Genomic DNA, 143,241 nt, shown 5'->3' on the forward strand with positions numbered 1-143,241 from the left:
CCAGGGCCCACATGTCCACAGCACAGGTGACATAGTAGCCCAGCAGCAGCTCCGGGGCCATGTAGTTCAACGTCCCGCACACGTTTTGGGCTGTACAGCAACACCAACAATAACAACAACGACGATTAATATAAAGTAGCCCCTCCGTCAACAGCGACGTGGGTTGAACAGGTTTCTTTTTTCGGTCGGTTAAACGCCTAGTCGGCTTCTGCGAACGATATTTCACGGCGGAGATGAGTTTTGGGTTGGACCGCGTACTCTGGCTGCCCACCCGATAATGATGCTCGGCTGTAATCGCTCGAATTGTAAACGTCGTAGTGGGTTTACATCTCCAGCACACCGGCTAGTGCTGTGCAAGTGGCGATTTGGAGCGTCCTGTTTACGTGACGCTGAACCTCACTAACTGGCTGCGTCGGATGGCGGCGGGTTTGACGACGCAACGTTTACGTTGACGCGAGCTAACCCTGAAAAAAGAAACTCCACGCACACAAAGCCACTCACTTTTATGCTTCAGGTAGGAGCTGCAACCGAAGTCGGTGACCCTGACTTTGCCGGCCGCGGTGAGCAGAATGTTATCCTGGACAAAGGGGAGAGACAGAGAAGGAATTCCACGCTCTGAGGTTACGGCAAGAGTGTCTAGCCAGCAGTGGGTCGATCATGCAAAGTGACGCATTTACATCCACACGGGCAGGCCCCCCCTTCCCCGCTGACTTGCGACACGGTCTACGTGCCTGAGACCCGTTTAAAGTCGTTTTAATAAATTACTCAACCTATTTGTTTTATTTTACTACCAGGGTGTAAGGCCCCGCTGAGCTGCTGTGTAGCTATTTTATCGGAAACGACCTGGCCATCACGTAATAACATCATCTCAACCAAGTAGCTGATTTCATCATCATCATCATCATCAACATCATCAACATCATCATCATCAGCATCATCAGCATTGCGTGGACATTTATAGCAGCAGCTAAACACTCTAGAGACGTGTTTCAACAGGCCCAAAGAGACCCACACTCACCCACAGAGACCCATACTCATAGAGACCCATACCCATAGAGACCCATACACACCCACAGAGACCCATACTCATAGAGACCCATACACACCAACAGAGACCCAATCTCATAGAGACCCACACAGACATAGAGAGACCCAAACTAAAACGAAGCTATGTTTTACTTTACTAGGTGTCAGACCCCACTCTGTGCTGCTGTGCAGCTTTTTTGTCAGAAGCGACCTGGCCATCACAAACGATAGCTCATCATCATCATTACGCGGAAATGTTGCAGCAGTGATAAAATACTCTAAACGCTTGGTGATGTTGATTCTGAACGTGGAGGTAAAAAGCAGGAGGACCTGGAGTAAAATCCATGTGACCACCACGGGGAGAGCGAGACGCAGACTCTAAACATACAGTAAGGGAAAAAAAGTATTTGATCCCCTGCTGATTTTGTATGTTTGACAACTGACAAAGAAATGATCAGTCTATAATTTTAATGGTAGGTTTATTTTAACAGTGAGAAACAACAACAAAATCCAGAAAAACGCATGTCAAAAATGTTAGAAATTGATTTGCATGTTAATGAGGGAAATAAGTATTTGACCCCTCTGCAAAACATGACTTAGTACTTGGTGGCAAAACCATTGTTGGCAATCACAGAGGTCAGACGTTTTTTTGTAGTTGGCCACCAGGTTTGCATATATCTCAGGAGGGATTTTGTCCCACTCTTCTTTTTCAGATCTTCTCCAAGTCGTTAAGGTTTCAAGGCTGACGTTTGCCAACTCGAACCTTCAGCTCCCTCCACAGATTTTCTATGGGATTAAGGTCTGGAGACTGGCTAGGCCACTCCAGGACCTTTATGTGCTTCTTCTTGAGCAACTCCTTTGTTGTCTTGGCCGTGTGTTTTGGGTCATTGTCATGCTGGAATACCCATCCACGACCCATTTTCAATGCCCTGGCTGAGGGAAGGAGGTTCTCACCCAAGATTTGACGGTACATGGCCCCGTCCATCGTCCCTTTGATGCGGTGAAGTCCTGTCCCCTTAGCAGAAAAACACCCCCAAAGCATAAGGTTTCCACCTCCATGTTTGACGGTGGGGATGGTGTTCTTGGGGTCATAGGCAGCATTCCTCCTCCTCCAAACACGGCGAGTTGTGTTGATGCCATAGAGCTCCATTTTGGTCTCATCTGACCACAACACTTTCACCCAGTTGTCCTCTGAATCATTCAGATGTTCATTGGCCAACTTCAGACGGGCATGTATATGTGCTTTCTTGAGCAGGGGGACATTGCTGGCGCTGCAGGATTTCAGTTCTTCACGGCATAGTGTGTTACCAATCATTTTCTTGGTGACTATGGTCCCAGCTGCCATGAGATCATTGACAAGATCCTCCCGTGTAGTTCTGGGCTGATTCCTCACTGTTCTCATGATCATTGCAACTCCACGAGGTGAGATCTTACATGGAGCCCCAGGCCAAGGGAGATTGACAGTTCTTTTGTGTTTCTTCCATTTGCGAATAATCGCACCAACTGTTGTCACCTTCTCACCAAGCTGCTTGGCAATGGTCTTGTAGCCCATTCCAGCCTTGTGTAGGTCTGCAATCTTGTCCCTGACATCCTTGGAGAGCTCTTTGGTCTTGGCCATGGTGGAGAGTTTGGAATCTGATTGATTGATTGCTTTTGTGGACAGGTGTCTTTTATACAGGTAACAAGCTGAGATTAGGAGCACTCCCTTTAAGAGTGTGCTCCTAATCTCAGCTCGTTACCTGCATAAAAGACATCTGGGAACCAGATATCTTTCTGATTGAGAGGGGGTCAAATACTTATTTCCCTCATTTAAATGCATATCAATGCATAGCATTTTTGACATGCGTTTTTCTGGATTTTGTTGTTGTTATTCTGTCTCTCACTGATCAAATAAACCTACCATTAAATTATAGACTGATCATTTCTTTGTCATTGGGCAAACGTACAAAATCAGCAGTGGATCAAATACTTTTTTTCCCTCACTGTACAGCAGGAGTCAGGGTCGGGATCGAACCCATGACCCTGTATACCAGGCGAGGTAGTTAACATCCAGCCACTGTGGTGATGAGAGAGGAAAAGACGCAAACTCCAAATATACAGTAGGCGTCAGGGTCGGGATAAAACCCACGAACCCCTGTATACCAGGCGAGGTAGTAAACATCTCCTGCTACCTCCTCCATCTGGAAGGAGGAGGTGGCAGAGTCACAGTAGATGGACGGGGCCAGTGCATTGACCCTGCGATCAACCATGGCTGGCCTGCCTCTACGGTACGAGTGTCCACCTCGTCCCGGATCGTCTTCACCGGAGGTAAAGTGACCCCACCACCACCACCACTACCACCAACTCCCTCCAGATGGACGGAGCCACCGCATCGACCCCGCGATCAACAGTGGCCGGGCTGCTTCCGCGCCAGCTAACCGAGCGCCCCGATGAGAGGGCGCGACCACCGCGCCCGCTCCGCTCACCGGCTTGATGTCCGCGTGGATGATGCCCCACCCCTTGGCGTACAACAGGAAGTCGAGGATGGCCCTGGTGTACTCCCTCAACCGCCTCACGTAGATTCGCCCGATGCTCCCTTTGCTCATGACATCGTAGAGGCTCTTCCTGGCACGACAACGACAACGACGACGTTAAAACCCCTTTCCCGTTCCGATGACGTGCGCAGGGCGACCCCCAACCCGGACCCCAAATCGACTGTGCCACTCGGTTAGTTTTGGGGGGGGGGGGAGGGGGTCAGGAAACTCCTCGTCGCTCCGCGGTATTCATCCGCGTCGTCGCCGCGCTGCACTAGCGCCGAGAGAACTAACGCGCACAAAACATTGCGGCGCGTGAAATATTTAATGATAATAATTTCATTATGATTTTATTATAATTTCACCGTGATTATGTTATTACAATTTATATTTTATTATTTCATTACTAGCATTTTATTACTATCATATCACAATTTAATAATAAATGTATTATTATTACTTTATTGTCGACCTTTCTTAATTTTAAAGTTTGTTTCATGTTGGGAAGTATGCTAAACATTTCGAACAGAAACACATATTCACAAATTTCCCTTTTATATATATAGATTCTCATGAAAAAAGTTTAATGTGTGATTCATGGGGAGCGTTTCCGTGAGTCGCGTCTTCCACAACCAGGGGGACTTCCTGCGTCTGCTTTGTCCCCACGGTGTTCTGCGATTGTCAATAATGCAGCGGTTCGCCATGCTGAGCTGCTTGACCCACGGGGGCCACGTGGACGCGTGCTGCTCGACTTCCCAGAGCTTTGGAGACTCAGTTGCCAAACAAATTGTGATTGTAAAATTGTCATATTAATTGTTGCATAAATTAATTATCAAAATAGCAATTAAATAAGTTACGTTTTCGATGAAATTAATTGATTTAACGAGGCGAGACATCTTTTGATGAATTGTTAACTATCTTTAAACTCATTAAACAAACTGCAAAATAAGTTAATTATGAAAGTTATTAAATAAAGATATTAGGGAACAAATTAGAAAATTAATCACCCCCCTACTTTGCGCAAGAGCACAAAAGTGTGGTCACCACATCTGTGCCTCTTTATAAGGAACGGAACAGGTGGAATTCTCCACAAAATCTGGCTGTCGCCTGATGAAGCTGGTTGTAATTACTGGCGAAATGTCGTACTCAGAGATTGTAAATGTTGTGGCTTGGCTGTCCAACACACCGTTGTGCTGTACCATTATACTACACTATATACTACACTATACACTACACTACTATACACTACACAATAGTGCTGTACTAGTAACGAATTGGCACGTTCTGTTTGCGTGACCACCCTTACTAGTTGGCTGTGTCGAGTGATGGCAGGTTTAACGACACAACATTTATATATTTACGTGATCTAACCCAAACATACCTCTATATTGGATGATATTGGTCGCAAAAGCCCTCCGTGTAAAACTCAATTAATAAATGTGATAAATCGATAAATCTAGTTGCTTGATCAAATATAAATAAATATTAATTCCGAAATAAATCAACTATCGAACGGAGCAATGGACACGCACGTGGGTGGGTGGTGGGGGGTTGGGAAGGTTCACGTACTTCAAGAGCTCGACGACGAGGCAATTGTGTCCGCGGAATTCGAACGTGTCCAGGACCCGGATGACTCCGTAGCGCTCATCGCTGGCCCTGCCCTGCAGCTTCTTGGCCACCTCCAGCTCCGTCCTCTGGCGGGCCGCTGTCGAGGAGCTGCGCAGCGGGAGGGGGAAGGCCACGAAATCAACGGTGACTCTGTGTGGGTGACTCTGTGTGGGTGACTCTGTGTGGGTGACTCTGTGTGGGTGACTCTGTGTGGGTGTCTCTGTGGGTGACTCTGTGTGGGTGACTCTGTGGGTGTCTCTGTGTGGGTGACTCTGTGTGTGTGACTGTGTGTGTGACTCTGTCTGGGTGACTCTGTGTGGGTGACTCTGTGTGGGTGTCTCTGTGTAGGTGACTCTGTGTGGGTGTCTCTCTGGGTGACTCTGTGAGGGTCTCTGTGCGTGACTCTGTGGGTGACCCTGTGGGTCTCTGTGGGTGTCTCTGTGGTTGACTCTGTGGGTGACTCTGTGGGTGACTGTGGGGGTCTCTGTGGGTGTCTCTGTGGGGGTCTCTGTGGGTGACTGTGTGGGGGTCTCTGTGGGTGACTCTGTGGGGGTCACTGTGGTGGTCTCTGTGGGTGACTCTGTGGGGGTGTCTGTGGTGGTCTCTGTGGGTGACTCTGTGGGGGTCTCTGTGGGTGACTGTGTGGGTCTCTGTGGGTGTCTCTGTGGGGGTCTCTGTGGAGGTCTCTATGGGTGTCTCTGTGGGGGTCTCTGTGGGTCTCTGGGTCTGGGCGTTTCTGTGGGTCTCTGTGGGTCTCTATGGGTCTGTTAGTTTTTAGTTTATAGTTAGCAATAGTTATGCGGCAGTTATTATTTTGTTAGTTCATATTTAGCAGCAGGTTTATATCAGTTAGTATTCCGTTAGTTTATAGTTAGCAGCAGTTTTATGGCAGTAAAATGTTGTTAGTTTAAAGTTAGCAGCAGTTTTATGGCAGTCAGTATTTTGTTAGTTCATAATTAGCAGCAGGTTTATGTCAGTTAGTATTTTGTTAGTTTATAGCTAGCAGAAGTTTTACGGCAGTTAGTATTTTGTCAGCGAGTCCATAGTTAGTGGCAGTTTCACGGCTTTGCCTCCAATCATTGATGATCATTTTCCGAGAGTGCGGGCCACCGCGAAAGGCCCTCTGACTCACCACAAGGGCAGCGACAGCATCTTGACGGCCACGAGCGTTTTGGTTTTGTGGTCGAGGCACTGCAGCACCAGGCCCTGGCCTCCCTCGCCGATCATCTTCTGCACCTCATAACGGTAGTTGAGCTGTTCCTTGCAGACCTAGGAGGCGAAGGAGGAGGCGGAGGCCTGTAGTCAGTCATCGCAATCGGAGCTGCCACCACCGAGCCTAACGCTCGGTGGTGGCAGCAGCAGTCGGGGCTTCCAGGACCGCCATTATCTACCACGGAGGTTTCATTTTGCTTGGGTGTTAGATCGCGGAAATGTATAAATGTTTCGTTAAACTGCCGAATGCTTGACTTAACGCTTTCGTGACTGCAGGAATTAATATTCTTGGGTCTTTTGGTAAAGTCACGTAGATAGGTTCAAAGAAATGAATAAAAAATAACAGAAAACTACGACATTTCGATCGCAATGCAAGCGGTCGTCTTCCTGTTATTTTTTTATTTTCTTTGAACCTATCTACAGTACGTTAATTTACCGAAAGACCCAAGAATACCAAATTGCGTTAAAACTTGGGGGAGTTGTTCGCCTTTTTGCGTTTATCCATCTAACACTGGGTAGTGAGACACGGGGAGTGAGACACTGGTGGTGAGACACTGGTGATGAGACACTGGTGGTGAGACACTGGTGGTGAGACAGGTAGTGAGATACAGGTAATGAGACACTGGTGGTGAGACACTGGTGGTGAGACACTGGTGGTGAGACACTGGTGGTGAGACACTGGTGGTGAGACGCAGGTTGTGAGACGCTGGTGGCGAGACGCTGGTGGCGAGAAACTGGTGGCGAGACACTGGTGGCGAGACACTGGTGGTGAGACAGGTAGTGAGATACAGGTAATGAGACACTGGTAGTGAGACACTGGTGGCGAACAACTGGTGGTGAGACCAAGGTATTGAGACTAGGCCCGAAAGAAGGCTGTTCTCTCTGGTGTAGACTAATCAGTTTCAAAGGCAATGCCACATATTATCAGAGCATGTTGTTGTTTGCATGTTCACCACCAGTATGTGTTTTATTTCCAGAAAGGCTGCAGCCTATTGTTATGCTGTTAAAGGCTCCACCACTGAGCTGCTATGTAACTCTTCTTGTTCAAAAGCGACCTGGCCATCTCAAATCATTGCTCAACGAAGTGGCCTTATCATTACCACCGTGTGGAAATGTATAGTGGAAGCCAATTGCTCTCAACGTGTGGTGACGTTGATTATAAATGTGGAAGGAAAGAAAATGGAGGACCCGGAGAGAAATCCACGCAACCACGGAGAGAGAGATAGAGACGCAAACTCCAAATATACAGCAGGCATCAGGGTCGGTATCCAACACACGACCTTCTGTATACCAGGCGAGGGAGTTAACATCTCCTGGCCACTGCGGCCGACGTTATTGAGAGTGGATTAGCCAAAGTTTGCTACATACGGCGTGAAATAACTTTAACACATACACAGAGACCCAGATCCTGAGAGACCCAGAGAGACCCACAGACACCCAGACCAATAAAGACCCACACAGATCCTTAGACACCCACAGAGACCCCCAGAAACCCGTAACACAAAACCTTAACTGACTGTCTGTGTCTTGTGGTGGTGGCAGATTAGAAATTTATACTCATGCCTTCTAACCCAACAAAAACCTCTGTGGGTGTCTAATGGTGTCTCTTTGGGTGCCTCTGTGGGTCTCAATAGGAGTGGGTCTCTGTGGGTCTCTGTGGGTGTCTCTTTGGGTCTCTGTGGGTCTCTATGGGTGTCTCTGTGGGTGTCTCTGTGGGTGTCTCTGTGGGTGTCTCTGTGGGTGTCTCTTTGGGTCTCTGTGGGTATCTATGGGTGTCTCTTTGGGTCTCTGTGGGTATCTCTGTATCTCTGTGAGCCTCACAGGGATGTAGTTGTTGTTTTCGTCGTCGTAGCTGTCGTTGTTGTTGCCGCCCCGGGGTTTGCCGACCTTGTCCACAGTGAAGAACCATACTTGTTTCATGGCCGCCAGCTCCAGCTTCTGGCGATGACTCAGCAGGGGCCCAAAGAGATCCAGGATCTCTGCACACGTGACAACAACTAAACTTTGAACTATTCTGTTTTTTTACATGCCAGGTAAGAGCTACATCGTCATCCTCATCAACATATTCACGTGGAGACTCATCACTCAACTCAGACCCACAGAGACCCACAGAAACCCATACTCGTATCGAACCATAGAGACCCACAGAGACCCATAGAGACCCATACTTATATAGATCCATAGAGACCCACAGAGATCCATGCTCATATCGAACAATAGACACCCACAGGGACCCATTGTAAAACTAAACTATATGTATATATTTCGATTTAAAGCTTTCGTGACTGCAATGATTCATCTTCTTTGGTTCTTTCGGTAAAGTCACGTAGAATGAGAATAAAATAATAAATTGATAAAATAAAATAACACAATAATATTCTCACGACGTTTCGGCCACAACACAAGCGGCCTTCATCAGGTGAAGGGGGCGAGACTGTCTGGCTGGTAAGGCCCCACCGAAGTGGCTGATATCATCATCATCATCTTCATCACGTGGAAATATATCGCGGCAGCCAAATACTATATACCCATGTAACATGCCCACCATGACAACCCCCATCCAATATGGCTGACGTGACATCCCCCATGCAACATGGCCATCAGGACAGCCCTCATGCAACATGGCCGCAATAAAGTCCCCCTTGCAACATAGCCGAAGTTACATCCCTCACGTACCATTGCTGCCGTTACAACCCCCATGTCACATGGCCACCATGACAACCCCCGTGCAACATGGCCACTGTGATATCCCTCATGCAACGTGGCCATCCTATAGACTGCCATGCATCATGGCCACCGTGAAATCCCCCACGTAACATGTCCAGAGTGACGTCCCCCATGCAACATGGCCATAGTACTGTACCCCATGCAACATGGCTGCCGTGACATCCCCCATGCAAAATTGCCACAATGAAGTCACCCGTGCAACATGGCTGCCATAAAGTCCCCTAAGCAACATGGCCACCGTGAAGTCAACCATGCAAAATGGCGGTAGTGACTTCCCCCCATTCACCGATGGACATGTTTGCTCACTGCTGTTCTCACCTCGAGGCGATTTACTGAGGATAGGGCCGGTGCCGGCTGCTGACAGCGCGCTCCACGTGTTGTCAGAGACTCGCTCCCTCCTTCTCGCTCCAGCTTGGCTCGTCTACATGCACATACACACACAAAAACAATATTGGGAGTAGGCTCCTCTACACACACAGACTTCAAATAAACAGTAGGTCTCAGGGTCGGGGTCGAACCCACGACCTCCTGTATACCAAGTGAGGTTGTTAACATCTCATAGCCACCATGGTGCCACAGAGTAGTGTACAGGCATCACAAACACTCACTACATCTCGCGGAGGATCGTTCCACGGTTCGGTTCGCAAGTGCGAGTTGTAAGTCGATGTTAAACAAATATATTTCATGGAAGCTCGTTCGTAAGTGTGGGTGGTGTTTATAAGTGCGGGTGGTGTTCATAAGTGTGGGTGGTGTTCGTAAGTGCTAGTGGTGTTAGTAAGTCGAGTGTAGGGGCCCATGCGTACCTCCATGGTGCTGATGCTCAGAGTGGCTTTGTTCACGCAGCAGTCCCCAAGGTCTCTGTGTGGAAAGCTGTGAGTGGGGGGGTGGAAGGGGGGTGGAGATGGTGTAGAGAGTCACAACACGAACTCACATCCTCACCACTGTCCCACATCCCCCCAACAGGTACCCACCATCCTCACCACGAACCCCCATCCTCACCACGAACTCACAACACGGACTAACATTATCACCACAAACTCACATGGACTCACATCCTCACCGCGAACCCAGCCTCACAAATAACCCACAACACGGACCTACAAACTTAACACAAACCCACAAGACGGACCGACACACTCACCACGAACCCACAACATGGATCTACACACTCACCACGGACCCACACACTCACCACGAGCACACAACACGGACCCACACACTCACCACGAGCCCACACACTCACCTCGTCAAAGGTTTGGCACGGATGGCTTCAGCAGAAGTTGGACGAAGATGATGAAGCTTAAGCAGCTGAAATTTGAGCAGCAGCCGTCTCCTTCACAAACCGTCTCCAACTGTGAGGAAGCACGTGATGTTTCGACGTCACCGGTGCTGTCAGCCACGCCCCTCCGAGTGACGTGCAGTGCGAGACCACGCCCCCGGAAGCCGCCTCCCGCCCCGCCTCTTTGGGCGCCCGCCACCTCCACCCCCACCTTCTACTTCCGCTTCCGGTCGGGGCGAATGGCGGCGATGGCGGGAAAAATCTGAACTCTGTCTGGGCCTCCTCGAGGTCGACTCAGCCTGAAGATGCCGACACGGGGCTCTGTGTGAGGTGAGTCTGTGTGTGTCTGTGTGTGGTGAGTCTGTGTGTGGTGTGTCTGTGTGAGGTGAGTCTGTGGGTCTGTGTGTGGTGAGTTTGTAGGTCTCTGTGTGTGGTGAGTCTGTGTGTGTCTGTGTGAGGTGAGTCTCTGTGTGTCTGTGTGAGGTGAGTCTGTGTGTCTGTGTGTATCTGTGTGTGTCTGTGTGAGGTGAGTGTGGTGAGTCTGTGTGTGTGTCTGTGTGAGGTGAGTCTGTGTGTGTCTGTGTGTGGTGAGTTTGTGGGTCTGTGTGTGTGTCTGTGTGTGGTGAGTCTGTGGGTCTCTGTGTGTTGAAGTCTGTGGGTCTCTGTGTGAGGTGAGTGTGTGGGTCTCTGTGTGTGGTGATTCTGTGGGTGTCTGTGTGAGGTGAATCTGTGGTTCTCGGTGTCGTGAGTCTGTGGGTGTCTGTGTGAGGTGAATGTGGGTCTCTGTGTGAGGTGAGTTTGTGGGTCTCTGTGTTGTGAATCTGCAGGTCTTGGTGTGGTGAGTGTGGGTCTCTCTGTGTCTGTGTTGTGAGTCTGTGGGTCTCCGTGTGGTGAGTGTGTGGGTCTTAGTATGGTGAGTTTGTGGGTCTCTGTGGTGAGTGTGGGTTTCAGTGTGGTGAGTCTCTGTGGGTGTGTGTACATTTCCACATGATGATGATGATGATGTTATCAGCCACTTGGTTGAGCTTCTGTCATTTGTAATAGCCAGCGCTACATAGCTCGTTACCTGGAAAATCTATATCGTTTAGTTTAGTATTTGGGTCTCTATGTATCTTTATGGTTCTCTGTGTGTGTCTCTCTGGGTGTCTGTGGGTCTCTGTGGGTCTCTATGTATGACTATGGGTCTCTTTGTCTCTAAGGGTCTCTGTGTCTCTATGGGTTTCTGTGTTTCTATGGGTCTATGTGTGTCTCTATTGGTCTCTATGTATTTCTATATGTCTCTATGTAACCTTCTGGGTCTTTATGGGTCTCTTGTGTGTCTCTGGATCTCTGTGTGTATCTATGGGTCTCTGTGTATCCATGGATCTCTTTGTGTCCCTGTCAGTCTCTATGTATCTATATGGGTCTCTATGTATCATTATGGGTCTCTTTGTGTCTCTGGATCTGTGTGTATCTATGGGTCTCTGTGTATCCCTGGATCTCTGTTTGTCTCTATCGGTCTCAGTGTATCTATATGGGTCTTTGTGTGTCTCTATGGGTCACTATGCATCTATATAGGTCCCTGTCGGACTCTATGTGTCCCTGTCGGACTCCATGAATCTCTTTGTATCCCTATGGGTCTCTGTGTGTCTCTGTGTATCTATGGATCTTTGTGTTTCTCTATCGATCTATATGTATCTCTATGGGTCTCTATGTCTCACTTTAGGTTTTTATGTATCTCTATGGGTCTTTATGTATCACTATGGGGCCTCTGTGTTTCTCTATCGGTCTATGTGTATGTCTATGGGTCTATCTCTAGATCTCTGTGTCTCTATCGATCTCTATGTATCTGTATGGGTCTCTATGTATCACTCTGGGTCTCTGTGTGTCCCTATGGGTTTCTATGTATCTCTATGTGTCTCTGTGTATCTCTCTGTGTCTCATTCGGTCTCTGTATCACTATGGTTCTCTTTGGGTCTCTATGGGTATTTATGGGTCCCTGTGTATCTCTATGGGTCTCTATGTATCACTATGGGTCTCTATGTATCACTATGGGTCTCTGTGTGTCTCTGTGTCTTTTTGTATCTGTATGGGTCTCTGTGTGTCTTTATGTGTCTCTGTGTGTCTGTGGGTTTCTGTGTGTCTCTATCGGTCTGTATGTATTTGTATGGGTCTCTATGGGTCACTATGTTTACTATTGGTCTCTATGTGTCTGTATGGGTCACCATATATATCTATAGGTCCCTGTCAGACTCAATGTGTCCCTGTCGACTCTATGTATCCCTTTTGGAGTCCATGATTCTCTTTGTATCTCTATGCGTCTCTGTGTGTCTCTATGTGTCTCTTTGTATCTATGGATCTTTGTGTGTCTCTATCGGTCTCTATCTCTATGGGCCTCTGTATTTCTCTATGGGTCTTTATGTATCACTATGGGTCTCTGTGTGTCCCTATAGGTTTCTATGTATCACTATGGGTCTCTGTGTATCTCTGGATCTCTCTGTGTCTCATTCGGTCTCTGTATCACTTTGGTTCTCTTTGGGTCTCTTTGGGTATTAATGGGTTTCTGTGTATTTCTATGGGTCTATATGTATCTCTGTGGGTCTCTACATATCTCTATGGGTCTCTATGTATCACTATGAGTCTCTATGTATCACTATGGGTCTCTGTGTGTCTCTATGGGTCACTTTGTATCTCTATGGGTTTCTATATAGCTCTATTGGTCTCTGTGTATCTCTGGATTTTTTTGTGTCTTTATGGGTCTCTATGGATCTCTATGGATCTCTGTGTATCTCTATGGGTCTCTATGTATCCCTGTAGGTCTCTACGTATCTCTATGGGTCTCTATGTATCACTATGGGTCTCTGTGTGTCTCTATGTGTCTCTTTGTATCTGTATGGGTCTCTATGTGTCTTTATGTGTCTCAGTGTGTCTATGGATTTTTGTGTGTCTCTATCGGTCTGTATGTATTTGTATGGGTCTCTATGGGTCACTATGTTTACTATTGGTCTCTATGTGTCTGTATGGGTCACCATATATATCTATAGGTCCCTGTCAGACTCAATGTGTCCCTGTCGGACTCTATGTATCCCTTTTGGAGTCCATGATTCTCTTTGTATCTCTATGCGTCTCTTCGTGTCTGTATGTGTCTCTTTGTATCGATGGATCTTTGTGTGTCTCTATCGGTCTCTATCTCTATGGGCCTCTGTATTTCTCTACGGGTCTTTATGTATCACTATGGGTCTCTGTGTGTCCCTATAGGTTTCTATGTATCACTCTGGGTCTCTGTGTATCTCTGGATCTCTCTGTGTCTCATTCGGTCTCTGTATCACTTTGGTTATCTTTGGATCTCTTTGGGTATTAATGGGTCTCTGTGTATCTCTATGGGTCTCTCTATCTCTGTGGGTCTCTACATATCTCTATGGGTCTCTATGTATCACTATGGGTCTCTGTGTGTCTCAATGGGTCACTTTGTATCTCTATGGGTTTCTATATATCTCTATTGTTCTCTGTGTATCTCTGGATCTCTGTGTGTTTCTATCGGTCTCTGTATATCTATGGGTCTCTATGTGTCCCTGTCAGTCTCTATGTTGCTCTATGGTTCTCTGTGTATCACTCTAGGTCTCTGTGTGTCTCTATGGGTCTCTGTGTATCTCTATGGGTCTCTATGTATCACTATGGGTCTCTGTGTGTCTCTATGGGTCACTATGTATCACAATGGTTCTCTATGTATCACTCTAGGTCTCTGTGTGTTTTATATGGGTCTCTGTGTATCTCTATGGGTCTCTATGTATCACTATGGTTCTCTGTGTATTGCTATGGGTCTCTGTGTATCTCTATGTGTCTCTATGTATATCTATCGATCTCTACATATCTCTATGGGTCTCTGTGTGTCTCTATGAGTCACTATGTATCTCTATGGGCCTCTATGTGTCCCTGTCGGTCTCTATGTTTCTCTGGTTCTCTGTATATCACTCTGGGTCTCTGTGTGTCTCTATGGGTCACTATGTCTCTCTATGGGTCTCTATGTGTCTCTATGGGTCTCTATGTTTCTCTATGGTTTTCTGTGTATCACTCTGGGTCTCTGTGTGTCTCTATGTATCACTATGAGTCTCTATGTATCTCTGTCCGTCTCTTCATATCTCTATCGGTCTCTTTGTATTACTATGGGTCGGTGTGTGGCTCTATGGGTCCCTATGTATCTCTTTGCTTCTCTGTGTATTGCTATGGGTCTCTATGTGTCTCAATGGGTCTCTATGTATCTCTATGGGTCTCTATGTATCACTATGGGTCTCTACGTATCTCTATCGTTCTCTGTCTATCTCTATGGGTCTCTATGTATCTCTATGGGTCTCTTTGTATCTCTATGGGTCTCTATGTATCTCTATCGTTCTCTACATATCTCTGTCGGTCTCTTGTATTACTATGGGTCACTGTGTGTCTCTATGGTTCACTATGTATCTCTATTGTTCTCTGTGTATTGCGATGGGTCTCTATGTATCTCTGTGGGTCTCTATGTATCACTATGTATCTTTATGGGTCACTATGTATCTCTGTGCTTCTCTATGTGTCTCTATGGGTCTCTATTTATCTCTATGTATCTCTATGGGTCACGGACCCACACACTCACCACGAACCCACAACATGGAGCCACACACTCACCACAAACCCACAACACGGACCCACACGCTCAACACCAACTCACAACACGGATCCATACTCTTTGGTTCTATTCGGTAAAGTCACGTAAAAGTATAAACAACAACAACAAATTCAATCCTTGCAGTCACGAAAGCTTCAAATCTAGAATTCACAACACGGACCCACACACTCACCACGAACCCACAATACGGACTCATACACTCACCACGAACCCATAACACAACACGGACCCACACACTCACCACGAACCCACACGACACGGACCCACACACTCACCACGAGTCCACAACACGGACCCACACACTCACCAGGAACCTACACAACTCACCTCGTCAATAGTTTTGCTCGGATGGCTTCAGCAGAAGTTGTTCGAAAGGCGACGATGATGAAGCTGAAGCAGCTGAAGTTTCAGAAGCTGCCGTCTCCTTCATGCCCGTCTTGTACTCTGACTAAGCACGTGGTGATTGCGACGTCACCGGTGCTGTCACAGTCCGAGGGACGTGACCACGCCCCCTTGTTGTATATGTGGGTGTGTGAAAATTGATGAAAAGTAATGGAAATTAAATGAAATTCGAAATTTGCTGAATTAATCCAAAATTATGTTAATTCGTGTAATTATGCGTATAACTATGCTAATTAGCGAGGTAATCGTATTAATTTATACGACTGGGTGTGGTTGTGTTAATGATAGCCTTCATGATAATCAGGCCCCGCCTCGTTGACGAGGTGGGGTTATCAATCAGGATAACGCAATCAATCGTTTTTAGTTACGCTAGTGTCAATTCGGCCTCGTTGTCTAACTTCGTATTATTGATCAGCATAATACAATGATTCTCGCTTTAACACTCCCCGAGTGTTCATATTTTAGGTCCCAAGTTCATATAATTTGCTTTAAAGTTTAATGAGTGTGGATTGGTGTGTTTATACTTTAGGTTCCCGAGTTCATATCTCATCGCAGGATACAGGTCTTATGCAAAAATTTCAGGAAAGAATCACACGACCACAACTGTATTAATCAATTTATTTCTAATTAAACCTTAACTATAATATGTATGTGAACTCTCAACCTCGGAACTTCAGCACGGTATCCACACGGTATCAAGACAGTATCATCCACGACTGTACGATTTCACTTTGATAACACATGGACCCCGCATAAAGCGATTGCTGTTAGTGAGAGAGAGAGTCAGAACATGCCAATGCTATGCTACACAAAAGCTTATACATTATAATATGAACGATCATTATACTTGAAATGGTCAGCACATTATCACAGGCGATTGATTAACATGCAACGGTATTCATATAAAAAGACAATCAAACAGTTATTATTTCCAAAGGCATAAATGTAACAACAGATCCACCGGACAGACTATAAGATTACCGAAATGGCTTAGTGTGAGGGTATGCGGCGGAACGTGTTATCTCACGGGAGATTAATTAATCCGTGAATAAGATTGTATGATCAGAAAATCGGTTTAGCACGATTCCTCCCCGGGAGCGTAGCTCCGTGGCGAAGGTGCCAAGGGTTAATTCGTATTGATGGATCGGTTGGTAACTTATGCGATTAGAAGTACAGTCCAAAACAAAATATTAAAGAGGAAAATTACGAATATACTTATAAACGACGGACTGTTATCACACGGCCAGATGGTTCACGGACTTGAGTGTGTTTTTGTGTGTCATGAATTGTGTGGAGTAGTCATTGTTTGGAGTTGAGTCTTTAGGTCCAGCGAACGTCAGATTGGTCGTGTAGTGGGCCATAGCACATCATCGTATCGTTGAGTTCTCTTTTTAGGGTAATGTGAGTGTGGTTGGTCTTCTTGCGTTAACATACGTCAACGTGTCCCTTGTATGAAAGGGATACTCGCTCCCTTTAGAGCGGTCAGGGTGAGTGGGGGTTGTGCATCATACGTATCGGCGTTCCCTCCTCCACACAGCAGCCAGCCTCTGTCCACGGGGGAGAGTTGCTTGATCGCTCTCAGTGCTGCTCAGTGGCCACCTCTCTCCACTGCTGGATGAGCTGCGCGATCACGCTCGTGCTGGTTCGCTGACAGCAGTTTCTCTCCGCTGCTGGATGAGCTGCATCGGCACGCTCCCTCTCTCTGGGTGGAGAACTCGAACGTGCTCGTTGCTGGTTTGCTGAAAGCAGGTTTTTCTCCACTGCTGGATGACTCAAGTCGCACGTGCTCTTGCTCTGGTTTGCAGAAGCTCTTGCTTGGTGCATTGGTCGCTGTGCAGCTGGACTCAATGTAGAATAAACTTTCAGCAATACTCTTTCTTTCAGCTCTTTTAAAATCACACTCGGTGGCGCCTCACTACCTTGCGAGTCTTGCCAACGTCAGTGGGTAGCGACGGGGCCACTTTGGCCTCTGCTCGCCGCCCCTTGCTCTGCAGCTCGCCGGCTGGCGACCTGTTGCTCTCGTTCCCGATTTGAACTGCTCCTGAGCCGACCCACTGGTCGAACTCTCTCGCGTGTCGAACTGCCCCGAGTTCCGACCCCCCTGGTCGAACTCCCCGAGTTGAACTCCTCCGAGTCGAACTCCCCGAGTTCCGACCTCCTCCGAGTCGAACTGTCTCCCGAGAGTCGACCCCCCGGTCGAACTCTGGTGAGCCGACCCCCCCCCCCCCGGTCGAACTGAGGTTTCAATGCTCAGGATCCTCTTTTTATGCCCAAAAATCCCTTCACTCGGATTCTGCCCACAAGGCGGGGTTTCTTTCGATTTTTGCTGTGTCAGGATTTTTCCGTATGTATCTGCGTCCGTGTGTGTGTCCGTACGTATGTCAGTGTGTGTCCTTGTGTGGATCACCCACGGTATATTCCGTTGTCATACTCCTATCATAAAACCCACAAGTAAAACAATGAAATGTTATAAATTGTCTCGAAGGCGCCTCTCTGTCTGAGTGCACAACCTGGAGGGAGGGGCGATATTCCCTCCGACTTTCACCGACGCACAAAGAAATGGTTAAAAAGTTTTAAGTTAACATTTCATTTCATCAGAGTTCCACAGTTATGATTCTGTATTAATCCAAGGTCTGGGTCAGCTTCCCGTTGTGGTGTTTGACTCGTGTTTCCCCGAGCGTATACACACTCCTACCCCGCGCTGCGGGGATACAAAGACGACCGGGATCTTCCTTTCTCTCCGACCCTGGGTTTAACATCGCCCTTTGCTTACGTTGCAGTTTTGCTGTGCGCTTGCATTTCTTTTCCTCTCTACTCTTACTTTAACCCGGCTTATTATTTGTGTATGGGTGGATTAGAGCATTCATGTTGACTTAGGAAAACCTGATTGTTAGGCTTCGGGTCAAGTCGTATAGAAATGATTAAAATATGTAAATACATTTCATATTAACAGACGGGTGATGGTTACATTGACGTAGCTTGTGGCAGGGTTAAATTGAAGTGGGTTTGAAGATCAATAACTTTAGCCTACCCTGTCGTTAAATTCCGACTTTAAGTTACTTTAATAGTAATGCAGAACCAATTAGCTTTTTTGACTTAACTAGATCTAGGCTAACGCAACCTCCCAGTGACCCTGGCTTTGTGTTTACGTCAGCCCCTTGCAATCCGCTGCGCTCTGCTCTCTATCTGCTCCCTCTGACCCTGGGAGGGCTCTGAACGTAAAAATCGTGTTAGTGGGTCAAGGTAAATATGACCTCCACATGCCATGCTGAGGCCTGGTTTGGTGTTTTTATTCATTATTAAATTAAAAGAAACAATAGAAATATGTATCTATATGTATTGAAAAAATACTTGTTAATATTAATATGGAAAGGGGGACATATACAACACCCTTCAGCAACGCCCCTCCTAGTGACGTGCAGTGCGAGGCCACTCCCCCGGAAGCTGCCTCCCACCCCTCCTCTTTGGGCGAACCCCACCTCCACCCCCAGCTTCTACTTCCACTTCCGGTCGGGGCAAATGACGGCGATGGCGGGAAAAATCTGAACCCTGTCTGGGCCTCCTCGAGGTCGACTCAGCCTGAAGATGCCGACACGTGGCTTTGTGTGAGGTGAGTCTGTGGGTGTCTGTGTGTGTCTGTGTGTGATGAGTCTGTGGGTCTCTGTGGTGAGTGTGTGGGTCTGTGTGTTGAATCTGTGGGTCTCTGTGTGGTGAGTGTGTGGGTCTCTGTATGGTGAGTCTGAGTCTCTGTGGGTGTCCACACGATGATGATGATGATGTTATCAGCCACTTGGTTGAGCTTCTTTCGTTTGTAATAGCCAGCGCTACGTAGCTCCTTACCTGGTAAAATGTATATCGTTCAGTTTAGTATTTGGGTCTCTGTATCTTTGTGGGTCTCTGTGTGTCTCTCTGGGTGTCTGTGGGTCTCTGTGGGTCTCTATGGGTCTCTATGCATATCTATGGATCTGTGTGTCTCTATGGGTCTCTATGTATTTCTATGGGTCTTTGTCTTTACGTTTCTCTGTGTATTTATATGGGTCTCTATGCATCTTTGTGGTTCTCTGTGTGTCTCCCACATCCCCCCACCAGGAACCCACCATCCGCACCACGAACTCACAACACGGATCCACACACTCACTACGCACCCACATCCTCACCACGGACCCACACACTCACCACGAACCCACAACACGGACTCACACACTCACCACGCACCCACATCCTCACCACGGACCCACACACTCTCCACAATCCCACAACAAGGACCCACACACTTACCACGAACCCACAACACGGACCCACACACTCACCAGGAACCCACAAAACTCACCTCGTCAATAGTTTTGCTCGGATAGCTTCAGCAGAAGTTATTCGAAAGGCGACGATGATGAAGCTGAAGCAGCTGAAGTTTAAGAAGCTGCCGTCTCCTTCATGCCCGTCTCGTACTCTGAGGAAGCACGTGGTGATTGCGATGTCACCGGTGCTGTCACAGTGCGAGGGATGTTACCACGCCCCCTTCAGCCACGCCCCTCCGAGTGACGTGAGAGTGCGAGACCACGCCTCCGGAAGCCGCCTCCCGCCCCGCCTCTTTGGGTGCCACCCACCTCCACCCCCATCTACTTCCGCTTCCGGTCGGGGCGAATGGCGGCGATGGCGGGAACCCTGTCTGGGCCTCCTCGAGGTTGGCTCAGCCTGAAGATGTCGACACGGGGCTTTGTGTGAGGTGAGTCTGTGGGTGTCTGTGTGAGTCAGTGGGTCTCTGTGTGAGGTGAGTCTGTGTGTCTCTGTGTGTGTCTGTGTGTGGTGAGTCTGTGGGTCTCTGTGTCTGTCTGTGTGAGGTGAGTCTGTGGGTCTCTGTGTGAGGTGAGTCTGTGTGTCTGTGTGAGGTGAGTCTGTGGGTCTCTGTGTGTGTCTATGTGAGGTGAGTCTGTGGGTCTCTGTGTGTGGTGAGTCTGTGTGTGTCTGTGTGAGGTGAGTCTGTGGGTGTCTGTGTTAGGTGAGTCTGTGGGTGTCTGTGTGAGGTGAGTTTGTGGGTCTCTGTGTGTGGTTAGTCTATGGGTCTCTGTGTGTGTCTGTTGTTGGTGAGTCTGTGGGTCTGTGTGTGGCGAGTCTGTGGGTCTCTGTGTGTGTCTGTTGTTGGTGAGTCTGTGGGTCTCTGTGGGTGTCTGTGCATGGTGAGTCTGTGTGTGTCTTTGTGAGGTGAGTCTGTGGGTCTGTGTGTGGTGAGTTTGTGGGTCTCTGTGTGTGTCTGTGTGTGGTGAGTTTGTGGGTCTCTGTTTGAGGTGAGTTTGTGGGTGTCTGTGTGAGGTGAGTCTGTGGGTCTCTGTTTGTGTCTGTGTGAGGTGAGTTTGTGGGTGTCTATGTGTGGTGAGTCTGTGGGTCTCTGTGTGAGATGAGTCTATGGGTCTCTGTGTGAGTCTGTGTGTGGTGAGTCTGGGTGTCTGTGTGTATCTGTGCGAGGTGAATTTGTGGGTCTCTGTGTGTGGTTAGTCTGTGGGTCTCTGTGTGTGTCTGTGTGAGGTGAGTCTGTGGGTGTCTGTGTGAGATGAGTCTGTGGGTCTCTGTGTGTTGTGAGTCTGTGTGTGTCTGTGTGAGGTGAGTTTGTGGGTGTCTGTGTAAGGTGAGTTTATGGGTCTCTGTGTGTGTCTGTTGGTGGTGAGTCTGTGGGTCTCTGTGGGTGTCGGTGCATGGTGAGTCTGTGTGTGTCTTTGTGAGGTGAGTCTGTGGGTCTGTGTGTGGTGAGTTTGTGGGTCTTTGTGTGTGGTGAGTCTGTGGTTCTCTGTGTGTGTCTGTGTGTGGTGAGTCTGTGGGTCTCTGTTTCAGGTGAGTTTGTGGGTGTCTGTGTGAGGTGAGTCTGTGGGTCTCTGTTTGTGTCTGTGTGAGGTGAGTTTGTGGGTGTCTATGTGTGGTGAGTCTGTGGGTCTCTGTGTAAGGTGAGTCTGTGGGTTTCTGTGTGAGTCTGTGTGTGGTGAGTCTGTGGGTGTCTGTGTGTATCTGTGTGAGGTGAGTCTGTTGGTCTCTGTGTGTTGTGAGTCTGTGTGTGTCTGTGTGAGGTGAGTTTGTGGGTGTCTGTGTAAGGTGAGTTTATGGGTCTCTGTGTGTGTTTGTTGGTGTTGAGTCTGTGGGTCTCTGTGGGTGTCTGTGCATGGTGAGCCTGTGTGTGTCTTTGTGAGGTGAGTCTGTGGGTCTATGTGTGGTGAGTCTGTGGGTCTCTGTGTGAGGTGAGTCTGTGGGTCTCTGTGTGAGTCTTTGTGTGGTGAGTCTGTGTGTATCTGTGTGTGGTGAGTCTGTGTGTATCTGTGTGAGGTGAGTCTGTGGGTCTCTGTGTGTGGTGATTCTGTTGTGGTGAGTCTGTGGGTCTCTGTGTGTGTCTCTCTGGGTGTCTGTGGGTCTCTGTGGGTTTCTCTGGGTCTCTATGGGTCTCTATGTATATCTATGGATCTGTGTGTCTCTATGGGTCTGTATGTATTTCTATGGGTCTTTGTCTTTACGATTCTCTGTGTATTTATATGGGTCTCTATGCATCTTTGTGGTTCTCTGTGTGTCTCCCACATCCCCCCACCAGGAACCCACCATCCTCACCACGAACTCACAACACGGACCCACACACTCACCACGCACCCACATCCTCACCATGGACCCACACACTCACCACGAACCCACAACACGGACCCACACACTCACCACGCACCCACATCCTTACCACGGACCGACACACTCTCCACAATCCCGCAACAAGGACCCACACACTTACCACGAACCCACAACATGGACCCACACACTCACCAGGAAGCCACAAAACTCACCTCGTCAATAGTTTCGCTCGGATAGCTTCAGCAGAAGTTGTTCGAAAGGTGACGATGATGAAGCTGAAGCAGCTGAAGTTTAAGAAGCTGCCGTCTCCTTCATGCCCGTCTCGTACTCTGAGGAAGCACGTGGTGATTGCGACGTCACCGGTGCTGTCACAGTGCGAGGAACGTTGCCACGCCCCCTTCAGCCACGCCCCTCCGAATGACGTGAGAGTGCGAGGCCACGCCCCCGGAAGCCGCCTCCCGCCCCTCCTTTTTCGGCGACCCCCACCTCCACCCCCAGCTTCTACTTCCGCTTCCGGTCCGGGCGAATGGCGGCGATGGCGGGAAAATCTGAACCCTGTCTGGGCCTCCTCGAGGTCGGCTCTGTGTGAGGTGAGTCTGTGGGTCTCTGTGTGTCTGTGTGAGGTGAGCCTGTGGGTCTCTGTGTGAGGTCAGTCTGCGTGTGTCTGTGTGAGCTGAGTCTGTGGGTCTCTGTGTGAAGTGAGTCTGTGTATGTCTGTGTGAGGTGAGTCTGTGGGTGTCTGTGTGAGGTGGGTCTGTGGGTGTCTGTGTGAGGTGAGTTTCTGGGTCTCTGTGTGTGGTGAGTCTGTGGGTCTGTGTGTGTCGAGTCTGTGGGTCTCTGTGTGTCTGTGTGTGGTGAGTCTGTGGGTCTCTGTGGGTGTCTGTGTGAGGTGAGTCTGTGGGTCTGTGTGTGGTGAGTCTGTGGGTCTCTGTGTGTGTCTGTGTGTGGTGAGTTTGTGGGTGTCTGTGTGTGATGAGTCTGTGGGTCTCTGCGTGAGGTGAGTCTGTGGGTCTCTGTGTCTGTGTGAGATGAGTTTGTGGGTATCTGTGTGTGGTGAGTCTGTGGGTCTCTGTGGTGAGTGTGTGGGTCTGTGTGTTGAGTCTGTGGGACTCTGTGTGGTGAGTGTGTGGGTCTCTGTATGGTGAGTCTGAGTCTCTGGGTGTCTATACATTTCCACACGATGATGATGATAATGTTATCAGCCAATTGCTTGAGCTGCTATCGTTTGTCATAGCCAGCGTTACATAGCTCCTTACCTGGTAAAATGTATATCGTTGGGTCTCTATGTATCTTTGTGGGTCTCTGTGTTTGTCTCTCTGGGTGTCTGTGGGTCTCTGTGGGTCTCTATGGGTCTCTATGTATTTCTATGGGTCTTTGTCTTTACGATTCTCTGTGTATTTATATGGGTCTCTATGCATCTTTGTGGTTCTCTGTGTCTCCCACATCCCCCCACCAGGAACCCACCATCCGCACCACGAACGCACAACACGGACCCACACACTCACCACGCACCCACAAAACTCACCTCGTCAATAGTTTCGCTCGGATAGCTTCAGCAGAAGTTTTTTGAAAGGCGACGATGATGAAGCTGAAGCAGCTGAAGTTTAAGAAGCTGCCGTCTCTTTCAAGCCCGTCTCATACTCTGAGGAAGCACGTGGTGATTGTGACGTCACCGGTGCTGTCACAGTGCGAGGGACGTTACCACGTACCCTTCAGCCACGCCCCTCCGAGTGACGTGCCAGTGCGAGACCACGCCCCCGGAAGCCGCCTCCCGCCCCGCCTCTTTGGGCGCCCTCCACCTCCACCCCCAGCTTCTGCTTCCGCTTCGGGTTGGGGCGAATGGCGGTGATGGCGGGAAAAATCTGAACCCTGTCTGGGCCTCCTCGAGGTCGGCTCAGCCTGAAGATGCCGACACAGGGCTCTGTGTGAGGTGAGTCTGTGGGTCTCTGTGGGTTTCTGTGTGAGGTGAGTCTGTGGGTCTCTGTGTGTGTCTGTGTGTGGTGAGTCTGTGGGTCTCTGTGTGAGGTGAGTCTGTGTGTGTCTGTGTGAGGTGAGTCTGTGGGTCTCTGTGTGTGGTGAGTCTGTGTGTGTCTGTGTGAGGTGAGTCTGTGGGTTTCTGTGTGGGGTGAGTCTGTGGGTGACTGTGTAAGGTGAGTTTGTGGGTCTCTGTGTGTGGTGAGTCTGTGGGTCTGTGTGTGGCGAGTCTGTGGGTCTCTGTGTGTGTCTGTAGGTGGTGAGTCTGTGGGTCTCTGTGGGTGTCTGTGCGTGGTGAGTCTGTGTGTGTCTGTGTGAGGTGAATTTGTGGGTGTCTGTGTGTGGTGAGTCTGTGTGTGTCTGTGTGTGGTGAGTCTGTGTGTGTCTGTGTGAGGTGAATTTGTGGGTGTCTGTGTGTGGTGAGTCTGTGGGTCTCTGTGTGAGGTGAGTCTGTGGGTCTCTGTGTGTGTCTATGTGTGGTGAGTCTTTGGGTCTGTGTGTGGCGAGTCTGTGGGTCTCTGTGTGTGTCTGTAGGTGGTGAGTCTGTGGGTCTCTGTGGGTGTCTGTGCGTGGTGAGTCTGTGTGTCTTTGTGAGGTGAGTCTGTGGGTGTCTGTGTGAGGTGAGTTTGTGGGTCTCTGTGTGTGGTGAGTCTGTGGTTCTCTGTGTGAGTCTGTGGGTCTCTGTGAGGTGAGTTTGTGGGTGTCTGTGTGAGGTGAGTCTGTGGGTCTCTGTTTGTGTCTGTGTGAGGTGAATTTGTGGGTGTCTGTGTGTGGTGAGTCTGTGGGTTTCTGTGTAAGGTGAGTCTGTGGGTCTCTGTGTGTGTCTGTGTGTGGTGAGTCTGTGGGTGTCTGTGTGTGTCTGTGTGAGGTGAGTCTGTGGGTCTCTGTGTTGAGTCTGTGCGTCTCTGTGGTGAGTGTGTGGGTCTCTGTATGGTGAGTCTGAGTCTCTGTGGGTGTCTATACATTTCCACACGATGATGATGATGATGTTTTCAGCCACTTGGTTGAGCTGCTATCGTTTGTAATAGCCAGCGCTACATAGCTCCTTACCTGGTAAAATGTATTTCATTGGGTCTCTATGTATCTTTGTGGGTCTCTGTGTGTGTCTCTCTGGGTGTCTGTGGGTCTCTGTGGGTCTCTGTGGGTCTCTATGTATATGTATGGATCTGTGTGTCTCTATGGGTCTCTATGTATTTCTATGGGTCTGTCTTTACGATTCTCTGTGTATTTATATGGGTCTCTATGCATCTTTGTGGTTCTCTGTATGTCTCCCACATCCCCCCACCAGGAACCCACCATCCGCATCAGCAGGCATCGTCAGGGTCGGGATGGAACCCACGACCTCCTGTATACCAGGCGAGGTAGTTAACATCTCCCAGCCACTGTGATGATGAGAGAGAGACATAGACTCCAAATATACAGCAGCAGGGATCGTCAGGGTCAGGATCGAACCCACGACCTCCTGTATACCAGGCGAGGTAGTTAACATCTCATCAGGGTCGGAATGGATCCCACGACCTCCTGCGTATCAGGCGAGGTAGTTAACATCTCATCAGGGTCGGAATTGAACCCACGACCTATATACCAGGCAAGTCACCTGAGACCCCAGGCAGCAGCAACTCGCCACAACAAACACAACTGCAACGTTCTGTTGAGTCCGCTTATTTATTAACAACAACAATCGATAAACAATGGTCTAGATATATATACACATTATTACATTATAACTTATTTTGTATCTCTATCCTAACTCTTCACACGCGCACGTGGCTAGGCTGGCTGTAGTCCATTGTGTGGTGAGTGTGGGTGGTGAGTGAGTGTGGTGGTGGTGCTGCTGCTGCTGCTGCTCGTGGTGGTGGTTGCACCGATTCCACCACCACCACTCCGCTACTCTGCCGTGGGCCGTCCACCACAGAGGAGCAGGCGGCCGAAGAGCGAGCGGAGCGCCTTGCCCACACACGCCAGGACCCCTCGCTCCCTCTCCTCCTCCTCTTCCTTCTCTTTCTCCTCTTCATTCTCCTTCTCCTCTTCATTCTCCTTCTCCTCTTCATCCTTCTCCTCTTCATCCTTCTCTTCATCCTCCTCTTTATCCTCGTCGTCATCCTCCTCCTGCGTCTCCACCACCTCTGTCCTCTCTCCAAAAGTCTGGGTGAGCGGTGACGATGGTGATGGGAGCTTCTCCTCCGGCTCCGCTCTGTGGAGAGAGGCAGCAACACCACAGCAGCGCATCATCGTCATCATCATCGTCGTCGTCGTCATCATCATCGTCATCATCATCATCGTCGTCATGAACATCGTCTTCATCATCAACATCATCATCGTCATCGTCGTCGTCATCATACCCACAGAGACCCATAGACCTACAGAGACCCATACTCATAGCGACCCATACAGACCCATACTCAGAGACCCATACTCATAGAGACCCATAGACCTACAGAGACCCATCCTCATAGAGACCCATACATACCCACAGAGACCCATAGACCTACAGAGACCCATACTCATAGCGACCCATACAGACCCATACTCATACAGACCCATCCTCAGAGACCCATAGACCTACAGAGACCCATCCTCATAGAGACCCATACATAGCCACAGAGACCCATAGACCTACAGAGACCCATACTCATAGCGACCCATACAGACCCACACTCATAGAGACCCATCCTTATAGAGACCCATACATACCCACAGAGACCCATACTCATAGAGACCCATACAGGCCAATGCTCATACAGACCCATAGACCTACAGAGACCCATACTCATGCAATGAGAGCACCATCTCCTTTATTACGTGGGGTGTGGTGTGATATGCAGTTATGGGTTATCTCGGGGAAAAATTACATCGAGGCCAAAGGTAATGGGGCGGAGCCACCCGGGAAGCCTCTGGAACGCTCCCAAAGGTTCCATGAGGGACGTGGCCAGAGGCGGGGTTTAGTCGCCAGGGAGCGAATATAAGTGGGGGCCGGAGCAAGGTGCGGGGTCGGTGTGTGAAGAATCAAGAGGAGCTTCCTGTCGCTGCCGCTGCTCCGCCATCTTTATCGGCCACGTGGCGGCTCAACCTTCAGCCAATCAGCCGCTCCCTAGCCAGCGCCGTCAGCCAGCGGCGTGCTAGAGAGTGGGGCGAGCGCCACGTGGCGCAGGGCAGCGAAGCCGCTTGGGGGGCCATGCATCCGTGGTGCGAGTGACAAGAGACGAGTAGACAGCCAACTGTACCGAAGTTTTATTAATAAACGTTTCAAGTTCTTATCGTGTTGGAGCCACTCATTACACTCACAGAGACCCATACTCATAGAGACCCATACAGATCTACAGAGACCCATACTAATAGAGACCTATACAGACCCATACTCATAGACCCATATTCAGAGACGCACAGAGACCCATACTAATAGAGCCCATACAGACCCCAGAGACCCATACTTATAGAGACCCATACAGACCCCTGAGGCCCATAATCACAGGGACGCATAGACCCACAGAAACCCATAGACCCACTTAGACCAGAAGCGACTTGGCCATCTCGAATGATAGCCGAATCAAGTGGACAGATAACATCATCATCATCGCGTGGACATTCATAGCGGCAGTCAAATACTCGAAGTGCATGACGCCGATTCTCAACGTGGAGGGGAAAATCCTGAGGACCCTGAGAAGAATCCACGCGGTGACCACGGGGACAGAAATGCAGAATGCAAATATACAGCAGCAGCTGGCATCGTCAGGGTCGGGTTCGAGCCCACGACCTCCTGTATACCAGGCGAGGTAGTTAACATCTCATCAGGGCCGGGATCGAACCCACGACCTCCTGCGTACCAGGCGAGGTAGTTGACGTCTCATCAGGGTCGGGATCGAACCCACGACGTCCTGCGTACCTGGCGAGGTAGTTAACGTCTCATCAGGATCGGGATTGAACCCACGACCTCCTGCGTATCAGGCGAGGTGGTTAATATCTCATCAGGGTCGGGATCGAACCCACGACTTCCTGCGTACCAGGCGAGGTACACAGAGAGAGGCTCACCGTTGCTCAGCAGCTGCAGATCCCTGCACAGGAGTGGTGCCACCGCTGCTGCTGATGGTGATGGTGGCCCAGTTGGTGGTGTCGGCCCAGCTGGTGGTGGTGGCTCGGATGGTGGTGGTTGTGAGGGTGGCCTCGCTGGCGGTGGGGGTGACCTCACTGGTGGTGGTGGCCCGAGTGACGGTGGTGGCCCGAATGGTGGTGGTGGTGGGGTTGGCCTCGCTGGCAGTGGGGGTGGCCTTGCTGCTGGTGGTGGCCTCACTAGCGGTGGAGGTGCCCCCGATGGTGGTGGTGGTGGCCCAGATGGTGGCATTGGTGGGGGTGGCCCTTCTGGTAGTGTTGCGAGTGGTGGTGGTGGTGGTTTGGAGCCAGCTGTGAGCCAGCGCCTGCTCAGGCGTCATCCGGAGATTCGGATCCCATCTATTGGGAGACGCACGGGGAGGGAGGGGAGGGATGGAGGGAGACACACACGTGGTGAGAGGGGCATGGTGAGATGATTTGACAGGGTGGGAGGTGGGGGGAGAGTGGGGAGATGGCGGCGTGGGGGGAGAGATGGCGAGGGTGGGAGGGAGTGGTGGTGGGTGGTGAGTGGGTGGCAGAGCTGTCAACCCGTACGGTTTATTAGATATTCTTGTGCAGGGAAATTGTGTTTTCAGGTCCGTACGGAGTGCAGCCGTTTCAATTCTGGGTAACAATAATAATTCGTTTCTATTTGTTTGTCCCTTGTGATCGGATTTTGCAGGATGAACGTTGAGATTTATGAGGGTCACGGGGTGACCAATAATTTTGTGTCTGTAGTAAGGTAGGGCAGTGATAAGGTGTTGACAGGTATGGGGTGGTGAGTGGGGGTGAGTGAGTGGGGGTGAGTGGTGTGGGGATGAGTGGGGGTGAGCGAGGGGTGAGTGTGGTTCGTACTGCAGGCAACGGCTGACGAAGTCCACCAGCTGAGGGTGGTGGCCCTGCAGCGCGCGGTGCAGAGGGAGGCTTCCCGGTGGCCCCTGCTTGGACAGGTTGTAGGGGAGGCCCTCAGGGTCTGCAGCGACAGAGAGACGCACGCAGAGTCACCAACCACCACGTCGCCCACATACCCGCTCATCCACTTACCTACCCACCTACCTATAGACCGACATACCCACCAACTCACACACCTGCCCACTTACCCACCTACCCTCACACCGACCAACTCACCCACCCACCTATGCACTTACCCACCTACCTATCCAGTCGCCCACCTACCTACCTACATATCCACTCACCCACCTACATACCCACTCTCCCACTCACTAACCCACCCACTCACCGACCCACCCACCTACCCACCCGCTCACTCACCCACCCACCTATGCTTCCTAACGACTGTTACAAAGATCCCCAACCCCCACCCCACCCCCCACCTCCGGGATAATCAGAGCCCCCCCCCCCTACAATAGAACCCTATAAGAGCCTCACTGCCACCCCCCCATCTAACAAAAGGGAATGGGTCACGTCGCTGGCGCCAGCCTGCCCGAGCCTTTGACTCACCAAAGTAAGTTGTCTTGTTAGGTGCTTCGTCCACCATCTTTTTCGGGGGCATGCCCAGGATCTGCGCACGGTTTCGGACAAAGACAAAAGGAGGAGGGGGGGGTTACAGCCGGTGTAGCCTCAGCTTGCCCATTGGGGCAAGTGCCGTCTGTCAGCAGTGAGTAGTGGTGGAGGCAGCGCCTGTCGAGGCCGGCACTCTGTACAAAGACAACAATCCCTCCCTCTCCTTATTAGACTAATCTCATTGCTAGGGCAAGCGCTGTTAGTAGCGAGCAGCACCTATGAAGGCCAGCACTGTGTACAAATACAACAATCTCCCCTTCCCCGTATTAGCCTCATCTCATTGCTGGGGCAAGTGCTGATTCATCGCAAGCAGCACCTATAAAGGCCAGCACTTTGTACAAAGACAACAATCCTCCCCCCGTCCACGTCTAAGCCTTATCTGATTGCTGGGGCAAGTGCTGTTAGTCGCGCGCAGCACCTATGAAGGCCAGCACTGTGTACAAAGACAACAATCCCTCCCTCTCCTTATTAGCCTCATCTCATTGCTAGGGCAAGCGCTGTTAGTAGCGAGCAGCACCTACGAAGGCCAGCACTGTGTACAAAGACAACAATCTCCTCCTCCCAGTTTAGCCTCATCTCATTGCTGGGGCAAGTGCTGTTATCAGCGAGCAGCACCTTTGAAGGCCGGAACGACAGATGAGCGGGTGGGTGCCCAGCACCACGCCCGGCCACCTTTGTCTCCCCCAGTGGAAATGTTTACTACACACCGCTACACCAAGTACTCGTTTGAGGCTGAGTAGACCTATGAGAGGTCCAGGACCAGTTCAGATCTTCCTCGCCGGTTGTTTGTGGCCGCCAGAGCGAATCAAACTCTATAAGAATTGGTATCTGTGGGTCTGCATGGGTCTCTATGAGTTTGGGTCTCTGTGGGTCTGCATGAGTCTCTATGAGTATGGGTCTCTGTGGGTCTGTATGTGTCTCTATGAGTATGGATCTCTGTGGGTCTGCATGAGTCTCTATGAGTATGGGTCTCTGTGGATCCGTTTGGGTCTCTATGAGTATGGGTCTCTGTGCCGACCCACAAAGACCCATATCCATAGAGAGCTGCCCGTCCACCCACCCACCATACCCACCGGTACCCACCCACCATACCCACCCACCGTACCCACCCACTGACCGTACCTCGATGCAGTAGGGCAGGTGTTCTGTGTAGGTCCGTGAATCAAAGAGATCCTTGCCGGTGGCCATCTCGGCTACGGTGCAGCCCAGGGCCCACATGTCCACAGCACAGGTGACATAGTAGCCCAGCAGCAGCTCCGGGGCCATGTAGTTCAACGTCCCGCACACGTTTTGGGCTGTACAGCAACACCAACAATAACAACAATGACGATTAATATAAAGTAGCCCCTCCGTCAACAGCGACGTGGGTTGAACAGGTTTCTTTTTTCGGTCGGTTAAACGCCTAGTCGGCTTCTGCGAACGATATTTCACGGCGGAGATGAGTTTTGGGTTGGACCGCGTACTCTGGCTGCCCACCCGATAATGATGCTCGGCTGTAATCGCTCGAATTGTAAACGTCGTAGTGGGTTTACATCTCCAGCACACCGGCTAGTGCTGTGCAAGTGGAGAATTGGAGCGTCCTGTTTACGTGACGCTGAACCTCACTAACTGGCTGCGTCGGATGGTGGCGGGTTTGACGACGCAACGTTTACGTTGACGCGAGCTAACCCTGAAAAAAGAAACTCCACGCACACAAAGCCACTCACTTTTATGCTTCAGGTAGGAGCTGCAACCGAAGTCGGTGACCCTGACTTTGCCGGCCGCGGTGAGCAGAATGTTATCCTGGACAAAGGGGAGAGACAGAGAAGGAATTCCACGCTCTGAGGTTACGGCAAGAGTGTCTAGCCAGCAGTGGGTCGATCATGCAAAGTGACGCATTTACATCCACACGGGCAGGCCCCCCCTTCCCCGCTGACTTGCGACACGGTCTACGTGCCTGAGACCCGTTTAAAGTCGTTTTAATAAATTACTCAACCTATTTGTTTTATTTTACTACCAGGGTGTAAGGCCCCGCTGAGCTGCTGTGTAGCTATTTTATCGGAAACGACCTGGCCATCACGTAATAACATCATCTCAACCAAGTAGCTGATTTCATCATCATCATCATCAACATCATCAACATCATCATCATCAGCATCATCAGCATTGCATGGACATTTATAGCAGCAGCTAAACACTCTAGAGACGTGTTTCAACAGGCCCAAAGAGACCCACACTCACCCACAGAGACCCATACTCATAGAGACCCATACCCATAGAGACCCATACACACCCACAGAGACCCATACTCATAGAGACCCATACACACCAACAGAGACCCAATCTCATAGAGACCCACACAGACATAGAGAGACCCAAACTAAAACGAAGCTATGTTTTACTTTACTAGGTGTCAGGCCCCACTCTGTGCTGCTGTGCAGCTTTTTTGTCAGAAGCGACCTGGCCATCACAAACGATAGCTCATCACCATCATTACGCGGAAATGTTGCAGCAGTGATAAAATACTCTAAACGCTTGGTGATGTTGATTCTGAACGTGGAGGTAAAAAGCAGGAGGACCTGGAGTAAAATCCACGTGACCACCACGGGGAGAGCGAGACGCAGACTCTAAACATACAGTAAGGGAAAAAAAGTATTTGATCCCCTGCTGATTTTGTATGTTTGACAACTGACAAAGAAATGATCAGTCTATAATTTTAATGGTAGGTTTATTTTAACAGTGAGAAACAACAACAAAATCCAGAAAAACGCATGTCAAAAATGTTAGAAATTGATTTGCATGTTAATGAGGGAAATAAGTATTTGACCCCTCTGCAAAACATGACTTAGTACTTGGTGGCAAAACCATTGTTGGCAATCACAGAGGTCAGACGTTTTTTTGTAGTTGGCCACCAGGTTTGCATATATCTCAGGAGGGATTTTGTCCCACTCTTCTTTTTCAGATCTTCTCCAAGTCGTTAAGGTTTCAAGGCTGACGTTTGCCAACTCGAACCTTCAGCTCCCTCCACAGATTTTCTATGGGATTAAGGTCTGGAGACTGGCTAGGCCACTCCAGGACCTTTATGTGCTTCTTCTTGAGCAACTCCTTTGTTGTCTTGGCCGTGTGTTTTGGGTCATTGTCATGCTGGAATACCCATCCACGACCCATTTTCAATGCCCTGGCTGAGGGAAGGAGGTTCTCACCCAAGATTTGACGGTACATGGCCCCGTCCATCGTCCCTTTGATGCGGTGAAGTCCTGTCCCCTTAGCAGAAAAACACCCCCAAAGCATAAGGTTTCCACCTCCATGTTTGACGGTGGGGATGGTGTTCTTGGGGTCATAGGCAGCATTCCTCCTCCTCCAAACACGGCGAGTTGTGTTGATGCCATAGAGCTCCATTTTGGTCTCATCTGACCACAACACTTTCACCCAGTTGTCCTCTGAATCATTCAGATGTTCATTGGCCAACTTCAGACGGGCATGTATATGTGCTTTCTTGAGCAGGGGGACATTGCTGGCGCTGCAGGATTTCAGTTCTTCACGGCATAGTGTGTTACCAATCATTTTCTTGGTGACTATGGTCCCAGCTGCCATGAGATCATTGACAAGATCCTCCCGTGTAGTTCTGGGCTGATTCCTCACTGTTCTCATGATCATTGCAACTCCACGAGGTGAGATCTTACATGGAGCCCCAGGCCAAGGGAGATTGACAGTTCTTTTGTGTTTCTTCCATTTGCGAATAATCGCACCAACTGTTGTCACCTTCTCACCAAGCTGCTTGGCAATGGTCTTGTAGCCCATTCCAGCCTTGTGTAGGTCTGCAATCTTGTCCCTGACATCCTTGGAGAGCTCTTTGGTCTTGGCCATGGTGGAGAGTTTGGAATCTGATTGATTGATTGCTTTTGTGGACAGGTGTCTTTTATACAGGTAACAAGCTGAGATTAGGAGCACTCCCTTTAAGAGTGTGCTCCTAATCTCAGCTCGTTACCTGCATAAAAGACATCTGGGAACCAGATATCTTGCTGATTGAGAGGGGGTCAAATACTTATTTCCCTCATTTAAATGCATATCAATGCATAGCATTTTTGACATGCGTTTTTCTGGATTTTGTTGTTGTTATTCTGTCTCTCACTGATCAAATAAACCTACCATTAAATTATAGACTGATCATTTCTTTGTCATTGGGCAAACGTACAAAATCAGCAGTGGATCAAATACTTTTTTTCCCTCACTGTACAGCAGGAGTCAGGGTCGGGATCGAACCCATGACCCTGTATACCAGGCGAGGTAGTTAACATCCAGCCACTGTGGTGATGAGAGAGGAAAAGACGCAAACTCCAAATATACAGTAGGCGTCAGGGTCGGGATAAAACCCACGAACCCCTGTATACCAGGCGAGGTAGTAAACATCTCCTGCTACCTCCTCCATCTGGAAGGAGGAGGTGGCAGAGTCACAGTAGATGGACGGGGCCAGTGCATTGACCCTGCGATCAACCATGGCTGGCCTGCCTCTACGGTACGAGTGTCCACCTCGTCCCGGATCGTCTTCACCGGAGGTAAAGTGACCCCACCACCACCGCCACTACCACCAACTCCCTCCAGATGGACGGAGCCACCGCATCGACCCCGCGATCAACAGTGGCCGGGCTGCTTCCGCGCCAGCTAACCGAGCGCCCCGATGAGAGGGCGCGACCACCGCGCCCGCTCCGCTCACCGGCTTGATGTCCGCGTGGATGATGCCCCACCCCTTGGCGTACAACAGGAAGTCGAGGATGGCCCTGGTGTACTCCCTCAACCGCCTCACGTAGATTCGCCCGATGCTCCCTTTGCTCATGACATCGTAGAGGCTCTTCCTGGCACGACAACGACAACGACGACGTTAAAACCCCTTTCCCGTTCCGATGACGTGCGCAGGGCGACCCCCAACCCGGACCCCAAATCGACTGTGCCACTCGGTTAGTTTTGGGGGGGGGGGGAGGGGGTCAGGAAACTCCTCGTCGCTCCGCGGTATTCATCCGCGTCGTCGCCGCGCTGCACTAGCGCCGAGAGAACTAACGCGCACAAAACATTGCCGCGCGTGAAATATTTAATGATAATAATTTCATTATGATTTTATTATAATTTCACCGTGATTATGTTATTACAATTTATATTTTATTATTTCATTACTAGCATTTTATTACTATCATATCACAATTTAATAATAAATGTATTATTATTACTTTATTGTCGACCTTTCTTAATTTTAAAGTTTGTTTCATGTTGGGAAGTATGCTAAACATTTCGAACAGAAACACATATTCACAAATTTCCCTTTTATATATATAGATTCTCATGAAAAAAGTTTAATGTGTGATTCATGGGGAGCGTTTCCGTGAGTCGCGTCTTCCGCAACCCGGGGGACTTCCTGCATCTGCTTTGTCCCCACGGTGTTCTGCGATTGTCGATAATGCAGCGGTTCGCCATGCTGAGCTGCTTGACCCACGGGGGCCACGTGGACGCGTGCTGCTCGACTTCCCAGAGCTTTGGATACTCAGTTGCCAAACAAATTGTGATTGTAAAATTGTCATATTAATTGTTGCATAAATTAATTATCAAAATAGCAATTAAATAAGTTACGTCTTCGATGAAATTAATTGATTTAACGAGGCGAGACATCTTTTGATGAATTGTTAACTATCTTTAAACTCATTAAACAAACTGCAAAATAAGTTAATTATGAAAATTATTAAATAAAGATATTGGGGAACAAATTAGAAAATTAATCACCCCCCTACTTTGCGCAAGAGCACAGAAGTGTGGTCACCACATCTGTGCCTCTTTATAAGGAACGGAAGAGGTGGAATTCTCCACAAAATCTGGCTGTCGCCTGATGAAGCTGGTTGTAATTACTGGCGAAATGTCGTACTCAGAGATTGTAAATGTTGTGGCTTGGCTGTCCAACACACCGTTGTGCTGTACCATTATACTACACTATACACTACACTATACACGACACTACTATACACTACACAATAGTGCTGTACTAGTAACGAATTGGCACGTTCTGTTTGCGTGACCACCCTTACTAGTTGGCTGTGTCGAGTGATGGCGGGTTTAACGACACAACATTTATATATTTACGTGATCTAACCCAAACATACCTCTATATTGGATGATATTGGTCGCAAAAGCCCTCCGTGTAAAACTCAATTAATAAATGTGATAAATCGATAAATCTAGTTGTTTGATCAAATATTAAATAAATATTAATTCCGAAATAAATCAACTATCGAACGGAGCAATGGACACGCACGTGGGTGGGTGGTGGGGGGTTGGGAAGGTTCACGTACTTCAAGAGCTCGACGACGAGGCAATTGTGTCCACGGAATTCGAACGTGTCCAGGACCCGGATGACTCCGTAGCGCTCATCGCTGGCCCTGCCCTGCAGCTTCTTGGCCACCTCCAGCTCCGTCCTCTGGCGGGCCGCTGTCGAGGAGCTGCGCAGCGGGAGGGGGAAGGCCACGAAATCAACGGTGACTCTGTGTGGGTGACTCTGTGTGGGTGACTCTGTGTGGGTGTCTCTGTGGGTGACTCTGTGTGGGTGACTCTGTGTGGGTGTCTCTGTGTGGGTGACTCTGTGTGTGTGACTCTGTGTGTGTGACTCTGTGTGGGTGACTCTGTGTGGGTGTCTCTGTGTAGGTGACTCTGTGTGGGTGTCTCTCTGGGTGACTCTGTGAGGGTCTCTGTGCGTGACTCTGTGGGTGACTCTGTGGGTCTCTGTGGGTCTCTGTGGGTGTCTCTGTGGTTGACTCTGTGGGTGACTTTGTGGGTGACTGTGGGGGTCTCTGTGGGTGTCTCTGTGGGGGTCTCTGTGGGTGACTGTGGGGGTCTCTGTGGGTGACTGTGTGGGGGTCTCTGTGGGTGACTTTGTGGGGGTCACTGTGGTGGTCTCTGTGGGTGACTCTGTGGGGGTCTCTGTGGTGGTCTCTGTGGGTGACTCTGTGGGGGTCTCTGTGGGTGACTGTGTGGGTCTCTGTGGGTGTCTCTGTGGGGGTCTCTGAGGAGGTCTCTATGGGTGGCTCTGTGGGGGTCTCTGAGGGTCTCTGGGTCTGGGTGTTCTGTGGGTCTCTGTGGATCTCTATGGGTCTCTATGGGTCTGTTAGTTTTTAGTTCATAGTTAGCAATAGTTATGCGGCAGTTATTATTTTGTTAGTTCATATTTAGCAGCAGGTTTATATCAGTTAGTATTCCGTTAGTTTATAGTTAGCAACAGTTTTATGGCAGTAAAATGTTGTTAGTTTAAAGTTAGCAGCAGTTTTATGGCAGTCAGTATTTTGTTAGTTCATAATTAGCAGCAGGTTTATGTCAGTTAGTATTTTGTTAGTTTATAGCTAGCAGAAGTTTTACGGCAGTTAGTATTTTGTCAGCGAGTCCATAGTTAGTGGCAGTTTCACGGCTTTGCCTCCAATCATTAATGATCATTTTCCGAGAGTGCGGGCCACCCCGAAAGGCCCTCTGACTCACCACAAGGGCAGCGACAGCATCTTGACGGCCACGAGCGTTTTGGTTTTGTGGTCGAGGCACTGCAGCACCAGGCCCTGGCCTCCCTCACCGATCATCTTCTGCACCTCATAACGGTAGTGGAGCTGTTCCTTGCAGACCTAGGAGGCGAAGGAGGAGGCGGAGGCCTGTAGTCAGAGTCATCGCAATCGGAGCTGCCACCACCGAGCCTAACGCTCGGTGGTGGCAGCAGCAGTCGGGGCTTCCAGGACCGCCATTATCTACCACGGAGGTTTCATTTTGCTTGGGTGTTAGATCGCGGAAATGTATAAATGTTTCGTTAAACTGCCGAATGCTTGACTTAACGCTTTCGTGACTGCAGGAATTAATATTCTTGGGTCTTTTGGTAAAGTCACGTAGATAGGTTCAAAGAAAATAATAAAAAATAACAGAAAACTACAACATTTCGATCGCAATGCAAGCGGTCGTCTTCCTGTTATTTTTTTTTATTTTCTTTGAACCTATCTAAAGTATGTTACTTTACCGAAAGACCCAAGAATACCAAATTGCGTTAAAACTTGGGGGAGTTGTTCGCCTTTTTGCGTTTATCCATCTAACACTGGGTAGTGAGACACGGGGAGTGAGACACTGGTGGTGAGACACTGGTGATGAGACACTGGGGGTGAGACACTGGTGGTGAGACAGGTAGTGAGATACAGGTAATGAGACACTGGTGGTGAGACACTGGTGGTGAGACACTGGTGGTGAGACGCAGGTTGTGAGATGCTGGTTGTGAGACGCTGGTGGCGAGACGCTGGTGGCGAGAAACTGGTGGCGAGACACTGGTGGCGAGACACTGGTGGTGAGACAGGTAGTGAGATACAGGTAATGAGACACTGGTAGTGAGACACTGGTGGCGAACAACTGGTGGTGAGACCCAGGTATTGAGACTAGGCCCGAAAGAAGGCTGTTCTCTCTGGTGTAGACTAATCAGTTTCAAAGGCAATGCCACATATTATCAGAGCATGTTGTTGTTTGGATGTTCACCACCAGCATGTGTTTTATTTCCAGAAAGGCTGCAGCCTATTGTTATGCTGTTAAAGGCTCCACCACTGAGCTGCTATGTAACTCTTCTTGTTCAAAAGCGACCTGGCCATCTCAAATCATTGCTCAACGAAGTGGCCTTATCATTACCACCGTGTTGAAATGTATAGCGGAAGCCAATTGCTCTCAACGTGTGGTGACGTTGATTATAAATGTGGAAGGAAAGAAAATGGGGGACCCGGAGAGAAATCCACGCAACCACGGAGAGAGATAGAGATGCAAACTCCAAATATACAGCAGGCGTCAGGGTCGGTATCCAACCCACGACCTTCTGTATACCAGGCGAGGGAGTTAACATCTCCTGGCCACTGTGGCCGACGTTATAGTGAGTGGATTAGCCAAAGTTTGCTACATACGGCGTGAAATAACTTTAACACATACACAGAGACCCATATCCTGAGAGACCCAGAGAGACCCACAGACACTCAGACCAACAAAGACCCACACAGATCCTTAGACACCCACAGAGACCCCCAGAAACCCATAACACAAAACCTTAACTGACTGTCTGTGTCTTGTGGTGGTGGCAGATTAGAAATTTATACTCATGCCTTCTAACCCAACAAAAACCTCTGTGGGTGTCTAATGGTGTCTCTTTGGGTGCCTCTGTGGGTCTCAATAGGAGTGGGTCTCTGTGGGTCTCTATGGGTGTCTCTGTGGGTCTCTGTGGGTGTCTCTTTGGGTCTCTGTGGGTCTCTATGGGTGTCTCTGTGGGTGTCTCTGTGGGTGTCTCTTTGGGTCTCTGTGGGTATCTATGGGTGTCTCTTTGGGTCTCTGTGGGTATCTCTGTATCTCTGTGAGACTCACAGGGATGTAGTTGTTGTTTTCGTCGTCGTAGCTGTCGTTGTTGTTGCCGCCCCGGGGTTTGCCGACCTTGTCCACAGTGAAGAACCATACTTGTTTCATGGCCGCCAGCTCCAGCTTCTGGCGATGACTCAGCAAGGGCCCAAAGAGATCCAGGATCTCTGCACACGTGACAACAACAACTAAACTTTGAACTATTCTGTTTTTTTTACATGCCAGGTAAGAGCTACATCGTCATCCTCATCAACATATTCACGTGGAGACTCATCACTCAACTCAGACCCACAGAGACCCACAGAAACCCATACTCGTATCGAACCATAGAGACCCACAGAGACCCATAGAGACCCATACTTATATAGATCCATAGAGACCCACAGAGATCCATGCTCATATCGAACAATAGACACCCAGAGGGACCCATTGTAAAACTAAACTATATGTATATATATTTTCTTATATTGGCAGGTAAGGCCCCACCGAAGTGGCTGATATCATCATCATCATCACGTGGAAATATATCGCGGCAGCCAAATACTATATACCCATGTAACATGCCCACCATGACAACCCCCATCCAATATGGCTGACGTGACATCCCCCATGCAACATGGCCATCAGGACAGCCCTCATGCAACATGGCCGCAATAAAGTCCCCCTTGCAACATAGCCGAAGTTACATCCCTCACGCAACATTGCTGCCGTGACATCCCCCATCTCACATGGCCACCATGACAACCCCCATGCAACATGGCCGCTGTGATATCCCTCATGCAACGTGGCCATCCTATAGACTGCCATGCATCATGGCCACCGTGAAATCCCCCACGTAACATGTCCAGAGTGACGTCCCCCATGCAACATGGCCATAGTAATTTACCCCATGCAACATGGCTGCCGTGACATCCCCCATGCAAAATTGCCACAATGAAGTCACCCGTGCAACATGGCTGCCATAAAGTCCCCTAAGCAACATGGCCACCGTGAAGTCCTCCATGCAAAATGGCGGTAGTGACTTCCCCCCATTCACCGATGGACATGTTTGCTCACTGCTGTTCTCACCTCGAGGCGATTTACTGCGGATAGGGCCGGTGCCGGCTGCTGACAGCGCGCTCCACGTGTTGTCAGAGACTCCCTCCCTCCTTCTCGCTCCAGCTTGGCTCGTCTACACGCACATACATACACGAAAACAATATTGGGAGTAGGCTCCTCTACACACACAGACGTCAAATAAACAGTAGGCCTCAGGGTCGGGGTCGAACCCACGACCTCCTGTATACCAAGTGAGGTTGTTAACATCTCATAGCCACCATGGTGCCACAGAGTAGTGTACAGGCATCACAAACACTCACTACATCTCGCGGAGGATCGTTCCACGGTTCGGTTCGCAAGTGCTAGTTGTAAGTCGATGTTAAAAAATATATATTTCATGGAAGCTCGTTCATAAGTGTGGGTGGTGTTTGTAAGTGTGGGTGGTGTCGTAAGTGTGGGTGGTGTTCGTAAGTGCTGGTGGTGTTAGTAAGTCGAGTGTAGGGGCCCATGCGTACCTCCATGGTGCTGATGCTCAGAGTGGCTTTGCTCACGCAGCAGTCCCCAAGGTCTCTGTGTGGAAAGCTGTGAGTGGGGGGGGGGGGGGGTGGGAGGGGGTGGAGATGGTGTAGAGAGTCACAACACGAACTCACATCCTCACCACTGTCCTACATCCCCCCAACAGGAACCCCCCATCCTCACCACGAACACACAACACGGACTCACATTATCACCACAAACTCACATGGACTCACATCCTCACCACGGACCCAGCCTCACAAATAAGCAACAACACGGACCTACAAACTTAACACAAACCCACAAGACGGACCGACACACTCACCACGAACCCACAACATGGATCTACACACTCACCACGGACCCACACACTCACCACGAGCCCACAACACCGACCCACACACTCACCACGAGCCCACACACTCACCTCGTCAAAGGTTTGGCACGGATGGCTTCAGCAGAAGTTGGACGAAGATGATGAAGCTGAAGCAGCTGAAATTTGAGAAGCGGCCGTTTCCTTCACTCCCGTCTCGAACTGTGAGGAAGCACGTGGTGTTGCGACGTCACCGTTGCTGTCAGCCACGCCCCTACGAGTGACGTGCCAGTGCGAGACCACGCCCCCGGAAGCCGCCTCCCGCCCCGCCTCTTTCGGCGACCCCCACCTCCACCCCCAGCTTCTACTTCCGCTTCCGGTCGGGGCGAATGGCGGGAAAAATCTGAACCCTGTCTGGGCATCCTCGAGGTTGACTCAGCCTGAAGATGCCGACACGGGGCTCTGTGTGAGGTGAGTCTGTGTGTGTCTGTGTGAGGTCAGTCTGTGTGTGTCTGTGTGTGTCTGTGTGTGTCTGTGTGAGGTGAGTCTGTGTGTATCTGTGTGTGTCTGTGTGTGTCTGTGTGAGGTGAGTCTGTGGGTCTCTGTGTGTGTCTGTGTGAGGTGAGTCTGTGTGTGTCTTAGAAATATGTAACAACTAAGCTTGTGCCGGAGGCCCCGGGGGGCCAGGCGTCTATGACGTCTCCTGGCCAAACCCCAATTGGCGGAGCCAGGAGATTGAATACCTACCCTCGGGGCTACTCCAGAAACAACGAAAAGCCACTACGGTTGGCCACGTGGAATGTTCGAACGCTCACTGCAGAGGAGAGGCTGCCACTCCTCTGTCGGGAGCTGGACCGGTACCGCCTGGATCTATGCGGCATTCAGGAGGTCCGGTGGACCGGCTCTGGCTCCTGCCACCATGAGGGGTGGACAGTCCTCTACTCGGGGCAGCAGACTGCCAAACAACAGGGTGTGGGTCTTCTTTTGAACAAAAGAATGAAGGGGGCGTGGGAGCGTGGCGGTGAGGTGTGGGAAGCTGTAAGCCCCAGGCTACTTTGGGCTCGCCTTCCCATCAACCGGAGGCGAGGAATGGTGGTCGTGGTTACTTATGCCCCCACCGAAGATGAACATCCGTGGAGGGATGCAGGCAAAGCCGATGAGTCAGATGCCTTCTATGACCTCCTGTCACAGGTGCTGGCTAAAGTGGCCCCTCGGGATAGAGTCATCATGTTGGGTGACTTCAATGCCCGAGTTGGTCATGATACCGGCACCTGGTCTGGAGTGATTGGAGGGCATGGGCCAGATCAGCTCAATAACAACGGTAGGAGGCTGCTAGATTTTTGTGCAGCCCATGGGCTTGTAATTACCAACACGCTGTTCCGGCATCGGCGCATCCACACAACATCATGGATGCATGCCGGGTCCAAGCAAGAACATCTGCTGGACTACATAGTGACGGACCAGCGAATGCGAGCCCATGTCCTTGACACCAGGACCTACCGTGGAGCTGATCTACCCTCTGACCATCGACTAGTCATCTGTAAGATGCGCCTGCCATTCTTCCACTCCGGTGGTGGGTGTACACCCAGGACCCCATTCCAACCTAAAGTGGCCTGGTCTCAGTTATCTGATGAAAGTTGCAAGCGAGAATTTCATCATCGCTTGCGGCTGGGATTGGCATCGTCCCCGACTCCTCCTGATGTCGAGGGTAAATGGGCGAGGTTTAGGACTGTGACTCATGCAGCTGCAATGGCTGCTTTGGGTACGCGGTCCAGACCTCCCCAGACACCCTGGATGACAGAGGAGTTGTTCACGATGGTTGAGAAAAAGCGACAGGCCCACTGTCATCGGCTACAGAATCCCACATCAGAGAATGAGGAGGCTTACCGCAGCCTTCGCTCGGAGGTTCGGAGAGCCGTGAGGCGCTGCAAGGATGGGTGGTGGTCGCGGGTTGCTGAGGAGATGGAGTCTGCCTCAGTGGCCCGTGATCACAAATCTCTATTTAACTCCATCAAAAAAGTAACCTGCAGCGCCACACCTATTACCATCATTAGGGGAAAAAACGGTGATCCAATTTCCGACCCCCAGGAACAGGTTCGCAGATTTGCTGAGCATTTCTGTGAGGTCCTGGGGGAGGGAAAATCCCTCAGCCAGGAAAACATCGTGGCACAAAGTGAGGATGACCCTGCTGAGGCTGCGGTGCCTCAAATATTGGATGAAGTCACCCCCTGTGAGTGGCTGGCTGAGGTGCCATCTGCTGAGGAAGTATTGAAGGCGATCCGGAGTCTGAGACCAGGAAAGGCAGCGGGCAGAGATGATCTCCCAAGCGAAATGCTGAGGGAGGGTGGCGTTTGTGCACAGACTGCCCTATATGACATCATAACAACAGTCTGGACCACTGGACGGGTTCCGCAGGATTGGAAGGATGCCCTGGTGGTCCTCCTTTTTAAGAAGGGGGACCGCACAGACTGTAACAACTACAGGGGCATCTCACTCCTCAGTGTGCCGGGAAAGGTCCTGGCAAGGATTATTCAGCATCGCCTTGCCAGGCACGCTGAGGAGAGGCTTGCGGAGCCCCAATGCGGTTTCAGGAAAGGGCGGTCCTGCACAGATGCCATATTTTCTGTCCGTCTGCTACAGCAGAGGTGTAGGGAATTCCAACAAGACCTACATCTCTGCTTTATTGACCTGGTCAAGGCCTATGATACCATCAGTAGGCCTGGGCTCTGGGTCGTTCTTCGTGCTTTTGGAGTACCTGACCCTCTGCTCACGATCATTAAAGACCTTCATGATGGTGAACGGGCCCGGGTAAAACTACGTGGCCGGGAGTCAGAGCCATTCCCTGTACACCTTGGGGTGCGACAGGGATGTCCTCTGGCTCCCACATTATTTAACATCTATTTTGACCACGTAGTTCGTGAAGCCTTCAATAGCTGTACCGGGGGAATCTCCATATGGTACAGATATAATGGGAGGCTAATCGATGCCCGGGTGCGGTCAAGGGATGGCTCCCTATTGCTCAACCACGTTATGTATGCTGATGACTTGGTAATAGCTGCTCAGTCAGAGGAGGAGTTGGAGACGCTGCTGCTGAGACTGGAGTGTGCCACTAAGAGGTGGGGCCTTACCATCAGCCCCACCAAAACTAAGCACCTGCCTGGGTATTTTGTACCATCGGACACTCAACCCCCACAACTCCCAATCGGTGATGGGGCAGTTGTGGAGAGAGTGGAGAGTTTCCCATACCTGGGCAGTGTGCTTATGACTGGCTCCAGTTTAACAGCAGAGGTCTCACTCCGAATCAGTCGAGCGGCAATATCTTTTCATCGGTTGCGTAACGCTGTGTGGAAGCTACCTGGTCTGTCGCTCCGCACTAAGCTTCAGGTCTTCTCGGCCACGGTCATTCCCTCCCTTCTCTACGCTTGCGAAACGTGGACCCCCCTAATGGAACATCTTCGCCGGTTAGAAACATTTAGGCTGGTCTGCCTACGATCCATCCTGGGTTTAACCAGACTGGATTGTGTGAGGAGCTCACACATCCTTGAAAGATCTGGGCAGGGTCCCATCGGTGAGCTCCTCCGGCAGGCAAGGCTGCGATGGCTGGGTCATGTAGCCCGCATGCCCAGCCACCGCATGCCGAAACAGCTTTTGTTTGGCCGGATTGAGGGGGCTAAGCGGGCGCGGCACGGGCTAGAGAAGAGATGGAGTGATGTGGTACAGGAGGACGTGGAGCTGAGTGGACTTGCCGATGACTGGTACCAGCGGTGTCAAGATCGGCCTCTGTGGAGGAGGCTCGTGAAGGATGCTACTGGGCAGTTGGAGGCAGTCGCCCTCCAACAACAACGGAGGGCGGAGGAGCGACGCTCACAACAACGAGCGGAGCGCCGGGTGGCTAAAGCACAGCAGGTTGGCACAGTAGGGGGCACAGGTGGTGCATCAGCCAGTCATCTCAGTCAGTCGACCCGTGGCACCTGGGTCTGCCCCGTGACCTCCTGCCAGCGGGCGTTCGACACTTCACGTGGCCTCAGGGTGCACATAGCCTGGCACAAGCATCGTGGTGACGTCACCGCCACTTAGTGGCGAATGGCGGTTGTTGTTGTTGTGTGTGTCTGTGTGAGGTGAGTCTGTGGGTCTCTTTGGGTGGTGAGTCTGTACGTCTCTGTGGGTCTCTGTGGGTCTCTGTGTGTTGCGAGTCTGTGGGTCTCTGTGGGTGTCTGTGTGTGGTGAGTCTGTGGGTCTCTGTGTGGTGAGTTTGTGGGTGTCTGTGTGAGGTGAGTCTGTGTGTGTCCGTGTGAGGTGAGTTTGTAGGTGTCTGTGTGAGGTGGGTCTGTGGGTGTTTGTGTCTGTGTGTGTCTGTGTCTGTCTGTGTCTGTCGGTTGCGTAACGCTGTGTGGAAGCTACCTGGTCTGTCGCTCCGCACTAAGCTTCAGGTCTTCTCGGCCACGGTCATTCCCTCCCTTCTCTACGCTTGCGAAACGTGGGCCCCCCTAATGGAACATCTTTGCCGGTTAGAAACATTTAGGCTGGCCTGCCTACGATCCATCCTGGGTTTAACCAAACTGGATTGTGTGAGGAGCTCACAAATCCTTGAAAGATCTGGGCAAGGTCCCATCGGTGAGCTCCTCCGGCGGGGAAGGCTGCGATGGCTGGGTCATGTAGCCCGCATGCCCAGCCACCGCATGCCGAAACAGCTTTTGTTCGGCCGGATTGAGGGGGCTAAGCGGGCGCAGCACGGGCTAGAGAAGAGATGGAGTGACGTGGTACAGGAGGACGTGGAGCTGAGTGGACTTGCCGATGACTGGTACCAGCGGTGTCAAGATCGTCCTCTGTGGAGGAGGCTCGTGAAGGACGCTACTGGGCAGTTGGAGGCAGTCGCCCTCCAACAACAACGGAGGGCGGAGGAGCGACGCTCAGAACAACGAGCGGAGCGCCGGGTGGCTAAAGCACTGCAGGTTGGCACAGTAGGGGGCACAGGTGGTGCATCAGCCAGTCATCTCAGTCAGTCGACCCGTGGCACCTGGGTCTGCCCCTTGACCTCCTGCCAGCGGGCGTTCGACACTTCACGTGGCCTCAGGGTGCACACAGCCTGGCACAAGCGTCGTGGTGACGTCACCGCCACTTAGTGGCGAATGGCGATTGTTGTTGTCTGTGTGTGGTGAGTCTGTGGGTGTCTGTGTGAGGTGAGTTTGTGGGTGTGTGTGTGAGGTGAGTGTGGTGAGTCTGTCGGTCTGTGTGTGTCTGTGTGAGGTGAGTCTGTGGATCTCGGTATCGTGAGTCCGTGAGTGTCTGTGTGAGGTGAATGTGGGTCTTTTTGTGAGGTGAGTTTGTGGGTCTCTGTATTGTGAGTTTGCAGGTCTTAGTGTGGTGAGTGTGGATCTCTCTGTGTCTGTGTTGTGAGTCTGTGGGTCTCCGTGTGGTGAGTGTGTGGGTCTTAGTGTGGTGAGTCTGTGGGTCTCTGTGTGATGAGTTTGTGGGTCTCTGTGTGGGGAGTGTGTGTGTGTTTCAGTGTGGTGAGTGTGTGGGTCTCTGTATGGTGAGTCTGTCGGTCTCTGTGCTGAGTGTGTGTGTGTGGGTCTCTGTGTGGTGAGTGTGTGGGTCTCTGTGTGGTGATTGTGTGGGTCTCTGTATGTTGAGTCTGAGTCTCTGTGGGTGTCTATACATTTACACACGATGATGATGATGTTATCAGCTACTTGGTTGAGCTTCTGTCATTTGTCATAGCCAGCACTACATATCTCGTTACCTGGAAAAATCTATATCGTTTAGTTTAGTATTTGGGTTTCTATGCATCTTTGTAGTTCTCTGTGTGTGTCTCTCTGGGTGTCTGCGGGTCTCTGAGGGTCTCTATGTATGACTAAGGATCTCTGTGTCTCTATGGGTCTCTGTGTATCCCTAGATCTCTGTGTGTCTCTATCGGTCTCCATGTATCTCGATGGGTCTCAATGTCTCCCTGTCAGTCTCTATGTATCTCTATGTATCATTATGGGTCTCTATGTATCTCTATGGGTCTCTGTGTGTCTCTATGTATCTATGGATCTCTGTGTGTCTTTATCGGTCTCTATGTATCTATATGGGTCTCTGTGTGTCTTTATGTGTCTCTGTGTATCTATGCATATTTGTGTGTCTCTATCGGTCTCTATTTGTATGGGTCACTATGTTTACTAGTGGTCTCTATGTATCTGTATGGGTCAATATGTATCTCTATAGGTCCCTGTCCGACTCAATGTGTCCCTGTCGGACTCTATGTATCCCTTTTGGAGTCCATGATTCTCTTTGTATCTCTATGGGTCTCTGTGTGTCTCTATATGTCTCTGTGTATGTATGGATTTTTGTGTGTCTCTTTCGGTCTCTATCTATCTCTATGGGCCTCTGTGTGTCTCTATGGGTCTTTATGTATCACTATGGGTCTCTGTGTGTCCCTATAGGTTTCTATGTATCACTATGGGTCTCTGTGTATCTCTGGATCTCTCTGTGTCTCATTTGGTCTCTGTATTAATGGGTCTCTATGTATCTCTATGGGTCTATATGTATCTCTGTGGGTCTCTACATATCTCTATGGGTCTCTATGTATCACTATGGCTCCTTGTTTGTCTCTATGGGTCACTTTGTATCTTTATGGGTTTCTATATTTCTCTATTGGTCTCTGTGTATCTCTGGATATCTTTGTGTCTCTATCGGTCTCTATGTATATCTATGGGTCTCTATGTGTCCCTGTCGGTCTCTATGTTTCTCTGGTCCTCTGTGTATCACTATGGGTCTCTATGTATCTCTATTTATCTCTATGTATCTCTATGGGTCACGGACCTACACACTCACCACGAACTCACAACATGGACCCACACACTCACCACGCACCTACATCCTCACCACGGACCCACACACTCACCACGGACCCACACACTCACCAGGAACCCACAAGAAGGACCCACAACACGGACCCACACACTCACTACGAACCCACAACACTGACCCACACACTCACCAGGAACCCACAAAACGACCCACACACTCACCACGAACCCACAATACGGACCCACACACTCACCACAAACCCACAACACTAACCCACACACTCACCAGGAACCCACAAAACGGACCCACACACTCCACGAACCCACAACACTGACCCACACACTCACTAGGAACCCACATCACGGACCCACACACTCACCACGAACCCACAACATGGACCCACACACTCACCACGAACCCACAACACCAACCCACAAACTCACCAGGAACCCACAACACGGACCCACACACTCACCACGAACCCACAACACCGACCCACACACTCACCACGAACCCACAACACCGACCCACACACTCACCAGGAACCTAAAAAACGGACCCACACACCACGAACCCACAACACAGACCCACACACTCACCACAAACCCACAACACCAATCCACAAACTCACCAGGAACCCACAACACGGACCCACAAACTCAACATGAACTCACAATACGGACCCACACACTCACCACGAACTCACAACATGGACCCACACACTCACCACGCACCTACATCCTCACCACGGACCCACACACTCACCACGGACCCACACACTCACCAGGAACCCACAAGAAGGACCCACAACACGGACCCACACACTCACTACGAACCCACAACACTGACCCACACACTCACCAGGAACCCACAACACTGACCCACACACTCACCACGAACCCACAATACGGACCCACACACTCACCACAAACCCACAACACTGACCCACACACTCACCAGGAACCCACAAAACGGACCCACACACTCCAAGAACCCACAACACTGACCCACACACTCACTAGGAACCCACATCACGGACCCACACACTCACCACGAACCCACAACATGGACCCACACACTCACCACGAACCCACAACACCAACCCACAAACTCACCAGGAACCCACAACACGGACCCACACACTCACCACGAACCCACAACACCGACCCACACACTCACCACGAACCCACAACACCGACCCACACACTCACCAGGAACCTAAAAAACGGACCCACACACCACGAACCCACAACACAGACCCACACATTCACCACGAACCCACAACACCAATCCACAAACTCACCAGGAACCCACAACACGGACCCACACACTCAACATGAACTCACAATACGGACCCACACACTCACCACGTTCCCACAACACGGACCCACACACTCACCACGAACCCACAACACCAACCCACAAACTCACCAGGAACCCACAACACGGATCCACACACTCACCACGAACCCACAACACGGACCCACACACTCACCACGAACCCACAACACCAACCCACAAACTCACCAGGAACCCACAAAACGGACCCACACACTCACCACGAACCCACAACACCGACCCACACACTCACCATGGACCCATAACACGGAACCACACACTCACCATGAACCCACAACACAGACCCACACACTCACCACGAACCCACAACACCAATCCACAAACTCACCAGGAACCCACAACACGAACCAACACACTCACCACGAACCCACAACACGGACCCACACACTCACCACGAACCCCCACCACCAACCCACAAACTCACCAGGAACCCACAACACCGACCCACCCACTCACCACGGACCCACAACACGGACCCACACACTCACCACGAACCCACAACACGGACCCACACACTCACCACGAACCCACAACACCAACCCACAAACTCACCAGGAACCCACAAAACGGACCCACACAATCACCACCAACCCACAACACCGACCCACACACTCACCACGAACCCACAACATGGACCCACACACTCACCAGGAACCCACAAGATGGACCCACACACTCACCAGGAACCCACAACACGGACCCACACACTCACCAGGAACCCACACAACTCACCTCGTCAATAGTTTTGCTCGGATGGCTTCAGCAGAAGTTGTTCGAAAGGCGACGATGATAAAGCTGAAGCAGCTGAAGTTTAAGAAGCTGCCGTCTCCGTCATGCCCGTCTCGTACTCTGAGGAAGCACGTGGTGATTGCGACGTCACCGGTGCTGTCACACTGCGAGGGACGTTACCACGCCCCCTTCAGCCACGCCCCTCCGAGTGACGTGACGGTGCGAAACCACTCCCCCGTAAGCCGCCTCCCGCCCCTCCTCTTTTGTCGACCCCCCACCTCCACCCCCAGCTTCTGCTTCCGCTTCTGGTCGGGGCGAATGACGGCGATGGCGGGAAAAATCTGAACCCTGTCTGGGCCTCCTCGAGGTCAACTCAGCCTGAAGATGCCGACAAGGGGCTCTGTGTGAGGTGAGTCTGTGGGTGTCTGTGTGTGGTGAGTCTGTGGGTCTCTGTGTGAAGTGAGTCTGTGGGTCTCTGTGTGTGTCTGTGTGTGGTGATTCTGTGTGTGTCTGTGTGTCGTGAGTCTGTGTGTGTCTGTGTGATGAGTCTGTAGGTCTCGTTGTGGTGAGTGTGGGTTTCTCTGTGTCTGTGTAGTGAGTCTGTGGGTCTCTGTGTGGTTAGTCTGTGGGTCTCTGTGTGTGTCTGTGTGAGGCGAGTCTGTGTGTGGTGAGTCTGTCTGTGTCTGTGTGAGGTGAGATTGTGGTTCTCTGTGTGAGGTGAGTTTGTGGGTCCCTGTGTGATGAGTCTGTGGGTCTCTGTGTGATGAGTCTGTGGGTCTCTATTTGGTGAGTTTGTGTGTGTCTGTGTGTGGTGAGTCTGCGGGTCTCTGTGTGAGGTGAGTCTGCGGGTCTCTGTGTTGTGAGTCTGTACGTCTCGGTGTGGTGAGTGTGGGTTTCTCTGTGTCTGTGTTGTGAGTCTATGGGTCTCTGTGTGGTGAGTCTGTGGGTCTCTGTCTGAGGTGAGTCTGTGGGTCTCTGTGTGTGTCTGTGTGAGGCGAGTCTGTATGTGTCTGTGTGTGGTGAGTCTGTGTGTGTCTGTGTGTGGTGAGTCTACGGGTCTCTGTGTGAGGTGAATCTGTGGGTCTCTGTGTGATGAGTCTGTGGGTCTCGGTGTGGTGAGCGTGTGGGTATCTGTGTGGTGAATCTGTGGGTCTCAGTGTGATGAGTCTGTTGGTCTCTGTGTGGTGAGTGTGTGGATTTCAGTGTGGTGAGTGTGTGGGTATATTTGTGGTGAGTCTGTGTGTCTCTGTGTGGTGAGTCTGTGTGGTGAGTCTGTGGGTCTCTGTGGTGAGTGTGTGGGTCTCTGTGTGGTGAGTTTGTGGTTCTCTGTGTGATGAGTCTGTGGGTCTATGTGTGAGGTGAGTCTGTGTCTGTCTGCTTGTGGTCAGTCTGTGTGTGTCTGTGTGTGGTGAGTCTACGGGTCTCTGTGTGTTGAGTCTGTGGGTCTCTTTGTGGTGAGTGTGTGGGTCTCTGTATGGTGAGTCTGAGTCTCTTTGGGTGTCTATACATTTCCACACGATGATGATGATGATGTTATCAGCCACTTGGTTGAGCTTCTTTCGTTTGTAATATCCAGCGCTACATAGCTCCTTACCTTTTAAAATGTATATCGTTTAGTTTAGTATTTGGGTCTCTATGTATCGTTGTGGGTCTCTGTGTGTGTCTCTGGGTGTCTGTGGGTCTCTGGTGGTCTCTATGTATGACTATGGGTCTCTGTGTCTCTATGGGTCTCTGTGTATCTCTGAATCTCTGTGTGTCTCTATGGGTCTATATGTATCTCTATGGGTCTATATGTAACATTCTGGGTCTCTATGGGTCTCTGTGTTTCCATGGATATCTGTGTGTCTCTTTCGGTCTCCATGTATCTGGATGGGTCTCTGTGTCCCTGTCAGTCTCTGTATCTCTATGGGTCTCTATGTATCATTATGGGGCTCTGTGTATCTCTGGATCTCTGTGTGTCTCTATCGGTCACTATGTATATGTATGGGTCTCTGTGTGTCTCTATGTGTCTCTGTGTATCTATGGATCTCTGTGTGTCTCTATCGGTCTCTATGTATCTGTATGGGTCTCTGTGTGTCTCTATGTGTCTCTGTATCCATGGATTTCTGTGTGCCTCTATCTGTCTGTGTATTTGTATGGGTCTCTATGGGTCACTATGTTTACTAGTGGTCTCTATGTGTCTGTATGGGTCACTATGTATCTCTATAGGTCCCTGTCGGACTCAATGTGTCCATGTCAGACTCTATGTATCCCTTTCGGAGTCCATGACTTTCTTTGTATCTCTATGGGTCTCTGTGTGTCTCTATGGGGCTCTGTGTGTCTCTATGTGTCTCTGTGTGTCTCTATCGATCTATATGTATCTCTATGGGTCTCTATGTCTCACTTTAGGTTTCTATGTATCTCTATGGGTCTCTGTGTATCACGTTGGGCCCTCTGTGTTTCTCTATCGGTCTATGTGTATGTCTATGGGTCTATCTCTAGATCTCTGTGTCTCTATCGATCTCTATGTATCTCTATGGGTCTTTATGTATCACTATGGGTCTTTGTGTGTCCCTATGGGTTTCTATATATCACTATGGGTCTCTGTATCTCTGGATCTCCCTGTGTCTCATTCGGTCTCTGTATCACTGTGGTTCTCTTTGGGTATTTTTGGGTCTCTGTGTATTTCTATGGGTCTCTATGTATCTCTGTGGGTCTCTGCATATCTCTATGGGTCTCTATTTATCACTATGGGTCATTTGTATAATTATTGGTTTCTATGTATCTCTATGGGTCTCTGTGTGTCTCTATGGTTCTTTGTGGGTCTCTCTGTGTCTCTGTGTATTCCTTGATCTCTGTGTGTCTCTATCAGTCTCTACCTATGTGTATGGGTCTCTATGGGTCACTATGTTTACTATTGGTCTCTATGTGTCTGTCTGTATGGGTCACTATGTGTCTGTATAGGTCCCTGTCAAACTCTATGTATCCCTTTCGGACTCCATGATTCTCTTTGTATCTCTATTGGCCTCTGTGTGTCTCTATGTGTCTCTGTATCTATGTATCATTGTGTGTCTCTATCGATATATATGTATCTCTATGGGTCTCTACAGTGAGGGAAAGCGTATTTGATCCCCTGCAGATTTTGTACGTTTGCCCACTGACGAAGAAATGATCAGTCTATAATTTTAATGGTAGGTTCATTTGAACAGTGAGACAGAATAACAACAACAAAATCCAGAAAAACGCATGTCAAAATGTTATAAATTTAGTTTAATTTTAATGAGGGAAATAAGTATTTGACCCCTCTGCAAATCATGACTTAGTGCTTGGTGGCAAAAACGTTGTTGGCAAGCACAGTGGTCAGACGTTTCTTGTAGTGGGCCACCAGGTTTGCACACATCTCGGGAGGGATTTTGTCCCACTCCTCTTTGCAGATCTTCTCGAAGTCATTAAGGTTTCGAGGCTGACGTTTGACAACTCGAACCTTCAGCTCCCTCCACAGATTTTCTATGGGATTAAGGTCTGGAGACTGGCTAGGCCACTCCAGGACCTTAATGTGCTTCTTCTTGAGCCACTCCTTTGTTGCCTTGGCCGTGTGTTTTGGGTCATTGTCATGCTGGAATACCCATCCACGACCCATTTTCAATGTCCTGTCTGAGGGAAGGAGGTTCTCACCCAAGATTTGACGGTACATGACCCCGTCCATCGTCCCTTTGATGCGGTGAAGTTGTCCTGTCCCCTTAGCAGAAAACACACCCCCAAAGCATAATGTTTCCACCTCCATGTTTGACGGTGGGGATGGTGTTCTTGGGGTCATAGGCAGCATTCCCCCTCCTCCAAACACGGCGAGTTGAGTTGATGCCAAAGAGCTCCATTTTGGAGCTCTTTGGAAATCACAGTTTGAACAGTGAGAGACAGTATAACAACAACAAAATCCAGAAAAACGCATGTCAAAAATGTTATAAATTGATTTGCAATTTAATGAGGGAAATAAGTATTTGACCCCCTCTCACCGCATCAAAGGGAGGATGGACGGGGCCATGTACCGTCAAATCGTGGGGGAGAACCTCCTTCCCTCAGCCAGGGCATTGAAAATGGGTCGTGATTGGTATTCCAGCATGACAATGACCCACAATAAACGGCCAAGGCAACAAAGGAGTGGCTCAAGAAGAGGCACATTAAGGTCCTGGAGTGGCCTTGCCAGTCTCCAGACCTTAATCCCATAGAAAATCTGTGGAGGGAGCTGAAGGTTCGAGTTGCCAAATATCAGCCTCGAAACCTTAATGACTTGGAGAAGATCTGCAAAGAGGAGTGGGACAAAATCTCTCCTGAGATGTGTGCAAAGCTGGTGGCCAACTACAAGAAACGTCTGACCTCTGTGATTGCCAACAAGGGTTTTGCCACCAAGTACTGCCATGTTTTGCAGATGGGTCAAATACTTATTTCCCTCATTAAAATGCAAATCAATTTATAACATTTTTAACATGCGTTTTTCTGGATTTTTTTGTTGTTATTCTGTCTCACTGTTCAAATAAACCTACCATTAAAATTTAGACTGATAATTTCTTTGTCAGTCGGCAAACGTACAAAATCAGCAGGGGATCAAATACTTTTTTCCCTTACTGTATCACTATGGTTCTCTGTGTATTGCTATGTGTCTCTATGTATCTCTATGGGTCTCTGTGTATCTCTATGCATCTCTATGGGTCTCTGTGGGTTTCTATGTATCACTATGGGTCTCTATGTATCTCTATGGGTCACTATTTATCTCTATGGTCTCTGTGTATCTCTATGGGTCTCTATCACTATGGGTTTCCTGTGTCTCTATGGGTCACTATGTATCTCTATGGGTCACTATGTATCTTCTATGGGTCTCTGTGTATCTCTATGGGTCTCTATGTATCACTATGGGTTTCTATGTATCACTATGGGTCTTTATGTATCTCTATGGGTTACTATTTATCTCTGGTCTCTGTGTATCTCTATGGGTCTCTATCACTATGGGTTTCCTGTGTCTCTATGGGTCACTATGTACCTCTATGGGTCACTATGTATCTTGTATGGGTCTCTGTGTATCTCTATGGGTCTCTATGTATCACTATGGGTCTCGGTGTGTCTGTATGGGTCACTTTGTATCTCTATGGGTCTCTATGTATCACTATGTCAGTTGGAAAGGGGACTGACCAACATAATCTTCTGTCATAGCTTCATGAAGATGGTGATCATGCGCAAGAATTGCACGAAGATTTCAAGCTTCCCTGTATGTTTGAAAGGGCAGGGTCTTGATGGGGGTGAGGTACCTCAGCACTGATCAATGTGTCAATGAGACCTGCATGAATGGTTTCTCTCATCCATAGGGAAATGTGAGCATGAGGAAGGCGACGTTTTTGCCACCCAATGGTGTGCAAGGTGCTGCTTGTCCATTCAAAGACGCCGACTTTGTTGGTCGTAATGCGCATCTCATGATGCTGTGGCTTGCAACGTTTGGTCGTACATGTCACGTATATCGTTTATTGTTAAATTGGAAATCACAGTTCCTGTGATCACTGTTACATTGTTTTTAGAACTTTATTTTGGTGATTTCAAAAAGGTTCTGGTTTAGCCATATTTGTTTGTTATAGTACACAGAGTTAGACTGGTAACTGTATTCTAAATTGTCTTATGGTTGTTATTGTTTGACTTGCATCCCACTGGGATTTTTGCACACAGCGTTGATACGCGGTGCTTTTTCTGGAAGACTGCGTTTTTCCTGGATTTTTCTGTTGCGCGTAGTCACTTTAAGACGTTTATTGTTCATGTTTTTGTTTGTTGTGGTTGCACCCGATTCAAGAATCGAATGCCTCACAGGGCTAGACCTAATAAATGAACTGAACTATGGGTCTCTGTGTCTCTATGGATAAGCGTGGTTTCTTATGCAAACTGGGGAATTTGGTGGGCGCTTAACATGGGAGCCTATGGGAGCTCTATGGGAGTTTGCCGGCGAGGGCGATTGTAATGTGCAGTGCGGATAGGTAGTGAAGCTTACGTCATGTAGGGAATGTGGAGGGAGGGTAATGTGAGAGCCTATGGGAGCTCAATGTGTCGCTGCTGGCAGGTCACGGGACAGACCCAGCAGGTGCCATGGGTCGACTGCTGTGCCAGGCTAGGTACAGGAGGAGGTCACGGGACAGACCCAGCAGGTGCCATGGGTTGACTGCTGTGCCAGGCTAGGTGGAGGAAGAGGTCACGGGACACACCCAGCAGGTGCCATGGGTTGACTGCTGTGCGAGGCTACGTGCAGGTGGTCACGTGACAGACCCAGCAGGTGCCATGGGTTGACTGCTGTGTCAGGCTAAGTGCATGTGACGACAAACATCTGGGCAGTTGCTTCTGCTGATGAGACACGGAGCTGGGCCGACTCCAAATATACAGCAGCAGGCATGGTCAGGGTCAGGATCGAACCCACGACCTCCTGTACACCAGGCGAGGTAGTTAACATCTCATCAGGGTCGGAATTGAGCCCACGACCTCCTGTGTACCAGGCGAGGTAGTTTACATCTCATCAGGGTCGGAATTGAGCCCACGACCTCCTGCGTACCAGGCGAGGTAGTTAACATCTCATCAGGGTCGGAATTGAGCCCACGACCTCCTATGTACCACGCGAGGTAGTTAACATCTCATCAGGGTCGGAATTGAGCCCACGACCTCCTGCGTACCAGGCGAGGTAGTTAACATCTCATCAGGGTCGGAATTGAGCCCACGACCTCCTGCGTACCAGGCGAGATAGTTAACATCTCATCAGGGTCGGAATTGAGCCCACGACCTCCTATGTACCAGGCGAGGTAGTTAACATCTCATCAGGGTCGGAATTGAACCCATGCCCTCCTTTATACCAGGCAAATCACCTGAGACCCTAGGCAGCAGCAACTCGCCACAACAAACACAACTGCAACGTTCTGTTGAGTCCGCTTATTTATTAACAACAACAATCGATAAACAATGGTCTAGAATCTAGATATATATGTACACATTATTACATTATAACTTATTTTGTATCTCTATCCTAACTCTTCACACGCGCACGTGGCTAGGCTGGCTGTAGTCCATTGTGTGGTGAGTGTGGGTGGTGAGTGTGGGTGGTGAGTATGGGTTGTGTGGGTGGTGAGTATGGGTTGTGTGGGTGGTGAGTGTGGGTGGTGAGTGTGGTGAGTGTGGGTGGTGAGTGTGGGTGGTGAGTGTGGGTGGTGAGTGAGTGTGGGTGGTGAGTGAGTGTGGGTGGTGAGTGAGTGTGGGTGGTGAGTGAGTGTGGGTGGTGAGTGAGTGTGGGTGGTGAGTGAGTGTGGTGAGTGTGGGTGGTGAGTGAGTGTGGTGAGTGTCAGTGGTGAGTGTGGGTGGTGAATGTGGGTGGTGAGTGGGTGGTGAGTGTGGTGAGTGTGGGTGGTGAGTGAGTCTGGGTGGTGAGTGTGGGTGGTGAGTATGGGTTGTGTGGGTGGTGAGTGTGGGTGGTGAGTGTGGGTTGTGTGGGTGGTGAGTGTGGGTGGTGAGTGTGGGTAGTGAGTGAGTGTGGGTGGTGAGTGAGTGTGGGTGGTGAGTGTGGGTGGTGTGGGTGGTGAGTGAGTGTGGTGAGTGTGGGTGGTGAGTGAGTGTGGTGAGTGTGGGTGGTGAGTGTGGGTGGTGAGTGGGTGGTGAGTGTGGTGAGTGTGGGTGGTGAGTGTGGGTGGTGAGTGTGGGTGGTGAGTGAGTGTGGGTGGTGAGTGAGTGTGGGTGGTGAGTGAGTGTGGGTGGTGAGTGAGTGTGGGTGGTGAGTGAGTGTGGTGAGTGTGGGTGGTGAGTGAGTGTGGTGAGTGTCAGTGGTGAGTGTGGGTGGTGAGTGTGGGTGGTGAGTGGGTGGTGAGTGTGGTGAGTGTGGGTGGTGAGTGAGTCTGGGTGGTGAGTGTGGTGAGTGTGGGTGGTGAGTGTGGGTGGTGAGTATGGGTTGTGTGGGTGGTGAGTGTGGGTTGTGTGGGTGGTGAGTGTGGGTGGTGAGTGTGGGTAGTGAGTGAGTGTGGGTGGTGAGTGAGTGTGGGTGGTGAGTGTGGGTGGTGTGGGTGGTGAGTGAGTGTGGTGAGTGTGGGTGGTGAGTGAGTGTGGTGAGTGTGGGTGGTGAGTGTGGGTGGTGAGTGGGTGGTGAGTGTGGTGAGTGTGGGTGGTGAGTGAGTGTGGGTGGTGAGTGTGGGTGGTGAGTGAGTGGTGAGTGTGGTGAGAGTGGGGGGGTGAGTGTGGGTCGTGAGTGTGGGTGGTGAGTGCGGTGAGTGCGGTGAGTGTGGTGGTGGTGGTGCTGCTGCTGCTGCTCGTGGTGGTGGTTGCACCGATTCCACCACCACCACTCCGCTACTCTGCCGTGGGCCGTCCACCACAGAGGAGCAGGCGGCCGAAGAGCGAGCGGAGTGAGCGGAGCGCCTTGCCCACACGCGCCAGGACCCCTCGCTCCCTCTCCTCCTCCTCTTCCTTCTCCTCTTCCTCCTCCTTCTCTTCCTCTTCTTCATCCTTCTTCTCTTCATCCTCCTTCTCCTCTTTATCCTCCTCCTCGTTGTTGTCATCCTCCTCCTGCGTCTCCACCACCTCCGTCCTCTCTCCAAAGGTCTGGGTGAGCAGTGACGATGGTGATGGGAGCTTCTCCTCCGGCTCCGCTCTGTGGAGAGAGGCAGCAACACCACAGCAGCGCATCATCGTCATCATCATCGTCGTCATCATCATCGTCGTCATCATCGTCATCATCATCGTCGTCATCAACATCGTCATCATCATCGTCATCATCATTGTCATCGTCGTCGTCATCATCATCGTCATCATACCCACAGAGACCCATAGACCTACAGAGACACATACTCATAGCGACCCATACAGACCCATACTCATAGAGACCCATCCTCATAGAGACCCATACATACCCACAGAGACCCACTCATAGAGACCCATACAGACCAATGCTCATACAGACCCATAGACCTACAGAGACCCATACTCATGTAATGAGAGCACCATCTCCTTTATTACGTGGGGTGTGGTGTGATATGCAGTTATGGGTTATCTCGGGGAAAGATTACATCGAGGCCAAAGGTAATGGGGCGGAGCCACCCGGGAAGCCTCTGGAACGCTCCCAAAGGTTCCATGAGGGACGTGGCCAGAGGCGGGGTTTAGTCGCCGGGGAGAGAATATAAGCGGGGGCCGGAGCAAGGTGCGGGGTCGGTGTGTGAAGAATCAAGAGGAGCTTCCTGTCGCCGCCGCTGCTCCGCCATCACCATCGGCCACGTGGCGGCTCGACCTTCAGCCAATCAGCCGCTCCCTAGCCAGCGCCGTCAGCCAGCGGCGTGCTAGAGAGTGGGGTGAGCACCACGTGGCGCAGGGCAGCGAAGCCGCTTGGGGGGCCATGCATCCGTGGTGCGAGTGACAAGAGATGAGTAGACGGCCAACTGTACCGAAGTTTTATTAATAAACGTTTCAAGTTCTTATCGTGTTGGAGCCACTCATTACATTCACAGAGACCCATACTCATAGAGACCCATACAGACCAATACTCATACAGACCCATACAGATCTACAGAGACCCATACTAATAGAGACCTATACAGACCCATACTCATAGACCCATATTCAGAGAAGCACAGAGACCCATACTAATAGAGCCTATACAGACCCCAGAGACCCATACTCATAGAGACCCATACAGACCCCTGAGGCCCATAATCACAGAGACGCATAGACCCACAGAGACCCATAGACCCACTTAGACCAGAAACGACTTGGCCATCTCGAATGATAGCCGAATCAAGTGGGCAGATATCATCATCATCATCTTCATCGCGTGGACATTCATAGCGGCAGTCAAATACTCAAAGTGCGTGACGCCGATTCTCAACGTGGAGGGGAAAATCCTGAGGACCCTGAGAAGAATCCACGCGGTGACCACGGGGACAGAAACGCAGACTGCAAATATACAGCAGCAGCTGGCATCGTCAGGGTCGGGATCGAGCCCACGACCTCCTGTAGACCAGGCGAGGTAGTTAACATCTCATCAGGGCCGGGATCGAACCCACGACCTCCTGCGTACCAGGCGAGGTAGTTGACGTCTCATCAGGGTCGGGATCGAACCCACGACGTCCTGCGTACCAGGCGAAGTAGTTAACGTCTCATCAGGATCGGGATTGAACCCACGACCTCCTGCGTATCAGGCGAGGTGGTTAAAATCTCATCAGGGTCGGGATCGAACTCACGACTTCCTGCGTACCAGGCGAGGTACACAGAGAGAGGCTCACCGTGGCTCAGCAGCTGCAGATCCCTGCACAGGAGTGGTGCCACCGCTGCTGCTGATGGTGATGGTGGCCCAGTTGGTGGTGTCGGCCCAGCTGGTGGTGGTGGCTCGGATGGTGGTGGTTGTGGGGGTGGCCTCGCTGGCAGTGGGGGTGGCCTCGCTGGTGGTGGTGGCCCGAGTGGCGGTGGTGGCCCGGATGGTGGTGGTGGTGGGGTTGACCTCGCTGGCAGTGGGGGTGGCCTTGCTGCTGGTGGTGGCCTCGCTGGCGGTGGTGGCCAGGATGGTGGTGGTGGTGGCCAGAATGGTGGTGGTGGTGGGGTTGGCCTCGCTGGCAGTGGGGGTGGCCTTGCTGCTGGTGGTGGCCTCGCTGGTGGTGGTGGCCAGGATGGTGGTGATGGTGGTGGTGGCCCGAATGGTGGTGGTGGTGGGGTTGGCCTCGCTGGCAGTGGGGGTGGCCTTGCTGCTGGTGGTGGCCTCGCTGGCGGTGTCCCTGCTGGTGGTGGTGGTGGCCCGGATGGTGCCATTGGTGGGGGTGGCCTCGCTGACGGTGGGGGTGGCCCTTCTGGTAGTGTCCCGGGTGGTCGTGGTGGTGGTGGTTAGGAGCCAGCTGTGAGCCAGCGCCTGCTCAGGCGTCATCCGGAGATTCGGATCCCATCTATTGGGAGACGCACGGGGAGGGAGGGGAGGGATGGGGGGAGACACACACGTGGTGAGAGGGGCATGGTGAGATGATTTGACAGGGTGGGAGGTGGGGGGAGAGTGGGGAGATAGTGGCGTGGGGGGAGAGATGGAGAGGGTGGGAGGGAGTGGTGGTGGGTGGTGAGTTGGTGGCAGAGCTGTCAAACCGTATGGTTTATTCCGTATTCTTGTGCAGGGAAATTGTGTTTTCAGGTCTGTATGGAGTGCAGCCGTTTCAATTCTGGGCAACAACAATAATTCGTGTCTATTTGTTTGTTTGTCCCTTGTGATGGGACGTTGCAGGATGAACGTTGAGATTTATAAGGGTCACGGGGTGACCAATAATGTTGTGTCTGTAGTAAGGTAGGGCAGTGATAAGGTGTTGACAGGTATGGGGTGCTGAGTGGGGGTGAGTGAGTGGGGGTGAGTGGTGTGGGGATGAGTGGGGGTGAGCGAGGGGTGAGTGTGGTTCGTACTGCAGGCAACGGCTGACGAAGTCCACCAGCTGAGGGTGGTGGCCCTGCAGCGCGCGGTGCAGAGGGAGGCTTCCCGGTGCCACCTGCTTGGACAGGTTGTAGGGGAGGCCCTCAGGGTCTGCAGAAACAGAGAGACGCACGCAGAGTCACCAACCACCACGTCGCCCACATACCCGCCCATCCACTTACCTACCCACCTACCTATAGACCTACATACCCACCAACTCACACACCTGCCCACTTACCCACCTACGCTCACACCGACCAACTCACCCACCCACCTATGCACTTACCCACCTACCTATCCAGTCGCCCACCTACCTACCTACATATCCACTCACCCACCTACATACCCACTCTCCCACTGACTAACCCACCCACCCACTCACCGACACACTCACCTCCCCACCCACCTACCCACCCACTCGCTCACCCACCCACCTATGCTTCCTAACGACTGTTACAAAGATCCACAACCCCCACCCCCCCCCTCCGGGATAATCAGAGCGCCCCCCCCCCGCAATAGAGCCCTATAAGAGCCTCACTGCCACCCCCCCATCTAACAAAAGGGAATGGGTCACGTTGCTGGCGCCAGCCTGCCCGAGCCTTCGACTCACCAAAGTAAGTTGTCTTGTTAGGTGCTTCGTCCACCATCTTTTTCGGGGGCATGCCCAGGATCTGCGCACGGTTTCGGACAAAGAAAAAAGGAGGAGGGGAGGGGTTACAGCCGGTGTAGCCTCAGCGGGCCCATTGGGGCAAGTGCCGTCTGTCAGCGGTGAGTAGTGGTGGAGGCAGTGCCTGTCGAGGCCGGCACTGTGTACAAAGACAACAATCCCTCCCTCTCCTTATTAGACTCATCTCATTGCTAGGGCAAGTGCTGTTAGTAGCGAGCAGCACCTATGAAGGCCAGCACTGCGAACAAATACAACAATCTCCCCTTCCCCGTATTAGCCTCATCTCATTGCTGGGGCAAGTGCTGATTCATCGCAAGCAGCACCTATAAAGGCCAGCACTTTGTACAAAGACAACAATCCTCCCCCCCCTCCACGTCTAAGCCTTATCTGATTGCTGGGGCAAGCACTGTTAGTCGCGAACAGCACTTATGAAGGCCGGAATGGCACACAAGGGGGTGGGTGCCCAGCACCACGCCCGGCCACCTTTGTCTCCCCCAGTGGAAATGTTTACTACACACCGCTACACCAAGTACTCGTTTGAGGCTGCGTGGACCTATGAGAGGTCCAGGACCAGGTTAGATATTCCTCGCCGGTTGTTTGTGGACGCCAGACGAACCAAACTCTATGAGTATTGGTATCTGTGGGTCTGCATGGGTCTCTATGTGTATGGGTCTCTGTGCAGACCCACAGAGACCCATATCCATAGAGACCTGCCCGCCCAGCCACCCACCATACCCACCGTACCTACTCACCATACCCACCCACCATACCCACCGTACCCACCCACCGACCGTACCTTGATGCAGTAGGCCAGGTGTTCTGTGTAGGTCCGTGAATCAAAGAGATACTTGCGGGTGGCCATCTCGGCCACGGTGCAGCCCAGGGCCCACATGTCCACAGCACAGGTGACATAGTAGCCCAGCAGCAGCTCCGGGGCCATGTAGGGCAACGTCCCGCACACGTGTTGGGCTGCACAGCAACAACAACAACGACGATGAATATAAAATAGCCCCTCCGTCAACAGCGACGTGGGTTGAACAGGTTTCTTTTTTCGGTCGGTTAAATGCCTAGTCGGCTTCTGCGACCGATATTTCACGGCGGAGGCGAGTTTTTGGGTTGGACCACGTACTCTGGCTGCCCGCCCGATGATGATGCTCAGCTGTAATCGCTCGAATTGTAAACGTCGTAGTGGATTTACATCTCTAGCACACCGGCTAGTGATGTGCAAGTGGCGATTTGGAGCGTCCTGTTCACGTGACGCTGAACCTCACTTACTGCCTGCGTCGGATGGCGGCGGGTTTGACGACGCAACGTTTACGTTGACGCGAGCTAACCCTGAAAAAAGAAACTCCACGCACGCAAAGCCACTCACTTTTATGCTTCAGGTAGGAGCTCCACCCGAAGTCGGTGACCCTGACTTTGCCGGCCGCGGTGAGCAGAATGTTATCCTGGACAAAGGGGAGAGACAGAGAAGGAATTCCACGCTCTGAGGTTACGGCAAGAGTGTCCAGCCAGCAGTGGGTCTATCACGCAAAGTGGCGCATTCACACCCACACAGGCAGCCCCCCCCCCCCTCCCACTTTCGGCATGGGCTATGTGCCTGAGACTCGTTCAAAGTCGATTTAATAAACTACTAAACCTATTTGTTTTATGTTACTACCAGTGTGTAAGGCCCCGCTCAGCTGCTGTGTAGCTATTCTATCAGAAACGACCTGGCCATTACGTAATAACATCATCATCATTGCGTGGACATTTATAGCAGCAGCCAAACACTCTAAACACATGTTTCAACAGGCCCATAGAGACCCATACACACCCACAGAGACCCATACTCATAAAGACCCACACAGATATAGAGACCCATTCTCATAGAGACCTACACAGACCAACAGAGACCCATTCTCATCGAGACCCACACAGACCAACAGAGACCCATACTCATAGAGACCCATAAAGACCTACAGAACCCCATACTCATAGAGACCCATAAAAGCTGAAATAGACCCATACTCATAGAGACTCACACAGACTTAGAGAGACTCATACTCATAGAGACCCACACAGACATAGAGAGACCCAAACTAAAACTAAGCTATGTTTTACTTTACTAGGAGTAAGGCCCCACTCTGTGCTGCTGTGCAGCTGTTTTGTCAGAAGCGACCTGGCCATCACAAACGATAGCTCAACCAAGTGGGCTGATATCATCATCATCATCACGCGGAAATGTTAAAGCAGCGGTCAAATACTTTAAACGCTTGGTGATGTTGATTCTGAACATGGAGGGAAAAACCGGAGGACCCGGAGTAAAATCCACGTGACCACCACGGGGAGAGAGAGACGCAGACTCCAAACATACAGCAGGCGTCAGGGTCGGGATCGAACCCACGACCTCCTGTATACCTCGCGAGGTAGGTAACATCTCCTGCTACCTCCTCCATCTGGAAGGAGGAGGTGGCAGAGTCACAGTAGAAGGACGGAGCCAGCGCATTGACCCTGCGATCAACCATGGCCGGCCTGCCTCTACGGTACGAGTGTCCACCTCGTCCGGGATCGTCTTCACCGGAGGTAAAGTGACCCCACCACCAACACTACCACTACCTCCCTCCAGATGGACGGAGCCACCGCATCGACCCCGCGATCAACAGTGGCCGGGCTGCCCTCCGCGCCAGCTAACCGAGCGCCCCGATGAGAGGGCGCGACCACCGTGCCCGCTCCGCTCACCGGCTTGATGTCCCCGTGGATGATGCCCCGCCCCTTGGCGTACAACAGGAAGTCGAGGATGGCCCTGGTGTACTCCCTCAACCGCCTCACGTAGATTCGCCTGATGCTCCATTTGATCATGACATCGTAGAGGCTCTTCCTGGCACGACAACAATGACGACGACGTTAAAACCCCTTACCCGTTCCGATGACGTCCGCAGGGCGACCCACAACCCGGAACCCAAACCGAATGTGCCACTTGGTTAGTTTTGGCGGGGGGGGTGGGGGGGGCGGGTATTAAATAAAGCTATTGGGGAACAAATTAGAAAATTAATCCCCCGCCCAACTTTACCGCACAGAAGTGTGGTCACCACATCTGTGCCTCTTTATAAGGAACGGAACAGGTGGAATTCTCCACAAAATCTGGCTGTCGCCTGATGAAGCTGGTTGTAATTACTGGCGAAACGTACTCAGAGATCGTAAATGTTGTGGCTTGGCTGTCCAACACACCGTTGTGCTGTACCATTATACTAAACTATACACTACACTACTATACACTACACACTAGTGCTGTACTAGTGTGTACAGCGCTAGTGTGTGACAACCCTTACTAGTTGGCTGTGTCGGGTGGTGGCGGGTTAAACGACACAACATTTATATTTTTAAGCGATCTAACCCAAAAATACCTCTATTATGGATTATAATGGTCGCAAAAGCCCAGCATGTAAAACTCAATTAATAAATGTGATAAATCGATCAATCTAGTTGCCTGATCAAATATGAAATAAATATTAATTCCGAAATAAATCAACTATCGAACGGAGCAATGGACACGCACGTGGGTGGTGGAGGGGGGGAGGGGGGGAAGGTTCACGTACTTCAAGAGCTCGACGACGAGGCAATTGTGGCCGCGGAATTCGAACGTGTCCAGGACTCGGATGACTCCGTAGCGCTCATCGCTGTCCCTGCCCTGCAGCTTTTTGGCCACCTCCAGCTCCGTCCTCTGACGGACCATTGTCGAGGAGCTGGGCAGCGGGAGGGGGAAGGCCACGGAATCAACGGTGACTCTGTGTGGGTGACTCTGTGTGGGTGACTCTGTGTGGGTGACTCTGTGGGTGAATCTGTGTGGGTGACTCTGTGTGGGTGACTCTGTGTGGGTGACTCTGTGTGGGTGACACTGTGTGGGTGACTCTGTGGGTGACTCTGGGTGGGTGTCTCTGTGTGGGTGACTCTGTGTGTGTGTCTCTGTGTGGGTGTCTCTGTGTGAGTGACTCTGTGTGGGTGACTCTGTGTGGGTGACTCTGTGTGGGTGACTGTGTGTGTGTCTCTGTGTGCTCTGTGTGCGTGACTCTGTCTGGGTGACTCTGTCTGGGTGACTCTGTCTGGGTGTCTCTGTGGGTGACTCTGTGGGTGACTCTGTGGGTGACTCTGTGTGGGTGTCTCTGTGTGGGTGACTCTGTGTGGGTGACTTTGTGTGGGTGACTTTGTGTGGGTGACTCTGTGAAGGTCTCTGTGTAGGTTACTCTGTGGGTGACTCTGTGTGGGTGACTCTGTGTGGGTGTCTCTGTGTGTGTAACTCTGTGTGGGTGACTCTGTGTGGGTGTCTCTGTGTGGGTGACTATGTGTGGGGGTTTCTGTGGGTGACTCTGTGTGGGTGACTCTGTGGGTGACTCTGTGAGGGTCTCTGTGTGGGTGTTTCTGTGGGTGATTTTGTGTGGGTGACTCTGTGTGGGTGACTCTGTGGGTGGCTCTGTGTGGGTGACTCTCTGTGGGTGACTCTCTGTGTGGGTGTCTCTGTGTGGGTGACTCTGTGTGGGTGACTCTGTGTGGGTGACTCTGTCTGGGTGACTCTGTCTGGGTGACTCTGTCTGGGTGACTCTGTCTGGGTGACTCTGTGCGTGAGTCTGTGTGGGTGACTCTGTGTGGGTGTCTCTGTGTGGGTGACTCTGTGTGGGTGACTATGTGTGGGTGACTCTGTGTGGGGGTCTCTGTGGGTGACTCTGTGTGGGTGACTCTGTGGGTGTTTCTGTGTGGGTGATTTTGTGTGGGTGACTCTGTGTGGGTGACTCTGTGTGGGTGACTCTGTGTGGGTTTCTCTGTGTGGATGACTCTGTGTAGGTGTCTCTGTGGATGACTCTGTGTGGGTGACGCTGTGGGTGACTCTGTGTGGGTGACTCTGTGTGGGTGTCTCTGTGTGGGTGACTCTGTGGATGACTCTGTGTGGGTGACGCTGTGGGTGGCTCTGTATGGGTGACTCTGTGTGGGTGACTCTGTGTGGGTGTCTCTGTGTGGGTGTCTCTGTGGATGACTCTGTGTGGGTGACGCTGTGGGTGGCTCTGTATGGGTGACTCTGTGTGGGTGACTCTCTGTGTGGGTGTCTCTGTGTGGGTGACCCTGTGTGGGTGACTCTGTGGGTGTCTCTGTGTTGGGGTCTCTGTGTGGGGGTCTCTGTGTGGGTGACTCTGTGTGGGTGACTCTGTGTGGGTGACTCTGTGTGGGTGACTCTGTGGGTGACTCTGTGGGTGACTCTGTGTGTGTGACTCTGTGTGTGTGACTCTGTGGATGACTCTGTGTGGGTGACGCTGTGGGTGGCTCTGTATGGGTGACTCTGTGTGGGTGACTCTCTGTGTGGGTGTCTCTGTGTGGGTGACCCTGTGTGGGTGACTCTGTGGGTGTCTCTGTGTTGGGGTCTCTGTGTGGGGGTCTCTGTGTGGGTGACTCTGTGTGGGTGACTCTGTGTGGGTGACTCTGTGGGTGACTCTGTGGGTGACTCTGTGTGTGTGACTCTGTGTGGGTGACTCTGTGTGGGTGACTCTGTGTGGGTGACTCTGTGTGGGTGACTCTGTGTGGGTGACTGTGTGGGTAACTCTGTGGATGACTCTGTGTGGGTGTCTTTGTGTGGGTGTCTCTGTGTGGGTGACTCTGTATGGGTGTCTCTGTGTGGGTGACTCTGTGTGGGTGACTCTGTGTGGGTGACTCTGTGTAGGTGTCTCTGTGTGGGTGACTCTGTGTGCGTGTCTCTGTGGATGACTCTGTGTGGGTGACGCTGTGTGGGTGACTCTGTGTGGGTGACTCTGTGTGGGTGACTCAGTGTGGGTGACTCAGTGTGGGTGACTCTGTGTGGGGGACTCTGTGGGTGTGACTCTGCGTGGGTGGCTCTGTGTGGGTGACTCTGTGTGGGTGACTCTGTGTGATTGACTGTGTGGGTTTCTCTGTGCGTGAGTCTGTGTGGGTGACTCTGTGTGGGTGTCTCTGTGTGGGTGACTCTGTGTGGGTGACTATGTGTGGGTGACTCTGTGTGGGGGTCTCTGTGGGTGACTCTGTGGGTGTTTCTGTGTGGGTGATTTTGTGTGGGTGACTCTGTGTGGGTGACTCTGTGTGGGTTTCTCTGTGTGGATGACTCTGTGTAGGTGTCTCTGTGGATGACTCTGTGTGGGTGACGCTGTGGGTGACTCTGTGTGGGTGACTCTGTGTGGGTGTCTCTGTGTGGGTGACTCTGTGGGTGATTCTGTGTGGGTGACTCTGTGTGGGTGACTCTGTGTGGGTGTCTCTGTGTGGGTGACCCTGTGTTGGTGACTCTGTGGGTGTCTCTGTGTGGGTGTCTCTGTGTGGGTGTCTCTGTGTGGGTGACTGTATGGGTGTCTCTGTGTGGGTGACTGTGTGGGTGACTCAGTGTGGGTGACTCAGTGTGGGTGACTCTGTGTGGGGGACTCTGTGTGGGTGACTCTGTGGGTGTGACTCTGCGTGGGTGGCTCTGAGTGGGTGACTCTGTGTGATTGACTCTGTGTGGGTTTCTCTGTGCGTGAGTCTGTGTGGGTGACTCTGTGGATGACTCTGTGTGGGTGTCTCTGTGTGGGTGACTCTGTGGGTGATTCTGTGGGTGATTCTGTGTGGGTGACTCTGTTTGGGTGACTCTGTGTGGGTGACTCTGTGTGGGTGACTCTGTGTGGGTGACTCTGTGTGGGTGTCTCTGTGTGGGTGTCTCTGTGGGTGACTCTGTGTGGGTGACTCTGTGGGTGTCTCTGTGGGTGACTCTGTGTGGGTGACTCTGTGGGGGTCTCTGTGGGGGTCTGTGTGGGGGTCTCTGTGGGGGTCTGTGTGGGGGTCTGTGTGGGGGTCTCTGTGGGGGTCTCTGTCGTTGACTCTGTGGGTGACTCTGTGGGGGTCTCTGTGGGTGACTGTTTGGGTCTCTGTGGGTGACTGTGGGGGTCTCTGTGGGTGTCTCTGTGGGGGTCCCTGTGGGGGTCTCTGTAGGGGTCTCTGTGGGGGTCTGTGTGAGGGTCTCTGTGGGTGACTCTGTGGGGGTCTCTGTGGGTGGCTGTGGGGGTCTCTGTGGGTGTCTCTGTGGGGGTCTCTGTCGGTGTCTCTGTGGGTGACTCTGTGGAGGTCTCTGTGGGTGACTGTGCGGGTCTCTGTGGGTGACTGTGGGGGTCTCTGTGGGTGACTCTGTGGGGGCTCTGTGGGGGTCTCCGTGGGTGAATCTATGGGTCTCTGTGAGTGTCTCTGTGGGTGTCTCTGTGGGTTACTCTGTGGATATCTGTGGGTTTCTATGGGTCTGGGTGTTTATGTGGTTCTCTAAGGGTCTCTATTTGTCTGGGTGTCTCTTGGGTCTCTAAGGGTCTGGGTGTCTCTGTGTATTTCTAACGGTCTGGGTGTCGCTGTGGGTGTCTCTGTGGGTCTCTCAGGGTCTGGGTGTTGCTGTGGGCCTCTGTGGGTCTCTCAGGGTCTGGGTGTCTTTGTTGGTCTCTATGGGTCTCTGTGGGTCTCTATGGGTCTGTTAGTTTTTAGTTTATAGTTAGTAATAGTTGCACGGTAGGTATTATTTTGAAAGTTAACTTTAGTTCATAGCAGTCGTCTCACGGCAGGTTATTATTTGGTGAGTTAGTTCATAGTTAGCAGTAAGTTTTACGACAGTTAAACATTTGTTGGTTCCAATTTAGCAGCAGTTTTATGGCAGTTAGTATCTTTTTTAGTTTGTTCATATTTAGCAGTAGTTTTACGGCAGTTAGTATTTTGTTAGTTTATAGTTAGCAGAAGTTTTGCGGCAGTTAGTATTTTGTCAGCGAGTCCATAGTTAGTGGCAGTTTCACGGCTTTAACTCCAATCATTGATGATTATTTTCCGAGAGTGTGGGCCACCGCGGAAGGCCCTCTGACTCACCACAAGGGCAGCGACAGGATCTTGACGGCCACGAGCGTTTTGGTTTTGTGGTCGCGGCACTGCAGCACCAGGCCCTGGCCTCCCTCGCCGATCATCTTCTGCATCTCATAGCGGTAGTTGAGCTGTTCGTTGCGGAACTAGGAGGCGGAGGAAGAGGCGGGGGCCGGTACTCAGAGGCGTCGCAATCAGAGCGCCTAACGCTCGGTGGTGGCAGCAGCAGTCGGGGCTTCCAAGACCGCCATTTTCCACCACGGAGGTTTATTTTTGCTTGCGTGTTAGATCGCGGAAACGTATAAATGGTTCGTTAAACTGCCGAATGCTTGACTTAAAGCTTTTGTGACTGCAGGAATTCAAATTCTTGGGTCTTTCGGTAAAGTCACGTAGATAGGTTCAAAGAAAATAATAAAATATAACAGAAAACTACGACGTTTCGATCGCAACGTAAGCGGTCGTCTTCCTGTTATTTTTTTTAATTTTCTTTGAACCTATCTACAGTACGTTAATTTACTGAAAGACCCAAGAATACCGAATTGCATTAAAACTTGGGGGAGTTGTTCGCCTTTTTGCGTTTATCCATCTAACACTGGGTAGTGAGACACTGGTGGTGAGACACTGGTGGTGAGACACTGGTGGTGAGACACTGGTGGTGAGACACTGGTGGTGAGACACTGGTGGTGAGATACTGGTGGTGAGATACTGGTGGTGAGACAGGTAGTGAGATACAGGTAATGAGACACTGGTGGTGAGACACTGGTGGTGAGACAGGTAGTGAGATACAGGTAATGAGACACTGGTGGTGAGACACTGGTGGTGAGACACTGGTGGTGAGACACTGGTGGTGAGACACAGGTTGTGAGACACAGGTTGTGAGACGCTGGTTGTGAGACGCTGGTAGTGAGACGCTGGTGGCGAGACACTGGTGGTGAGACCCAGGTATTGAGACAAGGCCCGAAAGAAGGCTGTTCTCTCTGGTGTAGACCAATCAGTTTCAAAGGCAATGCCATATTATCAGAGCATGTTGTTGTTTGCATGTTCACCACCAGTATGTGTTTTATTTCCAGAAAGGCTGCAGCCTATTGTTATGCTGTTAAAGGCTCCTCCACTGAGCTGCTAAGTAACTCTTCTTGTTCAAAAGCGACCTGGCCATCTCAAATCATTGCTCAACGAAGTGGCCTTATCATTACCACCGTGTGGAAATGTATAGCGGAAGCCAATTGCTCTCAATGTGTGGTGACGTTGATTATAAATGTGGAAGGAAAGAAAACGGAGGACCGGGAGAAAAATCCGCGCAACCACGGAGAGAGAGATAGAGACGCAAACTCCAAATATACAGCAGGCGTCAAGGTCGGTATCCAACCCACGACATTCTGCATACCAGGCGAGGGAGTTAACATCTCCTGGCCACTGCGGCCGACGTCGTTGTGGGAGAATTAGCCAAAGTTTGCTACATACGGCGTGAAATAACTTTAACACATACACAGAGACCCAGATCTTGAGATCCTCAGAGAGACCCACAGACACCCAGACCAATAAAGACCCACACAGATCCTTAGACACCCACAGAGACCCCCAGAAACCCGTAACACAAAACCTTAACTGACTGTCTGTGTCTGGTGGTGGTGGCAGGTTACAAATTTATACTCATGCCTTCTAACCCAACAAAAACCTCTGTGGGTGTCTAATGGTGTCTCTTTGGGTGCTTCTGTGGGTCTCAATAGGAGTGGGTCTCTGTGGGTCTCTATGGGTGTCTCTGTGGCTCTCTGTGGGTGTCTCTTTGGGTCTCTGTGGTTCTCTATGGGTGTCTCTGTGGGTCTCTGTGGGTGTCTCTATGTGTGGCTCTGTGGGTCTCCATGGGTATCTCTGTGAGCCTCACAGGGATGTAGTTGTTGTTTTCGTCGTGGTAGCTGTCGTTGCTGCCGCCCCAGGGTTTGCCGACCTTGTCCACAGTGAAGAACCATACTTGTTTCATGGCCGCCAGCTCCAGCTTCTGGCGATGGCTCAGCTGGGGCCCAAAGAGATCCAGGATCTCTGCACACGTGCCAGCAACAACAACTTAAACTTTCAACTATTTCTGTTTCTTTTACATTCCAGGTAAGAGCTTCATCATCATCCTCATCATCATCTTCACGTGGAGACTCATCACTCAACTCAGACCCACAGAGACCCACAGAAACCCAAACTCGTATCGAACCATAGAGACCCACAGAGACCCATAGAGACCCATACAAGTATCGAACCATAGAGACCCATAGAGACCCATACTTATATAGATCCATAGAGACCCACAGAGATCCATGCTCATATCGAACAATAAACACCCACAGGGACCCATCGTAAAACTAAACTATATATATATTTATTTTGGCTGGTAAAGCCCCACCGAAGTGGCTGATATCATCATCTTCATCACGTGGAAATATATCGCGACAGCCAAATACTGTATACACATGTAACATGGCCACCATGACAACCCCCATCCAATATGGCTGACGTGACATCCCCCATGCAACATGGCCATTAGGACAGCCCTCATGCAACATGGCCGCAATAAAGTCCCCCTTGCAACATGGCCGAAGTTACATCCCTTACGCAACATTGCTGCCGTTACATCCCCCATGTCACATGGCCACCATGACAACCCCCATGCAACATGGCCACTGTGATATCCCTCATGCAACGTGGCCATCCTATAGACTGCCATGCATCATAGCCACCGTGAAATCCCCCACGTAACATGTCCAGAATGACGTCCCCATGCAACATGGCCATAGTAATGTACCCCATGCAACATGGCTGCCGTGACATCCCCCATGCAAAATTGCAACAATGAAGTCACCCGTGCAACATGGCTGCCATAAAGTCCCCTAAGCAACATGGCCACTGTGAAGTCCCCCATGCAAAATGGCGGTAGTGACTTCCCCCCATTCACCGATGGACATGTTTGCTCACTGCTGTTCTCACCTCGAGGCGATTTACTGCAGATAGGGCCGGTGCCGGCTGCTGACAGCGCACTCCACGTGTTGTCAGAGACTCCCTTTCTCCTTCTCGCTCCAGCTTGGCTCGTCTACACGCACACACACACACAAAAACAATATTGAGAGTAGGCTCCTCTACACACACAGACTTCAAATAAACAATAGGCCTAAGGGTCGGGGTCAAAACCACGACCTCCTGTATACCTAGTGAGGTTGTTAACATCTCATAGCCACCGTGGTGCCACAGAGTAGTGTACAGGCATCACAAACACTCACTACATCTCGCGGAGGATCGTTCCACGGTTCGGTTCGCTAGTGCGAGTTGTAAGTCGATGTTAAACAAATATATATTTCATGGAAGCTCGTTCGTAAGTGTGGGTGGTGTTTATAAGTGCGGGTGGTGTTCGTAAGTGTGGGTGGTGTTCGTAAGTGCTAGTGGTGTTAGTAAGTCGAGTGTAGGGGCCCATGCGTACCTCCATGGTGCTGATGCTCAGAGTGGCTTTGCTCACGCAGCAGTCCCCAAGGTCTCTGTGTGGAAAGCTGTGAGTGGGGGGGTGGAAGGGGGGTGGAGATGGTGTAGAGAGTCACAACACGAACTCACATCCTCACCACTGTCCCACATCCCCCCAACAGGTACCCACCATCCTCACCACGAACCCCCATCCTCACCACGAACTCACAACACGGACTAACATTATCACCACAAACTCACATGGACTCACATCCTCACCGCGGACCCAGCCTCACAAATAACCCACAACACGGACCTACAAACGTAACACAAACCCACAAGACGGACCGACACACTCACCACGAACCCACAACATGGATCTACACACTCACCACGGACCCACACACTCACCACGAGCCCACAACACGGACCCACACACTCACCACGAGCCCACACACTCACCTCGTCAAAGGTTTGGCACGGATGGCTTCAGCAGAAGTTGGACGAAGATGATGAAGCTTAAGCAGCTGAAATTTGAGCAGCAGCCGTCTCCTTCACCAACCTTCTCCAACTGTGAGGAAGCACGTGATGTTGCGACGTCACCGGTGCTGTCAGCCACGCCCCTCCGAGTGACGCGCCAGTGCGAGACCACGCCCCCGGAAGCCGCATCCCGCCCCGCCTCTTTGGGCGCCCGCCACCTCCACCCCCATCTACTTCCGCTTCCGGTCGGGGCGAATGGCGGCGATGGCGGGAAAAATCTGAACTCTGTCTGGGCCTCCTCGAGGTCGACTCAGCCTGAAGATGCCGACACGGGGCTCTGTGTGAGGTGAGTCTGTGTGTGTCTGTGTGTGGTGAGTCTGTGTGTGTCTGTGTGAGGTGAGTCTCTGTGTGTCTCTGTGTGAGGTGAGTCTGTGTGTGTGTCTGTGTGTGGTGAGTTTGGAGGTCTCTGTGTGTGTCTGTGTGAGGTGAGTCTGTGTGTGTCTGTGTGTGGTGTGTCTGTATGAGGTGAGTCTGTGGGTCTGTGTGTGGTGAGTTTGTGGGTCTCTGTGTGTGGTGAGTCTGTGTGTGTCTGTGTGAGGTGAGTCTCTGTGTGTCTGTGTGAGGTGAGTCTGTGTGTCTGTGTGTATCTGTGTGTGTCTGTGTGTGTCTGTGTGAGGTGAGTGTGGTGAGTCTGTGTGTGTGTCTGTGTGAGGTGAGTCTGTGTGTGTCTGTGTGTGGTGAGTTTGTGGGTCTGTGTGTGTGTCTGTGTGTGGTGAGTCTGTGGGTCTCTGTGTGTTGAAGTCTGTGGGTCTCTGTGTGAGATGAGTGTGTGGGTCTCTGTGTGAGGTGAGTGTGTGGGTCTCTGTGTGTGGTGATTCTGTGGGTGTCTGTGTGAGGTGAATCTGTGGTTCTCGGTGTCGTGAGTCTGTGGGTGTCTGTGTGAGGTGAATGTGGGTCTCTGTGTGAGGTTAGTTTGTGGGCCTCTGTGTTGTGAATCTGCAGGTCTTGGTGTGGTGAGTGTGGGTCTCTCTGTGTCTGTGTTGTGAGTCTGTGGGTCTCCGTGTGGTGAGTGTGTGGGTCTTAGTATGGTGAGTTTGTGGGTCTCTGTGGTGAGTGTGTGGGTTTCAGTGTGGTGAGTCTGAGTCTCTGTGGGTGTGTGTACATTTCCACATGATGATGATGATGTTATCAGCCACTTGGTTGAGCTTCTGTCATTTGTAATAGCCAGCGCTACATAGCTCGTTACCTGGAAAATCTATATCGTTTAGTTTAGTATTTGGGTCTCTATGCATCTTTATGGTTCTCTGTGTGTGTCTCTCTGGGTGTCTGTGGGTCTCTGTGGGTCTCTATGTATGACTATGGGTCTCTTTGTCTCTAAGGGTCTCTGTGTCTCTATGGGTTTCTGTGTTTCTATGGGTCTCTGTGTGTCTCTATTGGTCTCTATGTATTTCTATATGTCTCTATGTAACCTTCTGGGTCTTTATGGGTCTCTGTGTATCCATGGATCTCTTTGTGTCCCTGTCAGTCTCTATGTATCTATATGGGTCTCTATGTATCATTACGGGTCTCTTTGTGTCTCTGGATCTGTGTGTATCTATGGGTCTCTGTGTATCCCTGGATCTCTGTTTGTCTCTATCGGTCTCAGTGTATCTATATGGGTCTTTGTGTGTCTCTATGGGTCACTATGCATCTATATAGGTCCCTGTCGGACTCTATGTGTCCCTGTCGGACTCCATGAATCTCTTTGTATCCCTATGGGTCTCTGTGTGTCTCTGTGTATCTATGGATCTTTGTGTTTCTCTATCGATCTATATGTATCTCTATGGGTCTCTATGTCTCACTTTAGGTTTTTATGTATCTCTATGGGTCTTTATGTATCACTATGGGGCCTCTGTGTTTCTCTATCGGTCTATGTGTATGTCTATGGGTCTATCTCTAGATCTCTGTGTCTCTATCGATCTCTATGTATCTGTATGGGTCTCTATGTATCACTCTGGGTCTCTGTGTGTCCCTATGGGTTTCTATGTATCTCTATGTGTCTCTGTGTATCTCTCTGTGTCTCATTCGGTCTCTGTATCACTATGGTTCTCTTTGGGTCTCTATGGGTATTTATGGGTCCCTGTGTATCTCTATGGGTCTCTATGTATCACTGTGGGTCTCTATGTATCACTATGGGTCTCTGTGTGTCTCTGTGTCTTTTTGTATCTGTATGGGTCTCTGTGTGTCTTTATGTGTCTCTGTGTGTCTGTGGGTTTCTGTGTGTCTATCGGTCTGTATGTATTTGTATGGGTCTCTATGGGTCACTATGTTTACTATTGGTCTCTATGTGTCTGTATGGGTCACCATATATATCTATAGGTCCCTGTCAGACTCAATGTGTCCCTGTCGACTCTATGTATCCCTTTTGGAGTCCATGATTCTCTTTGTATCTCTATGCGTCTCTGTGTGTCTCTATGTGTCTCTTTGTATCTATGGATCTTTGTGTGTCTCTATCGGTCTCTATCTCTATGGGCCTCTGTATTTCTCTATGGGTCTTTATGTATCACTATGGGACTCTGTGTGTCCCTATAGGTTTCTATGTATCACTATGGGTCTCTGTGTATCTCTGGATCTCTCTGTGTCTCATTCGGTCTCTGTATCACTTTGGTTCTCTTTGGGTCTCTTTGGGTATTAATGGGTTTCTGTGTATTTCTATGGGTCTATATGTATCTCTGTGGGTCTCTACATATCTCTATGGGTCTCTATGTATCACTATGAGTCTCTATGTATCACTATGGGTCTCTGTGTGTCTCTATGGGTCACTTTGTATCTCTATGGGTTTCTATATAGCTCTATTGGTCTCTGTGTATCTCTGGATTTTTTTGTGTCTTTATGGGTCACTATGGATCTCTATGGATCTCTGTGTATCTCTATGGGTCTCTATGTATCCCTGTAGGTCTCTACGTATCTCTATGGGTCTCTATGTATCACTATGGGTCTCTGTGTGTCTCTATGTGTCTCTTTGTATCTGTATGGGTCTCTATGTGTCTTTATGTGTCTCAGTGTGTCTATGGATTTTTGTGTGTCTCTATCGGTCTGTATGTATTTGTATGGGTCTCTATGGGTCACTATGTTTACTATTGGTCTCTATGTGTCTGTATGGGTCACCATATATATATCTATAGGTCCCTGTCAGACTCAATGTGTCCCTGTCGGACTCTATGTATCCCTTTTGGAGTCCATGATTCTCTTTGTATCTCTATGCGTCTCTTCGTGTCTGTATGTGTCTCTTTGTATCGATGGATCTTTGTGTGTCTCTATCGGTCTCTATCTCTATGGGCCTCTGTATTTCTCTACGGGTCTTTATGTATCACTATGGGTCTCTGTGTGTCCCTATAGGTTTCTATGTATCACTCTGGGTCTCTGTGTATCTCTGGATCTCTCTGTGTCTCATTCGGTCTCTGTATCACTTTGGTTATCTTTGGATCTCTTTGGGTATTAATGGGTCTCTGTGTATCTCTATGGGTCTCTCTATCTCTGTGGGTCTCTACATATCTCTATGGGTCTCTATGTATCACTATGGGTCTCTGTGTGTCTCAATGGGTCACTTTGTATCTCTATGGGTTTCTATATATCTCTATTGTTCTCTGTGTATCTCTGGATCTCTGTGTGTTTCTATCGGTCTCTGTATATCTATGGGTCTCTATGTGTCCCTGTCAGTCTCTATGTTGCTCTATGGTTCTCTGTGTATCACTCTAGGTCTCTGTGTGTCTCTATGGGTCTCTGTGTATCTCTATGGGTCTCTATGTATCACTATGGGTCTCTGTGTGTCTCTATGGGTCACTATGTATCACAATGGTTCTCTATGTATCACTCTAGGTCTCTGTGTGTTTTATATGGGTCTCTGTGTATCTCTATGGGTCTCTATGTATCACTATGGTTCTCTGTGTATTGCTATGGGTCTCTGTGTATCTCTATGTGTCTCTATGTATATCTATCGATCTCTACATATCTCTATGGGTCTCTGTGTGTCTCTATGAGTCACTATGTATCTCTATGGGCCTCTATGTGTCCCTGTCGGTCTCTATGTTTCTCTGGTTCTCTGTATATCACTCTGGGTCTCTGTGTGTCTCTATGGGTCACTATGTATCTCTATGGGTCTCTATGTGTCTCTATGGGTCTCTATGTTTCTCTATGGTTTTCTGTGTATCACTCTGGGTCTCTGTGTGTCTCTATGTATCACTATGAGTCTCTATGTATCTCTGTCCGTCTCTTCATATCTCTATCGGTCTCTTTGTATTACTATGGGTCGGTGTGTGGCTCTATGGGTCCCTATGTATCTCTTTGCTTCTCTGTGTATTGCTATGGGTCTCTATGTGTCTCAATGGGTCTCTATGTATCTCTATGGGTCTCTATGTATCACTATGGGTCTCTACGTATCTCTATCGTTCTCTGTCTATCTCTATGGGTCTCTATGTATCTCTATGGGTCTCTTTGTATCTCTATGGGTCTCTATGTATCTCTATCGTTCTCTACATATCTCTGTCGGTCTCTTGTATTACTATGGGTCACTGTGTGTCTCTATGGGTCACTATGTATCTCTATTGTTCTCTGTGTATTGCGATGGGTCTCTATGTATATCTGTGGGTCTCTATGTATCACTATGTATCTTTATGGGTCACTATGTATCTCTGTGCTTCTCTATGTGTCTCTATGGGTCTCTATTTATCTCTATGTATCTCTATGGGTCACGGACCCACACACTCACCACGAACCCACAACATGGAGCCACACACTCACCACAAACCCACAACACGGACCCACACGCTCAACACCAACTCACAACACGGATCCATACTCTTTGGTTCTATTCGGTAAAGTCACGTAAAAGTATAAACAACAACAACAAATTCAATCCTTGCAGTCACGAAAGCTTCAAATCTAGAATTCACAACACGGACCCACACACTCACCACGAACCCACAATACGGACTCATACACTCACCACGAACCCATAACACAACACGGACCCACACACTCACCACGAACCCACACGACACGGACCCACACACTCACCACGAGTCCACAACACGGACCCACACACTCACCAGGAACCTACACAACTCACCTCGTCAATAGTTTTGCTCGGATGGCTTCAGCAGAAGTTGTTCGAAAGGCGACGATGATGAAGCTGAAGCAGCTGAAGTTTCAGAAGCTGCCGTCTCCTTCATGCCCGTCTTGTACTCTGACTAAGCACGTGGTGATTGCGACGTCACCGGTGCTGTCACAGTCCGAGGGACGTGACCACGCCCCCTTGTTGTATATGTGGGTGTGTGAAAATTGATGAAAAGTAATGGAAATTAAATGAAATTCGAAATTTGCTGAATTAATCCAAAATTATGTTAATTCGTGTAATTATGCGTATAACTATGCTAATTAGCGAGGTAATCGTATTAATTTATACGACTGGGTGTGGTTGTGTTAATGATAGCCTTTATGATAATCAGGCCCCGCCTCGTTGACGAGGTGGGGTTATCAATCAGGATAACGCAATCAATCGTTTTTAGTTACGCTAGTGTCAATTCGGCCTCGTTGTCTAACTTCGTATTATTGATCAGCATAATACAATGATTCTCGCTTTAACACTCCCCGAGTGTTCATATTTTAGGTCCCAAGTTCATATAATTTGCTTTAAAGTTTAATGAGTGTGGATTGGTGTGTTTATACTTTAGGTTCCCGAGTTCATATCTCATCGCAGGATACAGGTCTTATGCAAAAATTTCAGGAAAGAATCACACGACCACAACTGTATTAATCAATTTATTTCTAATTAAACCTTAACTATAATATGTATGTGAACTCTCAACCTCGGAACTTCAGCACGGTATCCACACGGTATCAAGACAGTATCATCCACGACTGTACGATTTCACTTTGATAACACATGGACCCCGCATAAAGCGATTGCTGTTAGTGAGAGAGAGAGTCAGAACATGCCAATGCTATGCTACACAAAAGCTTATACATTATAATATGAACGATCATTATACTTGAAATGGTCAGCACATTATCACAGGCGATTGATTAACATGCAACGGTATTCATATAAAAAGACAATCAAACAGTTATTATTTCCAAAGGCATAAATGTAACAACAGATCCACCGGACAGACTATAAGATTACCGAAATGGCTTAGTGTGAGGGTATGCGGCGGAACGTGTTATCTCACGGGAGATTAATTTATCCGTGAATAATATTGTATGATCAGAAAATCGGTTTAGCACGATTCCTCCCCGGGAGCGTAGCTCCGTGGCGAAGGTGCCAAGGGTTAATTCGTATTGATGGATCGGTTGGTAACTTATGCGATTAGAAGTACAGTCCAAAACAAAATATTAAAGAGGAAAATTACGAATATACTTATAAACGACGGACTGTTATCACACGGCCAGATGGTTCACGGACTTGAGTGTGTTTTTGTGTGTCATGAATTGTGTGGAGTAGTCATTGTTTGGAGTTGAGTCTTTAGGTCCAGCGAACGTCAGATTGGTCGTGTAGTGGGCCATAGCACATCATCGTATCGTTGAGTTCTCTTTTTAGGGTAATGTGAGTGTGGTTGGTCTTCTTGCGTTAACATACGTCAACGTGTCCCTTGTATGAAAGGGATACTCGCTCCCTTTAGAGCGGTCAGGGTGAGTGGGGGTTGTGCATCATACGTATCGGCGTTCCCTCCTCCACACAGCAGCCAGCCTCTGTCCACGGGGGAGAGTTGCTTGATCGCTCTCAGTGCTGCTCAGTGGCCACCTCTCTCCACTGCTGGATGAGCTGCGCGATCACGCTCGTGCTGGTTCGCTGACAGCAGTTTCTCTCCGCTGCTGGATGAGCTGCATCGGCACGCTCCCTCTCTCTGGGTGGAGAACTCGAACGTGCTCGTTGCTGGTTTGCTGAAAGCAGGTTTTTCTCCACTGCTGGATGACTCAAGTCGCACGTGCTCTTGCTCTGGTTTGCAGAAGCTCTTGCTTGGTGCATTGGTCGCTGTGCAGCTGGACTCAATGTAGAATAAACTTTCAGCAATACTCTTTCTTTCAGCTCTTTTAAAATCACACTCGGTGGCGCCTCACTACCTTGCGAGTCTTGCCAACGTCAGTGGGTAGCGACGGGGCCACTTTGGCCTCTGCTCGCCGCCCCTTGCTCTGCAGCTCGCCGGCTGGCGACCTGTTGCTCTCGTTCCCGATTTGAACTGCTCCTGAGCCGACCCACTGGTCGAACTCTCTCGCGTGTCGAACTGCCCCGAGTTCCGACCCCCCTGGTCGAACTCCCCGAGTTGAACTCCTCCGAGTCGAACTCCCCGAGTTCCGACCTCCTCCGAGTCGAACTGTCTCCCGAGAGTCGACCCCCCGGTCGAACTCTGGTGAGCCGACCCCCCCCCCCCGGTCGAACTGAGGTTTCAATGCTCAGGATCCTCTTTTTATGCCCAAAAATCCCTTCACTCGGATTCTGCCCACAAGGCGGGGTTTCTTTCGATTTTTGCTGTGTCAGGATTTGTCCGTATGTATCTGCGTCCGTGTGTGTGTCCGTACGTATGTCAGTGTGTGTCCTTGTGTGGATCACCCACGGTATATTCCGTTGTCATACTCCTATCATAAAACCCACAAGTAAAACAATGAAATGTTATAAATTGTCTCGAAGGCGCCTCTCTGTCTGAGTGCACAACCTGGAGGGAGGGGCGATATTCCCTCCGACTTTCACCGACGCACAAAGAAATGGTTAAGAAGTTTTAAGTTAACATTTCATTTCATCAGAGTTCCACAGTTATGATTCTGTATTAATCCAAGGTCTGGGTCAGCTTCCCGTTGTGGTGTTTGACTCGTGTTTCCCCGAGCGTATACACACTCCTACCCCGCGCTGCGGGGATACAAAGACGACCGGGATCTTCCTTTCTCTCCGACCCTGGGTTTAACATCGCCCTTTGCTTACGTTGCAGTTTTGCTGTGCGCTTGCATTTCTTTTCCTCTCTACTCTTACTTTAACCCGGCTTATTATTTGTGTATGGGTGGATTAGAGCATTCATGTTGACTTAGGAAAACCTGATTGTTAGGCTTCGGGTCAAGTCGTATAGAAATGATTAAAATATGTAAATACATTTCATATTAACAGACGGGTGATGGTTACATTGACGTAGCTTGTGGCAGGGTTAAATTGAAGTGGGTTTGAAGATCAATAACTTTAGCCTACCCTGTCGTTAAATTCCGACTTTAAGTTACTTTAATAGTAATGCAGAACCAATTAGCTTTTTTGACTTAACTAGATCTAGGCTAACGCAACCTCCCAGTGACCCTGGCTTTGTGTTTACGTCAGCCCCTTGCAATCCGCTGCGCTCTGCTCTCTATCTGCTCCCTCTGACCCTGGGAGGGCTCTGAACGTAAAAATCGTGTTAGTGGGTCAAGGTAAATATGACCTCCACATGCCATGCTGAGGCCTGGTTTGGTGTTTTTATTCATTATTAAATTAAAAGAAACAATAGAAATATGTATCTATATGTATTGAAAAAATACTTGTTAATATTAATATGGAAAGGGGGACATATACAACACCCTTCAGCAACGCCCCTCCTAGTGACGTGCAGTGCGAGGCCACTCCCCCGGAAGCTGCCTCCCACCCCTCCTCTTTGGGCGAACCCCACCTCCACCCCCAGCTTCTACTTCCACTTCCGGTCGGGGCAAATGACGGCGATGGCGGGAAAAATCTGAACCCTGTCTGGGCCTCCTCGAGGTCGACTCAGCCTGAAGATGCCGACACGTGGCTTTGTGTGAGGTGAGTCTGTGGGTGTCTGTGTGTGTCTGTGTGTGATGAGTCTGTGGGTCTCTGTGGTGAGTGTGTGGGTCTGTGTGTTGAATCTGTGGGTCTCTGTGTGGTGAGTGTGTGGGTCTCTGTATGGTGAGTCTGAGTCTCTGTGGGTGTCCACACGATGATGATGATGATGATGTTATCAGCCACTTGGTTGAGCGTCTTTCGTTTGTAATAGCCAGCGCTACGTAGCTCCTTACCTGGTAAAATGTATATCGTTCAGTTTAGTATTTGGGTCTCTGTATCTTTGTGGGTCTCTGTGTGTCTCTCTGGGTGTCTGTGGGTCTCTGTGGGTCTCTATGGGTCTCTATGCATATCTATGGATCTGTGTGTCTCTATGGGTCTCTATGTATTTCTATGGGTCTTTGTCTTTACGTTTCTCTGTGTATTTATATGGGTCTCTATGCATCTTTGTGGTTCTCTGTGTGTCTCCCACATCCCCCCACCAGGAACCCACCATCCGCACCACGAACTCACAACACGGATCCACACACTCACTACGCACCCACATCCTCACCACGGACACACACACTCACCACGAACCCACAACACGGACTCACACACTCACCACGCACCCACATCCTCACCACGGACCCACACACTCTCCACAATCCCACAACAAGGACCCACACACTTACCACGAACCCACAACACGGACCCACACACTCACCAGGAACCCACAAAACTCACCTCGTCAATAGTTTTGCTCGGATAGCTTCAGCAGAAGTTATTCGAAAGGCGACGATGATGAAGCTGAAGCAGCTGAAGTTTAAGAAGCTGCCGTCTCCTTCATGCCCGTCTCGTACTCTGAGGAAGCACGTGGTGATTGCGATGTCACCGGTGCTGTCACAGTGCGAGGGATGTTACCACGCCCCCTTCAGCCACGCCCCTCCGAGTGACGTGAGAGTGCGAGACCACGCCTCCGGAAGCCGCCTCCCGCCCCGCCTCTTTGGGTGCCACCCACCTCCACCCCCATCTACTTCCGCTTCCGGTCGGGGCGAATGGCGGCGATGGCGGGAACCCTGTCTGGGCCTCCTCGAGGTTGGCTCAGCCTGAAGATGTCGACACGGGGCTTTGTGTGAGGTGAGTCTGTGGGTGTCTGTGTGAGTCAGTGGGTCTCTGTGTGAGGTGAGTCTGTGTGTCTCTGTGTGTGTCTGTGTGTGGTGAGTCTGTGGGTCTCTGTGTCTGTCTGTGTGAGGTGAGTCTGTGGGTCTCTGTGTGTGTCTGTGTGAGGTGAGTCTGTGGGTCTCTGTGTGAGGTGAGTCTGTGTGTCTGTGTGAGGTGAGTCTGTGGGTCTCTGTGTGTGTCTATGTGAGGTGAGTCTGTGGGTCTCTGTGTGTGGTGAGTCTGTGTGTGTCTGTGTGAGGTGAGTCTGTGGGTGTCTGTGTTAGGTGAGTCTGTGGGTGTCTGTGTGAGGTGAGTTTGTGGGTCTCTGTGTGTGGTTAGTCTATGGGTCTCTGTGTGTGTCTGTTGTTGGTGAGTCTGTGGGTCTGTGTGTGGCGAGTCTGTGGGTCTCTGTGTGTGTCTGTTGTTGGTGAGTCTGTGGGTCTCTGTGGGTGTCTGTGCATGGTGAGTCTGTGTGTGTCTTTGTGAGGTGAGTCTGTGGGTCTGTGTGTGGTGAGTTTGTGGGTCTCTGTGTGTGTCTGTGTGTGGTGAGTTTGTGGGTCTCTGTTTGAGGTGAGTTTGTGGGTGTCTGTGTGAGGTGAGTCTGTGGGTCTCTGTTTGTGTCTGTGTGAGGTGAGTTTGTGGGTGTCTATGTGTGGTGAGTCTGTGGGTCTCTGTGTGAGGTGAGTCTATGGGTCTCTGTGTGAGTCTGTGTGTGGTGAGTCTGGGTGTCTGTGTGTATCTGTGCGAGGTGAATTTGTGGGTCTCTGTGTGTGGTTAGTCTGTGGGTCTCTGTGTGTGTCTGTGTGAGGTGAGTCTGTGGGTGTCTGTGTGAGATGAGTCTGTGGGTCTCTGTGTGTTGTGAGTCTGTGTGTGTCTGTGTGAGGTGAGTTTGTGGGTGTCTGTGTAAGGTGAGTTTATGGGTCTCTGTGTGTGTCTGTTGGTGGTGAGTCTGTGGGTCTCTGTGGGTGTCGGTGCATGGTGAGTCTGTGTGTGTCTTTGTGAGGTGAGTCTGTGGGTCTGTGTGTGGTGAGTTTGTGGGTCTTTGTGTGTGGTGAGTCTGTGGTTCTCTGTGTGTGTCTGTGTGTGGTGAGTCTGTGGGTCTCTGTTTCAGGTGAGTTTGTGGGTGTCTGTGTGAGGTGAGTCTGTGGGTCTCTGTTTGTGTCTGTGTGAGGTGAGTTTGTGGGTGTCTATGTGTGGTGAGTCTGTGGGTCTCTGTGTGAGGTGAGTCTGTGGGTTTCTGTGTGAGTCTGTGTGTGGTGAGTCTGTGGGTGTCTGTGTGTATCTGTGTGAGGTGAGTCTGTTGGTCTCTGTGTGTTGTGAGTCTGTGTGTGTCTGTGTGAGGTGAGTTTGTGGGTGTCTGTGTAAGGTGAGTTTATGGGTCTCTGTGTGTGTTTGTTGGTGTTGAGTCTGTGGGTCTCTGTGGGTGTCTGTGCATGGTGAGCCTGTGTGTGTCTTTGTGAGGTGAGTCTGTGGGTCTATGTGTGGTGAGTCTGTGGGTCTCTGTGTGAGGTGAGTCTGTGGGTCTCTGTGTGAGTCTTTGTGTGGTGAGTCTGTGTGTATCTGTGTGTGGTGAGTCTGTGTGTATCTGTGTGAGGTGAGTCTGTGGGTCTCTGTGTGTGGTGATTCTGTTGTGGTGAGTCTGTGGGTCTCTGTGTGTGTCTCTCTGGGTGTCTGTGGGTCTCTGTGGGTTTCTCTGGGTCTCTATGGGTCTCTATGTATATCTATGGATCTGTGTGTCTCTATGGGTCTGTATGTATTTCTATGGGTCTTTGTCTTTACGATTCTCTGTGTATTTATATGGGTCTCTATGCATCTTTGTGGTTCTCTGTGTGTCTCCCACATCCCCCACCAGGAACCCACCATCCGCACCACGAACCCACAACACGGACCCACACACTCACCAGGAACCCACAAAACTCACCTCGTCAATAGTTTCGCTCGGATAGCTTAAAGCAGAAGTTGTTCGAAAGGCGACGATGATGAAGCTAAAGCAGCTGAAGTTTAAGAAGCTGCTGTCTCCTTCACGCCCGTCTCGTACGCTGAGGAAGCACGTGGTGATTGCGACATCACCGGTGCTGTCACAGTGCGAGGGACGTTACCACGTACCCTGCAGCCACGCCACTCCGAGTGCAGTGCCAGTGCGAGATCACGCCCCCAGAAGCCGCCTCACGCCCCGCCTCTTTGGGCGCCCCCCACCTCCACCCCCAGCTTCTACTTCCGCTTCCGGTCGGGGCGAATGGCGGTGATGGCATGAAAAATCTGAACCCTGTCTGGGCCTCCTCGAGGTCGGCTCAGCCTGAAGATGCCGACACGGGGCTTTTTGTGAGGTGAGTCTGTGGGTGTCTGTGTGAGTCTGTGGGTCTCTGTGGTGAGTGTGTGGGTCTGTGTGTTGAGTCTGTGGGTCTCTGTGTGGTGAGTGTGTGGGTCTCTGTATGGTGAGTCTGAGTCTCTGTGGGTGTCCGTACATTTCCACACGATGATGATGATGATGTTATCAGCCACTTGGTTGAGCTTCTATCGTTTGTAATAGCCAGCGCTACATAGCTCCTTACCTGGTAAAATGTATATCGTTCAGTTTAGTATTTGGGTTTCTGTATCTTTGTGGGTCTCTGTGTGTGTCTCTCTGGGTGTCTGTGGGTCTCTGTGGGTCTCTGTGGGTCTCTATGGGGCTCTATGGGTCTATATGCATATCTATGGATCTGTGTGTCTCTATGAGTCTCTATGTATTTCTATGGGTCTTTGTCTTTACGATTCTCTCTGTATTTATATGGGTCTCTATGCATCTTTGTGGTTCTCTGTGTGTCTCCCACATCCCCCCACCAGGAACCCACCATCCTCACCACGAACTCACAACACGAACCCACACACTCACCACGCACCCACATCCTCACCATGGACCCACACACTCACCACGAACCCACAACACGGACCCACACACTCACCACGCACCCACATCCTTACCACGGACCGACACACTCTCCACAATCCCGCAACAAGGACCCACACACTTACCACGAACCCACAACATGGACCCACACACTCACCAGGAAGCCACAAAACTCACCTCGTCAATAGTTTCGCTCGGATAGCTTCAGCAGAAGTTGTTCGAAAGGTGACGATGATGAAGCTGAAGCAGCTGAAGTTTAAGAAGCTGCCGTCTCCTTCATGCCCGTCTCGTACTCTGAGGAAGCACGTGGTGATTGCGACGTCACCGGTGCTGTCACAGTGCGAGGGACGTTGCCACGCCCCCTTCAGCCACGCCCCTCCGAATGACGTGAGAGTGCGAGGCCACGCCCCCGGAAGCCGCCTCCCGCCCCTCCTTTTTCGGCGACCCCCACCTCCACCCCCAGCTTCTACTTCCGCTTCCGGTCCGGGCGAATGGCGGCGATGGCGGGAAAATCTGAACCCTGTCTGGGCCTCCTCGAGGTCGGCTCTGTGTGAGGTGAGTCTGTGGGTCTCTGTGTGTCTGTGTGAGGTGAGCCTGTGGGTCTCTGTGTGAGGTCAGTCTGCGTGTGTCTGTGTGAGCTGAGTCTGTGGGTCTCTGTGTGAAGTGAGTCTGTGTATGTCTGTGTGAGGTGAGTCTGTGGGTGTCTGTGTGAGGTGGGTCTGTGGGTGTCTGTGTGAGGTGAGTTTCTGGGTCTCTGTGTGTGGTGAGTCTGTGGGTCTGTGTGTGTCGAGTCTGTGGGTCTCTGTGTGTCTGTGTGTGGTGAGTCTGTGGGTCTCTGTGGGTGTCTGTGTGAGGTGAGTCTGTGGGTCTGTGTGTGGTGAGTCTGTGGGTCTCTGTGTGTGTCTGTGTGTGGTGAGTTTGTGGGTGTCTGTGTGTGATGAGTCTGTGGGTCTCTGCGTGAGGTGAGTCTGTGGGTCTCTGTGTCTGTGTGAGATGAGTTTGTGGGTATCTGTGTGTGGTGAGTCTGTGGGTCTCTGTGGTGAGTGTGTGGGTCTGTGTGTTGAGTCTGTGGGACTCTGTGTGGTGAGTGTGTGGGTCTCTGTATGGTGAGTCTGAGTCTCTGGGTGTCTATACATTTCCACACGATGATGATGATAATGTTATCAGCCAATTGCTTGAGCTGCTATCGTTTGTCATAGCCAGCGCTACATAGCTCCTTACCTGGTAAAATGTATATCGTTGGGTCTCTATGTATCTTTGTGGGTCTCTGTGTTTGTCTCTCTGGGTGTCTGTGGGTCTCTGTGGGTCTCTATGGGTCTCTATGTATTTCTATGGGTCTTTGTCTTTACGATTCTCTGTGTATTTATATGGGTCTCTATGCATCTTTGTGGTTCTCTGTGTGTCTCCCACATCCCCCCACCAGGAACCCACCATCCGCACCACGAACGCACAACACGGACCCACACACTCACCACGCACCCACAAAACTCACCTCGTCAATAGTTTCGCTCGGATAGCTTCAGCAGAAGTTTTTTGAAAGGCGACGATGATGAAGCTGAAGCAGCTGAAGTTTAAGAAGCTGCCGTCTCTTTCAAGCCCGTCTCATACTCTGAGGAAGCACGTGGTGATTGTGACGTCACCGGTGCTGTCACAGTGCGAGGGACGTTACCACGTACCCTTCAGCCACGCCCCTCCGAGTGACGTGCCAGTGCGAGACCACACCCCCGGAAGCCGCCTCCCGCCCCGCCTCTTTGGGCGCCCCCCACCTCCACCCCCAGCTTCTGCTTCCGCTTCGGGTTGGGGCGAATGGCGGTGATGGCGGGAAAAATCTGAACCCTGTCTGGGCCTCCTCGAGGTCGGCTCAGCCTGAAGATGCCGACACAGGGCTCTGTGTGAGGTGAGTCTGTGGGTCTCTGTGGGTTTCTGTGTGAGGTGAGTCTGTGGGTCTCTGTGTGTGTCTGTGTGTGGTGAGTCTGTGGGTCTCTGTGTGAGGTGAGTCTGTGTGTGTCTGTGTGAGGTGAGTCTGTGGGTCTCTGTGTGTGGTGAGTCTGTGTGTGTCTGTGTGAGGTGAGTCTGTGGGTTTCTGTGTGGGGTGAGTCTGTGGGTGACTGTGTAAGGTGAGTTTGTGGGTCTCTGTGTGTGGTGAGTCTGTGGGTCTGTGTGTGGCGAGTCTGTGGGTCTCTGTGTGTGTCTGTAGGTGGTGAGTCTGTGGGTCTCTGTGGGTGTCTGTGCGTGGTGAGTCTGTGTGTGTCTGTGTGAGGTGAATTTGTGGGTGTCTGTGTGTGGTGAGTCTGTGTGTGTCTGTGTGTGGTGAGTCTGTGTGTGTCTGTGTGAGGTGAATTTGTGGGTGTCTGTGTGTGGTGAGTCTGTGGGTCTCTGTGTGAGGTGAGTCTGTGGGTCTCTGTGTGTGTCTATGTGTGGTGAGTCTTTGGGTCTGTGTGTGGCGAGTCTGTGGGTCTCTGTGTGTGTCTGTAGGTGGTGAGTCTGTGGGTCTCTGTGGGTGTCTGTGCGTGGTGAGTCTGTGTGTCTTTGTGAGGTGAGTCTGTGGGTGTCTGTGTGAGGTGAGTTTGTGGGTCTCTGTGTGTGGTGAGTCTGTGGTTCTCTGTGTGAGTCTGTGGGTCTCTGTGAGGTGAGTTTGTGGGTGTCTGTGTGAGGTGAGTCTGTGGGTCTGTGTTTGTGTCTGTGTGAGGTGAATTTGTGGGTGTCTGTGTGTGGTGAGTCTGTGGGTTTCTGTGTAAGGTGAGTCTGTGGGTCTCTGTGTGTGTCTGTGTGTGGTGAGTCTGTGGGTGTCTGTGTGTGTCTGTGTGAGGTGAGTCTGTGGGTCTCTGTGTTGAGTCTGTGCGTCTCTGTGGTGAGTGTGTGGGTCTCTGTATGGTGAGTCTGAGTCTCTGTGGGTGTCTATACATTTCCACACGATGATGATGATGATGTTTTCAGCCACTTGGTTGAGCTGCTATCGTTTGTAATAGCCAGCGCTACATAGCTCCTTACCTGGTAAAATGTATTTCATTGGGTCTCTATGTATCTTTGTGGGTCTCTGTGTGTGTCTCTCTGGGTGTCTGTGGGTCTCTGTGGGTCTCTGTGGGTCTCTATGTATATGTATGGATCTGTGTGTCTCTATGGGTCTCTATGTATTTCTATGGGTCTGTCTTTACGATTCTCTGTGTATTTATATGGGTCTCTATGCATCTTTGTGGTTCTCTGTATGTCTCCCACATCCCCCCACCAGGAACCCACCATCCGCATCAGCAGGCATCGTCAGGGTCGGGATGGAACCCACGACCTCCTGTATACCAGGCGAGGTAGTTAACATCTCCCAGCCACTGTGATGATGAGAGAGAGACATAGACTCCAAATATACAGCAGCAGGGATCGTCAGGGTCAGGATCGAACCCACGACCTCCTGTATACCAGGTGAGGTAGTTAACATCTCATCAGGGTCGGAATTGAACCCACGACCTATATACCAGGCAAGTCACCTGAGACCCCAGGCAGCAGTAACTCGCCACAACAAACACAACTGCAACGTTCTGTTGAGTCCGCTTATTTATTAACAACAACAATCGATAAACAATGGTCTAGATATATATACACATTATTACATTATAACTTATTTTGTATCTCTATCCTAACTCTTCACACGCGCACGTGGCTAGGCTGGCTGTAGTCCATTGTGTGGTGAGTGTGGGTGGTGAGTGAGTGTGGTGGTGGTGCTGCTGCTGCTGCTGCTGCTCGTGGTGGTGGTTGCACCGATTCCACCACCACCACTCCGCTACTCTGCCGTGGGCCGTCCACCACAGAGGAGCAGGCGGCCGAAGAGCGAGCGGAGCGCCTTGCCCACACACGCCAGGACCCCTCGCTCCCTCTCCTCCTCCTCTTCCTTCTCTTTCTCCTCTTCATTCTCCTTCTCCTCTTCATTCTCCTTCTCCTCTTCATCCTTCTCCTCTTCATCCTTCTCTTCATCCTCCTCTTTATCCTCGTCGTCATCCTCCTCCTGCGTCTCCACCACCTCTGTCCTCTCTCCAAAAGTCTGGGTGAGCGGTGACGATGGTGATGGGAGCTTCTCCTCCGGCTCCGCTCTGTGGAGAGAGGCAGCAACACCACAGCAGCGCATCATCGTCATCATCATCGTCGTCGTCGTCGTCGTCATCATCATCGTCATCATCATCATCGTCGTCATGAACATCGTCTTCATCATCAACATCATCATCGTCATCGTCGTCGTCATCATACCCACAGAGACCCATAGACCTACAGAGACCCATACTCATAGCGACCCATACAGACCCATACTCAGAGACCCATACTCATAGAGACCCATAGACCTACAGAGACCCATCCTCATAGAGACCCATACATACCCACAGAGACCCATAGACCTACAGAGACCCATACTCATAGCGACCCATACAGACCCATACTCATACAGACCCATCCTCAGAGACCCATAGACCTACAGAGACCCATCCTCATAGAGACCCATACATAGCCACAGAGACCCATAGACCTACAGAGACCCATACTCATAGCGACCCATACAGACCCATACTCATAGAGACCCATCCTTATAGAGACCCATACATACCCACAGAGACCCATACTCATAGAGACCCATACAGGCCAATGCTCATACAGACCCATAGACCTACAGAGACCCATACTCATGCAATGAGAGCACCATCTCCTTTATTACGTGGGGTGTGGTGTGATATGCAGTTATGGGTTATCTCGGGGAAAAATTACATCGAGGCCAAAGGTAATGGGGCGGAGCCACCCGGGAAGCCTCTGGAACGCTCCCAAAGGTTCCATGAGGGACGTGGCCAGAGGCGGGGTTTAGTCGCCAGGGAGCGAATATAAGTGGGGGCCGGAGCAAGGTGCGGGGTCGGTGTGTGAAGAATCAAGAGGAGCTTCCTGTCGCTGCCGCTGCTCCGCCATCTTTATCGGCCACGTGGCGGCTCAACCTTCAGCCAATCAGCCGCTCCCTAGCCAGCGCCGTCAGCCAGCGGCGTGCTAGAGAGTGGGGCGAGCGCCACGTGGCGCAGGGCAGCGAAGCCGCTTGGGGGGCCATGCATCCGTGGTGCGAGTGACAAGAGACGAGTAGACAGCCAACTGTACCGAAGTTTTATTAATAAACGTTTCAAGTTCTTATCGTGTTGGAGCCACTCATTACACTCACAGAGACCCATACTCATAGAGACCCATACAGATCTACAGAGACCCATACTAATAGAGACCTATACAGACCCATACTCATAGACCCATATTCAGAGACGCACAGAGACCCATACTAATAGAGCCCATACAGACCCCAGAGACCCATACTTATAGAGACCCATACAGACCCCTGAGGCCCATAATCACAGGGACGCATAGACCCACAGAAACCCATAGACCCACTTAGACCAGAAGCGACTTGGCCATCTCGAATGATAGCCGAATCAAGTGGACAGATAACATCATCATCATCGCGTGGACATTCATAGCGGCAGTCAAATACTCGAAGTGCATGACGCCGATTCTCAACGTGGAGGGGAAAATCCTGAGGACCCTGAGAAGAATCCACGCGGTGACCACGGGGACAGAAATGCAGAATGCAAATATACAGCAGCAGCTGGCATCGTCAGGGTCGGGTTCGAGCCCACGACCTCCTGTATACCAGGCGAGGTAGTTAACATCTCATCAGGGCCGGGATCGAACCCACGACCTCCTGCGTACCAGGCGAGGAGTTGACGTCTCATCAGGGTCGGGATCGAACCCACGACGTCCTGCGTACCTGGCGAGGTAGTTAACGTCTCATCAGGATCGGGATTGAACCCACGACCTCCTGCGTATCAGGCGAGGTGGTTAATATCTCATCAGGGTCGGGATCGAACCCACGACTTCCTGCGTACCAGGCGAGGTACACAGAGAGAGGCTCACCGTTGCTCAGCAGCTGCAGATCCCTGCACAGGAGTGGTGCCACCGCTGCTGCTGATGGTGATGGTGGCCCAGTTGGTGGTGTCGGCCCAGCTGGTGGTGGTGGCTCGGATGGTGGTGGTTGTGAGGGTGGCCTCGCTGGCGGTGGGGGTGACCTCACTGGTGGTGGTGGCCCGAGTGACGGTGGTGGCCCGAATGGTGGTGGTGGTGGGGTTGGCCTCGCTGGCAGTGGGGGTGGCCTTGCTGCTGGTGGTGGCCTCACTAGCGGTGGAGGTGCCCCCGATGGTGGTGGTGGTGGCCCAGATGGTGGCATTGGTGGGGGTGGCCCTTCTGGTAGTGTTGCGAGTGGTGGTGGTGGTGGTTTGGAGCCAGCTGTGAGCCAGCGCCTGCTCAGGCGTCATCCGGAGATTCGGATCCCATCTATTGGGAGACGCACGGGGAGGGAGGGGAGGGATGGAGGGAGACACACACGTGGTGAGAGGGGCATGGTGAGATGATTTGACAGGGTGGGAGGTGGGGGGAGAGTGGGGAGATGGCGGCGTGGGGGGAGAGATGGCGAGGGTGGGAGGGAGTGGTGGTGGGTGGTGAGTGGGTGGCAGAGCTGTCAACCCGTACGGTTTATTAGATATTCTTGTGCAGGGAAATTGTGTTTTCAGGTCCGTACGGAGTGCAGCCGTTTCAATTCTGGGTAACAATAATAATTCGTTTCTATTTGTTTGTCCCTTGTGATCGGATTTTGCAGGATGAACGTTGAGATTTATGAGGGTCACGGGGTGACCAATAATTTTGTGTCTGTAGTAAGGTAGGGCAGTGATAAGGTGTTGACAGGTATGGGGTGGTGAGTGGGGGTGAGTGAGTGGGGGTGAGTGGTGTGGGGATGAGTGGGGGTGAGCGAGGGGTGAGTGTGGTTCGTACTGCAGGCAACGGCTGACGAAGTCCACCAGCTGAGGGTGGTGGCCCTGCAGCGCGCGGTGCAGAGGGAGGCTTCCCGGTGGCCCCTGCTTGGACAGGTTGTAGGGGAGGCCCTCAGGGTCTGCAGCGACAGAGAGACGCACGCAGAGTCACCAACCACCACGTCGCCCACATACCCGCTCATCCACTTACCTACCCACCTACCTATAGACCGACATACCCACCAACTCACACACCTGCCCACTTACCCACCTACCCTCACACCGACCAACTCACCCACCCACCTATGCACTTACCCACCTACCTATCCAGTCGCCCACCTACCTACCTACATATCCACTCACCCACCTACATACCCACTCTCCCACTCACTAACCCACCCACTCACCGACCCACCCACCTACCCACCCGCTCACTCACCCACCCACCTATGCTTCCTAACGACTGTTACAAAGATCCCCAACCCCCACCCCACCCCCCACCTCCGGGATAATCAGAGCCCCCCCCCCCCTACAATAGAACCCTATAAGAGCCTCACTGCCACCCCCCCATCTAACAAAATGGAATGGGTCACGTCGCTGGCGCCAGCCTGCCCGAGCCTTTGACTCACCAAAGTAAGTTGTCTTGTTAGGTGCTTCGTCCACCATCTTTTTCGGGGGCATGCCCAGGATCTGCGCACGGTTTCGGACAAAGACAAAAGGAGGAGGGGGGGGGTTACAGCCGGTGTAGCCTCAGCTTGCCCATTGGGGCAAGTGCCGTCTGTCAGCAGTGAGTAGTGGTGGAGGCAGCGCCTGTCGAGGCCGGCACTCTGTACAAAGACAACAATCCCTCCCTCTCCTTATTAGACTAATCTCATTGCTAGGGCAAGCGCTGTTAGTAGCGAGCAGCACCTATGAAGGCCAGCACTGTGTACAAATACAACAATCTCCCCTTCCCCGTATTAGCCTCATCTCATTGCTGGGGCAAGTGCTGATTCATCGCAAGCAGCACCTATAAAGGCCAGCACTTTGTACAAAGACAACAATCCTCCCCCCGTCCACGTCTAAGCCTTATCTGATTGCTGGGGCAAGTGCTGTTAGTCACGCGCAGCACCTATGAAGGCCAGCACTGTGTACAAAGACAACAATCCCTCCCTCTCCTTATTAGCCTCATCTCATTGCTAGGGCAAGCACTGTTAGTCGCGAACAGCACTTATGAAGGCCGGCACTGTGTACAAAGACAACAATCCCCCCCTCCGTATTTTAGCCTCATCTCATTGCTGGGGCAAGTGCTGTTAGCAGCGAGCAGCACCTTTGAAGGTCGGAACGGCACACAAGGGGGTGGGTGCCCAGCACCACGCCCGGCCACCTTTTTCTCCCCCAGTGGAAATGTTTACTACATACCGCTACACCAAGTACTCGTTTGAGGCTGCGTCGACCTATGAGAGGTTCAGGACCAGGTTAGATATTCCTCGCCGGTTGTTTGTGGCCGCCAGACGAATCAATCTCTATGAGTATTGATATCTGTGGGTCTGCATGGGTCTCTATGAGTATGGGTCTCTGTGCAGACCCACAGAGACCCATATCCATAGAGACCTGCCCACCCACCCACCCACCATACCCACCGTACCCACCCACCATACCCACCGTACCCACCCACCGACCGTACCTCGATGCAGTAGGGCAGGTGTTCTGTGAAGGTCCGTGAATCAACGAGTTCCTTGCCGGTGGCCATCTCGGCCACGGTGCAGCCCAGGGCCCACATGTCCACAGCGCAGGTGACATAGTAGCCCAGCAGCAGCTCAGGGGCCATGTAGGGCATCGTCCCGCACACGTTTTGGGCTGCACAGCAACAACAACAACAACGACGATGAATATAAAATAGCCCCTCCGTCAACAGCGACGTGGGTTGAACAGGTTTCTTTTTTCGGTCGGTTAAATGCCTAGTCGGCTTCTGCGACCAATATTTCACAGCGGAGGCGAGTTTTTGGGTTGGACCACGTACTCTGGCTACCCGCCCGATGATGATGCTCAGCTGTAATCGCTCGAATTGTAAACGTCGTAGTGGGTTTACATCTCAAGCACACCGGCTAGTGCTGTGCAAGTGGCGATTTGGAGCGTCCTGTTTACGTGACGCTGAACCTCACTAACTGGCTGCGTCGGATGGCGGCGGGTTTGACGACGCAACGTTTACGTTGACGCGAGCTAACCCTGAAAAAAGAAACTCCACGCACGCAAAGCCACTCACTTTTATGCTTCAGGTAGGAGCTGCACCCGAAGTCGGTGACCCTGACTTTGCCGGCCGCGGTGAGCAGAATGTTATCCTGGACAAAGGGGAAAGACAGAGAAGGAATTCCACGCTCTGAGGTTACGGCAAGAGTGTCCAGCCAGCAGTGGGTCGATCACGCAAAGTGACGCATTTACACCCACACAGGCAGCCCCCCCCTCCCACTTTTGGCATGGGCTATGTGCCTGAGACTCGTTCAAAGTCGTTTTAATAAACTACTAAACCTATTTGTTGTGTTACTACCAGGGTGTAAGGCCCCACTGAGCTGTTGTGTAGCTATTATATCAGAAACGACCTGGCCATCACGTAATAACATCATCAGCATCATCATCATCATTGCGTGAACATTTATAGCAGCAGCCAAACACTCTAAACACATGTTTCAACAGCCCATAGAGACCCATACACACCCACAGAGACCCATACTCATAAAGACCCATACAGATATAGAGACCCATTCTCATAGAGACCTACACAGACCAACAAAGACCCATTCTCATCGAGACCCACACAGACCAACAGAGACCCATACACATAGAGACCCATAAAGACCTCCAGAACCCTATACTCATAGAGACCCATAAAGACCGAAATATACCCATACTCATAGAGACCCACACAGACATAGAGAGACCCAAACTAAAACTAAGCTATGTTTTACTTTACTAGGTGCAAGGCCCCACTCTGTGCTGCTGTGCAGCTGTTCTGTCAGAAGCGATCTGGCCATCACAAACGATAGCTCAACCAAGTGGGCTGATATCATCATCATAATCACGCGGAAATATTAAAGCAGCGGTCAAATACTCTAAACGCTTGGTGATGTTGATTCTGAACGTGGAGGGAAAAACCGGAGTAAAATCTACGTGACCACCACGGGGAGAGAGAGACTTAGACTCCAAACATACAGCAGGCGTCAGGGTCGGGATCGAACGCACGATCTCCTGTCTACCTGGCGAGGTAGTTAACATCTCCTGCTACCTCCTCCATCTGGAAGGAGGAGGTGGCAGAGGCACAGTAGAAGGACGGAGCCAGCGCATTGACCCTGCGATCAACCATGGCCGGCCTGCCTCTACGGTACGAGTGTCCACCTCGTCCCAGATCGTCTTCACCGGAGGTAAAGTGACCCCACCACCACCACTACCACCACCTCCCTCCAGATGGACAGAGCCACCGCTTCGACCCCGCGATCAACAGTGGCCGGGCTGCCTCCGCGCCAGCTAACCGAGCGCCCCAACGAGAGGGCGCGACCACCGCGCCCGCTCCGCTCACCGGCTTGATGTCCCCGTGGATGATGCCCCGCCCCTTGGCGTACAACAGGAAGTTGAGGATGGCCCTGGTGTACTCCCTCAACCGCCTCACGTAGATTCGCCTGATGCTCCCTTTGCTCATGACATCGTAGAGGCTCTTCCTGGCACGACAAGGACGACGACGACGTTAAAACCCCTTTCCCGTTCCGCTAACGTCCGCAGGGCGACCCACAACCCGGACCCCAAACCGACTGTGCCACTTGGTTAGTTTTGGCGGGGGGGGGAGGTCAGGGAACTCCTCGTCGCTCTGCGGTATTCATTCGCGTCGTCGCCGCGCTGCACTAGCGCCGAGGGAACTAACGCGCACAAAACATTGCCGCGGGTGAAATATTTAATGATAATAATTTCATTATGATTTCATTCTAATTTCACCGTGATTATGTTCTTATTACAATTTCTATTTTATTATTTCATTACTATCATTTTATTACTATCATATCACAATTTAACAATAATATTTTTTATTATTACTTTATCAATATTTCTTAATTAAAAAAAATATTAAAAATTTTATTAGCAATATATTTGTATTATTATTTCATTATAATTTCCTTATTATTTTGGAATCTTATTGTTCATTATAATTTTTTCATTATTATTAACCTATTAATATCGTGTTATTTTATTATTTAAAAAAATAGCTTATTAATATATATTACTAGAATGTGTACCCGTTCTTCGCACGGAAATTAATAGTTTATTCCATCGCAGATGTGCCGTCACCGCTCACTGCCGTGCAATAGATTATATCCATTATTCCCTCCCCCCAAAAAATACGAAGTAATATTTTATACTTTTTACATTGTGTACAGTATGGAAGCTACCCACATGCCAAATTAAAAGTTTGTAGCATGTTGGGAAGTATGCTAAACATTTCGAACAGACACACATATCCACAAATTTCCCTTTTGCTGTATATATAAAGATTTCACTGGAAAACCCTGAAAAAAGGTTGATGCTTGCAAGAAAGAAAAAATCCTAAACAAATCAATTTCACTAAATCGGATGTTTTTCACTGAAGGAAATTCAACTTTAACCCACTTATACGTAAGGTCGATTTAGGCAACTCGGGAAGGGAATGACGTGGCGAGCTGAATATAGTCGCGTTCCCTTAGAAATTCCAGACAGCGTAAGCTGTGCAAATTTCACGACGTCAGAACTCAGCGTTCGAGAGTTTTTGCTGCTTCACACAAACAGATGGATTTTCTGCTTCCTATTTAGGAGCGAGCTGAAATTCGTCGCGTTGACTTAGAAAATGTAGGCAGCTATGCAGCGCTTTTGTGCGGGATACACAGCCTACGCGGGGGTTGGGGGGGGATGCGTGACGTCAGCAGGCACACTGCGTGACGCTGCCGCATGCGGGTGACATCACAGATGTGACGTCACCACTCACTTGCCGTGCAATGTATTACATGCATTATTCCGCCATCCCCCCCCCCCCCCCAAAATACAAAAGTCTATTTTTAGACTTTTTGCATTGTGTACAGTCTGGAAGCTACCCACATGCCAAATTTCAAGTTTGTTGCATAAACATTTCAAACAGACACAAATTCACAAATTCCCTTTTTCCACATGTAGATTATCAATATCATAAACAAATTAGAATGTGTGATTCATGGGGAACGTTTCCGTGAGTTGCGTCTTCCGCAACCCGGGGGACTTCCTGCGTCTGCTTTGTCCCCACGGTGTTCTGCGATTGTCGATAACGCAGCGGTTCGCCGTGCTGAGCTGCTTGACCCACGGGGGCCACGTGGACGCGTGCTGCTCGACTTCCCAGAGCTTTGGAGACTCGGTTGCCAAACAAATTGTGATTGTAAAATTGTCAGATGAATTATTGCATAAATTAATTACCAAAATAGCAATTAAATAAGTTACGTCTTCGATTAAATTAATTCATTTAACGAGGCGAGACATATTTTGATGAATTGTTAATTATCTTTAAACTCACTAAATAAACTGCAAAATAAGTTTATTATGAAAGTTATTAAATAAAGCTATTGGGGAACAAATTAGAAAATTTATCCCCCACCCAACTTTGCCGCACAGAAGTGTGGTCACCACATCTGTGCCTCTTTATAAGGAACGGAACAGGTGGAATTCTCCACAAAATCTAACTTTCGCCTGATGAAGCTGGTTGTAATTACTAGCGAAACGTCGTACTCAGAGATTGTAAATGTTGTGGCTTGGCTGTCCAACACACCGTTGTGCTGTACCATTATACTACACTATATACTACACTACTATACACTACACACTAGTGCTGTACTAGTAACGAATTGGCACGTTCTGTTTGCGTGACAACCCTTACTAGTTGGCTGTGTCGGGTTGTGGCGGGTTTAACGACGCAACATTTATATTTTTAAGCGATCTAACCCAAAAATACCTCTATTATGGATTATAATGGTCGCAAAAGCCCTGCGTGTAAAACTCAATTAATAAATGTGATAAATCGATAAATCTAGTTGCTTGATCAAATATTAAATAAATATTAATTCCGAAATAAATCAACTATCGAACGGAGCAATGGAGACGCACGTGGGTGGGTGGTGGGGGGGGGGGGGTGGGAAGGTTCACGTACTTCAAGAGCTCGACGACGAGGCAATTGTGGCCGCGGAATTCGAACGTGTCCAGGACCCGGATGACTCCATAGCGCTCATCGCTGGCCCTGCCCTGCAGCTTTTTGGCCACCTCCAGCTCCGTCCTCTGGCGGGCCGCTGTCGAGGAGCTGCGCAACGGGAGGGGGAAGGCCACGAAATCAACGGTGACTCTGTGTGGGTGACTCTGTGTGGGTGACTCTGTGTGGGTGACTCTGTGTGTGTGACTCTGTGTGGGTGACTCTGTGTGGGTGACTCTGTGTGGGTGACTCTGTGTGGGTGACTCTGTGTGGGTGACTCTGTGTGGGTGACTCTGTGAGTGACTCTGTGTGGGTGACTCTGTGTGTGTGACTCTGTGTGGGTGACTCTGTGAGTGACTCTGTGTGGGTGACTTTGTGTGGGTGACTCTGTGTGGGTGACTCTGTGTGGGTGACTCTGTGTGGGTGACTCTGTGTGGGTGTCTCTGTGTGGGTGACTCTGTGTGGGTGTCTCTGTGTGGGTGACTCTGTGTGGGTGACTCTGTTTGGGTGACTCTGTGTGGGTGACTCTGTGGGTGACTCTGTGAGGGTGACTCTGTGGGTGACTCTGTGAGGGTCTCTGTGCGTGACTCTTTGGGTGACTCTGTGTGGGTGACTCTGTGTGGGTGACTCTGGGTGGGTGACTCTGTGACTCTGTGTGGGTGACTCTGTGTGGGTGACTCTGTGTGGGTGACTCTGTGTGGGTGTCTCTGTGTGGGTGTCTCTGTGTGGGTGACTCTGTGTGGGTGACTCTGTGTGGGTGTCTCTGTGTGGGTGACTCTGTGTGGGTGACTCTGTGTGGGTGACTCTGTGTGGGTGACTCTGTGTGGGTGACTCGGTGTGGGTGACTCTGTGAGTGACTCTGTGTGGGTGACTCTGTGTGGGTGACTCTGTTTGGGTGACTCTGTGTGGGTGACTCTGTGGGTGACTCTGTGAGGGTGACTCTGTGTGGGTGACTCTGTGAGTGACTCTGTGTGGGTGACTCTGTGTGGGTGACTCTGTGTGGGTGACTCTGTGTGGGTGACTCTGTGAGTGACTCTGTGTGGGTGACTCTGTGTGGGTGACTCTGTGTGGGTGACTCTGTGAGGGTGACTCTGTGGGTGACTCTGTGAGGGTCTCTGTGCGTGACTCTGTGTGGGTGACTCTGTGTGGGTGACTCTGTGTGGGTGTCTCTGTGGGTGTCTCTGTGGGTGACTCTGTGTGGGTGACTCTGTGGGTGACTCTGTGGGTAACTCTGTGGGTGACTCTGTGGGTGACTCTGTGGGGGTCTCTGTGGGGGTCTGTTTGGGGGTCTCTGTGGGTGTCTCTGGTTGACTCTGTGGGTGACTCTGTGGGGGTCTCTGTGGGGGTCTCAGTGGGGTCTCTGTGGGGGTCTCTGTGGGGGTCTCTTTAGGGGTCTCTGTAGGGGTCTCTGTAGGGGTCTGTGTGGGGGTCTCTGTGGGTGACTCTATGGGGGTCTCTGTGGGTGAATCTGTGGGGGTCTCTGTGGGTGACTCTGTGGGTGATTGTGCGGGTCTTTGGGTGACTGTGGGGGTCTCTGTGGGGGTCTCTGTGGGTTTCTCTGTAGGTGACCCTGTGGGGGTCTCTGTGGGTGACTCTGTGGGGGTCTCTGTGGGGGTCTCCGTGGGTGACTCTATAGGTCTCTGTGGTTGTCTCTGTGGGTGCCTCTGTGGGTTACTCTGTGGATATCTGTGGCTCTCTATGGGTCTGGGTGTTTTTGTGGGCCTCTGTGGGTCTCTAAGGGTCTGGGTGTTTATGTGGTTCTTTAAGGGTCTTTATTTGTTTGGGTGTCTCTTGGGTCTCTCAGGGTCTGGGTGTCTCTGTGGATTTCTAAGGGTCTGGGTGTCGCTGTGGGTGTCTCTGTGGGTCTCTCAGGGTCTGGGTGTTGCTGTGGGCCTCTATGGGTCTCTCAGGGTCTGGGTGTCTTTGTTCGTCTCTATGGGTCTCTGTGGGTCTCTATGGGTCTGTTAGTTTTTAGTTTAGAGTTAGCAACAGTTGCACGGTAGTTATTATTTTGAAAGTTAACTTTAGTTCATAGCAGTCGTCTCACGGCAGATTATTATTTGGTGAGCAAGTTCATAGTTAGCAGTAAGTATTACGACAGTTAAACATTTGTTGGTTCGTATTTAGCAGCAGTTTTATGGCAGTTAGTATCTTTTTTAGTTTGTTCATATTTAGCAGTAGTTTTACGGCAGTTAGTATTTTGTTAGTTTATAGTTAGCAGAAGTTTTGCGGCAGTTAGTATTTTGTCAGCGAGTCCATAGTTACTGGCAGTTTCACGGCTTTAACTCCAATCATTGATGATTATTTTCCGAGAGTGCGGGCCACCGCGGAAGGCCCTCTGACTCACCACAAGGGCAGCGACAGCATCTTGACGGCCACGAGCCTTTTGGTTTTGTGGTCGCGGCACTGCAGCGCCAGGCCCTGGCCTCCCTTGCCGATCATCTTCTGCACCTCATAGCGGTAGTTGAGCTGTTCGTTGCGGAACTAGGAGGCGGAGGAAGAGGCGGGGGCCGGTACTCAGAGGCGTCGCAATCGGAGCGCCGAACGCTCGGTGGTGGCAGCAGCAGTCGGGGCTTCCAAGACCGCCATTTTCCACCACGGAGGTTTATTTTTGCTTGGGTGTTAGATCGCGGAAATGTATAAATGGTTCGTTAAACTGCCGAATGCTTGAATTAAAGCTTTTGTGACTGTAGGAATTCATATTCTTGGGTCTTTCGGTAAAGTCACGTAGATAGGTTCAAAGAAAATAATAAAAAAAATAACAGAAAACCACGACGTTTCGATCGCAACGCAAGCGGTCGTCTTCCTGTTATTTTTATTTTCTTTGAACCTATCTACAGTACGTGACTTCACTGAAAGACCCAAGAATACCGAATTCCGTTAAAACTTGGGGGAGTTGTTCGCCTATTTGCGTTTATCCATCTAACACTGGGTAGTGAGATACTGGTATTGACACACTGGTAGTGAGACACTGGTGATGAGACACTGGTGGTGAGACAGGTAATGAGATACAGGTAATGAGACACTGGTGGTGAGACACTGGTGGTGAGACACAGGTTGTGAGACGCTGGTTGTGAGATGCTGGTAGTGAGACGCTGGTGGCGAGACACTGGTGGTGAGACAGGTTGTGAGACACTGGTGGTGAGACATGTATTGAGATACAGGTAATGAGACACTGGTAGTGAGACACTGGTGGCGAACAACTGGTGGTGAGACCCAGGTATTGAGACTAGGCCCGAAAGAAGGCTGTTCTCTCTGGTGTAGACCAATCAGTTTCAAAGGCAATGCCATATTATCAGAGCATGTTGTTGTTTGCATGTTCACCACCAGCATGTGTTTTATTTCCAGAAAGGCTGCAGCCTATTGTTATGCTGTTAAAGGCTCCACCACTGAGCTGCTATGTAACTCTTCTTGTTCAAAAGCGACCTGGCCATCTCAAATCATTGCTCAACGAAGTGGCCTTATCATTACCACCGTGTGGAAATGTATAGCGGAAGCCAATTGCTCTCAATGTGTGGTGACGTTGATTATAAATGTGGAAGGAAAGAAAACGGAGGACCCGGAGAAAAATCCCCGCAACCACGGAGAGAGAGATAGAGATGCAAACTCCAAATATACAGCAGGCGTCAGGGTCGGTATCCAACCCACGACCTTCTGTATACCAGGCGAGCGAGTTAACATTTCCTGGCCACTGCGGCCGACGTCGTTGTGAGAGAATTAGCCAAAGTTTGCTACATATGGCGTGAAATAACTTTAACACATACACAGAGACCCAGATCTTGAGATACTCAGAGAGACCCACAGACACCCAGACCAATAAAGACCCACACAGATCCTTAGACACCCACAGAGACCCCCAGAAACCCGTAACATAAAACCTTAACTGACTGTCTGTGTCTGGTGGTGGTGGCAGGTTACAAATTTATACTCATGCCTTCTAACCCAACAAAAACCTCTGTGGGTGTCTAATGGTGTATCTTTGGGTGCTTCTTTGGGTCTCAATAGGAGTGGGTCTCTGTGGGTCTCTATGGGTGTCTCTGTGGGTCTCTGTGGGTGTCTCTTTGGGTCTCTGTGGTTCTCTATGGGTGTCTCTCTGGGTCTCTGTGGGTGTCTCTATGTGTGGCTCTGTGGGTCTCTATGGGTATCTCTGTATCTCTGTGAGCCTCACAGGGATGTAGTTGTTGTTTTCGTCGTCGTAGCTGTTGTTGTTGTTGCCGCCCCGGGGTTTGCCGACCTTGTCCACAGTGAAGAACCATACTTGTTTCATGGCCGCCAGCTCCAGCTTCTGTCGATGACTCAGCTGGGGCCCAAAGAGATCCAGGATCTCCGCACACGTGCCAGCAACAACAACTTAAACTTTGAACTATTTCTGTTTCTTTTACATTCCAGGTAAGAGCTTCATCGTCATCCTCATCATCATCTTCACATGGAGACTCATCACTCAACTCAGACCCACAGAGACCCACAGAAACCCAAACTCGTATCGAACCATAGAGACCCACAGAGACCCATAGAGACCCATACAAGTATCGAACCATAGAGACCCATAGAGACCCATACTTATATAGATCCATAGAGACCCACAGAGATCCATGCACATATCGAACAATAAACACCCACAGGGACCCATCGTAAAACTAAACTATATGTAGTTTAGTTTTACGATTTAAACTAGAGCCCCACCGAAGTGGCTGATATCATCATCATCTTCATCACGAAATATATCGCGGCAGCCAAATACTGTATACCCATGTAACATGGCCACCATGACAACCCCCATCCAATATGGCTGACGTGACATCCCCCATGCAACATGGCCATCAAAACAGCCCTCATGCAACATGGCCGCAATAAAGTCCCCCTTGCAACATAGCCAAAGTTACATCCCTCACGCAACATTGCTGCCGTGACATCCCCCATGTCACATGGCCACCATGACAACCCCCATGCAACATGGCCGCTGTGATATCCCTCATGCAACGTGGCCATCCTATAGACTGCCATGCATCATGGCCACCGTGAAATCCCCCACGTAACATGTCCAGAGTGACGTCCCCCTTTCAACATGGCCATAGTAATGTACCCCATGCAACGTGGCTGCCGTGACATCCCCCATGCAAAATTGCCACAATGAAGTCACCCGTGCAACATGGCTGCCATAAAGTCCCCTAAGCAACATGGCCACCGTGAAGTCCTCCATGCAAAATGGCGGTAGTGACTTCCCCCGATTCACCGATGGACATGTTTGCTCACTGCTGTTCTCACCTCGAGGCGATTTACTAAGGATAGGGCCGATGCCGGCTGCTGAAAGTGCGCTGCACGTGTTGTCAGAGACTCCCTCCCTCCTTCTCGCTCCAGCTTGGCTCGTCTACACGGACATACACACACACAAAAACAATATTGGAGTAGGCTCCTCTACACACACAGACTTCAAATAAACAGTAGGCTTCAGGGTCGGGGTCGAACCCACGACCTCCTGTATACCAAGTGAGGTTGTTAACATCTCGCCACCGTGTTGCCACAGAGTAGTGTACAGGCATCACATACACTCACTACATCTCGCGGAGGATCGTTCCACGGTTCCGTTCGCAAGTGCTAGTTGTAAGTCGATGTTAAACAAATATATATTTCATGGAAGCTCGTTCGTAAGTGTGGGTGGTGTTTGTAAGTGTGGGTGGTGTTCGTAAGTGTGGGTGGTGTTCGTAAGTGTGGGTGGTGTTCGTAAGTGTGGGTGGTGTTCGTAAGTGTGGGTGGTGTTCGTAAGTGCTGGTGGTGTTCGTAAGTGCTGGTGGTGTTAGTAAGTCGAGTGTAGGGGCCCATGCGTACCTCCATGGTTCCATACTCTTTGGTTCTATTCGGTAAAGTCACGTAAAAGTATAAAACAATAAAAATTCAAAATTAAAGTAAAAAAATTCACGACGTTTCGGCCACAACACAAGTGGCCTTCATCAGGTGAAGGGACCAGACTGTCTCGAGGAAAGCGCTGGAGTGAACACAGCCAAGCTCAGACCACGACCTTTAAGCTTGTGTGAGAGGAATAAAGATGCCTTGACAAAGGAATTAGCATAAAAATTTGCATTTAATTGGCGGACTTAGCATGATGAACGGTGTAGAGGGGTTGAACATGTGCAGACCGGTGAGGGGGGGAGAGGGAGCTTACATATTGATGGTGTGAAAATGGAATTTAAGCAGCTGCGAAAGTTTGGGATACCACTACTTGAAAAAATATACTGTACCATTGAAAATTAGTTTATTGTTTGGTTCGATTTAGAACATATTTCCAATGGTTGCTTAATTTGAAACCATCTTCTCGGTTGAAATTGTCGCTGTGTTTGTAAATCTGAATTGTCTCGTGAACAAAGAACCTTGGTATCAGAGAAAATTATATCGTGATCACCCACAGCGTTGTAACAGTGATCAGCTACGGCAGAAGAATTCGTTCTGCCGTGTTACAAATCTGATTTGTGCTCGCGAATTCGGTCAGAGACGTCGTTTCGTCTCCCCGATATAGCAGTCACCACAGGTGCAGATCAATCTGTAAACTCCGGGGTACTGTAAGTCAGGAATGACATTCTTCACGGAAGGGATCAGGTCACGGATTTTGTGTACTGTATTGAACCGGACCAGGATCTTGTATTTGTTTAGAATTTTGGAGATCTTTTTAGTAACGCCTGATATATATGGCTTTGATCGGAGTATTAAGCTTTCACACTCACTTCTGCTGCTGTATCTTTGCTGAATTCTCGTAGATCTGATTTGCCTCGTGAACAAATCTCTGAGATTTGTTCACAAGACAATTCAGATCTACAAACACAGACACAATTTCAACCGAGAAGATGGTTTCAAATTAAGCAACCATTGGAAAGATGTTCTATATCGAACCAAACATTAAACTAATTTTCAATGGTACAGTATATTTTTCAAGTAGTGGTACCCCAAACTTTCGCAGCTCTTAAAAATTCCCTTTTCACACCATCAATAGGGAAACTCTCCCTCCACCCCCCCCGCGCCAACCGGCATGTGCACCCACACGTACACCGCCTCTATGCTAAGTCGGCCAATCAAATGCTAATTTTTATGCTAATTCCTTTGTCAAGGCACCTTGTTTCCTCGCACACAGCTTAAAGGTCGCGGTCTGAGCATGGCTGTGTTTCACTCCAGCGCTGTCCTCGAGACAGCCTGATCCCTTTACCTGATGAAGGCCACTTGTGTTGTGGCCAAAACGTCGTGATTTTTGTTGTTTTATTTTTTGCTTACGTGACTTTACCGAATAGAACCAAAGAGTATGGATCCTTGCAGTCACGAAAGCTTTAAATCTAGAATCTGTGTTGTGAGTTCGTGGTGAGGATGGGAGTTTGTGGTGAGGATGGTGGGTTCCTGGTGCAGGGATGTGGGACAGTGGTGAGGATGTGAGTTCGTGTTGTGACTCTCTACACCATCTCCACCCCCCTCCCACCCCCCACCCACAGCTTTACACACAGAGACCTTGGGGACTGCTGCGTGAGCAAAGCCACTCTGAGCATTAACACCATGGAGGTTCGCATGGGCCCCTACACTCGACTTACTAACACCACCCGCACTTTGGAACACCACCCACACTTACGAACACCACCCACACTTACAAACACCACCCACACTTACGAACACCACCCACACTTACGAACACCACCCACACTTACGAACACCACCCACACTTATAAACATCACTCTCACCTACGAAGAGCACCCTCACTTACGATCACCACCCTCACTTACGAACACCACCAGCACTTATGAACGAGCTTCCATGAAATATATATTTGTTTAACATCGACTTACAACTCGCACTTGCGAACCGAATCGTGGAACGATCCTCCGCGAGATGTAGTGAGTGTTTGTGATGCCTGTACACTACTCTGTGGCACCACGGTGGCTATGAGATGTTAACAACCTCACTAGTTATACAGGAGGTCGTGGGTTCGACCCCGACCCTGAAGCCAACTGTTTATTTGAAGTCTGTGTGTGTAGAAGAGCCTACTCCAATATTGTTTTTGTGTGTGTATGTGTATGTGCATGTAGACGAACCAAGCTGGAGGGAGAAGGAGGGAGGGAGTCTCTGACAACACGTGGAGCGCGCTGTCCGCAGCCGGCACCGGCCCTATCTGCAGTAAATCGCCTCGAGGTGAGAACAGCAGTGAGCAAACATGTCCATCTGTTAATGGGGGGAAGTCACTACTGCCATTTTGCATGGAGGACTTTTTGGTGGCCATGTTGCTTAGGGGACTTTATGGCAGCCATGTTGCACGGGGGACTTCATTGTGGCCATTTTGCAATGGGGAATGTCACGGCAGCCATGTTGCATGGGGTACATCACTACGGCCATGTACATCGGGGTCTTTATTGCGGCCATGTTGCATGAGTGCTGTCCTGATGGCCATGTTGCATGGGGGATGTCACAGCAGCCATATTGGATGGGTGTTGTCATGGTGGCCATGTTGCATGGGGGATGTCATGGCGGCTATGTTACATGGGTATACAGTATTTGGCTGCCGGGATATATTTCCACGTGATGAAGATGATGATGATATCAGCCACTTCGGTGGGGCCTTATCTGCCAAAATAAAAATATATATACATATAGTTTAGTTTTAGTATGGGTCTCTGTGGGTGTTTGTTGTTCGATTAGAGCATGGATCCCTGTCAGTCTCTATTGATCTATATGAGTATGGGTCTCTATGGGTCTCTGTGGGTCTCTATGGGTCTCTGTGGGTCTCTATGGTTTGATACGAGTATGGGTTCCTGTGGGTCTGAGTTGAGTGCTGAGTCTCCACGGGAAGATGATGATGTAGCTCTAGCGGGGGCCTTACTTGGCATGTAATCAAAACAGAAATAGTTCAAAGTTTAATTTGTTGTTGTTGTCACAAATGTGCAGCAATCCTGCATCTCTTGGGGCCTCAGCTGAGTCATCGCCAAAAGCTGGAGCTGGCGGCCATGAAACAAGTATGGTTCTTCACTGTGGACAAGGTCGGCAAACCCCGGGGCGGCAACAACAACGCCAGCTACGACGATGATAACAACAACTACATCCCTGTGAGGCTCACAGAGACACAGAGATACCCACAGAGACCCAAAGAGACACCCATAGAGACCCACAGAGACACCCATAGAGACCCACAGAGACACCCATAGAGACCCACAGAGACCCACTCCCATTGAGACCCACAGAGGCACCCAAAGAGACACCATTAGACACCCACAGAGGTTTTTTTTGGTTTAGAAGGCATTAGTATAAATGTTTAATCGTTAAACCTGCCACCACCACCAGGCACAGACAGTCAGTTAAGGTTTTGTGTTACGGGTTTCTGGGGGTCTCTGTGCGTCTTTAAAGATCTGCGTGGGTCTATATTGGTCTGGGTGTCTGTGGGTATCTGTGGGTCTCTCAGGATCTGGGTCTCTGTGTATGTGTTAAAGTTATTTCTTACCGTATGTAGCAAACTTTGGCTAATCAACTCACAACGACGTCGGCCGCAGTGGCCAGGAGATGTTAACTCCCTCGCCTGGTATACAGGAGGTCGTGAGTTGGATACCGACCCTGATGCCTGCTGTATATTTGGAATTTGCGTCTCTATCTCTCTCACCGTGGTTGCGTGGATTTTTCTCCGGGTCCTCCGTTTTTTTCCTTCCACATTTAGAATCAACGTCACCACACATTTAGAGCAATTGGCTTCTGCTACACATTTCCACACGGTGGTAATGATAAGGCCACTTTGTTGAGCAATGATTTGAGATGGCCAGGTCGCTTTTAAAAAAGAAGAGCTACATAGCAGCTCAGTGGTGGGGCCTTTGAAAGCATTGCAATAGGCTGTAGCCTTTCTGGAAATCAAACACATACTTGTGGTGAACATGCAAACAAATACATGCTCTGACAATATGTGGCGTTGCCTTTTAAACTGATTGGTCTACACCAGAGAGAGCAGCCTTCTTTAGGGCCTAGGCTCAATACCTGTGTCTCACGACCAGTGTCTCGCCACCGGTGTCTCGCCACCGGTGTCTCACCACCGGTGTCTCACCACCAGTGTCTCATCACCAGTGTCTCACTACCAGTGTCTCATTACCAGTATCTCACTACCCAGTGTTAGATGGATAAACGCAAAAAGGCGAACAACTCCCCCAAGTTTTAACGGAATTCGGTATTCTTGGGTCTTTCAGTGAAGTCACGTACTGTAGATAGGTTGAAAGAAAATAAAAATAACAGGAAGACGACCGCTTGCATTGCAATCGAAACGTCGTAGTTTTCTGTTATTTTATATTATTTTCTTTGAACCTATCTACGTGACTTTACCGAAAGACACAAGAATATGAATTCCAGCAGTCACGAAAACGTTATGTCAAGCATTCGGCAGTTTAACGAACCATTTATACATTTCCGCGATCTAACACCCAAGCAAAAATAAACCTCCAAGGTTGATAATGGCGGTCGTGGAAGCCCCGACTGCTGCTGCCACCACCGAGCGTTAGGCGCTCCGATTGCGACGACTCTGAGTACCGGCCCCCGCCTCTTCCTCCGCCTCCTAGTTCCGCAACGAACAGCTCAACTACCGCTATGAGGTGCAGAAGATGATCGGCAAGGGATGCCAGGGCCTGGCGCTGCAGTGCCTCGACCACAAAACCAAAACGCTCGTGGCCATCAAGATCCTGTCGCTGCCCTTGTGGTGAGTCGGAGGGCCTTCCGCGGTGGCCCGCACTCTCGGAAAATAATCATCAATGATTGGAGGCAACGCCGTGAAACTGCCACTAACTATGGACTCGCTGACAAATACTAACTGCCATAAAACTTCTGCTAACTATAAACTAACAAAATACTGACTGCCATAAACTGCTGCTAACTAGAAACTAACAACATTTTTTCTGCCATAAAACTGCTGCTAACTATAAACTAAAGGAATACTAACTGATATTAACCTACTGCTAAATATGAACTAACAAAATAATAACTGCCGCCCAACTATTGCTAACTATAAACTAAAAACTAACAGACCCATAGAGACCCACAGAGACACCCACAGAGTCACGCACAGAGACCCCCACACAGACCCCCACAGAGACCCCCACAGAGTCACCCACAAAGACCCCCACAGCATTACCCACAGAGACCCCCACAGTCACCCACAGAGACCTCCACAGTCACCCACAGAGACCCCCACAGAGACCCTCACAGAGTCACCCACAGAGACACCCACAGAGTCACCCTCACAGAGTCACCCACAGAGTCACCCACAGAGTCACCCACAGAGTCACCCACAGAGTCACCCACAGAGACACCCACACTGAGTCACCCACACAGTCACTCACAGCGTCACCCACACAGAGTCACCCTCAGAGTCACCCACACAGAGTCACCCACACAGAGTCACCCACACAGAGTCACCCACACAGAGTCACCGTTGATTTCGTGGCCTTCCCCCTCCCGCTGCGCAGCTCCTCGACAGCGGCCCGCCAGAGGACGGAGTTGGAGGTGGCCAAGGAGCTGCAGGGCAAGGCCAGTGATGAGCGCTACGGAGTCATCCGGGTCCTGGACACGTTCGAATTCCGCGGACACAATTGCCTCGTCGTCGAGCTCTTGAAGTACGTGAACCTTCCCACCCCCCCACCACCCACCCACGTGCGTGCGGGTTTCATTGCTCCGCTCGCGACCAATATCATCCAAAATAGAGGTTTGTTTGGGTTAGATCACGTAAATATATAAATGTTGTGTCGTTAAACCCACCACCACCCGACACAGCCAACTAATAAGGGTTGTCACGCAAACAGAACGTGCGAATTCGTTACTAGTACAGCACTAGTGTGAAGTGTATAGTAGTGTAGTGTATAGTGTAGTGTATATTGTAGTATAATGGTACAGCACAACGGTGTGTTGGACAGCCAAGCCACAACATTTACAATCTCTGAGTACGACGTTTCGCCAGTAACTACAACCAGCTTCATCAGGTGACAGCCAGATTTTGTGGAGAATTCCACCTGTTTCGTTCCTTATAAAGAGGCACAGATGTGGTGACCACACTTCTGTGCTCTTACACAAAGTAGGGGGGGGATTAATTTTCTAATTTGTTCCCCAATAGCTTTATTTAATGCATATAATATATTGCACGGCAAGTGAGTGGTGACGTCACATCTGTGATGTTACCCGTATGCGGCAGCGTCACGCAGTGTGCCTGCTGACGTCACGCATCCCCCCCAACCCCCGTGTAGGCTGTGTATCCCGCATAAAAGCGCTGCATAGCTGCCTCCATTTTCTAAGTCAACGCGACGAATTTCAGCTCGCTCCTAAATATGAAGCAGAAAATCCACTGTTTGTGTGAAGCAGCAAAAACTCTCGAACGCTGAGGTCTGACGTCGTGAAATTTGCACAGCTTACGCTGTCTGGAATTTCTAAGGGAACGCGACTATATTCAGCTCGCCACGTCATTCCCTTCCCGAGTTGCCTAAATCGACCTTACGTATAAGTGGGTTAAAGTTGAATTTCCTTCAGTGAAAAACATCCGATTTAGTGAAATTGATTTGTTTAGGATTTTTTCTTTCTTGCAAGCATCAACCTTTTTTCAGGGTTTTCCAGTGAAATCTTTATATATACAGCAAAAGGGAAATTTGTGGATATGTGTGTCTGTTCGAAATGTTTAGCATACTTTCCAACATGCTACAAACTTTAAATTTGGCATGTGGGTAGCTTCCATACTGTACACAATGTAAAAAGTATAAAATATTACTTCGTATCTTTTGGGGGGAGGGAATAATGGATATAATCTATTGCACGGCAGTGAGCGGTGACGGCACATCTGTGATGTAATAAACTATTATTTTCCGTGCGAAGAACGGGTACACATTCTAGTAAAATATATTAATAAGATATTTAAAAAAAAATAACACGATATTAATAGGTTAATAATAATGATAATGAACAATAAGATTCCAAAATTATAAGGAAATTATAATGAAATAATAATACAAATATATTGCTAATACAAATTTTAATAAAAAACTTAATTAAGAAATATTGATAAAGTAACAATAAAAATATTGTTAAGTTGTGATATGATAGTAATAAAATGATAGTAATTAAATAATAAAATATAAATTGTAATAACAACATAATCACGGTGAAATTAGAATGAAATCATAATGAAATTATTATCATTAAATATTTCACGCGCGGCAATGTTTTGTGCACGTTAGTTCCCTCGGCGCTAGTGCAGCGCGGCGACGACGCGGATGAATACCGCGGAGCGACGAGGAGTTCCCTGACCTCCCCCCCCCCCGCCAAAACTAACCAAGTGTCACAGCCAGTCTCCAGACCTTAATCCCATAGAAAATCTGTGGAGGGAGCTGAAGGTTCGAGTTGGCAAACGTCAGCCTCGAAACCTTAATGACTTGGAGAAGATCTGAAAAAGAGGAGTGGGACAAAATCCCTCCTGAGATATATGCAATCCTGGTGGCCAACTATAAAAAACGTCTGACCTCTTTGATTGCCAACAATGGTTTTGCCACCAAGTACTAAGTCATGTTTTGCAGAGGGGTCAAATACTTATTTCCCTCATTAACATGCAAATCAATTTCTAACATTTTTGACATGCGTTTTTCTGGATTTTGTTGTTGTTTCTCACTGTTAAAATAAACCTACCATTAAAATTATAGACTGATCATTTCTTTGTCAGTGGGCAAACGTACAAAATCAGCAGGGGATCAAATATTTGTTTTCCCTCACTGTATGTTTAGAGTCTGCGTCTCGCTCTCCCCGTGGTGGTCACGTGGATTTTACTCCAGGTCGTCCTGTTTTTACCTCCACGTTCAGAATCAACATCACCAAGCGTTTAGAGTATTTTACCACTGCTGTAACATTTCCGCGTGATGATGATGATGAGCTATCGTTTGTGATGGCCAGGCCGCTTCTGACAAAAAAGCTGCACAGCAGCACAGAGTGGAGCCTGACACCTAGTAAAGTAAAACATAGCTTAGTTTTAGTTTGGGTCTCTCTATGTCTGTGTGGGTCTCTATGAGATTGGGTCTCTGTTGGTGTGTATGGGTCTCTATGAGTATGAGTCTCTGTGGGTGAGTGTGGGTCTCTTTGGGCCTGTTGAAACACGTCTCTAGAGTGTTTAGCTGCTGCTATAAATGTCCACGCAATGCTGATGATGCTGATGATGATGCTGATGATGATGTTGATGCTGATGATGATGAAATCAGCTACTTGGTTGAGATGATGTTATTACGTGATGGCCAGGTCGTTTCCGATAAAATAGCTACACAGCAGCTCAGCGGGCCTTACACCCTGGTAGTAAAATAAAACAAATAGGTTGAGTAATTTATTAAAACGACGTTAAACGGGTCTCAGGCACGTAGCCCGTGTCACAAGTCAGCGGGGGAGGGGGGGGGCTGCCCGTGTGGGTGTAAATGCGTCACTTTGCGTGATCGACCCACTGCTGGCTAGACGCTCTTGCCGTAACCTCAGAGCGTGGAATTCCTTCTCTGTCTCTCCCCTTTGTCCAGGATAACATTCTGCTCACCGGGGCCGGCAAAGTCAGGGTCACCGACTTCGGGTGCAGCTCCTACCTGAAGCATAAAAGTGAGTGGCTTTGCGTGCGTGGAGTTTCTTTTTTCAGGGTTAGCTCGCGTCAACGTAAACGTTGCGTCGTCAAACCCGCCGCCATCCGACGCAGCCATCAGTGAGGTTCAGCGTCACGTAAACAGGACGCTCCAATTCGCCACTTGCACAGCACTAACCGGTGTGCTGGAGATGTAAACCCACTACGACGTTTACAATTCGAGCGATTACAGCTGAGCATCATCATCGGGTGGGCAGCCAGAGTACGCGGTCCAACCCAAAGCTCGTCTCCGCCGTGAAATATTGTTCGCAGAAGCCGACTAGGCGTTTAACCGACCGAAAAAAGAAACCTGTTCAACCCACGTCGCTGTTGACGGAGGGGCTACTTTATATTCATCGTCGTTGTTGTTATTGTTGGTGTTGCTGTGCAGCCCAAAACGTGTGCGGGACGTTGCCCTACATGGCCCCGGTGCTGCTGCTGGGCTACTATGTCACCTGCGCTGTGGACATGTGGGCCCTGGGCTGCACCGTAGCCGAGATGGCCACCGGCTATGATCTCTTTGATTCACGGACCTACACAGAACACCTGCCCTACTGCATCGAGGGACGGTCGGTGGGTGGGTACGGTGAGTGGGTATGGTGGGTGGGTACCGGTGGGTATGGTGGGTGGGTGGACGGGCAGGTCTCTATGGATATGGGTCTCTGTGGGTCGGCACAGAGACCCATACTCATAGAGACCCAAACGGATCCACAGAGACCTACACTCATAGAGACTCATGCAGACCCACAGAGACCCATACTCATAGAGACACATACAGACCCACAGAGACCCATAATCATAGAGACTCATGCAGACCCACAGAGACCCAAACTCATAGAGACCCATGCAGACCCACAGATACCAATTCTTATAGAGTTTGATTCGCTCTGGCGGCCACAAACAACCGGCGAGGAAGATCTGAACTGGTCCTGGACCTCTCATAGGTCTACTCAGCCTCAAACGAGTACTTGGTGTAGCGGTGTGTAGTAAACATTTCCACTGGGGGAGACAAAGGTGGCCGGGCGTGGTGCTGGGCACCCACCCGCTCATCTGTCGTTCCGGCCTTCAAAGGTGCTGCTCGCTGATAACAGCACTTGCCCCAGCAATGAGATGAGGCTAATACTGGGAGGAGATTGTTGTCTTTGTACACAGTGCCGGCCTCGACAGGCGCTGCCTCCGCCACTAATCAGCGCTGACAGACGGCACTTGCCCCAATGGGCCCGCTGAGGCTACACCGGCTGTAACCCCTCCTCTCCTCCTTTTGTCTTCGTCTGAAACCGTGCGCAGATCCTGGGCATGCCCCCGAAAAAGATGGTGGACGAAGCCTCTAACAAGACAACTTACTTTGGTCAGTCGAAGGCTCGGGCAGGCTGGCATCAGCGACGTAACCCATTCCGTTTTGTTAGGTAGGGGGTGGCAGTGAGGCTCTTATAGGGTTCTATTGTGGGGGGGGGGCTGAGGGGCGTCTCTGAATATCCTGGAGGTGGGGGGGTGGGGTGGGGTTTGCGGATCTTTGTAACAGCCGCTAGGAAGTATAGGTGGGTGTGTGAGTGAGCGGGTGGGTGGGTGAGTGAGTGGGTGGGTGAGTATGTGGGTGAGTGAGTGGGTGGGTAGGTGAGTGGGTAGGTTAATGGGTGGTTGAGTAGGTGAGTGGGTGAGTGGGTGAGAGGGTGGGTAGGTGAGTGGGTGGGTGAGTGGGTGGGTGAGTAGGTGGGTAGGTGAGTGGGTGGGTGAGTGAGTGAGTGGGTGGGTGGGTGAGTGAGTGGGTGGGTGGGTGACTGGGTATGTAGGTGGGTGAGTGGGTGAGTAGGTGGATAAGTAGGTGCGTAGTTAAGTGGATGAGTGGGTATGTGGGCGACATGGTGGTTGGTGACTCTGCGTGCGTCTCTTTGTCTCTGCAGACTCTGAGGGCCTCCCCTACATCCTGTCCAAGCAGCGGCCACCAGGAAGCCTCCCCCTGCACCGCGCGTTGCAGGGCCCCCACCCTCAGCTGGTGGACTTCGTCAGCCGCTGCCTGCAGTACGAACCACACTCAGCCCTAGCTCACCCCCACTCACCCCCACTCCCCACCCCATACCTGTCAACACCTTATCAGTGCCCTACCTTACTACAGACCCAACCCAGATATTATTGGTCACTCCGTGACCCTTCTAAATCTCAACGTTCATCCTGCAAAGTCTAATCACAAGGGACAAATACAAACAAATAGACACGAATTATTGTTGTTACCTAGAATTGAAACGGCTGCACTCCGTACGGACCTGAAAACTCAATTACCCTGCACAAGAATACCGAATAAACCATACGGTTTGACAGCTCTGCAACCAACTCACTACACACCACCACTCCCTCCCACCCTCTCCATCTCTCCCCCCCCCCCACGCCGCCATCTCACCACTCTCCCCCCACCTCCCACCCTGTCAAATAATCTCACCATGCCCCTCTCACCACGTGTGTGTCTCCCCCCATCCCTCTCCTCCCTCCCATCCCTCCCCGTGCATCTCCCAACAGATGGGATCCGAATCTCCGGATGACGCCTTAGCAGGCGCTGGCTCACAGCTGGCTCCACACCACCACCACCACCACGACCCGGGCCACCACCAGCAGCTGGGCCACCCACACCGCCAGCGAGGCATCCCCCACCACCACCACCATCCGGGCCACCACCAGCAGCTGAGCCACCCCCACCACCAGCAAGGCCACCCCCACCGCCAGCGATGCCACCCCCACCGCCAGCAAGGCCACCCCCACCACCAGCGAGGCCACCACCACCACCATCCGGGCCACCACCACCAGCTGGGCCACCCCCACCGCCAGCAAGGCCACCCCCACCGCCAGCGAGGCCACCTCCACCGCCAGCAAGGCCACCCCCACCACCAGCGAGGCCACCCCCACCACCACCACCATCCGGGCCACCACTACACCCACCCGGGCCACCACCAGAAGCTGGGCCACCGCCAGCAAGGCCACCCCCACCACCAGCGAGGCCACCCCCACCACCACCACCATCCGGGCCACCACCACCACCATCCGGGCTACCACCACCAGTTGGGCCACCCCCACTGCCAGCAAGGCCACTCCCACCGCCAGCGAGGCCAGCCCCACCTCCGCCACCATCCGGGCCACCACCACCACCATCCGGGCCACGACCACCAGCTGGGCCACCACCACCAGCTGGACCACCCCCACCACAAGCGAGGCCACCCCCACCACCATGATGATGATGATGACGATGATGACGATGATGACGATGATAACGACGATGATGACGACGATGATGATGATGACGATGTTGATGATGACAATGGTGTTGACAACGATGACAATGATGACCATGATGATGATGACGACGACGATGATGATAACGATGATTATGATGACGTTGATAATGATGATGACGATGATGCTGATGACGTTGATGATGATGATGACGCGTGTGGGCCAGGACCCCCACTCACCACCCACACTCACCACCCACGCTTACCACACTCACCACCCACACTCACCACCCACACTCACCACCCACACTCACCACACTCACCACCCACACTCACCACGCACACTCACCACCCACACTCACCACCCACATTCACCACACTCACCACCCACACTCACAACCCACATTCACCACACTAACCACCCACACAAACCACCCACACTCACCACACTCACCACCCACACTCACCACCTACAATCACCACACTCACCACACCACACTCACCACACACACTCACCACATCACACGCACCACCCACACTCACCACACAATGGACTAGAGCTTGCCTAGCCACGTGCGTGTGTGAAGAGTTAGGATAGAGATAAAAAATAAGTTTTAATGTAATAATGTGTACATATATATCTAGACCATTGTTAGTTTATCGATTGTTGTTGTAATAAATAAGCGGACTCAACAGAATGTTGCAGTTGTGTTTGTTGTGGCGAGTTGCTGCTGCTTGGGGTCTCAGGTGACTTGGATCCAGATGTTAACTACCTCGCCTGATGCATAGGAGGTCGTAGGTTCAACTGGAGTCTGCCCAGCTCCGTGTTTCATCAGCAGAAGCAGGAGACAGGCTCTGCTTGAACCAATGGTGGTGAACTGCCCAGATGTTTGTCGTCAGATGCACCTAGCCTGGCACAGCAGTCGACCCATGGCACCTGCTGGGTCTGTTACGTGACCTCCTCCTGCACCTAGCCTAGCACAGCAGTCAACCCATGGCACCTGCTGGGTCTGTCCCGTCACCTCCAAGTGCACCTAGCCTGGCACAGCAGTCAACCCATGGCACCTGCTGGGTCTGTCCCGTGACCTCTTCCTGTACCTAACCTGGCACAGCAGTCAACCCATGGCACCTGCTGGGTGTGTCACGTGACCTCTTCCTGTACCTAGCCTAGCACAGCAGTCAACCCATGGCACCTGCTGGGTCTGTCACGTGACCTGCCAGCAGCGACCCTTCGACACTTCACATGGCGTCATAAGTGCTGCGGTGACGTCACAAGGGGGGTGGGGCACGTGTCTGAGTTACAATTATTAACAAAGCTTACCTAACCTATCCACACTACAAATTGCAATCACCTTCACTTGTTACTCCTATAGGCTTCTATAGGCTTTACATCAAACCTTCCGCCACATTTTCTACAAGACATAAACACCTTACTTATCCACACTACAAATTGCAATCACCTTCACCGTCTACTCCAATAGGCTCCCACGTTCCCCGTCCCCACATTCCCTACATGCCATAAACTTCCCAACCTATCCGCACTACACATTACAATCACCATCGCCGGCAAACTCCCAAAGAGCTCACAAGGGCTCCCATTTTAAGCGCCCACCACATTCCCCAGTTCGCTTAAGAAACCACGCTTATCCATAGAGACACACAGAGACCCATAGTTCAGTTCATTTATTAGGTATAGCCCTGTGAGCCATTCGGCTCTTGAATCGGGTGCAACCACAACAAACAAAAACATGAACAATAAACGTCTTAAAGTGACTATGTGGTACCACCGCGGCGGAGCAGCTCCGTCGGGGGCCGTATTCACCACCGTGACACCGCCACCCGCCACCGGGGAGTGACGACGCCGACGTGGCGCGCCCCCCCCCCCCCCCCCACATGTATACACACACACCCAACGTAGGGCCGGGAGGGAAGGTGTGGGGGCTACCGTCCCCTGCCATCACCGAATTGTCGGAACCGCTGTCCCCCAATTCCCCTGTGACGCTCGTACCGCTACCCCCCGGCTGTTCTGTGGGGTCCGGGCTACCGGCCTCCACTCCCTCGCCTCCCTGTACCCCTGACTTTGTTGCTGCCTGCGTCGGCATACTTCTATTAGTGGGGCGGTATGCTCTACACTTGCAGCCTGCTACGCTGGTTGAAGGGGATCCCTGCGTTCTGATTTAAAGGGGCCGTTTAAACCGCCGCGCGAATACGCGCACGCCTGGCGCGTCGCTTGCTACCTCGCTATAGACACTCGTACAGGCGAGCGATCATAACACAGTCACACCGGCGCGCGAGCGCTAAGCACTATTGTAAGTGATCGTACAGATGCGTGGACACCAAGCACGCTCCACACTCTCAAAGACCGCACGACGCAGTTTTATCCCCCGGCTAGTGATTTTAACCAGTTTAATCTATGTGTGATGGTGTGGGTCAGTGGACGCTAGTCTATCCCTCGGAAGTTTTCGATTCAATTTCTCCTACCGATCGCCCCGCTCTCTACCCTGGATTAAAAACACTTAGACTTACGCCTCTCTCCCTCGCACTTACTTCCACCCTGTTGCGCTGAACGCTGTAAGGGAATGAGGCGGCGAGTTGTCTCTGTAGAGGGGCGAGCCTGACGGTGCTGGAGTACGTCCTACGGACCTCTCGGACGGCTGACTCTGCTGTTCCCGGAACCGCGATGATCTTGAGGAAGAACTGCCCTTGCTATCTGAATACCCCTCCCTTGATCCTACCTGCAACAAAGGAATTTCGTGTTTCGCTCCCTTGGCCTCCCGTCCGAACAGGGGCTCGGATTTTCCCGCCCTTTCGATACTCGGATCCCAGCTCGGGTGATGTCGCCGCAGTGATCTCTCCGACGTCCGCTCTCTGTTCTGCCGCTACCAGTCTACTGACCCGTGCTTGTGCATGTGTGGTTCTACTCGCGGTGACTCGATGGCCCTTGCCGTGACCATGCAACTTTAATATTAGGTCACGGCGCCACAGTGCATGTCAGCTACAGGGGGAAGATCGCCCAATTTCCCGGCCGCAGGAAACCATGATGTTCGATCCCATTAGGGACTTCTGGAAAAAAACCTATCGGCCGGGTGACCTCCTCTCCCGGCATCCCCCGGTGGTGGCTTCACGGTGGTGGGCACGGCCTCAGCAGAGCGGCTCTGCTGTGGCGGCCTCACGACTGTGCAGTGGGCAAAACGCGGACGTCTGAGAAGGCACCGGCCCCAGGAGAGTGGCGGGAAATCCGAGGCATCGGTGACGGCGTCGCGGCGGTGGGCATGGCTCCACTGGAGCGGCTCCGCTGCGGCGGTACCACACAGCCCCCCGAGGTGCCAGTCCCCGTCCCGGGTTGACTGGAGCACCTCGCCTGGGTTGCCCCTACAAGGTAGCGCCGCGGGGTCTCACGGGACTCGTCTGGCTCTCGTGGCTGGTCTCAGCGGTAGTGGCTCCGTCTCTCGGGGTTCCGGCGGCGGTCTCACTCTCCACTCCAATGGTTCCCTCCGGCCCTGGGTACCTGCGGGCTGGGAGACAAACTCGGGGGCGGTAGGGTTCAGGGGGTGCCGTCCCCGTCTCTCCTGGCTTGGGCCGGGACCCCCTGGGGCCTGGGACCCCGTGGGGCCCATACACTCTGCGAGGCCCCTGGGCATCGGGGGTGTGGGAACCCTGGGGTTTCGGGGTCCTCGAACGGCGGGGTTCTCCCTCGCTGGGACCGCCCTCCATGGTTTTAGTCGCCGAAAATTAACTGACATCTCCCGCCCCTCTCTCCCCCCTGAATCAGTACCGTCCAGGGGGAGATCTGTCGCCCCACCGTCCAGGGTCCCCGCCAGTAGGTGGTTAACTTCCCCACCTGCCCGGCCCCGACGCGAGGGGTGTGCAGCCACACCTTAGAGCCCGCTGAGTAGAAGGGGTGCTCCATCTGGGGTCGGGCGCCCTGCTCCTGCCACCGGTGTGCGGTCTCGCCTTGCGGGTAGGCACGGACCCTAGCTTCTCGCAGGGTCCCCATCAAGTGCTCCACGGGGCGGCTCCCTTCCTCCCGTTGCGGCGGAGGGACATCGAACAGCAGATCTGTAGGCAGGCGAGACTCGCGACCAAACATCATTAGGAACGGGGTCTGTCCCGTGGATGTGTGTACTGTGGTGGCGTAGGCGAACAGAGCATAGGGGAGGTGTTCGTCCCATTCCCGTTGATTCGCAGCCGCCACGCATTTAAGCTTCTCGGCTAGAATCTGGTTCATTCTCTCTACAATCCCGTTTGCCTGGGGGTGATACGTCGTAGTTCGGTCCTTCTGGATGCCGAACACCCGGCACATTGCCTGGAATAGCTCTGCCTCGAACTCACTACTCTGGTCAGTAATGACTTGTTCGGGGATCCTGTGCTTAAGTACGTAGTGTTCCACGAACGCTTGGGTTACTACGAGGGATAGCGTGTGAAGTACTCCACCGCTACGAGAATATATCGGTTGCCCCAGTGGGATCGCGGGAATGGCCCCTGCAGGTCGATCCCGACAAACTGATTCGTCCGGCTGACGCGGAACGGCCTCAGGGGTACCTGGTATCGCGCCGGTTTCGGCCCGCATTGCTGACACGCGCAGCAGCCCTGCACCCAGGCGGCTAGGGTTTGTGCCAACTTGGGCCAGAGATACTGGCGGCGTAGGGTTTCACGAGTGCGCCGTTCTCCGTCATGGCCCCCGAGGGGGTGGTCGTGCACTAGTCTCAGCAGCTGGGGTCGCACCTGGGCGGGCACGTAGATGCATCCCGGCTGGCCGGCTATGGTTAGCTCCCGTACCACCCCGTTCTGCACACACAATCGGGCATACAAACCACTCCAGGGCCCTGGTAGGGTGTCCTTTTTCTCCCGTAGAGCCGCCTCCACCACCGCCAGATCTGGATCCCGCAGCTGCGTCCGTCTCAGCTGCTCGTCGTCCAGGCTCGGGAAGGCGCAGCCGACGTCCTCCTGGATCCAATCGGGTGGGGTTGAGTGACCCGTCGGGCCCCGGGGTGTGGGCTCCGTGCCCGCCAAGTGGTCCCCCGGGTCCCTGGTTCCTCCTACCGGGGTCTCTGTGGCACATACTACACTCCCTCTCACCGGGGGAGGGTTAGTCTCTGTGCGCTCCTGGGGGTCCGACACCCACCGGCAACGGCCCCCCATGAAGCATGGGCAAGCTTCCTCCACCCTTGTCTCGGCACACACCGTGGGCCGCCTCGACAAGGTGTCCGCGTTTGCGTGCATACGATCAGCTCGGTACTCTATTTGCAGGTTGTACTCCTGCAGCTGCGCCAGCCATCGGGCCATCTGCCCCCGCGGTTCCTTGAATGCAAGGAGGAACTGCAGGGCATAATGGTCGGTGCGCACCCGACAAATCGGGGAAAGCTAGGGTAGGGGTGTGGGTGAGGTGGTCTTTGAGGGTGGTGAAGGCTGTTTGGCAGGCCACCGTCAATCGATAGGGGTTCTTAGGGGAGGTGAGTTGGGTGAGGGAGCGTGCAATCTCGCTGAATCCCTTTACAAATCGACGATAATAGGTAGCGAGTCCCAAGAATGACCTGATCTCCGTCAGATTCCTGGGCCGTGGCCATTCCACTACGGCGCGCACCTTTGATGGCTCGGTGCGCACCCCCGCCTCGCTGACTTGGTGTCCGAGGTACCCTACCTCGCGCTGCGCCAGGTAACACTCACATGGCTTGAGCTTGAGATGGGCTGCTCGCAGTCGCTGGAACACCTCTAGCAACCTGGACCAGTGCTCGGATAGAGATCTGCTGAACACTTTCACGTCGTCCAGGTAAATCAGGCACTGTTCCCACGGTAAGCCCCGCATTACCAACTCCATCAACCGCTAGAACGTCGCGGGCGCATTAGTGAGTCCGAACGGAAGCACTTGAAACTCGAACAGCCTCATCGGGGTGGTAAATGCGGTTTTCGGCCGATCCTCCTCCGCCATCTCCACCTGCCAGTACCCGAACGCCAGATCGAGGGTGGAAAAATACCGTGCTCCTGCGGGGCTGTCAAAGGTGTCGTCGATGAGCGGTATGGGGAAGGCGTCGCCGAGGGTGACTGCGTTCAACTTTCGGTAATCAATGCAGAACCGGGTCGACCCTTCTTTTTTCGTCACTAGCACCACCGGGGCAGACCAGGGGCTCGTCGAAGGCTGGACTATGTTATCACGTAGCATATCCGCAACTGCTCCTTGATCTGGGTCCGTTCGGGCGCGCCCACCCGGTATGCGGGGAGTTTAATAGGTCGGGCTGCACCTGTGTCAATTTGGTGTTTAACAAGGTCTGTTTGGCCTACATCTGAATCGTGCTCACTGAACACGTCGGCGTACTCCCGTAACAACCCGCGCAGCTGATCGGCCTCCCCCTTAGGTAAATTTGCCCAAGGCACATGTAACGCATCATACAGGGGAGCGATCTCGGCTCGGGGGGTTGGGCCGACCCGCCAGGCCAGATCCTGGTTGTCCTTGGGGTGGCCAGGGTCTTCCGCCCAGAGTGCAAACACCGAGTCGTTAGAGTGGCGCGCGTGCAGGGGGTGTATGGTGGCTACTGTGGTGCGTCGTCATAGCATCGCTGGGGTACTGTGTGGGTTAAACACCCGCATGAACAGTCGCCCCCCATCTGCTTTTACCAGCGTGGCTAACCCTACGACTCCGTACCACACTGCCAACTCCGGGTGAGGGGTTAGCATTACCTCGCCCGATGGTCGGTGTGTGGGATCGGCGGAGGGGGTTGCCACTGGCACCAGCATCTCGGCGAGTGGCCCGATGGTGACGGCCGACACCAGCGTAGCGGCTACGGGTGTGAAACGAGGGCAATCCCGCTCCTGTCCCAGGAACGGGATCCGCTCCCCGCTGCCTTCCATCGTGGCGCATCACTGGCGGGGCTGTACATTGAGCCCCAGTTTCTCCAGGAGGTCCGTCCCTGCAATACACTCATGGCACAACACACTGGAGACGTAGAATTCCTGTGGGCACACCTGGTGTCCGAGACGGACCTCGAGGGAGATCCTTCCCAGCAACCCCATGCCGGCCCCGCTCGCTGTGTGCAGCGCGCAATCCGGGGCCTGCAGGCGGCTCACGTCAACCCCGAGCACGCTGCAGTGCGCGGTGCTCACGAGTGAGGCTACGGCCCCCGTGTCCAGTAGGATCTGGGTGCACTGCCCGTTCACCTGTCCTTCCACCAGCGACGTGGCCCCCATGATATCTGCCACCAGCTCCCACAACCAGTCGCCCATCCTCACCGCATCCTTGGGTGTTGTGGTCGAAACCTGTGTGGGGGTCACTCGCTCACCATTATTATTATCGTCTTTTGTTTCGGGACCTCGTTGATTGCACCCCTAGGTGGTCCACTCTCTAGGGGGCGTTGGCGTTTAACCCTGGCGCGTTTCTAGCGCGGGCGATCTGAGGACAGTCCCTCACGAGGTGCCCTTGACGGTCGCACAGGTAACATGCTCGGGGAAGGGCGGCGGCCCCGTAGGAGCCTCTCTGCCCGCTCCCTCTTTCACCTCCCATACGCCGCTGCCCAGACTCCGCCTCTAGTCAGGCTACCCTCCCGGCCAGCCCTCCCACCTCGGTCTGAACCGTCTCAACCGTAGTCTGCAGCGCAGTCATATGTGCCTGTACTTGGGTTACCTTGTTGTCCACCTGGGTTATTCTTTCACCTACTTGGGTTACCTCGTTGTCGATCCCCCCGATGCCCGTCTGTATCCCCGCCACCCATCCTGGGGTTGTCTCGCGGAATACAGGGGGCTCCCTTTCCCGAACCCTTATCGTCCTGGCGAGGTCCTGTTCCTCCTCTTCCTCCTCGGTGGACAGACTTGCGATGGTGTGCTCCCGTCCCAGTCCTCGGAGCTGCGCGCGTTGACTAGAAATTCTTTCACACTTACGCGCGCGCTCGACAATGGCGTTAAAGGGAAGGCGCGTACAGTTCATGTCTGGCTGCCACCATGCCGTGCGAGTCAAGTATCGCTGGATTTTCTCAATCACCTCTGACGTGTACCCCGGGTGTGCGATCTTTGTCAGCTCGCGCACATCCTCGGCATAATCACGCAGGTCCTCGCCGGGTTGGCGACGGCGTGCCTCTAAGGCCGCTTTTGCCTCCTCCTCATCGCGCGTACCGAAACGCAGATCAAGTCGACGCATCAGCTCCTCTAGCTGTGTCTGCGCGCTTGCGGGTAGGGCTTCCACAAAATCGGCTGCCCGCCCATCCAGATTCATATTAAGTTGACGTAACGCCTGCGTGTCTGTCCACCCATTAATTTCCTTAGCCCCTAGGACGTTGCGGGCAAACACTTTCCACGAAGGGGTACCCCGGCCGGTGAATATATGCCTTATTGTCGCGTGGGGTAACGCGGGGGTTCGTACCGCTTCTGACGCCAAACTGTGGGGGCTACCGTCCCCCGCCATCACCGAATTGTCGGGACCGCTGTACACCAATTCCCCCGTGACGCTCGTACTGCTACCCCCCGGCTGTTCTGTGGGGTCTGGGCTACCGGCCTCCACTCCCTCGCCTCCCTGTACCCCTGACTTTGTTGCTGCCCGCGTCGGCATATTTCTATTAGTGGGGCGGTACGCTCTACGCTTGCAGCGCGCTACGCTGGTTGAAGGGGATCCCTGCGTTTTGATTTAAAGGGGCCGTTTAAACCGCCGCGCGAATACGCGCACTCCTGGCGCGTCGCTCGCTACCTTGCTATAGACACTCGTACAGGCGAGCGATCATAACACAGTCACACCGGCGCGCGAGCGCTAAGCACTATTGTAAGTGATCGTACATATGTGTGGACACCAAGCACGCTCCACACTCTCAAAGACCGCACGATGCAGTTTTATCCCCCTGCTAGCGATTTTATTTGCCGCGAGTAACCAGTTTAATCTACGTGTGATGGTGTGGGTCAGTGGACGCTAGTCTATCCCTCGGAAGTCTTCGATTCAATTTCTCCTACCGATCGCCCCGCTCTCTACCCTCGATTAAAAACACTTAGACTTACGCCTCTCTCCCTCGCACTTACTTCCACCCTGCCGCGCTGAATGCTGTAAGGGGATGAGGCGGCGAGTTGTCTCTGTAGAGGGGCGAGCCTGACGGTGCTGGAGTACGTCCCACAGACGTCTCGGAATTTCGACGTTTCGCTCCCTTGGCCTCCCGTCCAATCAGGGGCTCGGATTTTCCCGCCCTTTCGATACTCGGATCCCAGCTCGGGTGATGTCGCCGCAGTGATCTCTCCGACGTCTGCTCTCTGTTCTCCTGCTACCAGTCCACTGACCCGTGCTTGTGCGTGTGTGGTTCCACTCGCGGTGGCTCGATGGCCCTTGCCGTGACCATGCAACTTTAATATTAGGTCACAGCGCCGCAGTGCATGTCAGCTACAGGGGGAAGATCGCCCAATTTCCCGGCCGCAGGAAACCATGAAGTTCGATCCCATTAGGGACTTCTGGAAGAAAACCTATCGGCCGGGTGACCTCCCCTCCCGGCTCTACGTGGGGCGTGTGTGCGTTCGTGCGGGGGGGGGGGGGGTGGCGAGGGTGCACCGTGTCGGCGTCGGCATCCACCGGTGGCGGTTTCGCGGTGGTGGGCACGGCCTCGGCAGAGCGGCTCTGCTGCGGCGGCCTCACGACTGTGCAGTGGGCAAAACGCGGACGTCTGAGAAGGCACCGGCCCCAGGACACGCACCACGGCACCGTGTCCTGACATTAAAGTTGCGTGGTCACGGCGGAGGCCGTTGCGCCACCGCGAACGAAACCGCACACACACGACACGGGGCGTGGGAACCGCGAGATGCCTGTGGTTATAGATGGAATTAGGAACTGGATGCCTGTTGTTATAGATGGAATTAGGAACTGAATGCCCTTGACTATAGGTGAGCTCCCGAGTCCAAATAACAACAGGATAGGAGCATTCAGGCCTCTGCATAGACAGGGCGGAGCGGGGCGGAAGCATCTGAATGTCTTTTGTTCTAGAAAAGGTCACGGATCAGCATGTGAAAACGGACGAAAATAACTCAACCTCTGAATGGGCAGGGCGGTACGGAGCGTGGGAACCACGGTACGCCTTTGTCATAAGTAATATTACAGATCTGAATATGAAGAAGCACGGGTGGGCAGGCACCAGAGCAATGGAATGCCTTTAGGGTGTATAAAATACGGAGGCTTAGCGTAGCAAGAGACAGTCTTCTTCAAAAATCATCGCGGTCCACGCAGGAGGGGAGTCAGCGGTGCAAGACGTTCGCGTGACGAACTTTAGCGCAGCCAGGCTCAACCCTCTACAGATCGCTGTTCTACAGCTTCCCGTGCAGCAGAGTGAAAGTACGCGTGAGTAAGAGAGGGAGGTAAGTTAGGCTAGTTAATCGAGAGTAGAGAGCAGAGCGATAGGTAGAGTAGGTTCAGCCTAGAATCCCCGGGAGAGTAGGCTGGTAGCCACTGACTCACACACACACATATGCGTAACTTAAACGGGTTGCTCCGGTAAATAAAATCGCTAGTGGGGGGATAAAAAACTGTGTTGTGTTGTCTTTTGGGGAGCGTGAGGAGGAGGGCAGAGTGTGCTGTGTGTCTATGTGTATGCGCGGTTGTTCACCACGAGACGAAGTGTTTGGTGTTTACGTACCCGCATGATTGTTTACAATAGCGTGTAGCGCTCGCGCACCTGGGCGACTGTGTACAGTACTGTGCGGCGCGTGCGGGCATACGTGGCGATTTTCGGTGGTGCTTAGCGATCGCGTACCTGTGTGACTGTGTTGCGGTCACGCACCCACACAATTTTCTAATCGCAAAGTAGCGAGCTAAGCGCCGAGTGCGCGTATTCATGCGACTGTTTGAACGGGCCCTTTAACTCAGAGCTGAGCGACCATCCCCAATCAGCGGCACGCACGGCAAACGTCCCGCCCGCCCATCCCTCGGCCCCAACCCCCTCGCGTGCGATTGGTGTACGGGGCTGGGCAGAGAGTAGAGGCGTGTTTGTTATTACCGGAGCACGTGGAGCGTGGGTGGGAGGGAGACACGCGCCGCGCCTGTTTGTTTGCGGGCGGGACGGAGTTTTTGCTGGCAAGCGCTCACCGCGGCTCGCCGCCTCCCAACCACGCAGCGCGCCACGAGCGTAAAGCGCCGCGCCCTACCCATCGGTCGAAACATGCTGACGCGGTCAGCAGCACAGGAGGGCAAGGCAGGGGAGGTCGCTAGCCCGAACCCCACAGAGCAGCCGGGGGGTAGCGGTATGAATGGAACGGGGGAGTCGGTGGGCAACGGCCCCGACAATTCAGTGATGGCGGGGGACGTTCGCCCCCACAGTTTGGTGTCAGAAGCGGTACGAACCCCCGCGTTACCCCACGCAAAAATAAAGCACATATTTACCTGCCGGGGGACCCCTTAGTGGAAGGCATTCGCCCGCAACATCATAGGGGCTAAGGAAATTAATGGCTGGACAGACGCGCAGGCGTTACGCCAACTTATTATGAATCTGGATGGGCGGGCAGCCGATTTTATAGAAGCTCTACCCAGAAGCACGCAGACACAGCTAGGGGAGCTGATGCGCCGACTTGACCTGCGTTTCGGTACGCGTGATGAGGAGGAGGCAAAAGCGGCCTTAGAGGCACGCCGTCGACAACCCGTCGAGGACCTGCACGATTATGCCGAGGATGTGCGCGAGCTAACAAACATCGCACGCCCGGGGTACACCATAGAGGTGATTGAGGAGCAGGCCGCCGAGAAAATCCAGCGATACTTAACTCGCACGGCGTGGTGCCAGCCAGACATGAACTGTACGCGTCTTCCCTTTAACGCCCTTGTCGAGCGCGCGCATAAATGTGAAAGAATTTCTAGTGAACGCGCGCAGCTCCAAGGACTGGGACGGGAGCGCACCATCGCAAGTCTGTCCACCGAGGAGGAAGAGGAGGAACAGGAGCTCGCCCGAGCGGTAAGGGGGCGGGAGAGGGAGCCTCCGGCATCCCGGATGTAGCCGGCCAGGTGACCCAAGTAGGTGACAGGCTAACCCAAGTAGGTGACAGGGTGACCCACGTACGTGATTAAGCGAGCCGGAACATGACCAAACTACAGTCCACAGTGGAGACCATTCAGTCGGAAATGGGAAAAATGCACTCCACGGTAGGGGGGCTGGCCGGGAGGGTAGCCCGACTAGAGGCAGAATCTGGGCAGCGGCGTATCGGAGGGGAAAGAGGGAACGGGCGGAGAGGCTCCTACGGGCCGCCGCCCTCCCCCGGGCGTGTTACCTGTGCGACCATCAAGGGCATCTCGTGAGGGACTGTCCCCAGATCGCCCGCGCTAGAAATGTGCCAGGGTTAAACGCCAACGCCCCCTAGAGAGTGGACCACCTAGGGGTGCAGTCAACACGGTCCCTTTGCAGAACGACGATAATAATAATGGTGAGCGAATGACCCCCACACAGGTTCCGACCACAACACCCAAGGATACGGTGAAGACGGGTGACTGGCTGTTGGAGCTGGTGGCAGGAATCATGGGGGCCACGTCGCTGGTGGAAGGACAGGTGAACGGGCAGCGCACCCGGATCCTACTGGACACGGGGGCCGTAGCCTCACTCGTGAGCGCCGCGCACTGCAGCGTGCTCGGGGTTGACGTGAGCCGCCTGCAGGTCCCGGATCAGGAGTACGTCGGCTGCTCCTTCCCGGGCCTGAACGACGAGCAGCTGAGACGGACCCAGCTGCGGGATCCGGATCTGGCAGCGGTGGAGGCGGCCCTACGGGAGAAGGAGGACGCCCTACCAGGACCCTGGAGTGGTTTGTATGCCCGGTTGTGCGTGCAGAATGGGGTGGTACGGGAACTAAACGAAGCCGGCCAGCCGGGATGCATCTGCCTTCCCGCCCAGGTGCGACCCCAGCTGCTGAGACTAGTGCACGACCACCCGCTCGGGGGCCATGATGGGAAACGGCCCACTCGGGAAACCCTACGCCGCCAGTATCTCTGGCCCAAGTTGGCACAAGACGTGGCCGCCTGGGTGCAGGGCTGCCGCGCGTGTCAGCAATGCGGGCAGAGACCAGCGTGATACCAGGTACCCCTGAGGCCGTTCTGCGTCAGCCGGACGAACTAGCTGGTCGGAATCGACCTGCAGGGACCATTCCCGCGATCCCACCGGGGCAACCGATATATTCTCATAGCGGTGGAATACTTCACACGCTTTCCCGTAGCGGTAGCCATCCCCGATAAGACAGCTCTCGTAGTGGCCCGAGCGTTCGTGGAACACTACGTACTTAAGCACTGGATCCCCGAACGAGTCATTACTGATCAGGGTAGTGAGTTCGAGGCAGATCTATTCCAGGCGCTGTGCCGAGAGTTCGGGATCCAGAAGGACCGAACTACGGCGTATCACCCCCAGGCAAATGGGATGGTAGAGAGGATGAACCAGACTCTAGCAGAGAAGCTGAAACGCATGGCAGCCGCGAATCAACGGGACTGGGACGAACACCTCCCCTATGCTCTGTTCGTCTACGCCACCACAGTACACACATCCACGGGACAGACCCCGTTCCTAATGATGTTTGGTCGCGAGTCTCGCTTACCCACAGATCTGCTGTTCGGTGTCCCTCCACCGCAACGGGAGGAAGGGAGCCGCCCCGTGGAGCACTTGATGGAGACCCTACAAGAAGCTAGGGTCCGGGCCTACCCGCAAGGCGAGACCGCACACCAGCGGCACGAGCGGGGCGCCCGACCCTGAATGGAGCCCCCCTTCTACTCGGTGGGCTCTAAGGTGTGGCTGCACAACCCTCGCGTCAGGGCCGGACAGGTGGGGAAGTTAACCACCTACTGGCGGGGACCCTGGACGGTGGGGCGACAGATCTCTCCCTGGACGGTACTGATTCAGGGGGGAGAAGGGGGCCGGGAGATGGTAGTCAACGTCCGGCAACTGAAACCATGGAGGGCGGCCCCAGTGAGGGAGAACTCCGCCGCTCGAGGACACCGAAACGCCGGGGTCCCCACACCCCCCATACCCGGGGGCCTCGCAGAGTATATGGGCCCCACGGGGCCCCGGGCCCCAGGGTTCCCGACCCAAGCCAGAAGAGATGGGGACGACGGTCCCTGAACCCCACCGCCCCGGAGTTTGTCTCCCCGCCCGCAGGTACCCAAGACCGGATAGAACCACTGGAGTGGAGGAGGAGACCGCCGCCGGAACCCCGGGAGACAGAACCGCCACCGCCGAGGCCAGCCACGAGAGTCGGACGAGTCCCGCGGACCCCGCGGCACTACCTCGTAGGGGCAACCCAGGCAAGGTGCTCCAGTCAACCCGGGACGGGGACTGGCACCTCGGGGGGCTGTGTGGTACCACCGCGGCGGAGCAGCTCCGTCGGGGGCCGTATTCACCACCGTGACACCGCCAAGGAGGAGTGATGACGCCGACGCGGCGTGCCCCTCGAGGTGAGTTTGTGGGTCTCTGTGTGAGGTGAGTTTGTGGGTCACTGTGTGGTGAGTGTGTGGGTCTCTGTGTGGTGAGTGTGTGGGTCTTTGTGTGAAGTGAGTTTGTCGGTCTCTGTGTAAGGTGAGTTTGTGGGTCTCTTTTTGAGGTGAGTTTGTGGGTCTCTGTGTTTGTCTCTGTGTGGTGAGTCTGTGGGTCTCTGTGTGGTGAGTGTGTGGGTCTCTGTGTGAAATGAGTTTGTTGGTCTCTGTGGTAGGTGAGTTTGTGAGTCTCTCTGTGAGATGAGTGTGTGGTTCTCTGGGTGAAGTGAGTTTGTGGGTCTCTGTGTGATGAGTCTGTGGGTCTCTGTGTGGTGAGTGTGTGGGTCTCTGTGTGTGTCTGTATGAGGTTAGTCTGTGGGTCTCCGTGTGTGTCTGTGCGTGGTGAGTCTGTGAGTGTCACTGTGGTTTTAGTGTGGGTGTCTGTATGTGGTGAGTCTGTGGGTCTCTGTGTGTGTCTGTGTGAGGTGAGTCTGTGTTTCTCTGTGGGAGGTGAGTTTGTGGGTCTCTGTGGCGTGAGTGTGTGGGTCTCTGTGTGTGCCTGTGTGAGGATAGTCTGTGGGTCTCCGTGTGTGTCTGTGTGTGGTGAATCCATGGGTCTCTGTGTGAGGTGAGTCTGTGGGTCTCTGTGTGGTGAGTGTGTGGGTCTCTGTGTGAAGTGAGTTTGTTGGTCTCTGTGTCAGGTGAGTTTGTGAGTCGCTCTGTGAGATGAGTGTGTGGTTCTCTGGGTGAAGTGAGTTTGTGGGTCTCTGTGTGATGAGTCTGTGGGTCGCTGTGTGAGGTGAGTTTGTGGGTCTTTGTGTGGTGAGTGTGTGGGTCTCTGTGTGAAGTGAGTTTTTCGGTCTCTATGTGAGGTGAGTGTGTGGGTCTCTGTGTGATGAGTCTGTGGGTCTCTGTGTGGTGAGTTTGTGGGTCTCTGTGTGGTGAATTTATGGTTCTCTGTGTGGTGAGTCTGTGGGTCTGTGTGTGGTGAGTGTGGGTGTCTGTGTGTGGTGAGTCTGTGGGTCTCTGTGTGTGTCTGTGTGTGGTGAGCCTGTGTGTCTCTGTATGAGGTGAGTTTGTGGCTATCTGTGTGTGTCTGTGTGGTGAGTCTGTATTTATCTGTGTGAGGTGAGTCTGTGAGTCTGTGTGTCTGTGTGGTGAGTCTGTGTTTCTCTGTGTGAGGTGAGTCTGTGAGTCTGTGGGTGTTTGTGTGAAGTGAGTGTGGGTGTCTGTGTGTGGTGAGTCTGTGGGTCTCTGTGTGTGTCTGTGTGTGGTGAGTCTGTGGGTCTCTGTGTGAGGTGAGTTTGTGGATCTCTGTCTGGTGAGTGTGTGGGTCTCTGTGTGAAGTGAGATTGTCGGTTTCTGTGTGAGGTGAGTTTGTGGGTCTCTGTGTGAGGTGAGTTTGTGGGTATGTGTGTGGTGATTGTGTGGTCTCTGTGTGAAGTGAGTCTTTGGGTCTCTGTGTGGTGAGTTTGTGGTTCTCTGTGTGGTGAGTCTGTGAGTCTGTGTGTGGTGAGTGTGGGTGTCTGTGTGTAGTGAGTCAATGGGTCTCTGTGTGTGTCTCTGTGTGGTGAGTCTGTGGGTCTCTGTTTGAGGTGAGTTTGTGGGTCTCTGTGTGTGTCTGTGTGTGGTGAGTCTGTGGGTCTCGGTGTGCGGTGAGTTTGTGGGTCTCTGTGTGGTGAGTGTGTGGGTCTCTGTGTGAAGTGGGTTTGTCGGTCTCGGTTTGAGGTGAGTCTGTGTTTCTCTGTATGAGGTGAATCTGTTAGTCTGTGGTGTCTGTGTGAGGTGAGTGTGGGTGTCTGTGTGTAGTGGAGTCTGTGGGTCTCTGTGTGTGTCTGTGTGAGGTGATTCTGTGGATCTCCGTGTGTGTCTGTGTAGTGAGTCTGTGTTTCTCTGTGTGAGGTGAGTCTGTGAGTCTGTGGGTGTCTGTGTGAGCTGAGTGTCTGTGTGTGGTGAATTTGTGGGTCTCTGTGTTTGTCTGTGTGTGGTTAGTCTGTGGGTCTCTGTGTGAGGTGAGTTTGTGGGTCTCTGTGTGAAGTGAGTTTGTGGGTCTCTGTGTGAGGTGAGTTTGTGGGTCTCTGTTTGGTGAGTGTTTGGGTCTCTGTGTGTGGTGAGTCTGTGGGTCTCTGTGTGAGGTGAGTTTGTGGGTCTCTGTGTGGTGAGATTGTAGGGCCTCTGTGTTATGAGTCTGTGGGTCTCTGTTTGGTGAGTTTGTGGGTCTCTGTGTGCTGAGTTTGTGGGTTTCAGTGTGGTGAGTGTGTGGGTATCTGTTTGGTGAGTCTGTGGGTTTCTGTGTGATGAGTCTGTGGGTCTCTGTGTGGTGAGTGTGTGGGTCTCTGTGTGTGTCTGTGTGTGTTGAGTCTGTGTGTGTATGTGAGGTGAGTGTGCGTGTCTGCTTGTGGTGAGTCTGTGTGTATCTGTGTGAGGTGAGTCTGTGAGTCTGTGTGTGGTGAGTTTGTGGGTCTCTGTGTGTGTCTGTGTGTGGTGAGTCTGTGGGTCTCGGTGTGAGGTGAGTTTGTGGGTCTCTGTGTGGTGAGTGTGTGGGTCTCTGTGTGAAGTGAGTTTGTGGGTCTCTGTGTGGTGAGTTTATGGTTCTCTGTGTGGTGAGTCTGTGTGTGGTGAGTGTGGGTGTCTGTGTGTGGTGAGTCTGTGGGTCGCTGTGTGTGTCTGTGTGTGGTGAGTCTGTGTGTCTCTGTGTGAGGTGAGTTTGTGGGTCTCTGTGTGAGGTGAGTTTGTGGGTCTGTGTGTGGTGAGTGTGTGGGTCTCTGTGTGAAGTTAGTTTTTGGGTCTCTGAGTTTGGTATGTTTGTGGATTTCTGTGTGAGGAGTCTTTGGGTCTCTGTGTGGTGAGTTTGTGCTTCTCTGCGTGGTGATTCAGTGGGTCTGTGTGTGGTGAGTGTGGGTGTCTGTGTGTAGTGAATGTGTGGGTCTCTGTGTGTGTGTCTGTGTGGTGAGTCTGTGTTTCTCTGTGAGGTGAGTCTGTTAGTCTGTGGTGTCTGTGTGAGGTGAGTGCGGGTGTATCTGTGTAGTGGAGTCTGTGGGTCTCTGTGTGTGTCTGTGTGAGGTGAGTCTGTGGATCTCCGTGTGTGTCTGTGTAGTGGGTCTGTCTTTCTTTGTGTGAGGTGAGTCTGTGAGTCTGTGGGTGTCTTTGTGAGCTGAGTTTCTGTGTGTGGTGAGTCTGTGGGTCTCTGTGTTTGTCTGTGTGTGGTTAGTCTGTGGGTCTCTGTGTGAGGTGAGTTTGTGGGTTTCAGTGTGGTGAGTGTGTGGGTATGTCTTTGGTGAGTCAATGGGTTTCTGTGTGATGAGTCTGTGGGTCTCTGTGTGGTGAGTTTGTGGGTCTCTGTGTGTGTCTGTGTGAGGTCCGTCTGTGGGTCTCTGTGTGTGTCTGTGTGTGTTGAGTCTGTGTGTGTATGTGAGGTGGGTGTGCGTGTCTGCGTGTGGTGAGTCTGTGTGTATCTGTGTGAGGTGAGTCTGTGAGTCCCTGCGTGGTGAGTTTGTGGGTCTCTGTGTGTGTCTGTGTGTGGTGAGTCTGTGGGTCTCTGTGTGAGGTGGGTTTGTGGGTCTCTGTGTGGTGAGTGTGTGGGTTTCTGTGTGAAGTGAGTTTTTCGGTCTTTGTGTGAGGTGAGTGTGTGGATCTCTGTGTGAAGTGAGTTTGTGGGTCTCTGTGTGTGGTAAGTTTATGGATCTCTTTGCGATGAGTCTGTGGGTCTCTGTGTGGTTAGTTTGTGGGTCTCTGTGTGGTGAGTTTATGGTTCTCTGTGTGGAGAGTCTGTGGGTCTGTGTGTGGTCAGTGTGGGTGTCTGTGTGTGGTGAGTCTGTGGGTCTATGTGTGTGTCTGTGTGTGGTGAGCCTGTGTGTCTCTGTATGAGGTGAGTTTGTGGCTATCTGTGTGTGTCTGTGTGGTGAGTCTGTATTTATCTGTGTGAGGTGAGTCTGTGAGTCTGTGTGTGTCTATATGGTGAGTCTGTGTTTCTCTGTGTGAGGTGAGTCTGTGAGTCTGTGGGTGTCTGTGTGAGGTGAGTGTGGGTGTCTGTGTGTGGTGAGTCCGTGGGTCTCTGTGTGTGTCTGTTTGTGGTGAGTCTGTGGGTCTCTGTCTGATGATTGTGTGGGTCTCTGTGTGAAGTTAGTTTGTGGGTCACTGTGTGAGGTGAGTTTGTGGGTCTCTCTGTGAGGTCTGTCTGTGGGTCTCTGTTTGGTGAGTTTGTGGGTCTCTGTATGCTGAATTTGTGGGTCTCAGTGTGGTGAGTATGTGGGTCAGGTGTGATGAGTATGTGGGTATCTGTTTGGTGAGTCTGTGGGTCTCTGTGTGAGGTGAGTTTGTGGGTCTCTGTCTGGTGAGTGTGTGGGTCTCTGTGTGAAGTTAGTTTGTGGGTTTTTGTGTGAGGTGAGTCTGTGGGTCTCTGTGTGTGTCTGTGTGTCTCTGTGTGAGGTGAGTCTGTGAGTCTCTGTGTGAGGTGAGTTTTTGGGTCTCTGTGTGGTGAGTGTGTTGGTCTCTGTGTGAAGTGAGATTGTCGGTCTCTGTGTGAGGTGAGTTTGTGGGTCTCTATGTGAGGTGAGTTTGTGGGTCTGTGTGTGGTGAGTGTGTGGGTCTCTGTGTGAAGTGAGTTTTTGGATCTCTGTGTGTGGTATGTTTGTGGATCTCTGAGTGAGGAGTCTTTTGGTCTCTGTGTGGTGAGTTTGTGGTTCTCTGTGTGGTGAGTCTGTGGGTCTGTGTGTGGTGAGTGTGGGTTTCTGTGTGTAGTGAGTCTGTGGGTCTCTCTGTGTGTCTGTGTGTGGTGAGTCTGTGGGTCTCTGTGTGAGGTGAGTTTGTGGGTCTCTGTGTGTGTCTGTGTGGTGAGTATGTGTTTCTCTGTGTGGAGTGAGTCTGTGAGTCTGTGGTATCTGTGTGAGGTGAGTGTGGGTGTCTGTGTGTGGTGGAGTCTGTGGGTCTCTGTGTGTGTCTGTGTGAGGTGAGTCTGTCGGTCTCCGTGTGTGTCTGTGTAGTGAGTCTGTGTTTCTCTGTGTGAGGTGAGTCTGTGAGTCTGTGCGTGTCTGTGTGAGCTGAGTGTCTGTGTGTGGTGTGTCGGTGGGTCTCTGTGTTTGTATGTGTGTGGTTAGTCTGTGGGTCTCTGTGTGAGGTGAGTTTGTGGGTCTCTGTTTGGTGAGTGTGTGGGTCTCTGTGTGAAGTGGGTCTGTGGGTCTGTGTGTGGTGATTGTGGGTGTCTGTGTATGCTGAGTCTGTTGGTCTCTGTGTGTGTCTGTGTGTGGTGAGTCTATGGGTCTCTGTGTGAGGTGAGTTTGTGGGTCTCTGTGTGAAGTGAGTTTGTGGGTTTCTGTGTGAGTTGAGTTTATGTGTTTCTGTTTCGTAAGTGTTTGGGTCTCTGTGTGTGGTGAGTCTGTGGGTCTCTGTGTGAGGTGAGTTTGTGGGTCTCTGTATGCTGAGTTTGTGGGTTTCAGTGTGAGGTGAGTTTGTGTGTCTCTGTTTGGTAAGTGTTTGGGTCTCTGTGTGTGGTGAGTCTGTGGGTCTCTGTGTGAGGTGAGTTTGTGGGTCTCTGTGTGCTGAGTTTGTGGGTTTCAGTGTGAGGTGAGTTTGTGTGTCTCTGTTTGGTAAGTGTTTGGGTCTCTGTGTGTGGTGAGTCTGTGGGTCTCTGTGTGAGGTGAGTTTGTGGGTCTCTGTGTGCTGAGTTTGTGGGTTTCAGTGTGGTGAGTGTGTAGGTATCTGTTTGGTGAGTCTGTGTGTTTTTGTGTGATGAGTTTGTAGGTCTCTGTGTCGTGAGTGTGTGGGTCTCTGTGTGTGTCTGTGTGAGGTCCGTTTGTGGGTCTCTGTGTGTGTCTGTGTGTGTTGAGTCTGTGGGTGTCTGTGAGGTGAGTGTGGGTGTCTGGGTGTGGTAAGTCTGTGTGCCTCTGTGTGAGGTGAGTCTGTGAGTCTTTGTGTGGGGTGAGTTTGTGGGTCTCTGTGTGTGTCTTTTTGTTTTGGGTCTGTGGGTCTCTGTGTGAGGTGAGTTTGTGGGTCTCTGTGAGTTGAGTGTGTGGGTCTCTGTGTGAAGTTAGTTTGTGGGTCTCTGCGTGAGTTGAGTTTGTGGGTCTCTGTGTGAGGTCTGTCTGTGGGTATCTGTTTGGTGAGTTTGTGGGTCTCTGTATGCTGAATTTGTGGGTCTCAGTGTGGTGAGTATGTGGGTCACAGTGTGATGAGTATGTGGGTATCTTTTCTAGATTCAAAGCTTTCGTGACTGCAAGGATCCATACTCTTTGGTTCTATTCGGTAAAGTCACGTAGGTAAAAAATGAAACAACAAAAAATCAGACCCACAAACGCTTCACACAGAGATGCATAAACATACCACACACAGAGACCCAAAACTTCACTTCACACAGAGACCCACAAACTCACCTCACACAGAGACCGACAATCTCACTTCACACAGAAACAAACACACTCACCACACAGAGACTCACAGACTCACCTCACACAGAGACACACAGACACACACAGAGACCCACAGACTCACCTCACACAGAGACCCACAGACTCATCACACAGAAACCCACAGACTCACCAATCAGATACCCACATACTCTTTGGTTCTATTCGGTAAAGTCACGTAGGTAAAAAATAAACAACAAAAAATCACGACGTTTCGGCCACAACACAAGCGGCCTTCATCAGGTGAAGGGATCATGCTGTCTCGAGGACAGCGCTGGAGTGAAACACAGCCACGCTCAGACATCGACCTTTAAGCTGTGTGCGAGGAAACAAGGTGCCTTGACAAAGGAATTAGCATCATAAATTAGCATTTGATTGCCCAACTTAGCATAGAAGTGGTGTACATGCAAGTGCACATGCCGGTTGGCGCGGGGGGGGGGGGGGGGGGGAGTTTCCCTATTGATGGTGTGAAAAGGGAATTTAAGAGCTGCGAAAGTTTTGGGTACCACTACTTGAAAAATATACTGTAGCATTGAAAATTAGTTTAATGTTTGGTTCGATTTAGAACATCTTTCCAATGGTTGCTTAATTTGAAACCATCTTCTCGGTTGAAATTATGTCTGTCCTTGTAGATCTGAATTGCCTCGTGAACAAATCTCTGATAAAAACCCGTGGGTTTGCAAAGAACCTTGGTATCGGAGAAAATTATATCGTGATCACCCACAGCGTTGTAACAATGATCAGCTACGGCAGCAGAATTTGTTTTACCGTGTTTGAAATCTGATTTGTGCTCGCGAATTCGGTCAGAGACATGTCGCTTTGTCTCCCCGATATAGCAATCACCGCAGGTACAACTCAATTTGTAAACCCCTCGGTACTGTAAGTCAAAAATGACATCCTTCACGGATGGGATCAGATCACGAATTGTGTGTACTGTATTGAACCGGACCTGCATCTTGTGTTTGTTTAGAATTTTGGAAATCCTTTTAGTAACGCCTGCTATATACGGTAGGGTGATGGTTTTGACCGGAGTATCAAGTGGTTGTTTCTGTATGGAGGGAGAAACAGCTTGGCGGATATTACGGTCAGAGTATCCATTCCTTTTGAGGGCCAGGTGTACATGTGTAGTGGAGTAAAAGATACGCATGGGTAAATTGGCCATATACAGTACATACAGACATACAAACAGTGTGGGTCACATAAGGTCGAGCAGGTGGTGAAGTCACGGGTGGCGTAAACAAACCAAAGTAATTAAGGGAGTCAAGGCACGAGGGCTGTGATTGGTCGAGAGGCTGTTAGCGTTGTGGCGGCGTCACGAAGTCTGGGCCGTTGGACAGGTGCGAGCTGGTGGGAAAATGCTAGCGAGGCACGTGGCAATTAATTAAGGCTGATTGGAAAGGGGATAAAACGCTAGGTGATTTGAACGGGGAGTTGAGTTGTTGTTGAGGAGTTGTTGGCGAGAGGTGAAGAGAGCAGCGAGAGATGCGAAGAGGGGAGCCGGCAAATGTTAGTGAAGAATATATTGAGAGCCGAACCCAGAGGACAGTAAATACCGATAGGGAGAGTTAGCGTTAGCAGAGTGGTAGTTACGGTAGAGATAGGTACAGGGAGAGTTAGAGAAAGATAAGTCACTGTGTGTGAAGAGATAGACAAGTCACTGTGTGTGAAGAGATAGACAAGTCACTGTGTGTGAAGAGATAGACAAGTCACTGTGTGTGAAGAGATAGACGAGTCACTGTGTGTGAAGTAATAGACGAGTCACTGTGTGTGAATAGATAGACGAATCACTGTGTGTGAAGAGATAGACGAGTCACTGTGTGTGAAGAGATAGACGAGTCACTGTGTGTGAGGAGATAGAGAGAGAACCCCTGTGTGTGCGGGGAGTGAAGAAGAGACCGTGTGGGGAGACAAGGAGTATGAGCGGACGGTGCTGAGGGGAATTCGTGTGTTTGAGTTGGCGGAGTGTGGAGAGGAGGAATTATATATAGTGTGTGTGTGTGTGAAATTATAGTGTGTGTGTGTGTAATGATATATATAGTGTGTGTGTGTAATGATATATAGTGTGTGTGTGTAATGATATATAGTGTGTGTGTGTGCGGAACGATGGAAATTAAAGTGACGGTGGAAGAAAGGCGATTGTCGTCCGAGTGAACCCACGACACTACACATGTTTTAATTCACTGGTCAGGTGGTGTTGGTCCGAAATGCAATGAGCCCTATGGTATAAAGTTTTGATGAGAGAATTCTGCTGGGCTGGGTGGTGGTGGGAATCAGGTTTCAAGTAGGAATCCGTGTGGGTGGGTTTCCTGTAGACAGAATGCCCCAATGAGCCATCAGGTCTCCTCTCAAACAGAACATCCAAGAATGGTAGCTTGCCATCTTTCTCCACTTCCATGGTGAATTTGATGGCGGGATGTCTGGAATTGATGTGGTGTAGGAAAAGGTTCAGAGCTGGGAGGCCATGTGGCCAAATGACGAAAGTGTCATCCACATATCTCTTCCACAGGGAAGGTCTGAGGGTGGAAGTCTGGATGGCGTCTGATTCAAATTTCTCCATGAAAATATTGGCTATCACTGGTGACAAGGGGGATCCCATGGGGGTACTCTCATTTTATTTGTAGAAGGAACCATTCCAGATAAAGTAGGTATTGTTGAGGCAGTGCCTAACCAGTGCAGGTGTATCGGGGTCTAGTCCATGTTGGACCAAATTTTCAATTATTTCAATGGTATCAGGCACTGGGACCTTGGTGAACAAAGAGACCACATCGAAGCTGACAAGGATATCGTCAGGGGACAGTACAACGTCTTTGACCATAGAGACCAATTGGGCTGAGTTAAGTACTGCTGAGGCGGTCTTGCCAGTGAAAGGCAGCAAGGTATCTGACAGAAAACGGGCCAGTCTATAGGTAGGGGAGTTGATCGTGGATACGATGGGTCATAGTGGGGTGCCTTGTTTATGAATCTTGGGAAAACCATAGAATCTAGGGGGTCTTGCAGCAGAAGGTTTTAGGGAGGGACGTTTAGTTGGGTCGATTAGGGAGGTCGAACTTGTGATGATCTTGTTGGTTTTTATCGCTAGGCTATTGATAGGGTCATTTTTAATTTTTGAATAACTTCCATCATTGAGCAGATTCTGGATTTTGTTGTTGTATTAATCTTTATCCATAATTACAGTAGCGTTGCCTTTATCGGCTGAGAGGATGACTATATCACTTCTGTTTTTTTTAAATTCGCGAGTTCAGAGCGTTCATTTTTGCTGATGTTACTAATGGGTTTCTTAGCATTCTTAATAATAGTGGCTATTTCAGCTCTCGCAACGTCTGCTTGGATGTGTCCCACGCCTTTGAGGGCTACATCGACCTGAGAGATGATATCATCTACTGGTATGTGTTTTGGGGTGACAGCAAAATTCAATCCCCTAGCCAGTACTGTTTTCTGATTGTCCGAAATCGGGGTGCTACTCTGATTAATGACGATTTTGTTAACATCTAGTTTTGTTATATGTGGAACTGGGTTTTTCTTTGATAGGTGGTTGAATTTAGAAATCAGGTTAGCTTTACAATTGACTGACAGTGAATCAGCAGAAGAAGCAGTCATGTTGTCTACGTGATTCCAATCAGAAGGTGACATTTTTTGTGTTAACATTAAATGAGCTTGTAGGAGAGTCCTGTCTAAAGTATCGAGTTCAAATCAGAGTAGCCTTATCCTCTCTGAGATTAAAGATAGGCTGGCATTAAACAGAATGTGTTTAGAATTCGGAGAAGATACAGCAGCAGAAGTGAGTGTGAAAGCGATGGGTATTACCTTGTGATCGCGGCATCTTTTGAGGAAGGTCAGCGTCTCAATGAGCTGTGACTTATTGTCCCGTTGTCTGTTAAAAGCTCTAACAGATAGGTGAAAGCCCTCCCCGTAGAGGTTATCAATTCTAGATTTAAAGCTGTCGTGACTGCAAGGATCCATACTCTTTGGTTCTATTCGGTAAAGTCACGTAGGTAAAAATTAAAACAACAAAAAATCACGACGTTTCGGCCACAACACAAGCGGCCTTCATCAGGTGAAGGGATCAGGCTGTCTCGAGGACAGCGCTGGAGTGGAACACAGCCACGCTCAGACAAGGTGCCTTGATAAAGGAATAAGATTTTGATTTAAAGCTTTCGTGACTGCAGCAATTCATATTATAAGCTCTTTCGGTAAAGTCACGTTGAAGGGAAACAATAAAATAATAAAATATATAACAATAAAAATTCTCACTACGTTTCGACCATAACACAAACGGTCGTCATCAGGTGTGTCGGTTTGCATTAATTAATTTATTTTTAAACGGTGTATTTATTCATTTATAAAAAAAAAAACGTCAGCGCCACGCGCAGCGATTTGGCAGTTTATTTAGAAGGACTAGTCCATCTATGTTCTGAAAAGAGGAGGGGGGAGACGAAAAATTATTGTATGCTGTCTGAAAGCCACTGAAAGCGTGAACAATCAAGACCTGAAATGGTTAATCAAATCTTTCCAATGATTGCTAAGCTAGAATCCATCTTCTCGTTTGAAATTGTCTCTGTGCTTGTATATGTGGATAGCCTCATGAACGAATCTCTCATGGTAGCCAGATGGCTTACAAATAACCTCTGTCTTGGAAAAGTCAATGTCATGTGAGCCTACTGAATTCTAACAATGATCTGCCACGGCCGAGGTGTTGGTCCTACCGTGTTTAAGGTCTGCTTTGTGTTCACGAATGCGGTCCGAGACATGGCGTTTTGTTTCTCCAATGTAACCACTACCACAGAGGTAACTTAGTTTGTAGACACCAGGGTACTGTATGTCCGGAATCACATCTTTTACAGATGGAACCAGATCACGGATTTTATGTAATGTGTTGAAACGGACCTGGATCTTGTGTTTATTCAAGATTTTGGAGATCTTTTTTGTGATCCCCGCAATGTAGGGTAAAGTGATGGTTTTGAAAAGCTCCTCAAGAGGGTCCTTCTTCATGGTTTTAGTGATAGCTTTGCGTATTGTATAGTCGGAGTAACCATAAGCCTTAAGAGCTTGGTGTTCGTGCTTGAGTTCACTGCCTATGTGTTCCTGGTCGGATATGCATTGGGCTCTATGGTACAGAGTCTTGATGAGAGAATTCTTCTGTGATGGATGGTAGTGGGAATCCAGTTTTAGATAAGCATCCGTATGGGTAGCTTTCCTGTAGACAGAGTGGCTCATTGAACCATCAGGTCTCTTTTTTATTAGGACATCCAAAAAAGGTAGCT

The 143,241-nt window shown here is 51.2% G+C and overlaps 3 protein-coding genes and 5 long non-coding RNA genes across 8 annotated transcripts in view; 4 read left to right on the forward strand and 4 right to left on the reverse strand.

Moving 5' to 3' along the window:
- Positions 1-348, reverse strand: part of LOC142907589 (uncharacterized) — a 5,260-nt gene extending 4,912 nt beyond the window's left edge. The window contains exon 1 of the mRNA XM_076057163.1: positions 1-348. This exon is cut by the window's left edge and continues 970 nt beyond it. The gene's annotated coding sequence lies outside the window, so the exon portion shown is untranslated.
- A 20,458-nt stretch (positions 349-20,806) lies between these two features.
- LOC142907590 (uncharacterized) lies at positions 20,807-27,229 on the forward strand. Its single transcript, XR_012931108.1, has 3 exons — positions 20,807-22,590; positions 23,457-23,930; positions 25,263-27,229. It is a non-coding gene; the product is annotated as an uncharacterized LOC142907590 (long non-coding RNA).
- A 22,360-nt stretch (positions 27,230-49,589) lies between these two features.
- Positions 49,590-55,550, forward strand: LOC142907591 (uncharacterized). Its single transcript, XR_012931109.1, has 2 exons — positions 49,590-50,103; positions 54,879-55,550. It is a non-coding gene; the product is annotated as an uncharacterized LOC142907591 (long non-coding RNA).
- A 6,164-nt stretch (positions 55,551-61,714) lies between these two features.
- Positions 61,715-63,220, reverse strand: LOC142907684 (uncharacterized). Its single transcript, XR_012931193.1, has 3 exons — positions 63,144-63,220; positions 62,568-62,740; positions 61,715-61,775 (listed from the first exon to the last, which is right to left on the reverse strand). It is a non-coding gene; the product is annotated as an uncharacterized LOC142907684 (long non-coding RNA).
- A 706-nt stretch (positions 63,221-63,926) lies between these two features.
- Positions 63,927-66,256, reverse strand: LOC142907592 (dual specificity tyrosine-phosphorylation-regulated kinase 4-like). The gene is made up of 2 exons (XM_076057164.1): positions 65,350-66,256; positions 63,927-64,631 (listed from the first exon to the last, which is right to left on the reverse strand). The coding sequence occupies exons 1-2, from the start codon at positions 65,484-65,486 to the stop codon at positions 64,328-64,330; spliced, it is 441 nt and encodes a 146-aa protein (XP_075913279.1). The 5' UTR covers positions 65,487-66,256; the 3' UTR covers positions 63,927-64,327.
- Positions 66,257-69,199: 2,943 nt separating this feature from the next.
- Positions 69,200-71,782, reverse strand: LOC116958569 (dual specificity tyrosine-phosphorylation-regulated kinase 2-like). The gene is made up of 2 exons (XM_076057355.1): positions 71,505-71,782; positions 69,200-69,768 (listed from the first exon to the last, which is right to left on the reverse strand). The coding sequence occupies exons 1-2, from the start codon at positions 71,598-71,600 to the stop codon at positions 69,628-69,630; spliced, it is 237 nt and encodes a 78-aa protein (XP_075913470.1). The 5' UTR covers positions 71,601-71,782; the 3' UTR covers positions 69,200-69,627.
- Positions 71,783-76,784: 5,002 nt separating this feature from the next.
- Positions 76,785-85,889, forward strand: LOC142907593 (uncharacterized). The gene is made up of 3 exons (XR_012931110.1): positions 76,785-82,328; positions 82,811-83,444; positions 85,321-85,889. It is a non-coding gene; the product is annotated as an uncharacterized LOC142907593 (long non-coding RNA).
- Positions 85,890-86,221: 332 nt separating this feature from the next.
- Positions 86,222-89,839, forward strand: LOC142907594 (uncharacterized). The gene is made up of 3 exons (XR_012931111.1): positions 86,222-86,910; positions 87,779-88,252; positions 89,585-89,839. It is a non-coding gene; the product is annotated as an uncharacterized LOC142907594 (long non-coding RNA).
- The last annotated feature ends 53,402 nt before the right edge of the window (positions 89,840-143,241 follow it).

The sequence above is a fragment of the Petromyzon marinus genome, chromosome 80, assembly GCF_048934315.1.
Source record: "Petromyzon marinus isolate PM22_M1 ecotype Great Lakes invasive population chromosome 80, UKy_Petmar_22M1.pri1.0, whole genome shotgun sequence".
Lineage (NCBI taxonomy): Eukaryota > Metazoa > Chordata > Hyperoartia > Petromyzontiformes > Petromyzontidae > Petromyzon > Petromyzon marinus.

Bases quoted from the DNA above. Each gene is read 5' to 3' on its own strand.
- LOC142907592 (XM_076057164.1), bottom strand. From the start codon at position 65,486: ATGGTCCGTCAGAGGACGGAGCTGGAGGTGGCCAAAAAGCTGCAGGGC. The intron at 64,632-65,349 runs GTACGTGAACCT...TTGTCGTGCCAG, and splicing joins CTCGTCGTCGAGCTCTTGAA to GAAGAGCCTCTACGATGTCA.
- LOC116958569 (XM_076057355.1), bottom strand. From the start codon at position 71,600: ATGAAACAAGTATGGTTCTTCACTGTGGACAAGGTCGGCAAACCCTGG. The intron at 69,769-71,504 runs GTGAGGCTCACA...TCCGCCTCCTAG, and splicing joins AAAACAACAACTACATCCCT to TTCCGCAACGAACAGCTCAA.